Here is a 121699-nt window from a genome sequence, read left to right on the forward strand (position 1 = left end):
TGCCCCCCGGCCCCTGCTGCGTGTCCCCAGACAGTTTAACCCCCGGCGTCAGTCTAGGGCCCAGGGGCCCTGTGGAGGCTTGCCACGCCATAATTTGGGGTGGAGGTGAGTCCTCTCACCCCCTACACCTCTGGCCTACGCCCCAGTTCTTGTAAGCATAAATAAATGAATCTTTAAAAAAGACAAAGGACGGCAAACCAGCATGAACTGCTAGGAGGCCGTCGGAGCTCAGAAGACTGGTATGTGCACCTTTTCACTTCATCCAAAAGCGAGATGATGGACGGTCAGATCATGAAGGATGGTGGAGCCCCGGGCTGGGGTCCCGGGTGCGCGTGGGAATCGGGCTGCTCCGAGGGTGCCTGAGCGAGGGCGCGGGAGGCCACGCTCTGCTGCCGCCCCGGCCACCTGGGACACCCCAGACACCCCAGACACCCCAGCTACCGCCGCCAGAGGGCAGCACGAGGCCGCCCGGGCAGCCTCTCTCTGTCTCGTGCAGGGCAGAGTTGGGGCTGTCCTGGGGACCCCATGCCACCTGCGCTGAGGCCGCCCTTCCCACCCAGTCTCCCAGGGGCCAGGCTGCAGGAGTGAGGGGCCCTGGGGAGGCCTCGGGGCCAGCTGTGGTGGAGCTGGGTCAGGCTCCAGCCCCCTCTGCACCAGGACGCTGGCCCCATGGGCGTCCCTGCCAGGCTCGGGGCGCCCGCAGGCTGTCTTCGTTGTTTGTTTCCTTTTCATCTTTGAGCCCCAAAGGAAGAGGAAGAGGTGGTTAAAACCTGGGTTCTGGCACCTCCTGCTGTGACTCCAGGCAGGTGTCGGCCCTTCTCTGAGTCAGCTTCCTGCCCTGCAAAATGGGTTGACGACGGATGCTTCCTGCCCAACGCGGCGTCAACACTGGGCAGGACGCACAGCTCCGCTCTGCTGTCCCGGCCTTCATGCACACCTGCTTTCTCTTTCCTCCTGCCCCTGCGTCTCTGCACTGCTGCTCCGGCCACCCCTGGAAAGCTCTTCCCGAGGTAAGTCACAGCTCATTTCCAGCCTCAGACCCGCAGCCACGTCCTCGAGGAGGCTTGCGGTGGGCCTGGTGAGAGGAGCCGGCCACACTCAGTCAGCCCTGACGTTCAGTTTTGACAGCAGTGACCTCCATCGGAATTCACCCGCTCGCGAATTACTGTCCTTGACCCCCATCTGTTGCCCCTAAAAAGTCAGTCTCCCGAGGTCAGAGACCGCATTGGCTTTGCTCAAAGCTGCCTCCCTGCTCCTTCCAGTCATGCCTGGGACGTAGTAGCTGCCCAGTGAAGATTTGGTGCATGAGCCAAGAATGAAAGATCCGTCTGAAGCGCTTCGCTCCATGCCTGGTGCATGGAAAGCTGGCAGTGAATTCGCTATGATAGTAACAACAGTAAACCGTGCCGTTAATAATCACGACAATAATGAATAAGAGTCACACAAGCCAGGGCAGGGGCAGGTCATCCTGGGAATAGAACCAGCCAGAAACTTGGGCAGCTGGCCATCCTGGGAGACCCTCTGGTCTTCTGCTGTGTGGCCCCAGGCTCCTTCCTTACCTTCTCTGGGCCCTGCTTTCTGCTGGAGCAATAAGGACTGGGCTGGGCAGCTTCCTGGGGAAATGGAGGTGGGACTTTTCTTTCCTGCTCACCTTCTTTTGCCAGAGGGGCCCAGCTCAGGCAGGGGGCCCATGAGATAGGAGGCAGGAACCCGGAGGCCTGTGCTGGGACTACGTGCGTCGGGCTGCTGAGGGGCCAGGGAGGGACTGGGCTTCCCGCAGAGCCCTCCTCCCGCTCCCCTGCTGCCCAGCAGACGCAGGTCTGCAAGTGGAGCCTGGGGCCTGGCGGGGTCTGCTGGGTCATGTTGGGGTTGAATTTCCAGCTCTGCCCACCGCCCCATCTGCTCTGGCAAACTGGGGCCTGGAGGTGTAAGAGTTGGGGGCCCCCACTCCCAGCCCATTGCTTTTCTGGGGGCAGGGAAGGGAAGGGGGCCTCCCTCCTGGTGCCCATGAAGACCCTCTTTCCAGAGAGCAGCAGGTGGCCCGGCAGGCCCAAGTCTTCCCTGAGGCCGAGCCCTGCCCTGAGACCCCCTGAGCCCCCCTGGAGGAGGAGGAGGTTTCTAGACAAGGAGGCTCTTGGGGTCTGCAGTTTGGGGAGAGTCCAGGAAGCTGAGTGATGGGAGAGGGTGTGGTCATGTGCTTCCATCTGTACGGGGAGGGGGTGTCGGGGGGCTGTGTCTGTGGTTGCACTCCCCTGGGGGCTGAAGCCGCGCATCTCCCTGCGTGTCAAACAGGCTGCGTGTCCGTGATTTGCCACATCTGTGTGTCCATGTCCACGGGAAGGGGTGTCGGAGGGGTGTCTGTGGGGGTGGCTTACACAGGCAGGTTCGTGGGTCTGTCTTACCCCTCCACCAGTGCCCCTCGGACTTTACCCTGAGCAGGTCTCAGCCGCAAGAGTGCCCAGAGTAGGGGTCAGCCCAGGTGGAAGAGGGGAGAGGGCAGGGCCCCCCACTGGCCTCCTCACGCAGACCAGGGGGTAGTTTCAGCTCCCTTGAACCCGTAACCTCTTCCAGCGCCATTTCATAGAAGGGGAAACTGATTACTCCAAGCGCCCCCTATAGGAGGCACATGTCCACATCCTGCCACAGTGCCGCTGCCCTTGATTCTTGAGCAAGTATTTATTGAGCACCTACTGTGTGCCAGCCATACAAAACCCAAGCGAGGCAGGTTGAGACAAAGTGCCCTCCCCATTTTAGTGGGGGATTCAGATACCAGGTGCATTCATTCCTACGGGGAGCAGGGCGAGTGGGAATGGATGCAGGACAGGCTGATGGGACGCCACGTTGGTTCAGGGAGGGCAGAGGGCCCCTCGTTTGAGCCAGAATGACCAGAAAGAGGCAGGCTGGAAGATCTGGGGCAAGAGTTCCGGGCCCAGGAAGCAGCAGGTGCAAAGGCCCGAGGTTTGTGGTGGCCAGAGGGGAGCACACAGGGCAACACGGAGTAGGCAAAGCCAACAAGATCTGATTCCTTCTGGAAGCCCCCGGCTCTGTGCACAGGGCAGGGGGCTGGAGGCTGGCTGAGGACAGGAGGTGACCGTCCAGGCGCTGGCCCCTACGGAGACCCGAGTACAGGGCAGAGGGGAGCAGGTGTTCCCGACCCCATCTCCAGTCCAGGGAGGTCCCTCTCTGAGACCCCAGGGGTGTCACACCTGGAGGGGGTCTTTGTTCCTGGGGGGGCCCATGTCCCTGGGGAGCACCTCATGGGAGGGCCTCGGCCCTAAGGGTGTAGTCATCGGGGGTCACATGGCCTGTCTGGTTATTGCTGTGTGACCTTGGGTAAGCGGCACCACTGATCTGAGCCTCGTGGCCCCATCTGTAGGGTGGGGGGCCTTCCTGCCAGGTGATGATGAGCATTTCAGGGGGGGAGTGTGGCGTGAAGCCTGCCCGCATTCCATAGGGGCGAGAAAGTGGCCACTGCTGGAGACGCAGATTTAAGCAAACAGGAGTCACTGTCATCATTCACGTGAGTCAGCAGGTCCTGTGCGTTCTGCATGCATCTGTCACTTGCCCAGCACCACAGCCTCACGGGCAGGGCTAACATAGTTCCTGATCTACAGCGGAAGAAACTGAGGTGCCCAGAAGAGTGACCAGGTGGAGGCACATGACCGCGGAGCCCAGAGCACCTGCTGTCTGTCCCCAGAGTCTGCAGGCCAGCTGCACACAGCTGGACGGGGCCTCGCCCTGGCCAAAGGCACTTCCAGACGATTCTCAAAATGAGGAAAGAATGAGAAGAAAACAGAGAAAAGCTGTCTGATCTTAGCAGCAGGGGAATCCCCCACCCCGAAACCACACAGACTCCATGGCATAGAAGCTGGCGGGCCAGCCGCAGACACGGGGTGACGATGACAAGTAAATGTCACTGGTGGCTGTCACTGTCCCGTGTGGGTGGGGCTGCTCCCACCTGCTGTGCGGATGTGGGTGATTCTCCAGCAAGAGGCCTGGCACCCCATACCTCCATAACCCCGGCCCCTGGTTCCACAAGCCAGGAGCTCCCCGAGGGAGGGCAGAAGGGAGGGGAGGGGGCCTTGGCTTATGCTGACCCCCTTCCCACCTTGGCCAAGTCTTCACTCAGGCAAACCCTGCCGGAGCCCCTCCTGGCGGCCCCTGTTGGCCTCCCTGCCTAAGCCTCAGTCACACCCTTTCAGGACCAAGGAGGAGCTCACTCCAGTCCCCCAGGCTGGCGTTTCTGTGTGTTTGGAGGTGCCAAGGAGCCCTGTCAGCAAAGGCTCATGCACACGGTTCTCTCATCCATGGGAGTTCAGCACTGACTCATGAAGACTTACAGGGCTTCCTCTCTGCAGGACCGGGCGCTGGATGCACCAGCTGAGTCCAATGATTTGTGTTTCTAGGGTTACAGTCTGCTGCACAGACAAGTAGTTAGTGGACAAGATAATGATAGTTTAAATGAGAACATTGAGGGGAGCCCATAGAATGATGGGGCTCCCCTAGACAAGTCTGTCTAGGACCTGAAGGTTGAGAAGACACTGTTTGCCTCTCCCCACTAGATGCACCTGTGATGGCTGGAGCTCCAGCAGCTTTTTTGGACTCTGAGGCTGGAAGCCAAAGGTTAATGAGTGGTGGGGTAAGAAAATAGGAGACACCCAAGTCCTTGAGGCTATCAGGCCAGCCACATCAAGCCCAGACTGATATGTACCCCAACTTGCATGTGTTCTTTATTGGCATTTTCTTATATGCAATTAAGTTAAATCTGAAGTGTTACAGTGGAAGGAGTTTGGATTTTACTGAAAGAGCAATAGGAATTACTGAAGGGTTTTGAGCAGGAGAGGAACGCAGTAATAACAGAGTCTCTCCTTGACTGAACATTAGTCAGACTTCTGTGAGCCCTGTGCTTGATGAGGTCTGACCTTGGGCTTCTGTCTGTCCTTGTGAGTCCACTTTTAACAAGAATCCTGCTAGGTCGGTTTGGCCAGAATCCCCCTACCCGCTGATGTTTCCTTTCAGTAATTTTCCATGCACTGCAGCCCCGCCCTGCCCCGCCCTGCTCCTTGGCTATAAATTCCCACTTGTCCTTGATGTATTTGGAATTGAGTTCAAACTTCCTCCCCCACTGCAAAACCCAATGGCAGTCGTCTCTACACCTCTCGAGAAAGTCCTGCCTTACTGTTTTAACAAGTGTCTTGAATAATTTTTTTGAACTTGATGCCTCTGAAAGAGCATGATGACTGCTGAGCAGAAAATTGGAGTGTGGGTGTGGTGCAGGGAGGAGGTTTCTGCTCCTGCGAGGCAGCTGAGACCCAGGTCATGGTGGGAAGACACGGAGACAGGTGGGTGGAGGAGGCTTCCACTTTGGAGGGAGGAGCCTTCACTTCATCCCCATTTCCAGCCTTTATCTGACTGCCATTCTTCTCAAAGATGAAGCTTTCTAATTGAGTCCCAGTGCATTTAGCCTGCTCTGACTAATCCCACCCTCCCTTTATACCTCTTGGTCCCAGGCCCACCAGACTCATCCCCTCCCCAAGGCCTTTGCTTGTGTTCTAATGACTCTCCCAAGAAAGTCCTTTCCAAATAAAGAGGGAAAAAAATCCTTTCCTTTGTTTAATTTCTGATCCTCTGGAAGCTCTCAGGTCCATCAGCACCACCCAGAGCAGGCTCTCTGGCTCCAGATGTCCCTGCAGAAGAGGGACATGGCGTGATCAGAGCCCCCCATTACAATGTAACACTCCAGGAAGCCTGTCAATGCTGGTTTTGTTTAGTCCAGAGCTGCAAACAGAGCTCATCAGCAATAAATATTTGTCCAACGGGTGGCTAGCTGGCTGGGAGGCAGCCATACTGAGCAGAGAATTTAGGCCAGAGCCCCTCATCAGCTGTTAGCTGGTCTGGCCACCAGCCAGAGTCATCTGATGGGGGAGACTCCAGCAGTGGCAATTTGGGAGAACTCCCAGGGCCTGTCCTGAGGGTGGGGCGCTCAGGGAGCCAGCAGGCTTATCAGGCCCACACAGGACTGCCTGTTATCACCCATCTACAGTCACTCCTCAGACACTGCTGGGGCCACTGCTTTGTATTTCTGGAGGCTCAGAGCCCAGCAGAGGCTCAGAGGACACACCCGGTGGGTACACCAGTAATGCCCCCAACTAGGCTGCGAATCTTGAGAGGCGTCAAAGAACCAGGAGGTTGAGAAGGGCTTTGGAGAGAGAAGAAAGGAAAGGGGAGGCTAATTCCAGCAGCCATTTCCAAACTCGAGGCTGGAGGGGGGCAGGGGCGCTGAAACAACAGATGTTTATTTGGCAGTGCTGGAGGCCACGATTCCAAGGTCCGGATCCAGGCGGAGGAGCCTCTTCCTGCTGGTAGATGGGGGTCTTCTGTGTCCTCAACGGTCACTTCTTTGTGCACGGGGAGAGGATGGAGGGCGGGCGGGAGGGGACAAGAGAAGCACTCAGAGCTGTGGGCTCCAGGGGGGACAGGGTTCGCCCCCCTCCTGGCCCTACCGACCCTGGCCATTTACAGGGTGCCTTCCTGCTTCCCAGCCCCGCAATAGCAACTCAGCCGGCCGCTCCCAACTCGCAGGGACCCCCCATGCTTCAGTTTCCTCTCCCATAAACGGAGAGAATAATCATTTACCCCCAGGCACAGAGGACGCAAGGGGAGTGGAAATTAAGAACAAAGTAGGGGCCTCCCTGGTGGCACAAGGGGTTAAGCACCGCACTAAGAAGCTGTTCACAGCCTCTGCAGCACGAGTTCGATCCCCCGCCGGCCAGGGAGCTACCCACATGGCACAGCAGACCCCTCCTGTCTCCCTGCTGCTCCCCTCAGCAGTGGATTTCAGTAGATCTGCCTGTTCTGCTCCCCGCTCTGTCTCTGGTGAGTCCTCTCACCCCCCACCCCCGCTGTACCCCAGCTCTTGTATGCACAAATAAATCCTTTTTTTAAAAAAAGAACAAAGCAAAGATGGGGAGAGAGAATGCAACCCACAGCCCCCCGCTCCTGTGCTGTTTTCCTTCCTTCCCCTCCTCTGTTCTTCGGTGGTTTGTTCCCCTCCGGCCATTCCTGCGTCTCCCCCAGTTACAGCCGCGGCGCCCCAAGTCCACCCGGACTCTGGAGCGAAGGTCGACCGGGGCCGGATCCCGCGCGCACGGTCGGGGGAGGACCCGCCGGGGCGCGAGGGCCGCTGCTCCCACTTTTCGCGGAGCTTCTGGCGGGGCGCTGCACCGGCGGGGGGCGCTGCCCCGCGCCCCCCGAGCTCCGCGCGCCCCGCGCCCGCCCGCCCCGCGCGGGACACAAAGGTCGGGCCGGCCCGCCCCGCCCCGCCCCGCCCCGCCCCGCCCCGCCCCGCCCCGCCCCGCCGCCCCGCCCCCGCCCCGGCCCGCCCCGCCCCGCTCCCGCCGGCCCGCCGGGCCCGCGACCCCATTGGCTGGGAGCCCCGGGGGCGTGGCCTCGGCGAGCCCGCCCCGCGGCCCCGCCCCTCCGGGCCCGTCTCGCAGTCCCCGCGCAGCCGCCGGCGGAGCCGAGCGGGTCTCCAGGTAGGAGCTTCTGGGCGCCGCGGCCCGGGGGCCCGCCGGGGGGGCTGGGCCGGCTCCTCCGCCGCTGCCCCGCCACCCTGCGCAGGGGCGCCCCGCCCGCCGCAGCCGGCCCCGGGCGGGGCGCCCGGCTGTGGGGACGCCCGGGCCGCCGCGGCCCGTCTCGGGGAGCGCGGGCTGCGCCTCGGGGCGGGGGTGTGGCCGCCGCGGCGGGACTCGGGGCGGCCGCCCGCGGCGCCTCCCGCCGGCCCGCCCGAGCTCTGCGTGCAGGGCGGGCCCCCCCCCGGCTGTCCCCTCGCGGCTGAGCCGAGCGGGGCGCGGCCCCGGAGTGGAGCCTCCCCGGGCCCCGGCGCCGGCGGGGGACCCCGGCCCGCGGAGGGGGAGCGTCCCGGCGCCGCGCGATTGGCCGCGGGCGCGGGAGGAGGAGCCGCTGCCCGGGGGCGCCGGGACGGGGGCCCGCAGCCGGCGGAGAACTTCCCCGCGCGCAGCTCGGGTGTCGGCGCCGGAAGCCCGGGCCCCTGGGCTCTGCCGGGGGAGGCCCGGCCCGGCCTCGGCGCCGGGGGCTGAGCCGGGCGGGCGCGGAGACGTGCGCCCCGCGCGCCCCGCTTCTCCTCGGCGGGCACCCCGCAGGGGGCGGCCCTCGCGTCCCCCCGCCGCGGGCGAGGGGGGCGGAGGCGAGCACCCCGCGCCGGCCGGGCCGTGGGCTCCGGCTCTGCTGCCTTTGCAAGTTTATCTCTGGCCCCTGCGCCCCCCGCCCTGCCCCGCCGCCCCCTCGCCGCCCCGAAGCCGGAGGGGGCTTGTGACAAATGGCGCCAGCGACCCGCGGCGTGAGGCCGCGCCCCGTGTGCGGGGCCGTCGGGCCCCACGTTGCAGCGGAGCCTCTGCCGGCGCCCCCAACCCGCCCGCGCCAGCCCCCGCGCCAGGCCTCGCTCCCGGGGGCGCGGCTGGGAACCCCCGGGGCTCCCGCTTCTCTCTCCCCCGCGGCCTCGGTGACGGGGTTCCCCAGGCTGACCGCTCCCCCCAACAGCCGCGCGGCCCCGGGAGCGAGCCCCCCCATAGCTCTCGGGACGGGGTACGCGGAGCTGGCGCGCAGCCCGGGCTCGGGCCCCGGGGGCGACGGCGCATCCCCGCTGGCGGGGGCCGGTTTCTCTTTGTTCCCCGCTCGGGGAGCGGGGCGGCTGCCCCGTCGCGGGGCTGGAGTGGGGGGCTCGCTCGCGGCCGCCTCGGGCCGGCCCTGGCAGCCCCAGGGCTCAGCTTCAGCCTGCGGGTGCGCTCCGGGCCTGGGGTGCCCCCGCCGCTGCCCTGGACAGACGCGCGAACTGAGGCGCCGCCTGGGGCCGTGGGGTGAGGCGGGCGCCTGACCTGAACCCCCGGAGCGCCGGCCCCCGGGTCCCGGCGGGAACCCCGGGGCGGCTCGCGGGGCGGGCGGCGGGAGCTGGGGCGCCCGGGGGGCTCCTCCCCGGCCGGCCGCACCGTCGGGGGTGCCAGCGGGGTCGCCGGCCGCCTCGGGGTCCCGGCACGCTCGCGGGTCCTGGGGTCCAGCGGCCCCGGCACGGAGGGCAGCTCGCAGCCGGGCTGGGGCTCCAGCCGTGCGCCCGCCGGGCTCGTGTTTGTCTCGCGGTGGGCGCCGCGGGCTCCGGTAGGGGCACGGGGAGGGCGCGGCCCCGCCCCTCGGGCCCCGGGGCTCCCCGCCCCTCCTCCCGCTGCCCCCCCAGCCGGCTCTGTCCGGAACAGTGATGGAGAGAGGCCGACCCAGAGCCCCCGGGCCTCGGGCTCCCCCGGCCTCTCCAGCCCCCGGCAACACCCCCCCCCCAAGTCTGGAGTCAGCTGACCCGCTGCTCGGGGCTCCCGGGGCTCCCGCAGGGGAGCAGGGGTCTCTGCCTCGGGAGAGGAGGAGCAGGGTGCTTTGGGGTAACTGTGACTCATCTGGAGTTTCAACCCCCAGTTTCCGCTCCACCCTCTTACACGGGTCCAGCCAGCCCAGCCGCCCCCTGCAGGGAGGTGGGCAAGTGGTCGGCCCAGCCACTCTGCGCCCCAGACGCCCCCAGACGCTCAGGCCCCAGAACCTTCCAGCGGCATCAGAGCCTGCACTTGTCGCCATTCCCAGGGGTTTGTGGGGCGCTGGGAGGGGAGCACGCCCTGTGGGGTTCACCTGCTGCCCTGAGCCCCCACACAGCCTGCGCTGGCGCTGCCCCCGCCCGGCCCACAGGTGTGGGGACACCCCAGCCCGCGCCTGGCCGGGCTCCAGGAGCCTGTTTCGGAGTCGGCGGGGACAGGTGGGGCTGTGCCTGCGGAGGATGAAGCGCCCCGGCCTCGGCCTCAGGCACCTCTGGGAGCTCGCAGGAACCAAAACCCTCTTGATAACTTGCTGCCAGCCCCGCCCCCAGTGGCACCGCCCACTCTGCTTGATGGGGGGCTTTCCCGCGGAGGGGGCAGGAGGAGGGCCCCAGGGGCTCCTCAGCATCAGTGACAGCCCCGGACATGGGGGCGGCTTGGGGGGGCTTGGCAGTGCAGAGCCTGGCGCCAGCTGAACTCCCGGCCCTCCCGCAGCCTGTGGAAAATTCCCAGGCTATTTTGGGCTGAGGCCCCTTTGGGTGCCTTCTCCCAGGACGGAGGTCCTGCCGACACCCCTCCCTGGGGCAGGCGGGAATGGGGCGGGGGAGCAAGGCCGGCCGCTCATCTCCGCGGACCCCCTGCTTGAGAGCGGAGCCCCCCATCCGTAGCATCTGCCGGCCGGCCGGGCAGGTCCTCCGTGACCGGGCCGCAGGCCCTGCTCGCCCACCACCGCGCCGCCCGCCCGCTCGTGCACAGACGGTGACTCAGACGGCAGCAGGAGGAACCTGCTTGGGATTTTGACTTTTCATCCTTCCCCTCTGGCCCGGCACTGGGGAGCTGGGCCGAGGCGGGGTCAGCCCGAGGTCACGGGCGACAGGAGGCCTGCAGGCTGTGGCCAGCGGCGCCGTGTCCGGGGAGGGGCGGGCCGGCCGCTCTCCACAGAGGGCTGTGAGCAGGGGTGAGGGACTGAGCAGGGGTGAGGCAGGCGGCCTGAGCCGGGGCTGGGGGGTGAGGCATTTGCACCTGCCATCCTTTCAGCTTGAGGGGGGCGCTCGGTGGGACCCCATTATAAGAGCAGGTGTGTACTGGGCATGAAATGAGCTGGGGTGTGAAGTGCTGGGAACACCGGCAGCCCCCGGGTGCTGCTCCTGTGGCCCCGGGAGCGCCCCCTTCTAGGACACGCACTCCCAGGACAGGAATGCTGGTCTGGGGTTCCCGCGCTTAGCGGAAGGCCAGGAGCAGCTCCTTGCCCAGGACGTGGCATTCTTTTTTTTTTTTTTTTTTTTTTTTTTTTTTTTTTAATAGAGGCATTTTTTTTTTTTTTTATTTATTTATTTGTTTGTTTGTTTGTTTTGTTTATACATGCACTGGGTACAGTCAGAAGAGCGGGAGGGTGAGAGAATTCACCAGAGCCAGAGCGAGGAGCAGAGCAGGCAGAAGGACTGAAGTACACTGCTGAGGGGAGCAGCGGGCGGCAGGAGAGGTCTGCGCGCCATGTGGGACCCTCCTCCAGTGGCAGGGGAGAAGCCGGGGATCGAACCGGCGCCGCAGAGGTCGCGGGCAGCTTCGCAACCCAGCGCTCAACCGCTGCGCCACCGGGGAGGCCCCAGGACGTGGCATTCTTTAAGGTTCTCCGGTGGCTGCAAGTGCTCCCTGTCTGCTGGGGGCCTGGTGCCGCCCACCAGGCTGTGCACACACATGGGGGGTGTGTGGGTGCAGACTCACACACACACCCCCCTGTGCACACACCATGCACATGTGCACAGCCAGGCATGCATGCACACTGCACGCACAGCACGCACAGCACGGCAGCCGGGACATGCCTGGCGTGTGGCATTTGGCCCCAGGCCTGGCCCTGCCTCCTCCCCAGTCCTGCCGGGAGAGCAGGTGCTCGTGGGACGACCTGCTGGAGTCAGTGGCTGGGGCCTCCCATCTGTATGTATGTGCTGGGGGGCAGCCGTGGAGCCCCGGAGCTGGCCCCTGGGTGCTGGCTGCCTCTCCAGCCACTCTCTTCCTTACAGCTGGACTTTGAGCCTGGCTCCCCCACACAAAGGCCATTCACTCCGCCTCTCTGTGGGCCGGGGGTGGGGCGAGCTGGCCGGGCGGGCCTGCTCCAGCTGCTGCAGCCCAGCTGTGGGGCAGGAAGCCATGAGGGTGGGGGGTTAATGAGTCTCCTGAGCAGCTCCCCTCCCCTAGCTTTTGCGCTTTGTGCCTCAGTTTCTCCTCTCCCCTGCCGGACTGGCCAGGTACTGAACTCACAGCAAGGGGGTGGGAATGCTCCTGGTGGGGGAGTCTGGGTCACCCCCTGCTCTGTGCCAGCCTCGGTGCTGCCCGGGAGACGTAGAGGGACCAGAGCTACCCTCCCAGGGCGAGCCATGGAGCTCATGGTTTCTGTGGCACCTGCGAGGGATTGCGAGTGTCTGGGGCGTCGAGGCTGGGGCGAGGAGAGGGCGGGGCTTCATTAACCCAGGAGACAGGCAGGGTATGGGGCCTGGGACAGACTCGAGTGGGTGTGAAGAAAGGAAGACGTGGTGGAGAGGAGGAGGATGGTGTGTCATTACCCTGCCTCTCACCCCTCCACCCCCACCCCTCACCCCTCCTGCCCCCACCCTGTCACCCCTCCTGCCCCCACCTCTCTCCCTTCCACCCGCCTTGCTCTCGCCCCCGCCAGCCCCAGCGCCCACTCAAGGTCTCCTGGCCAGTGCAGTCACCTGCGTCCTCAGCAACGTCAGGGCCTTTGCACTGGCTGTTTCCCCTACTCAGGAGAGCGCCCCTGTTTCTCGATGGTGAGCTCTTTCTTACAGTTTAGGGCCCAGCTTCCCCCCCCCTCGAGTGGCACCCCCACACCGTGGGCTTTGAATCTCCTGTGTACCCTTGGGAGCCTGTGATGACCTTGCTCAGTGCTCCTTCACCTGGCTCCAGATCATCCCTCCTCCCCAGTGCCACAATCAGGACTTGGCACGTGTTTGTTGAATGACTTTATGGTGACATTATATCAGCGATGGTAGCTGGCAGCCGCTGCTTACTTGCCTGGGCCGTCGCCGTGCCCAGCGCTCGGCGGGCGTCGATTCAATCAGCTTCACGACGATGCTGTGCAGCCAGGACGAGTACAGCCTCCCTCTTGGATGCAGAAACCGAGACCCAGGGAGCTTAAGTAACTTGTGGAAGATCACGAAGCCGGAAAGGGGTGGGGTTTGAGTCAGAGGGACCTGACTCCGGAGGAAAGCAGGGAGGCTTTGGGTGAAGCGGGGAGGGCAGTTCCCGGCCTGGCCTGGTGATGCCAGGTCCCTGTGGCCCCACCTGCTGTCCTGGGAGGCCTGGGCTGTCCTCTGCCCAGAACCCTGCGCTTTGGAACATTCTAGGACTCTATGACCTGTGCTGGCGGGTTGTGCTGGAGCCCTGACCCCCAGCCCAGCGGCCAGGGCCTTTATGAGGTGGGGGCGCCCCGCACTGGCGGTCCTCCCAGCCGTGGCTGTACCTGAGCAGAGGAGGGTCGGGAGGTGGCTATGTCACTTCCTCCAGAAGGCCAGTTGGCCCCCTCCCTGTCCGGCCCGTCAGAACTGAAGCTCGACAGGGAAGTGTGGAGGCCTGGGGGGGACTGAGGCGGTGTGGGGGTGGGAGAGAGGTTTGTCCTCTTGGGAGGAGGTCGCCCTTTTCTTGGGGGGCTTGGGCATTACTGGGAGGTGCAGCTTGAAAACTCAGTGCCCTGGGGCCACAAAGCTTCTGTAAATGGGGAAGTGGGGCGGTGAACTGGGGGTGCAGGGGTGTCAGCTGCTGGTCTTTTGAAGGGTAGCCGGACACCTGGGTTAGGAGGCAGGCTCCGGATGCTGAAAAGTCGGGCTTGCCTTTTCAAGTTGAAAACCCCGGGGAGAGACCAAAAACCCACTTTGGGGGGGGGCTGCTTCTGACCTCCCCCCGTGAACCTGCCGGAGGCTCAGTGAGGCCCCGTTTTCTGGCGGGCAAGTGTTGCTTGCCCTCCACTCCCACCCCAGGTTCCCATCACCAGCCCCCAGCAGGTGCTGAGCGGCGCCCACTGAGCCCCCCACCTTGCAGAGAGGGGTGGATCCTAGAGGGGGAAAAGGGCTGGTCCAAGCTCCCCCTCACCGCTTCCCGGCTTTGCTCTTTCCTCCTGACCTGCAGCCACGCCCGGCTGGAGGGGGCCTCGGTGGTCACCTGCTCCGTCTCGATTGGGCCCCCTGCCTGGCCTGTGCATGTGAGGGCCCCCCAACCCGTCTGCCCAGGCTCTGAGCTCTCTGAGGACGCTGGGTGGCGCCCCCTTCTGTCTGGCCCTTGGTGGGGGTGTGTTGTGTGGCCAGACTCTGGGGAGCTGGCACGGAGGCCCCTGTCCTCCCCCACCAGGGGCTGGGCGTGGGGACACAGAGGGTCCAACGGCCCCTGTCACGGGGGTCTGGCCCTCCAAGCAGAGCTGTGATAGAGGGGGGCCCCCCCACAGCCCCCTGTGGGGGGTCCCGGAAGCCCCGAGACAGTGGGGGAGGCAGGCGCGTCTCTGGAGAAGTGACCCGGGGCCTGCCTCCCGCCAGGAGAGCACCGGGGGCAGGCACAGACCCGCGGGCCCTGGGGTGCGAGAGCTGCTGAGAGCCCCCCGTCTCCCTCCAGGTCAGCCATGTCATCTGAGCCACCTCCGCCGTCGCAGCCTACGGTCGGGCTGCTGGACACCCAGCGGGCCCACGAGCGCTCGCCGTCCCCCCTCCGCGGCAACGTGGTCCCCAGCCCGCTGCCCACGCGCCGGACACGGACCTTCTCTGCGTGAGTCTCGGGCTCTGGGGAGGGTTCCCGAGACTGGCTGAGCCCCGGGGCCTCTGGGTCTCAGTGTCCCTGTCTGTCAAATGGGGAGACTTGGGGTTGGCGTCAGGCGGTGGGAAACTGGGGCGGCACCGCTTAAGCTCTGGAGGGTACCCCAGGCCCACGTGAGCCTCTGAGGCGCTGAACTGTGGGGTGGGGTTGCAGCAGTTACTGGGGATCCCTGGGCTTGACCCCCGCACAAGACCCCCCCCACACCTCACCTCCTTGGACCTTGACGTCCTCAGGCATGAGAGGGGCGGCACGGGGTGCCGGGGGGCCGCGGGGAGCCAGCCCGCACTGAGCACAGGCTGCGCGGGCACTAGCCTTGGAGGGGCGTTCCCAGGACTTGTAGTCCGGCACCCTCAGTTTCCAGATGGGGAACTGACTCTTGAGAAAATGTGCCAGGGTCGTGCAAAGTCACTCTTTTTTTTAAGTTATATAGCTATATTTGAGATTTGTTTTATTTTTGTGTAGAAGAGCCGGGGTGTAGGCCAGAATTAGAGGGGAGTGAGCAGATTCACCAGAGACAGAGTGGGGAGCAGAACAGGCGGATGTACTCAGATCCACTGCAGAGGGGAGCAGGGGGGAGCCAGGAGAGGTCTGCTGCGCCATGTGGGTAGCTCCGTGGCCGGGCTGGGAACTCAGGCCGTCGTGGTGACAGTGCTGAGACTCAAGCCCTCAGCCAGCAGGGCGGCCCCTGAGTCGCTCTTGCTGGCGTCTGTGTGAAGGTTCCTGGAGCTGTGCAGTGCGCAACCTGCCCGGTTGTACCCGGCTACCCTGGCCAGGGTGCCCTGGGGCGCAGCTGTGGGTGGAGGCTGGGGGAGCCCCAGGAGAGTGGGGGCCTCTCACGCCTGCCCCCTCTGTCAGGACGGTGCGAGCTTCCCAGGGTCCCGTCTACAAAGGAGTCTGCAAATGCTTCTGTCGATCCAAGGGCCACGGCTTCATCACCCCGGCTGATGGCGGCCCCGACATCTTCCTGCACATCTCTGAGTGAGTCAGGGCTGGTCTGGGCGTCTGCGGCTGAGCGACTCCGGGTGGGGCTGGGAATCGGCCGGGCAGTGTGTCTGGGGCTGCAGCGGCGTCCAGGCAGCGTGGGCCTGAGCGACCATGTGCGTGAGTGGGTGGGGAGGGGCGTCCCTCTGAGTTGGAGGAGCTGTGTTTGGTCTGGGGGCTGGTTTCCTGCTCTGTGCCCCGGGCAGCGGCCTAGTGAGGCTGGGGGTTGCCGGACCCTCTGCTCCAGGAAGGAAGTTTGAGGCTGGACCTGTCCTGCCACTTGCTCACTGACGTTCTTCCTTCCTTCCTTCCCGTGTGTCTGGAAACCGGGGCGGGGTGGAGGGGGGCCTGGGTGCGACCCACCCATCCTAGGCCTCGGGGCTGGATGTGTCCTGCAGCTGGTGCTTCTCTTCCCATCGCAGGAAGCCCTCAGATATGAGGGGCTTTCTCCGGCACCCCACCCCTGCCCCAGGCTTGGGTCTCAGCTCTCCGTCTTTCATTTCAGTCCACGGCAGGCAAAGTCCTGATCCCACACAGCAGATCTGAAACCATGTTTTGGAAACAGGATTCTGTGGCAATTGCCTGCAGTGACAAGGGTTGCCCCACTCCTCTGCCCCAGCATTCTCACATGTCAGGTCTTAGACAGGTTCTCCATGCTGCCGAGATGTGCGAAAGACGCTGGGGAACCGCACCTTGTAAGAGAGCACCCCTGAGCGTGTGCACGTGTAGTCCAGCTGGCCTCCTTCCAGAAAGAGCTTGTAGGGTTCACGCGGCTATACACAGTTCAGTGTGAACGCTGAGCAAGGAAAACGTGGAAGCGGGGGGCCAGTTAAGAAAGGTGGAGGCACTGCGATGTCAGGTTCCACTGCCAGAAGCAGGCTGCGTGTTTATTCCTGAGCTTCCTGGCGGCCAAGTCAAAGAGGGAAGCACCACCTGCTGTAGGAGTCTTTAGTCAACAGACCAGTTCCGGGGGAGCTGGCCTGCCCTGTGTTCAGGATCTGAAGGGGATTTCCTGGGGTCTTGTCCAGGGGGCATCAGGATGGGCACCTCACCATGATGGGGGAGATGGTGACTCGGGTCCTCTAGAAGGTAAGGGCACCTCCCCAGGGGTGTTCACAAGGGTGAGGACCTTTCCTGGAACTAGCTTGAACCAGGAAAAGGACTTTCTGGAAGGCTTCTGGGGTGTCCGGGCGGGCGTGCTGCGGGAGCTCAGGCCACCTTGGCTCTGATTCTCGTTCCTCTCTGGCTCAGTCAGGCAAACCCTGTACCTCCATCCCAGGGCCACGGTGCCCACGCTGAGCGCGCAGTGGGGGTGCACACAGGTGGCTGAGCCCTGCCTGTCTCAGCATCCCAAGTCCCAGGGAAGGCCGGATGGGGTCAGGCCGCATGGCGCCCTCTGGTGGCAGGGCCGGGAGGCTGCCCCAGGCCCTCTGAGCTGAGGGGCTGGTGTTCTGGGCCAGAGTGGGCGGGGGTTCTGCTGGGCGCTGGGTGCTGAGTGCCCTCTTGGCCCGCAGTGTGGAAGGCGAGTACGTGCCGGTGGAAGGCGACGAGGTCACCTACAAGATGTGCTCCATCCCGCCCAAGAATGAGAAGCTGCAGGCCGTGGAGGTGGTCATCACCCACCTGGCGCCGGGCACCAAGCACGAGACCTGGTCTGGACACGTCGTCAGCTCCTAGGCCTCGCCGGAAGCACCTCTCCTCCGGTGCCCGGGGACTTCGGGGGCAGGAGGAGGCAGGCCAGGACTGGAGACCACATGGTCCCTTCGGAGCGGCTCCTGGAGGAAGGGGCGCGGGGGGCAGGCATGGGCGCGCCCGGCCACCAGGACCGCCTCTGACTGCTGCAACAACTCTCACCATCTGGAAAACATTAAAAGCATTTGAAAAGGAGGTGCCATCTGGTGGCTGAGTGGAGGGGCCAACCCCAGCCCAGGGGGGCAGGTGGCGCTTCCCCCGCTGCCCTGAGGCTCAGCCCACAGAGTGGAGGTGCAGAGTGTCCAGTCTGACCAGGGGCAGGGAGTGGCCCCCGCGAGTTCCCGGCATCGGTTGGCATCAGTTGGCATCAGTTTCCACCAGCCGCCACCCGTCTCTTGTGTCTCTGGGCTGGGCAGAGGCGCTTTCAGCTCCCAGGGGGCTGGCTGCAGCGGGTGGGGAGCGGGGATGTTGGGGGGGTGTAGGGGCAGGACAGGGAGGACACAGGGCAGGTTTTCTGACCCAGCAGACCGGGTCAAGGAGGAGTCAGGGTCCTCAGTGGCTTTTGCAGGTCTTTTATTGGGATTTACCAGGCACACGGCAGGCAGGGGTGCTGGGGGGCCTGGAGGCTGGCAGGCCTCCCAGCCCCCAGCAGGTCTTCATCTCTCTGGGCTCTCCGGCCTTCTCTCGTGTTCCCTCTGCTCTGCTCTCCTGCTTCTGTTCGTTCTCGGCTTCTCCTGGCGTCCCCGTGACGCCGCCCTTAAAAGCCCAGTCTCGGCCCAGGTGAATCCCATCTCCCTAGGCCCACCCCCTGCTCCAGGTGCCGCCCTCAGGCCTGCATTCGGGACCGCAAGGATCCATCATCTCCTGATGGCGGGAGGGCAGAAAAGCCTGATGCTGTCACCTTACCCTACAGGGGGTCACAGCGGGGTGTAAGGTCACAGTGTTGGGAGCCCTGAGCCCACCGGCCCTGGCTCAGCTGGCCGCATCCCCTCCTCCGGGGCGGGCCGGGAGCGGGAGGGGCTTTGTCTAAAAACACCTGTTGGCGTCCACGGTCCCCGCCGGAGAGAGGACGCTCGCTCGGGCCGGCCTGCTGAAGTCCCAAGGTGAAGGGGAGAAGCCCCTCTGGGGGAGGGGGCTGTCCTGAAAACGGGGGCTAAGGCATGCTTAGTTTTGCTTCTAAACCGCTCGCGTCTCCCCCAGGGCCAGCTGTTTGCCCTTGGCTCAGGCCGGAGCATCGCCATTTCCAGTGAACAGGCCCTCGGGAGCTGATGTGCTGGGGTTGGCTTGGAACAGCGGGAGTAGCTGGGCCCTTTGCTTTGAAGTGCGAGGCCTCTGTGGAGCCCGGGCTCCGCTGGCGGCGCTGGCTTGGGCTCGAGGGCTGGCGGCGGCAGAGAGACTGGCTCTCGGGTCCGTGGCCTGGTCATCCAGCCTCGGGGCTTCAGCGAGGGGGGTGCAGGCTGGAGGCGCCTGGCTGTGACGGGTGGTTTCGCCATCGGCAAGGAGGCCTTGGGTGCCGCCGGCGCGGTGGGACCTGTCCTCGCCCCGGGTGGCTGACCCCCCTCCTGCCCTCGCTGGGCTCTGCCTCCCGCCGGGGCCCAGCCGGGCTCCACTCCAGCCTGCGGCTCCCCAGGTGGCCCCTGGAGGCCCGGCGACCCGGCTTCACCCCCAACTCCCTGAGGGCCTGTGCTGGCCTTGGCGTGATGTGGGGCTCCCTGTGACCCCACCGGGTCCTCCGTCAGTGGTGGGCAGGTGGAAATCAGGTGACCGGGGCGCCCTCTGCAAGTGGCTCCAGCTGTGTCCTCGCGCGGCCACAGCCTTTTCAGTCGAGTATGTGAGAAACGCGGGGCCCCGCCGTGCTTCGACGCCGGTCTCCACTCCCAGGACGTGGGGCTCTGGGAGGACTGGGGGATGCTGGCCTCAGAGACGGAGCTGGGGGTGTCTAGGGGGCTGAACCCAGACCTCCCCAGCCTCTTAGCTCCTGTGCGAGGAAGCTGCGGGCCTGTTCCTGGGGAGGCGGCTGCTCCGGAGCTTCCCCTGGGGCTGGTAGGTAAGGGCGTCTCCCCCAAACCTGGAGGACCCCTTTGCCTTTTGGTTTTGGAGGGTGAAATGGGATCACCCTATTGCCCTAAATCGACGTCAGGTAGGAAAGCTGGGGGGCGTGGCTTCGCGACCACACAGAACGTCCTTCCTTGCTCAGTGGGGGCCGGTGCCATGTGTGCTTCCACCTTTGTGGGCGCAGGGGTGCCCCTGCCTGCCCGCGGGCCCTAGTGGCCCAGGGAAGGGTCACGGGCTCTGAGGGAACTGCCACGCGGAGCTCACAGCTGGCCCCCCATCTGACGTTTGGTGGTGGGGAGCTGCGCCCCACACCAGGCTGGGGCTGGGAATGGAGACCAGGCTGTCCCCATGGGGGGCCCAGCGGGATGCCTCCCCCAGAAGGTTCTAGAAGGCACTTGTTTACTGGTAGAGTGGAGGGAGCCCCCCCCCCAGGGCTGAGCCCAGCTGTGAAAGGCCTCGTGCTTGGTTAACAGGCTCCAGGTGGGGGGTGAGGAGGGGAGAGGCAGGAATGCGGCCCCCCACTGGCCTCCCTGGGGAGAGGGACAATGACTTGGCGATACTGAGGAGCATTTTTGTTGTAAAGAAATGCAGATTCTCAAGGTGTGATGGGAAAGCCAGGCAGCCCAGCGGGCCCTTGAGGGAGCGGCTAAGGCACGGGCGGGCTGGAGCGAGGCCGAGCGGCGGCTGCTGGGGTGCTGGCCCGGCTCCCTCAGGCAAGGCTGGAGGAGAGGCGAGGGGGTCCGGCCGCCCTGCCCAGCCAAGGGCCCAGGTCAGGCAGCACCTGGCCTAGGAGGGGCAGCCCGCGCCTCCCTGCTGGTCGCGCCTGGCTGCGCTATTTGTTTCCTGGGCTAAGTCCTAAGACTGAGTGGGGGAGCCCTCGGCCTCCTGGTCTGCAGTGAGGACTGGCAGTGCCCCCTCGTGGGGTCTGGCTCACATGAGGCCCAGCGGCTGGTTGCACCTGCTCTGTGGCAGGGGAACCCCGCTGCGGGGAACCCAAGGCGCCGTCTCCCTGGCCGGGTGCTGGCGGAGCTACCAGCTGTTACTTGATGCTCCCAGCCTGCCGCTGGCTAGGGAGGCGCGGGGCGGGGGTGGTGGGGGGTGCTGGGCCGGGCTGGGGGGTCCAGGGGACAGCAGGAGAGGGGGAGGAGGTGCAGGTGATGCAGAGGGGCAGTGGCGGACAGTCTCAGGGTGCCTGCCGGGGCCCACACATGATATAAAGGATCAGGGACGTCGGGTGAGACCGGCCGTCTTGCTTCATGTGTAGGACAAAGTTCATGTGTAGGGAATGGAGGACCCTCGCCCAGTGGGCACAGGTGTGGAGGGAGGGCTGGGGGTGCAACACCCCAGCTCAGGGAGGCGCCAGAGCCTCTAACCTGCAAGGGCTGGTTCTCCTGGCAGAACCCGCGGCGTGAAAGTGAACTAGTCAGCGCCACTGCAGAGGAAGCCTCTTCAGGAATCGGAAACAGTAACTTTAATTTGCTACTTTTCATGTTGAAGGCTATCACAGTATTCACTTTAACAGGGCAGGTTGGCCTGGCTTCGGGCGTCCACTGGCCCTGCTGTGGGCAGAGGCTGTCCCAGCACCTGTCTGTGGAGGCCTGTGGGTCCTGAAGTTTCCAGATTCTGAAAAGTGGCCCGTGAACCGTTTTCTTGGACAGCTGCTTCCCCTGTGGACTCGGCCTGGCGCTGCCTGCTTCAGAGAGATCTTGTGGGCGTGGGAGGGAGGAAGGAGAGTTTCAGGCCCAACCCCAGCGCTCCTCCCTGGTCAAAGCCCGGGTGCTTGAGGATACGCTTTTTTATAAAGTCTGGGGGGAGGCCCGAGTGCAGCCGTTCGCTAACAGGCCAGGAACTGACTCGGTCCCTGAGAAGCTAGAGGTGGCGTGTGCTGCGGGGTGCCACGGGAGGGCCTTTTGGTTTAGGCTGCCATCCCCTTAGGCTCCAAACCTGGCCCAGAGCTGGCACCCGGGTGGTTGCTTCTCTGGCCCCCATCTTGGCCTGCCCTCCGGGCCAGTGGGGTGCTGACCCTTAGAGGTCAGTGCCAGGTCTGCGTTTCGGGGTCAGCCCGCGGGGCTTGGTGACCCCGCTGACTCGGGGCAGCTTCGTCTCAGAAGCGCCCTAAGGCGGGGTCCTGGGCCGAGGGCTGGGACCAGGCTGGCGTCCTCACCACCCAGCCCCTTTCCCCGCGGGCCGAGGCCTGTAGTGTTTATCACGAGACCCGCGGGGACAGGTCCTGGCACGCGCCTGCTCTGCGTGGCTCCTGATCGATGGCAAAGTGTGCAGCGGTGACTGCACACAGGCGTCTGCGACTCCGGGTCGGGTGAAATCTTGGAAGGGACCCCCCAGCAGGCTCGACAAGGCTTTTGTCCCCCTTCCGCGCTGGCCTGGAGTGTCTGGGGAGGGGGGGGGTCGGGGCAGGCCCCTAGAGGAAGAGCTCCTCGCAGAGCTTGCGCGTGTGCTCGGGCGCTGTCACGGTGTAGCCCACGGTCCGGGGGTCTGTGAAGATCTCGTGGTCGTTCCCGCCCTGCAAAGACAGGGAGCGGATGGAGGGCCTCCCCAGGAGCCGGGAGGGCTGCATCAGTGGAGGAGCAGGGGCACAGGCGGGGCTGAGGGGCTCACCCCGCTCCTGGGCTGCAGGTCAGCCAGGAACATGGCCGGCCACGCCGTGAAGATCTGAAGCTTGTTTTTCTCTAAAGCGAGCAGCACGGTGGCTGACAGAGGCTCAGGGCCGGCCGTCAGCCTGAGCCTGCCGGGCTTCTAACAAGCACAAGGGGCCTGGCAGGTCCCCAGCCCTGGCGCACGCGGCTGTCTCCTGGCCGACCAAGGCCACCGGCCACCTGTGGGTACCCGGCCTGGCGCTCACGTGGTTTGGCTCCAGCTCACTTCAGCAGCTCCACGTGGCCGGTGTCTGAGCAGGTTCCACTGCTGATTCGGGGCTGCTGGGCCCCAGACCCCAGCTTCGCGCGCATCACCTCCTGGAGGCCGCTTGTCTGGGAGGAGCTGGGCCTGTGTCTGGGGGCCCTGGCCAGGGTCTCCTGGCCGGTCTGTACCCCTTCCCAGGCTAATGAGTCCTGCTCACAGCCACTCCCTGAGACCCAGAGTCCTAGGATAGGCCCTGCTGCACTCATGGGATTTCCTCATAAAACGGGGCAGGCAGTCTAACTCGCCACGGGTACTAACCCCTTAGCTGCCACACAATGAAAATAACTGCAGAGAAAATGGGTTTTCCTCACATAAGCTTTGTAGGGAAAATTGACACCCCCTGGAAAGGCCAGCTGACACCCGAAGTCACTCCATGCTCGTTCTGTAACCCAACCCCAAGCAAGTGGCCCCCCAGGTGAGTGGAGTTCAGGCCTCAGGGCGGGCCACAGCGTCATATGAGGCGGCCAGGAACCTGAAGCCCAGCTGGGGCCTGTCCTTTCCCTGGGCCAATTTTGGGGAGCTGGCAGGGCCTCACAGGCTGATGGAAAGAGACTCTGGACCGTTCATTTGGCCCAGCCCACGGCCAGCACCAGCTGCTAATCAAGTAAGGATGAAACGAGCACTAGCAATGCTCCCGGGGTTGGCTTTCCCTTAGGAGTGGCTCCGCAGAGCACAGGGCCCGGGAGGAGCAAGCCTGTGCCCGGCCCAGGCCGCCACACCTGCCAGGGAGTCCTGCTGACTTAGGGGGGCCTGTGTGGACCCAGCCGGCTCCGAGGCCCCACGGGGCGGAGACCACCGGGCAGGGAGCGGGGGAAGCGTGAGTAACGTGCGGAAAGGGTGCTGGCGGGAGGGGCAGCAGCAAGGAAAGGACTGAGAAGCAGAAGCAGCCGACGGGGGCCAAGGAGGCCATGAGCCAGCACCTGGGAGATGCCCCTGAAGCAGAAAGGGCTCGGTCCTCCCTGGGGCGAAGGGCTGAATGTCTGATTTGGCAAGTGTCTCCCCAGGTCCTGTTTGGGGGGGGGGGGTTGCCCAGAATCTGAGGCTGCCTAACTCTCACTTAGCAAAGGCATGTCCAGAGAGAACACCACCCCGAGAAGGGACCCCTCACCCCACCCTAGGGGCCACTCGCCTGTCCTTTCTCAACCCTGAGCATCCAGAGGCAGCAAAGCCACAACCCCCAGCACCCTCTGCCCAGAACTGGACTCCCCCCCACCAGCTGGGCATCTGACCCCTGCTGCACACGGGGGTGGGGCCCGCTGGGAGAGGCCCTATTTGGGGACAGTAAGGTTGAAAGGCCCCCGGGTTCAAACACTGGATTTGCATTTGCGCCAAGTTACTAGATCCCCGCAGGGGCAGCTCCACTTTCCCCAGCTCCCAGAGGAGAGGGAAAGCTCCAGTTTCCAGAGAAGATAAAGGGAGGGAAGGCGCCAAGGGGCGGGTAGATCATATTCCTCAGGGGGCACCCCAGGAGCCTGAGCAGTCCATTATGGTTAAATCCCTACAAGGCGGAGGCCTGAGGGCGGGTGGAGAGTGCTAGCAGGTGCCGACAGGGGCCACACCATCACACTGATGTGTCACAGTGGGCCCTGGACGGAGCCAAAGGGGAACACAAGTTGAACGGGAGGCGGCCTGCGGGACAGGAACTGGGGGGGGGGGGTGGCCCAGGCCGCCCCATCTCCCAGGCACTGTAGCTTGGAGTCCAGACCCTGTTGCACGGAGACCTTATCTCCGGTCAGTTTAACAAGCATATGGGATTTCAGGGATTATGGGGACAAAGGCCAACGAGACAAGGCTCAGTTCTCAGACCAGGTGGGTATCCCTGGGGAGCTCTGTAAGGCCGCAACCAAGCTGGAGGCAGAGGAAGAGACTGAGGAGGAGCCTGAGGAGACAGGTGCCCAGCGTGTGGTGATGCCGGGAGGAAGACAACGGCGAGTGACTGCAACACAGGTCTGCAAGGCACGCCCTCAGCAGCGCCGTCCCCAGAATGCACCGTGATGCCACGCGGAAAGCCTGGGCCTCTTGCTTTGAAAGTGAGAGGCCACCCTAGTGTGGCCTCAGACACTGGACATGCTCCGGTGTCTCAACCCGCAGAGGGGACGCACTTCATGCACGCTCTGATTTTCTACAATGGGTGCAGATTAAGAATCACGGAATAACCCCTTTCCACAGCACTGCTGTGAAGTGGGGGAGAGGTAACCAAGGCAGCGGGTCAGAGGAGACAGCCCTGTCCTCCCCTGGAGAAGGCCCGGTGGAGGCGCTACCCATCACGCCCAGAGGCTGGCTGTCCTGCTCTGCCCTGGGCTTCGGAGGCCACAGGACGACAGCAGCTCAGAGGCCTGGTCCAGCCTGCCTGTTAATAGCTCTCTCGGCCTGGACAAAATAGTGCCGAGTTGGGGGTGCTGAAGGAGCGCCCAGTCCCTCCTGAAATCTGGGGTGAAATGTCATCAGTTTACTTTTTCTATCGCCAGCCAGCCAGCGCCTGCACCCCAAGGGTTTTGTCTCCCACGCCTCTCAACTGAAGGAAGTGGTGCGAAGCCATTGCTCAGGCCATCAAGCTCCTCGTTTGTGTGGAGCGAGGTGGCGCTCACTCACCCCCTGAGGCTGTCCTCCGGCACCGTCCCGCCGGGAACAGCTGTTGGGGCCAGTGCCAGCAGCCTGTCAGCAGCTGTGTGACTCATCCCGCTTTCTGGGTCCCAATTTATCATTTTGAAAGGCGCTAACAAGACTAATCTACCTGGGAGTCCCTTCCACGTGAAGTGGAGGCCTGGCTGGCAGGCAGGCCCGCCCACGGGCCTCACTCAGCAGAGTGGGTGTCTTTGGAGGAACAGGAACCTCCGTATGTGCAGCATTCAGGATGCACCTGGGGGGTGTGGACGGTCATGAAGACCAACAGGGCCCCTGCTGCAGCATGTCGGGGTACAGAGGCCGGGGAGCCAACAATAGGTGGCAGACCCCTCAGGCATCAGCTGCTGGCACTGCTGCCTTCTATATATTCGCTCTTGGACTTGGGATCTTGCCTCACCGCCGCCAGCGCCCAGTCCCCTCTGTGATGCCCACGACCTAAGTCCACCTCTCTCGTACTCAGACTGTCCTCTCCCCCAAGAGGAGAGCCCCTGTCCTCTCCCCTTTAGGTACCTGGCCCTGGGGGAATACAGCAGGAAAACCGCACAGGGGGCCAGGGACTGAACGGCAAAGAGGCCATGAGAGCTGGAGGCAGGAGCTCTGAAAGGTACACACGGGAAGTATTTAAGTCAACAGCCAAAAGGCTTTGGACAGGCTGACCCTGGCCTCCAAGAGGTGTGGAGTCTGTGTGGAAAGGCCGGAGCGGCGCCACACCCTCCTCAGGCCCGCCTCCACCATGCAGGCAGAGGACAGGCAAGGGGCCAGCCCCCACGTCCACGGCCCCGAGCCACACAGCAGTGGTGCCGCACAGACCCTGCGTACTTACTGGCATAGTTTTGTCGCCAAAGAAATAAATGGTCTCGTAGCCGTCGCTGGCCACGTGGCCCAGGCAGTATCTCTTGTCCCATCCGTCAGGAAAGACATCGATGCTGATCTGGCCTCCTGCCGGGCGGGGGGGGTGGGCATAGAAGCTAAAGGTGAGGAGGAGGCCGAGGACGTGCCACTGGGGGCCCTGGACAGAGGTGCCCCCACCAGGCCAGCCTCTGCTCCTCTGCTGACACACGAGACGGATCCCCTCCCTGCAATGCCTGCACAGGGGCGCCTGCGTCCTCCACCCCCCTGAGAAGCAGGCACAGGCCAATCTCAAGGGCTCCCGACCACAATAAACTCGTGGCAAACGGTGCCCACAGCTCAAAACGCACTGGGACACGCAGTACCTATGGAGAAGGTGACGCCTTTCCCTGCGAACTCTTCTCGCAGATCTGCCACGAATTTCTGCCTTATGTTTTCTTTCTGCCACAAACAAAAAAGACAGCAGTTGTCAGCTGCATGGAAAACCCACCGTAAGGGCCACACAGGGCCGGGACATGCCAGGAAGACTCACCTGATCGAGTTCGTGGAACTCAATTCGTTCTTCTTGGCTGCAGTTTCTTCCAATTGGGGACACATTTAACATTCCATTTCGGAATTCAATGAAGGTACCCCTGGGGGAAACGAGGACAGAGGCACGTCACGATGTGGGTGACAGGGGGACGAGCAGGCTGAGGGCCAGGCAGCCTCACAGAGCAGAGGCGGCAGTGCTTGCCCGCCGGGCCACAGGGCGACACGAGCCGCGTGTGGCCAGGGAGCCTTGAACAGGGCTGATCCGCGGTGAGATCAGGTCTCATAGGCTGAGCGTGAAAAAGGGCCCTCACCACCACTAACGAAGTCTACACTGGCTGTATGTCAAAAGGATCACATTTTTGATCTACAGGGTTGAATAATTATTGATTTCCTATTCCTGCTGCTCTTTTGTTCTTATTTTTAGGTTTTGTCTTTATTTCTATTTTGTCCCTTTTAAAGTTGCGTTACAGTCTCTCCCTCCTTTCTGCTTTCTTTTTCACGCTGGCTGAGGAACATTTCAACAGGCAGAGGTGCTGTCTCCGCGCTGTTTCCTGCAGGTTGCGCAGTGGACCCCAGCTCCACTGCTGGCGACCCGGACGCCGGTCACATGCGAAGAGGCACAGGGGAGCTTCCCGAGCCTCTCCCAAGGAGCCGCAGTGGCCACTGAGGAGCTGAGCTCCTGGGGGAGGCGGTGGCTACATGGCTGACATGATTACAGAAAACGAGACCAGCCCCACACTTTAGTTACTTCAAAGATGTTACAAAAACCATTTCCCCTCACTGTGTTTCTAATTTGAACCTCAAAATAGTTTCTTAAAAATGCAAATGACACGTAAGCTATTTATCCCCACTGATGCCACTGAAGCATTAGGTGACAAACTGCTCAGAAGTCTCCCGGTTGGGAACGCTGGTGACTGTGCAGCCCTGGTCCCTTCTGCCACTTCAGTCACACGGCCCTGGCCCCAGCCTCCTGTGAACACTGGGGTGTCACCCGTCTGTGCAGAGCAGGGACCCGAGTCCTGGCCTGCGCTGCCTCTCCCCAGCCTTGCTGCCAAGCTCAGCAAGGGGCGAAGGGCTCTGGTGGCCTCTGAAGGGTCCGTGAGAAGCAATTATACCGGCTGAGGTAAGAGTGTGAGGCAAGCCAGGAGCCAGGGCTACTCAGCCAGCGTGACAGCGAGCCCGTCCTCACCCGGCCCCAGGCCCCGTGCGGGCACTCACACAGAAGGCAAATGACAGCTCTGGGGCTTCCTTAAGAACCCCCATCAGGGCGGGCCTGGAGCTGGTACAGACCAACCCTATTGTCACAGCTTCTCCATGTACACTGGGGTACCAGGGAGACTGGTGTTGATTCCGGGGTGACCCTAGGGCTGTGGGTCCGAACTATCAGCATTAGAGCCTATGCGTGTCCCCCCAACTCAAGGATGGATTTTAACTGCCATTCCCCCAGCAGAGGAAGGCCGTGGTTTCTCATGTCCCAAACCAGACTGAGGTGATTTCTCAAGCAGCCATTCCCGCCTGAAGATCTGGACCATCTGAAGTGCGGCGGCAGCGCCCCAGCCGGTGCGGGGCAGTTACGAAAAAGGGGACAAACGCTGATTGAGGGACAAACGCTGATTGAGGGACACTCAGTTTGGCCTCCTGAATTCACCAGCAAGTCACGCTACTCTGACTACACTTCCCACGCCCACCTCCTCAGGAGCTGGTGGCCTCACTGAGTTAGGTCCGTGCCTTATCCTCCCTTGGTGCTTGAGGGTCACAGTAAAGATGGAAATGACTTGGGACGTAAGTTGTGCTTTCTGCGGGGAGTTTCAGACCCATGAAGAGTAAACAGAACAGCCATGAGCCCACGTGCCATCACCCTACTGCACCAAGACCTGGCCAGGCCCAGCAGCTCGTCTGCCCTCCCGGGACAGATACAAGAGGGGAAGCCCTGGGCCCCGACTGAGGTGCTGAACAAGTGGCAGGGGTGGGGAAGGGAGGGAAGGTGGTTTTGTGACTTCCGACAGCCTCCAACAGAAAGTATGGCCTGAAGTTCAATTGCCACCTCAAAAATGTTGCGCCCCCCAGATGTGTATTAAGTACAGTAAGGGGATGTGTATTAAGTACAGTAAGCCGAGAAGAAAATGCAAAGCATTTCAAAGAATCCCCTGCAACCTCACTACCGAGAAATAGGAATTGAGATAAGACTCAGACCACAAGGAAGGTTCCCACAAGTCAGAAACCTGAGGGAAGTGGTCTGTGACGGCCTGGGAGGTGGGGGCTGCTCAGCTGCTAGGCGCAGTGGGCCACCTTCACCCATATCTGCAGCCACAGGCCCAGGGAACAGACTGTTCTCGCTCCCAACGCGTGGTCATGCCACATGTCACCTCCGCTACTGCTGGCTTCACAGAAGGTTCCTGACTATTCCTTACTAAGGAGTAGGCACTGGATGGAAATTAGCACCATCCCTTCAAATGATATTCCTCTAGGGTCTAGGGGGCCCCCTGGCTAAAAACAAACCCACCTCTTCTTCGGCAGTTTAATTTTCGCAATGTAGCTCAGGCAGTAGTTGATTAAATCCTGGATCAGGGCCTCACCCAGGTGTCCTTGGATATTCTGGATAAAGAAAACGCAGTCACTTGATTCAGCAGGAAGCCTGTCCAACACGGCCCTACAGGAAGCCGGTCTCTGGGCACTTGGGGTGGAGGGGCGCTAGGCTGATGGAGCCCCCACTGCCCCCTCTTCCTTTCTCTCTCCCCTCTGGTTGAAAACATTAGGCAGACCGGGAAGGGCTTTTGTTAAAAGCATTTTCTGCTTCGTTACTCAAGATTTTTGCATTCATGGTCTTTTAAATGCTTTATGGGAGGCCCACGATGGTTTACTGCTACTGGTCTGAGTCCACTGAAATATCCACGGACAGCGATAGGAAATCTGTTTGTTCCAGTCTGGCTCTCTCAGGGCTGGCCAGAATGCTCTCACGAGTAACAAGAGCTGCACGTACTTTTAACAATCGCTTGCAGCGAGAGAGCCTGCCCTGGTCTCTGCTCTCTTAATGGAAATACCAGATTACCCTTAAAACACAACCAAAAAGCAATGATAAAAATTTAGTTAATAATTTGGAATCTGTAACAGTCGTATGTTTAACATTTGAATTGTAAAAAAGATAGAGTGATGATTCGGTCCCACCCCAGTTCTGCGGGCCCCAAATGCAGAGGCACTCAATGTCAAATATTTAGGAAACAAGTTCAATTCAGTGTCAAATTTTCAATGTCAACTATTTAACGTCAAAATGTTAGGAAACATTGGACTAGCAGCAAACGCTAGCTTGGATACTTCTCAAGAACCTACCTGTTTAGACAAGAACTGGCCATCTTTGTATGCTACCAAGCCATTTTCTGGAAACACATAATCATATTTTTCAACCACTACAACCAAAACAAAAGAAAACTTAGAATGCAATGAATTGAAACCTGTGTTTCTATTTCTTGCTGTGCACTTAGCACCAACACAACTGTTAAGCTCCAGTAAGGAACATGAAAGATTTCCTTCATCCTGGGAAGGTGGGAAAAACCGCCTTTAAAATTATTTTCCTAAAAGGCTCTTAATTTCAAATTTAAAAGATGACGACTATGCTGCAGACAAGAGACTTGCGGGGGTTATTTCAGGTCTTTGCCGCAGCCTGCCTGTCTGGGAACAAAGCCGGGATCCACCACAGCTCCCCAACCTCACGTGAATTCCTGTCACCAGGGCAGTGGGCGGGAACATGCAGATTGCCAGGCTCTGCTCTCCCCATCCTCAGTGGCCAGGCTAGAAGTCATGGAGACAAACGAATAAGCCTTCAGGAGATTCTCAGATGCGGCTGGAGTTGGAGACACTCACAGAGAGCTTGAAGGCATCTCAAAACTCAGGTGCTTGTAAAAATGAATATCTCCCCGGCACCCTGTGGGTTGGGAAGTCGCCGTCCTCTGTACTTTAAAAAGTTCCCTGAGTGTGGACCTCCCCAGTGGCGCAGCAATTGAGCACTGGGCTGTGAAACTGCCCGCAGCCTCTGCAGCACCAGTTCAATCCCCGGCCACCGGGAAGGGTCCCACATGGTGAGCAGACCTCTCCTGCCGCCCGCTGCTCCCCTCAGTAGCGTACTTCATCAGTCTGCCTGCTCTGCTCCCAGCTCTGGCTCTGGTGAATTCTCTCACCCTCCCACACTTCTGACTGTACCCAGTGCTTGTATAAATCAATCAATCAATCTTTAAAAAAAAAAAAAAAGTTCCCTGGGTGATTCTAATATGGGTGTGTTTTCAATTTCCTTCTAGCTCGTGGTGGTTTCAATCCTGGTGTCCTGACGCATACTCTGAAATGCCGCCCTGCACCGGCACATCTCCTCCCTGAACATGGGGCAGATCCACACAGGATTGGGTTTAGAAGGGCAGTTGGGCCCGGGTAATGGGATTTCCAGGTTTTCTGGCCCATCATGGTTATTTTTTTTTTTAAATAAGGTATAACTGACAAAATAACATTTGGTAAGGTTCTGGTGTACGTTTACAAATAAACCCCATTTATATAAGCTGTGAAATGATCGCAATTAGTTAAACACCCTTCACCACACATAGCCATACAAGTATTTTTACTTGTGACAAGTACTGGGGACAAGTCATCAAGATGTGACTGTATAACTTGCCCCCAGCTGGGCCTGGTAATTGGGGGAGCCTCCTCCCTCCCCTGCACTGTTCCCAGAAGTTGCTCCAAGGACACAGCCTTGAGAAGATGTATAAAGTGTGGCTGAGACTATCTGGACTGCAGATGTGACTGAGCACAGCTAAAGCCTTGATAAGACTTTCAGATGGCCTGTTCTGTTCCCCACTCTGTCTCTGGTGAATCCTCTCACCTTCCCACCCTGACAACTCTGGCCTGTACCGCAGCTCTTGTATACATAAATAAACAACTCTTAAAAAAAGACTTTCAGATGCTGTGGCGGGGTCCAGGGTGGGGGGTACAGAAAAATTTTGTCTTGTGGCATCCAAGACACAGTCTTAGAAGTTTCCTTGGTCATCAAAACTGCCCCTACCGATCTGGAGTGGCCTGCTGTTTCTTCCATCTCTCCGCACTCTCCCTGCAGGGATGGGTGGGGGCTCACATGGAAGCTCCCGAGGTGGTAACCTAATGCGGAGATCTTCTAAGAATTGCTCTTAGCAACTTTCAAGTATGTACTGGAGTATTACATACGGCTGCTGTTGGGGCTCATATTTTGTCCCAAAATAAGTGAAAGTGGCAGCCTGTTTTGATGAAAGTTGCTTGAAAAACAGCCAGTGCAAGGAAGACACACCTACGCCCCCAGCCCCCATCTCCCACGGGAAAGGCACCCCCTGCGGCAGGAGGCAGTGCGGCACCCGAACACCAGTGGGAGGGAATGCAGGGTGGAGAAGCTGTGTCAATGCACTCTGCTTAGCTCCTTACTAACTAGCACCCAAGCCCAAGGTCTCTGATTGTCAGTTCCTCACAAATGTACTGTTTCTTTGTCTGAAAGGATAAACCAGCTGCCCAGGTCGCTTCTCAGGTTCCATATCCACAAGACGAAATGACCTCTTGTCTCATGACAACAGCAATGTTTTTCTTCTCCCATTGACCTGTCTCATGTCAATTTAATTATACCAACCAAAAGAAGTTAGAAGGGGAAGTTTCTCCCACACCACCATGCTGTACCCCACTGTGCTGCTGCCGTGTCTCTAAGCAGTGCAGCAGGAGGAAAAGCCAGTGTGAGTGGAACAGGGTCGGAAAGGGACTGCATGGACTATTCTTTCAGTACCTGGGGTCCCGCAGTGCAGCCCACAGATCTGGACTGGAAGATACTACATTCCGTACAGGGCTGATCAGCTGGGAGTGATTTTGTCTCCTATGTGTGGAGACATTTCTGATTGTCACAGTGGGGGTAGGGGTGCTACTGGCACCTAGTGGGTGAGCCCAGGGATGCTACTCAATACTCTACAGTGCACGGGGAAGCCCTGGCAACAGAAAATGATCTGGCCCATAGTGGTAATGGAGCAGAATGAATGACCCTAATGCAATCTCTCCTCCCACTCTCTAAGCCAGGCACCCTGGGGCCCCAGGGCTGGAAGGATCCATAGTCCTTGTCTTTAAGACAGGCAAATGCCCCGGTGGTCTCCAGTATCAGAGAGCCCCATGTCAGCAAAGCTGTGCAGCAGCAGCTCATGGGGGTAGCTGCCGAAACAGGTCTCTGGTGAGGGGACCAGTAAGCTCCTCGTTTACTGGGGCCCTACACTGGAGATTCTGGCTCAGCAGGTGGGGGAGCAGCCTGGGCAAGTCATGATCAGGGGATTCTGGGAAACACTGTGCTAGGGCAACAGAGAGGAGACCACAGCCCCAGAGGGCAAAGGGCGATGAAGGGACCAGTGAGTTCTAGGCAAACTGAGACACTCACCTTTCTAGGTGAGTCTACCCATGTATCTGAGTACTAAGCACTCCATCAGCAACCCCAGAATTTATTTATAGGATTGAAAACAGAAGAAAAATGGAGGCGGAAGCTGGCCATATGGGGCTGGGGCCGCCTATGATACTTGGAGGTTCCAGGCCGTGCCCCGCTACTAACACGTCCATCTTGCACGGAAGCGCCACCAGCCGTGGACAGTTTACCGTCATGTCCCAGTTGCTCCTGCACTTTTTCCAAGTCTGACCCGCCCACGACTCCGATTTTGATCTTCTGCCTCAGTTTCTGTAGAAAGCCATCCATTTCTTCGGTAATTTTCTACGTTTGGAGAAGGAAAACATATCAGCATGAGCCACAAAGTTACCGAGAGACTAAAACTGCAAGGGTAACACGGCGCTCACCTTCACACACGCCGCTGCGGCATCTAGACCTGCAGACAGTCCTGAGGTTTTAGTTGTCCTTTGGGGACATCCAATTTTTTTTAACCAGGAAAAATCTCATTAAATTTGCGTACTGTCCTAGCCATTCTTCTCTGTATTTACATGCCTGTCTTTATGCACACAAACAGGTCTTATTTTTCAGGACATAAGTAGGTAGGTTCTTTGTCTTGTGCAGTGACTTGTTTTTTCAGCACTGACTTGTGCTCTCTACATGTCTACACACGGATCTAGCACGTTCCTTTCAAATGCTACATCGTACCCCATTTATGGATTTAAGTTGTTGATTTTAAAACCAAACAGCATAATGAGATTAAACAGGAAGTTCACAACTGATTACAAAATCAAAAAGCATGAGAATAAGGTCACTAGACTTTCTAGTCTTTCCCAATCTATAAACTGGTTGCGACTGAGCAATTTTATGCCAGTTAATTTCGAAACCATGGGTTAATTCAAAGGAAACTATAAACTAAGATGATAAGATAGCCGTGTATTGGAAGTTGAATCACAGTTAAAGTCTTCCGTCCTTACTTTTATTTTTTTTTTATTTTTTTTTTTCTGTCATTACTTTTAGCGATCTTAACTACACACTGACGGCAGATCTGCGCAAATAAAGGTACTGCAAATTTAAAATAAAACCACACACAACTGTTCAACTCAACAGTATATAAAGATCCTGAGTTCAATTTTCTTTTTCTCAAAACACACACACACACAAACACACACACGACTAAGATCACAGAGACTGCTTACAACAGAGTGCAACCTCTCCTACCTCCCCCAAGTGAATCTCCACCTAGGTGGCAAAACCTAGAACTGCACTAGCACTAGCAGCTCAGAACAGGAGCAAGTGGGCAGAGTCCTCTGCTTGCAAAACATTAAAAATGCGGCACTAACAACAGTGAGCCTCCTTCACACAGAAGCCTGAGGGGGCGGCGGTGAGCTCTTAAGCCCCGTGCACGCAGTGACCCAGGGCTGTGTGGTCAAGCAGCAGGCATGTTCTGCAATGTGAACGGAAAGCAGAGGCAGCTTTTGCTTCCAAGTGGCAGAAGTGTTTTGTGTTTTTTTGTTTTTTTTTGTTTTTTTTGACAGAAAATGAGCCCCAGCTGCTTGTGATCCCAACAGAGCATCAAAACTACACCCCATGGCAGGAGAGATCTTCAAACAAAACTGCCTCAGCAAAGCTGTTGGGTTCCCATCCAGCCCTTGTGCTGACAATGACAGGAATTCTTTATAAAACACCTCACACAAAGCAAAACACAGAGAAAGATGCAAAAACTTGAAGGCAGGAAAAAACTTAAACATTCACCTTCTGAAAAAAAAAAAAAAAGAGGCTGTTTTTGAGCTGAAAAAGAAAACTGACCAAGGAGTGGCGGCAGCGCGGGCCGACCCCCATTCCTGTGCTGTCCCGTCCCTCCGTCCACAGGCGTCGAGGCCACAGCACAACTGAATAATTGTGACACCGGGCCTGGGAAGTCTCAATATCTACTATCTGGTCTTGTAACAGGGTGGTCCCCAGGAAAGGGGGAAGTTCCAGGTTCCCTGCCCCACCCAAGGGAGGGTGGAGCTGAGCAGGAAGAGGAGAAGCTGCAGAAGAGACGGAGGAAGGAAGGAAGCAGGATGGAGCCAGGAGACACGTGAAGAAACTGCGCTTGTCTTTTGGTCGTGGACTGGGTGACACAGATGTGGGTGAGACCCGTGGGGAGGTGACCGTGGCAGCTTTTATCTTGATGTTGATTTTGCTCTTTTTCTTCCGGGCTTGTCTGGTTGTTTCTGACCCTTTTCTGTGGGTCCCCACTGGAAGGTGCTTTAGACTTGTGGCAGGCTTTGGGGCCTTGCTCTGGGCCGATCCCATTTGGATGGACTTTTACCCGCGAGGGGACGGGTAACTTTGGGTGCTTCATTTAGAAACTAGATTCTTTGCCTTACCTGTATTGTTTCCTAGTTTTATTAAAGTTCCTTCCCATTAAAGTCTCCTATGTTTTGTGTTGATGCAGCGGATGGCAGAACCCATTTAGAATAGGCAGGTTTGCGTGGTTTGGGCTGCCCCTCTCCCTGTTCTATAACAGTCTTGGGCAAAAAAATGTTTGCCTACGCCGGGACCAGGCACTAACTACTACTGGGGGTCGGGGAGCATGACCATTTTCTCAGGTGTGATCAGGATCCTCAAATCATGATGGAATCATGATGGATGACTTCGTCCTCAAGCTGGCGCACCTCGATGCCCAAGGCCAAGGAAGCAGCGGGGCAGAGGTTAAAAAAAAACAAACAAACAAAAAAAAAAAAACAAAAAAAAAAACAGGGCCTCCCCGGTGGCGCGGCGGTTGAGCGCTGGGTTGCGGGGCTGCCCGCAGCCTCTGCAGCGCCGGTTTGATACCCGGCTGCTCCCCGGCCACCAGAGGAGGGTCCCACATGGCGCGCAGACCTCTCCTGCCGCCCGCTGCTCCCCTCAGCAGTGTGCTTCGGTCCTTCTGCCTGCTCTGCTCCCCGCTCTGGCTCTGGTGAGTTCTCTCGCCCTCCCGCGCTTCTGGCTGTGCCCAGTGCTTGTATAAATTAAAAAAAAAAAAAAAAATCTTTTAAAAAAAAAAATTTATATGTCAATTATACCTTTAAAAAAAAAAAAAAACAGAGATCAAGTTAATCTGGCAAAATATCAGCCTTCCTTGAGTTCAGGCGGTGGAGATCTGTTATATGCACTGCTTTCCCAGTGATTCCTTAACGTGTTTGTGATAAGAAGGTGAAAGCAATTCACTTAGGCCTACCCGCCCATTCTCGTGGCAGACCTTTGTTCACATCTTGGCGGTTTTTAGATGGAATGGCATTCCTTAGGAAAACACTTGGCACAACAGAATTCTACTAAAACTGTGAAGAGTGAAGTTAGTGAATTCCAACTAGAGTCACCTGCTTAGGGCAAATCCTGTTTTGACAGGTGAGAGATAAGAGAAACCTGTTCTCCTGCCTCCACACTGTATTGTCCTTATCAAGTTCTGAGGATGTATGTAATTGTGGATTCCTTGTTCTGGGGATTTTGCTTGGCGCCCAAAGTTGTTGCTGGTCAAGCTAAATGTAGAGTCAGGAAGGAAGCCTCTTCCCAGCACAGATCTCTTGGCATGAGGATATCTGCTGAACACAGCAGGCAGACATTATGGTCAGATTAGCAGAACCAGCTCGACCACCTTGAAAGGAAGTTGAGTGTAAAACAAGGACTAGAGACAGGGTGTTTTGATCAGCGGCAACAATGGAGCCCCCAAGCAAGAGGCCCTATTCACTCTCTCATGCGCCAAACTATTATGCATCCCCAACCCACATCCCCACCACCTCCTCTGAATCTGATACCAAATAAATGGGAGACTGGACTGGAAACTGGCACTGTATCTCCGGAGATGGCAGCCCCTCTAGGTCTCTCTCTCTTACTACTTGGACTTGGAGTTATTTATCCTCCATCCTGCCGCTCCCAAGGTTGTTGCCCCGCCAGGCGACATGTAATGAGGAAGGGAAAGGTTGTATAAATGAGTTCCTCTATTGCTAACATCTTTTTACGTCTTACCTAAAGCACTGAGCACATAAACAATTTTCTTTTAAAGCACAGATTTCTTTTTTTAGTGTTAAAATGATTTATGTTCACTGTAAAGAGTTTTGTGTTTCAAATGTTTTATGGGAACAACTATGGGTGCCTGGCTTCTTCTCTAGTTCATACTTTATGCTTATAGATCCTGAATCAGAAGTGCTCTCCTGAGAGGCACACCCAGCAACCAGATCAGCTTCTACCTTAGAACAGTGGCAGGAAACACTGGCAGATAATCACGCCTTGTGGACCTAAGGCGTGTATCAGATCTGCTATGTGAAATCCAGCAGGTAGAGACTATAGTGTGTTTCCTTATGTTTAAGGAAACAACAACTATCCAGTAACAACAACTATCCTACTCGGGATGAAAGAGTTTGAGGGGAGGGTGAGGGGGTCCAGTGATAACACGGACAAAGGCTTGCACTTTGCAAACCTTCCCACCACAACCAAGGGCCAACTTGAGCAATTGCTTGTTTTTGCAATAAACAAATAAGATAAAGCTTTACTGGAACGCAGTTACTGTGTCAATCTATGGTTTATGGTTGCCTTTGCGTTAAGGTTGCTAATTACTACAGACCATATGGTGGGTGAAGGCAAAAGTATGTGCTCTCCTGCCTTTTACAAACAGTGACTTGCTGGCTCTAGATTACAATGGGCTTTTAACAATCTCCACATGTGAGCTGACCAGTGAACCTCAGAGTCAAATGGGGCATTTGGGGAACTTGCAGTTGTGTATCACCACTAGGTACTCTTAATACTAAACCTAGGGCTCAGAAGGGTAAAATGTGTCTAAGGTTGCACATGGTTGGTGTGGAATTCTGCTATCACCCAGTCATACTCAGCGGGGTGGAGGTGGGGATAGAACTTGAAGCAAGGAAGACCTGGTGGGTCTCAGACTCCAATGTCTGTCAAGTGGATTCACTGACCCATCTGAGCAAGGGAGCGAGGGTGGAGTGAGCGTCCTCACAGAGACTGATCTTAATCGAAACCCATCTGCGTCTGTGGTAGCCAAATCTGGAAGTGGGAGGGAGCAAGTTTCCAGGAATCCAGGAAGGCTTTCTCGGAAGGCATCCTGTAGCAATCCGGATCTACTTGGCCACCCCAGTACACCCCAGGAGCTGGAGAAGGGGGGCCAGATATTTACTATTACTGTCACAGCCTACAGAACGCAAGACATTTCCAGGGACTTTTAATTTCACTCGACCCTCACAAACCACCACCTGGAACAAAAAATGCCCCCATTGCAAGTGTAGATATTGACTTGCTCCAGGCCACACAGCTGTCAGGAGGTAGAGATGACACTCGACTAGGTCTGCTTCACCTGGAAACCTGTTTCCCTTATCAGGCTGCTGGGTCATACAGCCCTCGGGGGGCAGGGCAGAGGAGGGCTCCCAGCTGCGGAGAGGGCTGAGCTGCGATCAGACCCAAAGCTCGGAGAGTCCAGAAGCGCGTTTTCCAAGCCAAGTTTCTTGTTGGCAAGTTTTTCGGGCCGTCCCATGGGTCCAAGCACCCCGAGGTCCTGAGGACGAGGCTCGGGGCTCCGCCTCCCCCCGCCAGGGCACCCAGAAGAGAGTTCAGTCCCACCAGGGGCGAGCGGCCCTTGGGCCCCCTCGACGCCCACCCAGCTCCGCCTGGGAGCGGCAAGGCTCAGCGTCCGCCCCGCCGGCCCTCCAGCGCCGCCTACCTGCCGCGGAGCCGTCAGGGTCCCGTCCACGTCGAAGAGGCAGAGCGCTCGGCCGGGCGGCGCCATGTTCCCCGCTCCCACCGCACTGACGGGACGCGTTGGCGCCGGAACTACACCGGGCACTTCCGGGTTCGGCCCCCAGGCCGCAGAGCACGCCGGAACCCACAAAGCCCGGGACCAGCGCCGGCAGTTCTCGTGGGACCACAAGTCCCAGGATACAGCGCGCCTGACGCGAGCCTATGACGACTGAGCATGCGCTCTTGAAGGTTCCGGGAGGCCGGTGGGCGTCACTTCCGGCAGCCTCCAGCGGGGTCATGGTAAGAAGAGTGCTGGGAACACAGGGAGGGGGCGCGCCTCGAGGCTCCGGGTCAGGGCCGGGGTGGGCCGGCAGGTGCCTGGGGGTCAGACTCGGAGAGTCCGCGGACGGGGCCCCCAGCGACCCGCCATGTCCCCGCTTCTTTGCGTTCAGGTCGCGTGTGCCCGCCGCGCTAACAGCCCGAGCGCTCACATTCGGGGACCTGTTGTAAGGGAACCGCCCCCTTTCCTGGGGACCACCCTGTTACAGGAACCACGTTCGGGGACCACCCTGTTACAGGAACCACGTTCGGGGACCTATTGTAACAGGGTGGTCCCCAGGAAAGGGGTTCCTGGAACCTCCCCCTTTCCTGGGGACCACCCTGTTACATTTTGAGGGCTTTGAAACCATGCTCCCAAGGTCTGCCCCGAGTCCCCACCTAGTGACTGCAGGAGCCACACTCGGCTGGAGGAGCCGGGTCGGCGCGCACATCCGCCTCCAAAGCATCATTCATTCTAGGACTTGAGGTGCAGAACTGTGCACCCAATGAAAACCCTTGTGCTGCGTGGGAGCCTCGCTCGGCTTTGCCGTTCCCCCCCCCCCCCAGACTAGGCTACAAAAACAGTAGTTCCCGTCAGCACCCAAGATATGCTTCAAGAAGTTGACATAGTTGCAGAATTAGTATGATAAGTATCTCACGCATTTGTCCCCAGAAGAGATCCATGGCCTAGTTTCTATTTGGGTACATGTTCAGACATTTGTTACGGATACAGTTGAGTCTCCCCAGGTATTTGTTGCATGGGCGAAGGCTGCACTTCCTTCCTTGTACCTCCTTGAACTGCCTGCAGTGGAGAGGATCAGCTTGAGAGTCGGACGGCCCCACTCACCGGCTGTGTGTCTTTGGCTAAATTTCTTTTCTTCTCTGGGTTTAGTTTCCTTAGTTTATATAGTAGAATATGCAAAACAAATTTGACCTTTCCTTATTTACCTTACTACAGTGGAGGGAGTGGTACCCATCTCACACGGCTTTCTTGAAGCTCACATGAGCTGAAGCACCTGGTTTTCACTTTCTTGCAGTGTCTGCTGGTGGCCACCGCACAGGATTGTCGGGAGTCTCTGTGTAAGATGTTTTGCAGATGCTCATGTTGTGATAAGCATGGTTGAGTTCCATGAGAGAAATGGTTTCCTGTCTCCTTTCCAGGCTGTCCTCCTACAAACTGTGGCACGGTGGCCAGGGCCAGCTGCGTGGGCAAGGCCTCTCTGCGGACTGTGGTGCTGCAATGCACCGAATCCTAGGAGGTTGCTGGGGAGCGGGTCATCCACCTCAAAGGAGAAACCGCCAGGCCCTGAGGCAGAGAAGTTCCAGATGGTCTACCGGTTCGATGCCATCAGAGCCTTTGGGGTCTTGTCCCAGCTGAAGGTGGCACAGACGGCCCTGACAGTGGTAGCCCTGCCTCCTGGCTGGTACTGGTACTCCCAGGGCCTCATGACACTCGACAACCTGTGCCTTGCAGGTGGAGTAGCAGGCTTTGCCCTGACCATGCTGTGCTGGATGAGCTATTTCTTCCGGAGGCTGGTGGGATTCCTGTACGTCAATGAGGCAGGCACAGTGCTGCGTGTAGCCCACCTGACCTTCTGGGGCTGGCGGCAGGACACCTACTGCCCTGTGGCCGATGTGATCCCCTTCACGGAAACCAAGGACCGGCCCCAGGAGCTGTTCATGCGTATCCAGCAGTACAGTGGGAAGCAGACCTTCTACCTCACCCTTCGCTACGGACGCATCCTGGACAGAGAGCGTTTCACTGAGGTGTTTGGGATGCTGGACACTCGCAAGGGACCAGCTGGGCGCCAGGCCTCCCGGTAGCCCTGGGGCTCCTGGCTCTCCGACAGGAAGATGGAGGGCTTGGGGGAGGCTGAAGATTGGGGTCGGCACACTTGGCCAGGGCCCCTGGGAACATGTCTTTTGGGATGAGGAGATTCATGAGGCAGATACTAACAGCTTTGAGAAGAGATCCTTCGTGCAAATTCTCTGCACTGTGTATGACATTTGGTCAGGTGGTGACCGGAAGATTGCATTCAGGGCTAGCTCTTGGAGGAAGCTGTGTCAGGCTCAATAGTACAGTGTTGCAAGGCCGGGAGATGGGATGGCAGGGGGAGCACACAGTGGGGAGTCAGAGACGGTTCGGATCCTTCTCACCTCCCTGGCTGGGCAGACTAGTGAGTCTCTCGCAACCTGGGTCTTCACATCTGGGAAACAGGAAATCCTGCCTCCAGGTGAACGCCTCCAGGCCGGCAGTGGGGCGCTCCTGAGCCCCTGGCGGTGTTCCCCCCCCCCCCACCTGAGTGGAACCTACAAAGGAGGGACTAGGGTCACCTGGCCAGGGAGGGGGCGGTGCCACAAGTGTTACTAGTACTATATATTTGTTATGCAGTGTGTAATGGAGTGAAGAGGAAGGCAGATGTGATCTTTATGATTCTGCGACTCAGAAGCCAATAACTGAAGGTCATGTTGCTTTTCCAATCTTTAATTGTAGTAAAACATGCATAAAGTTAACTTATCCTTTAGTGTACAGTTCAGCAATGTTAAGTAAAGTATAGTCACTTATACTTGAATATCCAGAATTTTTCATCACCCCAAACAAACTCTGTAGCCACGAAGCAGTGGCTCCCCCCGCTTTGCTGAGGGTTGGTTCCTGAACCTGATCTGCTCACTGTGGGAAGCCTTTGCGGATCAGAGGGAGGACAGAACAGTGAAGATGTGGAGAGTGTAAGAACAAGAGGAAACGGCTTCTGTGTATACATATTTAAAGATGCAAATGAAATAACAGGCTTATGGATTTGTTTCCTTTGTGTAGTTCCCACTGCCTGTTAGTTCCTGCCACGGGAGAGGGTGGTCTGGGGAGTGTGGGGTGTTTGGGGACGGGCACCTGTGGCCAGTCTGGGCATGGCTGTGGTTTTCCTAGGTCGAGGGATGGCGCGGGCTCTCCTAGCGTGCAGTGGACCTTAGGGTGTGGCCCAGGCCTGGCTGTGGGCCCAGGGCGTCCTGGAGGTCAGTCCCACTGCTTCCTCCAGGTTAAGTGGTGGTCCACCGACTTAAGGTTTTAGGGTGAATTTACTTTAAAAAAAACCTGACCTGCCCGACCACTCCTCACCCGCTCCACCTCCCCGTTCCCATCCAAGCCACACTCTGCTGCTTCCACCCTCCCCCACTGCGGTCTCCTCGCCGCAGCCAGTGAGCTGCTAAAACCCAGAATCCTGTTGTAGCGGCGAAAGGGCACAGGGCAGGTTTTCTATGACCCGAGCAGACGGGGTAAGGGAGGAGAGCGTCCTGAAGCCCTTGGTGGCTTTTCAGGCTTTTATTGGGATTTACCAGGCACACGGCAGGCAGGGGTGCTGGGGGGGGACAGGAGGCTGGCAGGCAAGTCTTCACTCTGGGCTCTCCGGCGTCCTGTGGTGGTCGCTGCTGCTCTGCTCTTTCCGTTCGTTCTGCTGGCTTCCCCGTGACGTCGCCCTTATAAGCCCAGTCTCAGCCCAGGTGCACCCACTTACGCATGCCCACACCCCACTCCAGGTGCCCGCCATCAGGCACGCATTCAGGACTGCAGGGTTTCATCATCCATCCTAATGGCGGGACGGCAGGAAAGCCTGATACTTTTTTTTTACCCTACACCTGTCTCTGCTGTAACAGCCCAAGTCCCTGCATCTCTGCCCCAGCTTTCTTCTCTAGCCCGTAACTCTGCTCACTCAGCTGTGCTCCTCTTGCTGTCGCTCCAGTCAGGGGACGCTTCAGCCCCAGGGCCTTTGCACTGGCAGGTCGCCCGGCCTGGACGCTCTTCTCCCTAGACACCTGCATTGCAGTCCACTCGTTTCTTCCTCTGCCTAACGGGCGTTGTTATTTAAGCTGGAGAAGATGAAGTTTTAATTGCTTGAGTCAATCATACAGCAGTTACATACAGCTGTTGGCCCCTCGCCTGCTTATCCCTTCCTTCAGTGACTGCGACGTCCCCAAAGAGACGGTCTGTGCCTATGAGGTATCTCAAAAGGTATTAATCATTTGACCTTGACCTCATTGCAACCCCAAATTAACTCAAATAGCTGCTGGTGTTGGGCTAGTGGAAAGCAATTACCTGAGCAAATCTGGTCTCTGGGATTCTGATGTAGTTGGCCTGGGGTGGGTCCCCAAATCGGTCTTTTTGGTAAATTTGAAGCTAATTCTGAAAGGCTGGCAGCCTGGGAGAGTTCCGGGGCTAATTTTTTGCCTAAAGAATATGTTCTCCAGGCTGGCTGTGAATGTGTGGAGTCACTAGAGGTCCATTGACCAGACATTGCTAGCGTAGCCTGGTCTGATAATCACAAACCAGGGCCTGGGAGGTGAGAGCTGGGATTCTTGCCAGCCTTGGCCTCCACTTCCACGGTGGTCAGCCCACGCGGTACCAGCAGGGGGCACACAGACCAAGCGCATCACTTCCCTCCCTGCAGTCCCGGGACCAAGCCAGCTCTCCAAGTGACAGTGGGAGCCGGGCTAGGGCTTCTACAAACTCAGTAGTGCAGGCCTTAGAAGCTGTCCCCGCCCCCCAAGTCCACATCCACAGCGATGACAAATTCACCTGCGCTCAACCCCTGTAGTTTCTGGGAGAAGCGGGGCCTCCATTTTTTTTTTTTTTTAAGATTTATTTATTTATTTATACAAGCACTGGGTACAGTCAGAAGCGTGGGAGGGTGAGAGAATTCACCAGAGCCAGAGCGGGGAGCAGAGCAGGCAGAAGGACCACAGTACACTGCTGAGGGGAGCAGCGGGCGGCAGGAGAGGTCTGCGCGCCATGTGGGACCCTCCTCCGGTGGCCGGGGAGCAGCCGGGGATCAAACCGGCGCTGCAGAGGCCGTGGGCAGCTTCGCAACCCAGTGCTCAACCACTGTGCCACCGGGGAGGCCCCATTTTTTTTTTTTTAAGATTTATTTTTATTTAGAACTGGGGCGTAGGTCAGAGGTACAGGGTATGTGTGAGGACTCACCAGAGATAGAGTGGGGAGCAGAACAGGTGGATCTACTGAAATACACTGCTGAGGGGAGCAGTGGGGAGACAGGAGAGGTCTGCTGCGCCATGTGGGTCAGCTCCCTGGCCGGGGCTCGAACTCATGCTGCAACGGCTGGCGATAGCTTGACAGTGCTGAGACTTTAACCCCTGCGCCACCGGGAGGCCTGGGGCCTCTGTATGTTTATGCTTCCCAAGTAATTACAAGGCGCTCTGAGTTTTGAGAATAATCATGTGGGATTTGCTTTTCCCAAAAACTGCAGTAAAAGGTGAAGCCACTTCCCAGAAAGTGGAAGTGGTCTTTAGCGTCAGGATGGTGGTGATTATTTTTTAAATTAAAAATAAAATAGGGCCTCCTTGGTGGCTTAGGGGTTAAGTCTCAGCACTACCACCACGATGGCCATCCTGTGGCAAAGCAGCCTGAGTTCAATCTTCGGCCAGGGAGCTACCCACATGGCGCAGCAGACCTCTCCAGTCTCACCCGCTGCTCCCCTCAGCAGCGTGTTTCAATAGATTCGCTTGCTCTGCTCCCCACTCTGTCTCTGGTGAATCCTCTCACCCGATGCACCTCTGGCCTACACCCCAGTTCTTCTATGCAAGGAAACAAAAAAAAACTGGACTCTCTACAGGGAAGGATTGGAAGCCAAGCAGCCCTTAGGACATAAGATGTGAGGACAGAGGCAGGATAACAAGCACCTGGGAGAAGTGGAGATCCAGGTGGTACAGAGGAGACCTTTTTGAATACCTGCTGGGTTCTAAAAAAAAAAATAAACTAGAAAGAAACCATGCGCCCCCATGTGGTAGTGTTTGGAGGGGGGCCCTTTGGAAAGTGACGAGGGTCAGGTGAGGTCGTGAGGTCCCTATGATGGCGTTAGCCACCTTGCGGGGCAGGGCTGAGGCTGAGCACCCACGCCAAGGTCAAACGTGTGAAGACCCAGCCTTGACCAGGCCCTCCCCGAGAACCCGACTGTGGACTCCCGTCTCCAGAAGCGCGAGAAATAACTGGCTGTTTCTGGTGAAGCCGCCCTGTCCCTGTCCTTCGGTGCCAGCAGCCTGGGCTGATGCGGACTGGTCCTCCAGGCGCAGACTGGGGGAGCTGTGTTCCTCCCCTGCTCTGGTTGCCACAGTGACACCTTGTCACTAGCAGCGGCCCCGCCCCCAGCCCACCATTCAGTAACCCTGTTGATGCACACCCCACACGGAGCCGGCGGGCTTAACCGCTCGCGCAGGCAGCCTGGGGTAGTTGTGCACGCCAGCAGGCTGGGAGCTCGCCCTTTACTGCCACTTTATGACTTCAGGATCTGTGAGCCCCAAATGGAAAGCAACAGGGTCCCTTTGCACCCCAGGTGGAGTCCAACTTTTATGACCTTGTTTTGATCCTGCGGCATCCAGCTATAAACCGTGCTCGAGGAGGGTTATCGGCTGTGCCCATGCCATCTGGCCACACTTGTGCTGCTTGGGCGCCGGGGCAGCCGCTGCACTGATCAGCCGTGGAAACGGACTCGGGCCCTCAGCTGGGCCGGGAATAGATTTAACCTTTACGAGCCGGGCAGAAATACCTCACTGTTTAGAACAATAGAGGAGCCGCCGAGCTCTCGCGGAGATGAAGCCGCCATCCTATGCCAGACCATTACTGTGCGACTTTATTGAACCCTCACGGCCAGCATTTGGGCTGGAGAAGCCCAGGGAAGCAGCAGGCCTCAAGACATCTTGCTGCTTCAGTCCCGACCCTGCCGCTTTGTAGCTGTGACCTTGCACCCCTTATGCACGCTGTCACGGTGCCTGGGTCCCTTGTGAAGCTTTGATATAAAAGCGCATCCCCAGGGTGTGGGAGGACACACTCACTACCTGGAGCAGCGCAGGTCCACCTGGGAAGCAGCGAGCACTCGCAAGGCACAGCCAGCTTCTGTGATCAACTTCATTCTGCAGACAAGGCTCAGAGAGGTGAAGTGACGTGCTCAAGGTCACGCGGTTAGAAAGCAGCAGAGTTGGGTCATTCCACTGCCTGTGCCCCATCCCTTGGAGTGGGGAGACAGAAACTAGAAACAGTGGCTGTTTGTGACAATATTTGATCTTTTTTTTTTTTTAATTTTTAAAATTTTTATTTATACAAGCACTGGGTACAGTCAGAAGTGCAGGAGGGTGAGAGAATTCACCAGAGCCAGAGCGGGGAGCAGTGCAGGCAGAAGGACCGAAGTACACTGCTGAGGGGAGCAGCGGGCGGCAGGAGAGGTCTGCGCGCCATGTGGGACCCTCCTCTGGTGGCCGGGGAGCAGCCGGGGATCGAACCGGTGCTGCCGAGGCTGCGGGCAGCTTCACAACCCAGCGCTCAACCGCTGCGCCACCGGGGAGGCCCAATATTTGATCTTGAGGTGCTGGTGTCTCCCACCCCCTGCCTTAGAGTGCTTTGCTGACCAGTTCAAGTCCACTTTGAGGTGAAGGCCTGGTAGTGGACAGCCCCATCCTCGATCAATCCCACGCGGGAAGATTTCATCCTTTGCTCAGCTGTGTGTATCACGGCTTCCCAGCTGTGTGATGTGACAGGTTCCTCTAACCTCTCTGAGCTTCCGTTTCCTCATCTTAAAAAGAGGCATGCAAATACATAGCTCGTGAGCATGTTGTGGAAATTATAAAGCACCAGCAGAACATGCCGGCATGGAGTAGGTGCTCAACAAGTGATCATTGTCACTATTTATATGTAGTTATTAAAATAAAAGTGTGATGGGGCCTCCCCGGTGGCACAGCGGGTTGGGTGCAGTGCTGTGAAGCTGTCCGCAGCCTCTGCAGAGCAGGTTCGATTCCCGGCCGGCCAGGGAGCCACCCACATGGCGCAGCAGACCTCTCCTGTCCCACCCGCTGCTCCCCTCAGCAGTGTATTTCGGTCTGTCTGCCTGTTCTGCTCCCCGCTCTGTCTCTGGCCTGTACCTCAGTTCTTGTATAAAAATAAATAAATCTTAAAAAAAGAAAAAAGTGTGATGTAACGTTTGCCGTGTGAGTCAGTTCTTACTTCATAGGCTTGTTGGATGTCTGAGCCAGAAGGACCTAGGAAATCACGTGCTCCAACCATGCAGCTGACAGACGAGCAAAATCAAGGCCAGGAGGGCCCCAAGTCATCTGGGGGAAAAACCAGCCAGAGCCCAGGGGCCCCGGTTCCAGGTTGGGACACCAGAGGGACAGAAGAGCCATCCCCCCAGGTGCTCGCGAGGCAACCCTTCCATGCCTTCCCCGCCTTCTGTCTCCTGGTTGAGCCCAATCAACTCACCCCCCAGCAATGGAGAGAACCTAGTTTAGTTGGTTTGGGAGGGGCCCAAGCTTCAGGATTTAAATTTTTTTTTTTAAGATTTATTTTTTATTTTTTTGCATAGAACTGGTGTGTAGGCCCAAGGTGTGGAGGGTGAGAGGACTGACCAGAGACAGAGTGGGGAGCAGAACAGATGGATCTACGGAAACACACTGCGGAGGGGAGCAGCAGGGAGACAAGAGAGGTCTGTTGCGCCATGTGGGTAGCTCCCTGGCTGGGGATCTAATTCAGGCCACAGTGGTGATAGCTTGAAACCTAACCTCTAGGCCACCAGGGGCCCCAGGATTCTTCTTCTTTTTTTTTTTTTTTAAAGCACTTTAGAGAGGCTCTAAGTGCACCCAGTGTGAAAAGCTACTGCTCTGTGTTTGCATTCTGTGTTTTTCTTTCTCCTCTCCACCCTGGTCAGGCCACCGGGCCATGTTGACAAAATCGATTCCCCACTGGTTTCCTAGAAATGCCCGGCCTGCCCTGCCCTTCCATCTGCAGTTAGCTGCTCCCTGGAGCTGAGAGGCCTTCCCTCCCTCCTGAGTCACCTGAGGGCTCAGTCAACCTTGAAGGTGAAAGTCAGGGGCCTGAACACCACCCTTACTTGGGCCTGTCCTCTGTGCATCTCTGGCATCCCGGGATTCCTATATCCTGGTCCTCAGGTAGGCTGGGACCTTTGCCCCCGTGGAGATGAGCTGGAGGTAAGGACGCCCTGTCTACCCATCACCAGGTATGTCCCTGAACTCCGGAGAGCTGTATGGCCTCACAGTACTTCCCAAGGCAGATGTATGCAGGTAGAATATCCCCCCAACACACCCCTAAGAGGTCTACAATAGCTGCTCGTCAAATAATTCCTTAACAAAATCACATCCAAGCCCACAAAGGCTACATTCATTCTGATGTTTCCATTATAAATATTTTCTTTTAATTTAAGAATACTGATTAACACAGGAAACGTGGAATCCATGGAATTGTGCATATGGTTGTCAGTTACATCGTGACACGTGAATTTCTTTATCGTTTATTGGCACTGTCCACAGAATACTGTAAACAAGATCACTTGGGATGCGTGAGTCGGCGATGTTCCCTAGCTATGGTTTTCCGCCATGAGCTGATACAGAGAGATGGTAGAGAGAGAGAAATAGATTAATGGGCACAATTTTGCATGGTTACTGAGTGTCAGTAAAAATTATAAAAAAACATCCATTTATAATAAAAGTGAGGATGTGCTAAGACTCGCTATGACTGGACCTGGCTCTCTGTGAAAGGGACGAGACTCGCTGGAGACACTCAGAGCTCCATGGCACGAGTGGGGAATGGCCTCACGTCCAGCCCCGGCGCAGAAGCACTTCTCCCTGTTCCCCCAGAGGGCAGCCTTTGCCCCACCTCCTCCAAGTCTCTACAGCCTTGAGCTCTGCCGAGAAATCCTTCTCCTTGAAATTCTTCCAGTTTCTACCCACCTACCCCCAAAGAGGACGTCTCAGGAACTCCCTCCCCCGGTCAACAAGAACTTGTTGATAAATGGCTTGAGGATTTTTACGAGGAGTAGCTTCCCTTGCTCAGGAATGGATAGTCTGGAAATGACCCTTTGGGTGGAATGATTTCATTTCTCTGTTGATGCTCCATGGGGGGAGGGAGAGCAAAATGTTGGAGCCCCTCCTTCCACTGAGGAGAGCCAAGTTTCTGGTGGTGCCCTGGTTTCAAAACCCTCTGGATGCCAAGAATCTTCCTGAACGTTTGCACCTGGTGCCAGAGTGCTCCCAAAAGAAAGCACGCCACGCCAATACAGGAATTATGGTTTGGTTTGCATTTTGCTTGTTTGCTAAATAAGGCCTTGAATCTTGGGATATTGCCTGTGGAATCTGGATCCCCAGTGAAAGGTATGAGACTATGAACTGATGTGTCTGCATATTCTGTTCCCTTTCTGCAACACCCTTCCTTGCCTTGTCTGCCCGGTGAACTCTTGCTTGTCCTGCCAAACCCTGCTCAAAGGTCCCTTTCTCCTTGAAACCTCCGCTGAGCCTTAGGGGCCTGGGGGCACCGGCTCTGCCTTCCTGGTGCTCTTGCACACACCTGTCACTCGCTTCCCACTCTGGGTTAGCTGCTGGTGTAACAGACCGACAGTACAAGGGTCCTTCCTTGAGGGCAGAGACTAGGTTTTGTTTCGCCATTGTATTCCTACGCTTAGCCCTGGGCCTGGGCCTGAGCAGGCATGGGAGGCAGTTCCAGGAATGAGGGATTGCATAAATAAATGGACATACACAGGAGGGAAGCCTTGCGGAGAGGGGGAGGCAGCACCCCAGCCCCCCCCCCCCCAAAGCAGAACTCTGCCTAAAAGCCACGGCTCAGCACTGGTGAGCGGGACACCGAGGTCTGGACTCACGGCTGGCCCGCGCCTGCTCTACACACCAGCGCCTGCCGTTCCCCAACAAAAATAGGTCAATGAGCACGTCTGCTGAAGAGCGGAAGCTGGGAAGAAAACAAACCCTTGAAGATCTTTGGATGATTAGTTATTAAAAGAGCAAAGTGCTGACTCGAGAACTCTGATATCCTGCCCTTCTCCCGACACGCTCACCAGGCACCAGGGGGTGAAGTGGCTTCCGTTAGGGCAGGGAACACATGCCAGACTTTGGCCGTCTACACAGCAGACCACACTCTGCTGCTGGGGGCTGGCCTGACACACTGTTGGGAGGTGAACCCACTTCAGCCGTGACCTCTGAGCTGCTGTGCATTTAAGTATCACCTGGCTGTGACCGCCACACTCACTCGTGTCAGGAAAGTCGCTAATTTGGAACGGCAGGGTCGGGAACCACCTTGAACCAACAGGCGGTGGCTCTGGTGCCTTCAATTCATGTGTTTTTCTCAAGAAATCTAAATGGGCAATGGATGCCTTGATGGAGCAGCAGAGCTGGGGGCGGGGGCTGCTCAGAGGTGGCACAGAGTTGGATGAGCAAAAGCTAGACCAAGAGACTTCGGGGCCTGGGGCCCAAGGTCAGGCCTCACAAGCCCAGTGCCGGGGGGTCAGGTCGAAGCAGCCCTGTGCCCCAGGCCCTGGGCTGACGCGCCCTCCCAGGCCACTGGCCACGGGCTGGTGCGTCAGACCCTTGGGCTCCAGTGGGACCCGTGGATATTCAGGCTGCGGTTTCCTCGCACAGAGTCTAGGTTGACATTGAACATTGGGCCTGGGGGAGCTCGGGGAATGGAGGATGGCGAGTAGGAACTCTCACGGTGCCCGCCAGAGAGCCTCAAGGGCAAAGCCACGTCAAGGGCAGAATCACAGTTTGGAGGGGCCCTGGATGCACGGAGGGGGCGGTCCTGGTCTGAAGGAGGCCAGAAGACCCCTCACTGTCCTGGGCTCCATCCCAATGTCCCCACTGCCCTGCCTTCCCGAGATCTGTTACATCCTGCCCTGAACTGTGCCTGAGGGCTGGGCAGCACCCCGGGGGTCAGGGGAGAGTGTGAGACAGGGTGAGGGGCCAGCATCCTTGATGGCAGACGTGCGCTCCAGAGGGCCACGGGGCCCTGAGCAGGTGTCACCCCCTGTCTGGCTGCCAAAGACAGTGTCGGGGTCAAGGGCGGGCAGGACCCTCAGGGCCCCTCCTAATACTCTGTCCAGGGTCCAAGCAGAATTCTGGGCTCAAACCAATGCGCACCATTGGCTCTGCAGGGGGGGAAGCAACAGCGGCCCTCCCCTGCCCCTCCCCCAGCCACCAGACATCCCCTCCCCACAGATAACCTTCAGCTTAGGCGTCCACCTCTGACACTTTGAGTGAAAACATGAATTAGGCAAACTAATCGATTGGACAACAGTTGAGATCAGGGCTTTCCCAGGTGGCGTGGAAATGGCTTCGTTACTTGAAGTCGGCCAGGATGTCGCTGAAAATGTTGAGGAACAGGTGTGCGTGGTGGTCCCTGAAGACCAGGGTGGGACGGAAACGGATGGATTTGTCGCCGCAGCCCCCCAAGACCACGCCTGCAAGAGAGGGCAGGAGGGTGAGGAGCGCGGGCTCCGCGGCGGGGCTTCCCACGCGCACCCGCCCGCCCCGCGTGGCCGCCCCCCAGCTCACCCCTCCCCTCTGCCTCGCTCCTCCTTCCCGCAGCGACGCCGGGCTGTTGCCCTGCCCCAGGTCTGGCGATGGGGGAGTTCGGAGGGGACGGCCCTGCCGTCCTGGCACTCAGGGGTGGCGGGAAAGGCACGCGCCCCCAAGTCAGTCACAGGAGCGGAGGCCAGGCCCCAGCAGGGGGTGGTGGGGCGGGGGCCGACGGCCACTCCAGAGGGACGGACAGGCTGGCCTGAAAGGGTGACTTCGCCCTGGGCCACGGCGCGCCCTGTCCAGGTGGTGAGACACTGGGACTCACTGTCCTCATTTCAGTTGTGCCCACCCTGGGCGGGGGGACCCATGGGAGCTGCTCAGCTCTCACTCTGCTGTCCTCAGCAAAACCCCGCCATGGCTCGCGGCGGCGCTTTGCAAACCGTCAGAATTTCCAATCTGACTCTCGGGACAAAGTGAAGGGGCTCCCGTGTCACCCCTCCAGCTTGTCTGGCCCTCGTCCTTCCCCATCCCCCAGCTCTCCCTGCCTCACGTCATCCCCCACGCCCTTCCCTCTGCCCGCATGTTCTGCCTCACCTTCCCCACCTGTTCACCCCTGGCTATCCATCAGGACTTAAGGTAAAAGGCTACTCCCTCAAGGAAGCCTTTCCTGATTTCCTGGAGCGGACACTTCCCACAGCTAATTAGTTGATTGTGCAAAGCTGTCTCGGATGCTGCCAGCTAGAAGGCCAGTCTCCAGAGGGGTGTGCCCTGGAGGTCTGCTCATCAGCAGCTTCTCTCCAGGGTCAGAGCAACTCTTTCTAGATGAATGTTTGTTGAATGAATAAATGATGTCCTTGGAAACCTTGCTGGCAACTTTCTCTTCCTCTAAGCCACCTGCCCCCCTCCCCCCCCACCGGGTAAGGTGGACACCAGGAAGCCTTGCTCCTCATGCCGGCTGCCTTACCTTTGTTTCTGGCTATTAAAATGAGTTTATTCCGGATGGATTCATCTGGAGTGTCGAAGGAGCAGAAGGTGCCTCGTCCTCTCACTCTGCTGATGAACTGGGGGTACCGGGCCTGCAATGGGGAGACCAGGGTGGCATCAGTGGTGGTGGATCCTCAGATGTCCCACAGAGTCCTGCCTCTGGGCCCTGCACGGACTCCACTGTGGGGTTAAGAACTGGCTCTGGATCCTGGGTTCAAACCCCAGCTCTGCTTCTTTTCCTTGGTGCAACTTGTGCAGGTCACTTAGATGGCCTGTGCCTCAGTTTCCTCTTCTGTAAATGGAGGGATGTAAATGCTACTAACCCAGTGGGCTGGGGGGAGAACTCAGTGAGACGAGTTCCTATATCAGGTCCTAAGTCCCAGGCCTGGCATGTGGCAGGTGCTCAATAGAAGCAGCCATTTTGTTGGTTAGCCTCTCTTCTAGAAGAGTGGTGATTCTTCCAGAAGGGCTCTAAGATTGGGAGTTGCGGTGGGTTAGGTGGTGCCCGTCCCCCAAATATCTGTCCACCACAGATGATGTGACCTTGTTTGGAAAGGGCCTTGCAGATGGAAACAGGTTAAGATGGGCCCTGAGCCCAAATGGCACCCTTGGTGTTAAGGGCTTCTGCCTAAGCCTCTCCCTGGAGCTCTTCCAAGTTGTGGACCAAATGAAAACAATAAAGCTTTTTGCAGCAAAAAAAAAAGACGGTCCCTGAATCCAACAGCTGGTGTCCTCAGAGGAAATCTGGACACAGAGACTCGCGCACAGAGCAGGCGAGGCCCTTTGACAAGGGAGGCCAGCGGGAGCCATGAGGCAAGCCTGGACACAGCAGAAGTGGCGAGCAGAGTGGCCTGAGGGGTCTGCGTTCCCCTCCAGGCAGAGCCAGTCATGCTCATGTCTTGATTTAGGATTTCTGGGTCCAGGACAGAAACTTCTTGTTGTTTTAAGCATCCCAGCCTGTGGTCATAGGTTAAAGCAGCCTGGGGAGCCAACGGCCACTCAGCAGAGGCTCCCCTCCTGTTGTCCATGTGAAGGACAGCACACGAGGGCGTGGGTAACCCCATGTGATTTGGGGTGCGGGGCAGGGTTAGTTCATTCCAGCCCCATGGTGGAAATAGGAGAGGAAGTCACATTCTGGTGATGAGCTGGGTGCTTTCTGGAATGCTTTGAACCCTCACTCCTTCCACCAGTGAAGAAGAACCCATTTTGATCTCCTAGGTGAGGAGCCAGGCCAGGAATTCTCTCCACTGCTGCCTCTCTGTCTCGCTTTGCTGACTGATGGGGCCTGCTCTGCGACCTGGGTGTCCCTGGGGTCCTTGTGCTCCCCCACCACACACTAGGGCTTAGACCTCTGTTTCAGTGCAGTTCCAGCCCAAGAGAAGAAAGAGTCGACGAGTAGGAGGGGCTTAGCTGTCTCTACGGCCACACTTGACCCCTTCAGTCTACCTGGGTCCAGAACCTGGCAGCAGCCTGAGGAGCAAAGTACCTTCCTCCCCAGGTCTCCATTTTTCATTCATAAAATGGAGATAATCACATATTTCCAATTTCAAATTGTTCTGAGTTCAGGAGGGCTAGTTAAGCCTGAATTTCAGATAAACAATTTAGGATATTTTTAGCATAAATATATTCCAGAAGTCACATGGGTTATATGTTAAAAAATTAACTGCTTTTGTTCAAATTTAATGGGGAATCCTGTATTGTAATTTGCTAAATCTGGGCTCTGTACCTCATGTGTGTAGGGGAGTGGGGTGTCTCTGGAGCCCCTGCCTCTGTCCTGTGTCTAGAGTCAAGTTCTTTGCCTCTTACCCCACACCATGCCTCATCCCTGCCTCGCATTTATGAATTTTAAATTTAACTGGGGGATCTTGTTTTTTTTTTTTCCCCCCCTAGGGTACTAATCTTGAGGATTAAATTAGATAAGGCATTTAACACAATGCTTGACATACAGCAAATTGTCAATTAATGGTAGTTTTAGTATTATGCCCTTGAGCATGGCAGAGAAGTAAATAGGTCATGGGCTTGGAGGTCCACCAGAATCAGGGGCAAACCCAGGGGTGCCATGTGGAAGCCACATGAGCTTGGACATTTTTCAACACTTCCACACCTCAGTTTCCCCCTCTGGAAAATAGGCGTGATAGTGTGCCTGCATCCAAAGCCCATCATAGGACTTGCCACAGGGCAGGCTATTAATAAATGGAAGCATCCTGCCTCCCTTCATCACTGCCACCATCATCACCATCACCAACACCACCATCGCTACCACCATCATCACCATCAATACCACCATCATCACCATCATCACCACCATCATCAACACCACATCACCATCACCATCATCACCACCATCACCACCATCACCATCACCATCATCACCACCACATCACCATTACCATCATCATCATCACCACCACTATCACCATTGTCATCACCATCATTGTCACTACCATCATCACCACCATCACCATCATCACCACCACCATCACCATCACCACCACCATCATCACCACCACCATCACCATCATCACCATACACCATCAACAAGCTGAAAACCTTAGACATATCCTGGGAGCCCTGGGGAGCAATGGACAGAGGTCTAGGGGAGTGGGGGAGAGATGGGGGGAGGTACCTGGAGGTCCAGCAGCCCGGTGAGCAGGGCCTTCCCGGCATGGGCTGCGTTGTTCAGGAGGTCCTCCTGCTTGATGACGTTGATGACTTCAGCTAGCAGCAGGTTCTTGGATGGGTCCCCCAGCCAAGTGTTGAAGATCCGGTAAGGCTAGAATGAGACACAGGGTGTTGGAAGGGCTCACACCCCAAAGAGGCCTACTTCTCTCAGAAACACGTTCCCCGTGTGAGAGAAGAGGAACTGACCCTGTGGACTCCCGAGGTTCAAGAGGATAAAACATGTCACCTCACTGAATTTCTCCCATTGCAGCAACCCCAGAGCTACAGTAAGCCTTTGCTTTCCGTCATGGAGGGGTTCTTGGAAACTGACTTTAAGTGACTCATTGTATGAAATCTTGAATAATGTTATTTCTTTCAACGTTTCCCAGGATTGTTCTTTTCTCTTTTATATTTTACGGATAAAATATAAAACCACATTGATTGAAACATTTTTTGAAGACTTGCTATACTACTATTAGGGAGACCAAGGTGTCCACGCAATGGTGTCCATGCAATCCCCAAACCAAGAGACTGGGTCCTTAACTATTATAATCCTCATTTTATAGAGGGGGAAAGTCAAGGTTCTGAGAGGTTAAGTGATTTGTCCAGAGTAGACACGGTTTATAGGTGGTGGACTGATGGCAGGTGACCCTCAAATACCACCGAATTTATTCCTCCATGAATTTTCACTGTGTGAGCACAGCTAGCTAAAACACATTTCCTGGCCTCTCACAGTTAGGAGTAGCCAGGCAACCAAATCTTAGTCAAAGTGTTAGACAGAGAAGTGTTGTGAGATTTCTGCATGACTGCTAAAGACGAGGAGACAATTCTAATGTCTAGAATTGAGATGTGATGGCGAGAGCCCCAGCAGCCATTTTGGACCATGAGGCAACCTCGAGGGTGCAAACTACATATAGGAAGGGAGGAAAGAAGGCCGCTGGGTCCCCGATGACTTTGTCTGAGAGAGAAAGATTCCATATGTCCACATGGCAGTGCAGTATAGTAGTTAAAAACATGGGCTCTGGGTTTGAATCCTGGCTTTGTTATATAACAGGCTGTGCTGCACCTCCCCCTGCAGTGACCTTTAGGGCTAATGGCTTTCGCCAAGGTCCCTAGGTCCGGCTGGGCAAGGAACCAGGGCGCAGGGGGAGAGCAGCAAAACTCCTGAAGCAGGGGAGAGCAGCAAAACTCCCTGAAGACATAGATAAGACGGAAGCCTGTTGAAAGATAACGACCCCCAGGAGCCACTACAGGAATGCTGACCGCAGGGAACCTTATCTTGCCTTCTCAAGGCCCACAAACTTTATTCTAATACAACTGTCTCTCTAAAATCTTTTCTCTTTCTAAAATCTTTTCTCTTTCTCTGTCTAAAAAGGTCATTGGTTGCTGATTAAAAAAGAACATACGAAATCTAATAACTAGGCTAATTCAAATGAAACGTTACTAAACACTGTGTATTAATAGAACTGTTAGCTTAATAATTTCTCTGTTGTATGCTTAGCCTTGTTAGCATTAATCTTAATGATAAAAATATTACATTGTGAAAAGTAAAACTCACCCGTGCTAATTAATAGTAATTTAGTGGTAGTGAGTAGTTAAAACAAAAAAGTAATCACATAAAACAAAAAGAAAAATGAATAGCCTAACTACTTAGGAATGCGCCTGGGTCCAGATGTAAATCACTGCCCTGTCAATGATAAGCTAAACCTATAAGCAAGCTGATTTCTTCACTGATGTTCGCCATTCCTATGCTCTTAGAAAACATATATATACTGGTCACCAACTCAAAGAAAATGACACTCAGATTTTCACTCTCTTGAAGTGTGTCTGTTTGTCATTTATTCGCCGAATCCCTGACCACCCTGCGCAGTCTCTCAACCCTGAGACGGCCTCATTGTCTACTGCTGTGCTGGTCCGCGGCAGGCTGTGTGCTCTTGAACAACTTACTAAACCTTTCTGTGCCTGAAAGGTAGAATGGGAGATGAAAATAACACCTACTTGGGTAGATGGTTTTAAGGAATGACCATACCTAGAGTGCTTAGGGCAGGCCAGGCGCAGAGCAAATGCTCAGTTTGCAGCAGAGCTGTTAACAATATTACCGCCTGTGGACACAGAGAGAAATCAGGGCAGGCTGCTGCAAAGCCAGGCCTGCAGAGAGAGCTGGATGAGCGTAACCGCTGGCCGTACACTAAGAGGCTAGGAACTGGGCCTTGGGAAATCTCTGTGACATGTCAAGTGTCAAGTGGTTCCCTACAGGGGAGGGACAGCAGGTGGGTTCTCACGCACAGCGTTGGGCCTGAGCTCCTCCTTGTGGTAGAAGCCTCCGGTCATCATCTTCTTGCTGAAGGTCATCACGTCGGCCGGGTCATCCAGGCCCCAGTGCTCGTGGGCCCAAAACTTGCCGGTGCAGCCCCCTCCGGTCTGGACCTCGTCGACCAAAAAGGCACAGCCGTGCTGGTGGAGGGGAGGGAAGGGTAAACACCCACCGCCGGCCAGCTGCAGACCCCGGGCCGCCCAACCCTCTTTGCTTTGTGAACCTTGAGCCCAGGCTGGCATCTCCGGCTGCGCAGAGCTCAACCGAGTGGGCTCGTCTTTCCGGGGCTGGCCTGAATGCGCTGGACACAACTGCAAACACTCCGCGACCCAAAGCACACAAAGACTCACTCTGCCTGGGTCCAGAGCAAGCTGATTCCTCAGAAGGAAACCTGCCTGCTCGCGTGCAGGCTTGGACAGGGTCGTTCCCGGGCCCTGCAGCTCCGCTGCTCCAAGGACCGCTGTTTCTTAGCATTTGTGTTTAAATCAACTCAAGCCCGTCTGTGAACTTACCGGCTGGCTGAGCCAGGTACACAGAGCTGACGCCTGGCAATAAATGCGTGATATAAACACAGAGTCTATCTGTTTTTGCATCTGTCCAGTGTGGACTGCACTGGGTTGAAAGAAGAGGGGGGTGTCTAGAAAGAAAAGGGGGGCAGCTGAGGGCCCCAGGAATCTCCTGATTGGGCTAGTGCTGAACAAGATGGCTGATTGCGCAGTAAGATTTTAGGGGCATCATCACCTTCCTCCACCTGAGACAGGCAGCCTCTGAGCATCTGAAAGTTTGCAAAGTAAGCTTTGCTAAGTGGCCCTGGGCTTAGGAAAGCAACAGGAAATGGTCCCGCGGCCCCGCCCAGGCACTGACCTTCCTGGAGATGTCTCTCAGCTTCCGGAAGAAGTCGTCTGACGCGTGGTTGTCGCCGCCCTCTGACTGGATGGGCTCCACCACAATGCCAGCCACTGTCTTCTTCTTTTTCCTATATTTCACGATCAGATCCTCCACCTGGATTGCCAAGGGGAGGGGGCTGTGGCTCGTTGGGGCGCCCAAGTGCTTCATTGAAGTACAATGACATGCCCTAAAATGCACTGATTTAATGCACCGCGCCTTGTGGGTAGCTCCCTGGCCAGCCGGGGATTGAACTCGCGTGCAGAGGCTGCGGACAGCCTCACAGTGCTGTGCTTAACCCCTTGCCACCAGGGGGGCCCTGATCTTTTCTTTTCTTCTTTTTTTTAATAGAGGCATTTTATTTATTTATTTGTTTGTTTGTTTTGTTTATACATGCACTGGTTAAAGTCAGAAGTGCGGGAGGGTGAGAGAATTCACCAGAGCCAGGGCAGGGAGCAGAGCAGGCGGCAGGAGAGGTCTGCGCGCCATGCGGGACCCTCCTCCGGTGGCCGGGGAGCAGCCGGGGATCGAACCAGCGCCCCAGAGGCTGCGGGCAGCTTCGCAACCCAGCGCTCAACCGCTGTGCCACCGGGGAGGCCCCCTGATCTTTTCTGATCCATGTAAGGCTGGTTTCCTATGTCCCTGTCTCTCCGGGGATAAGGCCACAAGCCTCACTGGGTATAGCACGGGGCTTAAGACAAACTTTTAAACTAGTCCCCTAAAGCTGACCCTAGGGCTGTGGCATCCAGAGGGGATGGGGCAGAGGGAGGGACAAGAACAGGCTGGGGAGGGAGTACCATGGACCATGGTGCAGGACTGTGGGTGCTCAGGGGTGGGTGAGCTATGGTAACACCTGGAAGGGGGGGCGCCTGGACTTCAAAATATGAAAAATGGTGTGAATCAATGTTACCTCAAACAAAAATTTCAATCAAAAAATAAAATAAAGAATTCTGGGGGCCTCCCTGGTGGCCTAGGGGTTAAGTCTCAGCACTATTACCACTGCGGCCTAAGTTCAATCCCCAGCCAGGGAGATGGACCCACATGGCGCAGCAGAGCTCGCCTGTCTCCCCGCTGCTCCCCTCAGCAGTGGATTTCAGTAGATGCGCCTGTTCTGCTCCCCACGCTGTCTCTCGTGAATCCTCTCACCCCCACACCTCTGGCTTGCACCCCAGCTCTTCTATGCAAAAATAAAATCTCTAAATAAAATAAAGAATCCTGAGTTAGGTGCATAAAAAGCGTCCCACTCATCATTTTTAGATTTACTTAAAAGGACTGAAAGGATGTTTTGATAAAAAATGAAACATACAGCAAAGGTGATGAAGATGAAGAAAGCAACAAAAAAGAAAAACATCAATAGCATTTAAGTATTAATTACCTGTTGAAGTGAAACTATTTTAGATCTGTTGGATTCAATACAATGTTATGAAAATCCCTTTCACCCATTTCTTTTGACTTTGCTAGAATGGGAGGACCAAGAAGACCGACGCCCTCCACCCCCGGGGCGCACCGTGCCAGACTCCATTCTCCCGCCTCTCATTACCATGAAGCACCCAGCACTCTGCCGAGCACCTGGCAGGTGTGAAGAGCACCTGGCAGGTGTGAAATGTTACGTGGCTGGAAACAATGATGGGCCTAAGAGGCAAATGGCCTCAGACCAGCCTGACTGGGCTCAAACCCCAACCTGAAGAGTGAGTCCCTCTACCCCCAGCAGTAAAATCCTTCCAGTGTCTTCCAAGGGACCCCACCCTACGGGACAGAGCAAAGGGGGCTGTTGTGGTGGAATTGGAGCTGCATACCCTCACCCTCTCCCTGGCTCCAGGGCAACCCCAAAGAAACCCTGGGATTCTGGAGACCGAGGCACCACAGTGCACTAGAGGGAACAATGGGACTGTTTCTCTATATGCGCCCCATGTTCGTACGGCAAACCCTCTTATTTTAGAGTCAGTGACTGTAGGGTAAGTGATTATCAGGCTTTTCTGCCCTCCCGCCATTAGCGTCGATGGTGGATCCTTGCGGCCCTGCACGCATGCCTGATGGCGGACACCTGGAGTAGGTGTGGGCATGTATAGGTGGGCACACATGGGCAGAGGTGGGGTTTACAAGGGCGGAGTCACCGGGGCCCAGAGAGAAGAGAGCAGAACTGGCGGAGAAGCAGAGACCAGGAGAACGCCAGAGAGCCCAGAAAGAGTGGAGACTCGCCAGGGGCTGGGCACACCCCGTGGCACCCCAACCTGCTGTGTACCTGGTAAAAGCTCAATAAAAGCCTGAACCCCCCCCCCCCCAGGGTTCCAGGACTCTCCTTTACGCGGGTCATAGAGATCCTGCTCTGGGCCCTCCTGCCGCTACAGTGACAATCGCTCTACTCCCTCCCCTGCTGCTCTACAGAAACTGGAATGGTCCCCTGACCGAGATGGGGGGAGGGATGCTGGGGTCTCATTCCTGGGGCATTTGGGACTCGGGGCCTCTCCATCCCTCCCAGGGAGCCCCACACGGCCCAGACAGACTCTCCTCCTGGGCTGAGTCTGGGGTGCAGTGGGGGCCGAGAGGGCCCGGAATGGCCGGCGTTACCTCTTCTAGACAGCGGGCCTCCTCTTGCTGGTTCTCCTTCACAAACTCTTCCAGGGGGTACTTGAGCCGCGGGAACGGGGCGATGGGCCAGTCGAAGGAGGGGATGTCGATCTTGTGGATGGCTTTGGAGTGCGTGGTCGCTAAGCAACCTGCCCAGCAGAAAAGAAGGGTGGTGTTGGCTGGGGAAGGGGGAAGTCTTTCAAAGGGGGTGGCTGGCACTTCAGCCCAAGACTTCAAATGCCCAGGCTGACTCCTCACGAGTGAAGCGTGGGCTTGGACGGGACGGAGATAAGGGTGCAAATCCCAGCCCCACCGTGATCAGCCTGGGGAAGTTCCTTCCCTAACTCAGCCTCAATTTTCACCTCTGCAAAGTGGGGTCAATTTGCAGCCAAGAGGTGGACAGAGGCAGTGTGAGGTCCAAGGCAGCCACGCCCGGCCCGGAGCCCTTACCCATGGTCCTCCCGTGGAAGGCGCCCATGAAGGAGAGGATGCTGTAGTCGGGGCAGCCGGGGGCCTGGAACCAAGACAGTGGTCAGTCAGTCAGGGTCATGGGGACTGTGCCCGGACGAACTCGAGGGGCACGAAAGCCCGCCAGAGCAGCTGGAGCCCGCACAGGCAGGGGTTGCAAATGCTGCCTGGAGGGCAACCATCAGCCTGCGACGTTTGGCTTTGCCCACATGGACACAAAGAATTTTAATGTCTCGCCAAATTTAAATCAGATTTCACACGAATATCTGCACTTCTGGCTTCCCACATGCTCCATCACTTGGGCCACTTTTCTGCAAGGTGTGGGAGGCCAAGGGTTGGCCAGGCCACAGCCCCTGGGACCCGCCACCTGCCTTGCTCCGTGACGGGCTGCTGGGGCTCTGGAGTTCCCGTCTGGCTGTGACAGGCTCTCCCAGCCCCTTGCCCCTTCACCCTTGCCACCCCCCAATCGGCCTGCTCCAGACTCTTCCGGCTTCCGCACCTCCCAGCTCGGTGCATCCCTGCCTCCCGGGGCTAGAGGCTGAGCTGGGTACAAAGCCCCAGGCCGTTGGAAGGTGTCTGCTGGTAAGAACCGGAGGGAGGCATGGGGAGGACCCCACCTTTCCCTCTCCCCATGGCAGCCGCCCCTGGGGTTCAGGATGGTTACAGGGACTCCCAACCCCCTCCGGGTCTCAGGTGAGGGCACAGCAGCTTGGCTTCCAGACCCGTGTCCAGCAGCCTCAGGCAGACAGCTGGGGACCCCCCAGAAGCCACCCCAACTCGCTGGGAGGTCAGTGCAGCATTTTCTCAGACTGGCTGGTCACCAGGTCCCTGAGACTCCAGGGCAGAGCCCCACTTCCTCCTCCCCCATACCCCAGAAACCCTGGCTCACAGACGTAACGCAGCCTCGCACACGTCTGGAGGCAGCGTGAACACGCGGAGGGAGGCCTGTGAACGCTGATGGGGCAGCGTGTCCAGGAAGCCGCGAGGAGACGAAAACAGGCCCGTGCAGGAAATCCATGGTCACAAGGAAAAGGAAAACCCTCAAGAGTATGTGGGTTCGGATGTCGAGGGCAAAAGGGGTGGACGGACCCTTTGCTAGTGAGGAGGGGTGGGGGGGCATCTTCTAATATATAGAAGATATATTAAAAAAAAAAAAGACCAATCTCACCACCCAGAAGCAACCCACTGTAAACGTGTCACAGCATTTTTCTCGTGATTTCCTGTGTGTTTGTTTACACGGCTGAGCGCATGGTGTCCATACAAATCCCATCCCGCTGTTCACACTAAAGTGTCGCTCCCATGTCTGCATGCCGGGAGGAAGCCTTCGTCACTCTCCAGGCTGTTCACAGCGGGGACCTGAGCTCAGTGGTCCTTGACTTACTTTTTTAAAGCCACAGACACTTGGGTCTGAGTGGGAATGCGATGGACAGAGGAGGCCCATCCTGGTGAGAGCCAGCTGGGCGCCTGGCATCTTCCCACTGGTTTTCTCTGGAGCCCTGGCACTGCTGTCCCCCAACAGTGGCCTCTGTGAACTGCCAGGTTTCCACCTGGAACCCCGACATTGAAGTCCTCTTTCCCCATTACTGGATATACAGTGACTTCCAACCTTTTCTGGTTATCGTTCCCATACACGCCCGCGGGTGCACGCCCCTGCACATTCACGCTTGCTGGCGTTTTGGATTATTCTCGAGTCTACGTGAAGGTGTTCTGAGACCTGTCAGATCCAGGCAGCTGTCCTGGGAAGGTGGTAAGTGCTGGTCAGGCACAGGGCACGTGGCCTTGATGCCAAGGGGAGGACTCTGGAGTGAGGCTGCTTGGGGACCCCTTGCTATGGACTGAATGTTGGTGTCCCCCCACCTCCAGTTTACATGCTGAGGCCCTAAGTCCCATGTGATGGCATTTGGAGGTGGGGCCTTTAGGGGGTGGTGAGGGTGAGATGAGGTCCTGAGGGTGGGGCCTTCATGACGGGATTAGTGCCCTCATGAGAGACACCAGAGGGCGCTCTCTTCTCCTGCCCACAGGCTCCTCTCCCTCTCTCGCCCCTCCCTTTGACAGGTAATGACACAGTGACCAGGCAGCCACCAGCACACCAGGAAGAGTCCTCCTCACGGAACCAAGCAGCCAGCACCTTGATCTTGGCCTTCCAGCCTCCGGCACTATGAGAACACACATTTCTGTCATTCAAGAACCCCAGTCTACGGCATTTTGTCGCGACATCTGAGACAGACTAAGACCCTCCTATGAGGGCAGGGGCTGTCCACCAGTGCAGCCCGAGGGGCGGGGGCAGCCCCCCAGGACCAGGGCCCGGCTGCACGTACCTGGTTAACCATGCACGTCTCCAGCTCCTCTTTTGAGAAACCCGTTTGTCCCCTTTCCTTATTCTGACAAAAGAGAACAGAACAACATGTCAGATGCTCTGGGGCGGACAGACTTCCGCCTTGCACGTAGGCCCATATCCGGCGGGATGATGAGGAAGGGCCTTCTCTGGAGCGGGTCTTAGGTGTCGGTCACTGCGTTTGTGCACGAAACACGAGGCTGCTAACGGTGCTGGCGGTGAACTCAGCAGCGGAATGCAAGGTGCTTGCTGTTCCATTAGGAACACCAAGCTCTGCTGAGTGGGCCCAGGGGGTGCCAGGTAGAACTGCATAATCACATCAGCCGGTTTGGCGTCAAAGCCTCGACTGTCCGCACCCCCTCCTACTGAATGTTGCTAAGCCCAGGTCCAGGCGGGGCCTCCTGGGTTCTGACCACACTCACTGCGGTGCACCACCCTGATTGGCTGGGACAAGGAGTGCCGGGGGCAGCGTGTGCATGTTTGTGTGTGTGCATGCACGCGCTCCTGCTCACGTGCTGAACCTCACCCGGTACCACATGAAGATGGTCTTGAAGGCATTTTCGTTGGAGCAGGAGCCGCAGGACATGGTGATGAGCTGGGACATGCCCTTGGGAGCCACCTGCGGGGTGGGGAGAGAGCCTGGCTCAGCTGCGAGGTGCCACCCCTGGCAGGAGTGGAGCCAGCGCTGTGGGTCCTGCGGGGCAGGGAGGCTGCAGGGAGGCAGGGGGAGGTTGGGGAGGGGGGTGGCAGGCATGCCCCAGCAGCAGGGGGGCTGGGTGGGGGGACTTGGGGCTGGAGGACAAGTCTGGGAGGCTGGGAGGGCCCGAGGTTGGAGGGCAGGGAGGAAAAAAAGAGCAAAGATAACCCAGCTAGTCCCTCCTGCTGCAACCACCGCCCAGAGACACCCCCATTTACAGCTGGAAATTGGGGGCCTGAATGCCCTGAACCCTCATAACAATGCAGGAAGGCTGAGGGACGAAACTGAATGCAAAGCTCCTCTCTGGGGTCACCATGCATCTCCCCTGAGTACTCCTTTTTCCTTAACACTCTTCCTTCTTTTCTTCAAAAGGAAAATGACACTCTTTGTGAAAGCAACAGCACAAAGGCAAGACAGATTGACTGTTGGGGCGGCAACCCTTTCCTTGCACAGTGGTGCCCCCGGAGGTGGGCGGCGGGCCATGGCCCCAGGGCTGCAGACGCCACAGACTCACCGAGAGCAAGGATTTCCGCAGTTTCTCCACAAAGTTCTCTGGAGGCAGGATGCCCAGGGCCGGCCGGTTGATGAACGTGCACTGCAAAGGGGCCAGGAGACAGGCTCACCCAGGGCTGGACCTGGCGCCCCACCTGCCAGGGAGGCTTCCCGGGGGGTGTCAGAGGCTGGGGCCGGGGAGCTGGGGGCTCCATGGGTGCCGGGAACACAGAGCCTCCTGCGGCAGCTACAGAAATCGACTCAGGTGGTTCAGGGTCTTTGAACAAGTGTGGGTTTGGGCTTGTGATACTGCGCCGAGGTGACGACATGGGCCGCTGCCGCTGGGAAGCTGGGGAGGGGGCACTTTATACTTCTGTGGGCAACTTCCTGGGGATCTACGGCTCAAACATCAGCATGGCTCAAACCCCCAACGTGGACTGTCACAAGTACTTTTGAGGACACAGAACGAGAACTCTCATTCACAGCTGCTGGAAACGCAAATTTGTACAGCTACTTTGGAGAGCAGTTTGGCAGACTCTTATGTTACACACACACACCCCCCCCCCCACACATATCCCTGGGCCGCCAAATAGGAAGCATATATCCATACAAAGATGTGAATGTTTATGTTGGCTTTGCTTTTTATTTGCCCAACTCAGTGTCCCTGCAGCAGGGAAGGGTTCACACTCGGCGGTCCGTGCCCAGCCAGGAATACTACGCAGCAACAAAAAGGGCCAGTCCACCAGACGCATGAAGTAACTTTGGTGGGAGGACAGCAGAGTCACACAGTGGGTGAGAGGAGCCAGGACGGAAGGGTCACCCCATGTGGTCTCTTTATACCAAACCCTGGAAGAGGCAAAACCACAGGGACACAAAATAGCTCGAGTTGCCAGGGGCTGGCACAGGGACTGTTCTGGGCCTGGATATTTTGTTATTGTGGTAAGACATGCAGCATGTTTGGTTATGGCCCTGCCCATTTCTAAGTTCTGTGCCAAGTCCATGCTCACTGTTGTGCAGCCATCCCCACCAACACCTGAAGTGCTTCATCTTGCAGAATTGAAACAAACATCCTTTGAAGAGCAGCTCCCCCTGACCCCACCCCCAACCCCAGTATCTACTCTTCTACTTTCTGGTACAGATTCGTGACTCTTGGCATCTCAGATCCATGGGTTGGACAGCATTTGACCTTTTGCGTCTGCTTCTTTCACTGAGCATAACATCATGCTCTAGCCTGTGGCAAGATTTCCTTCCTCTTCAGGACCAAGTAATATTCCACATCATGCTTACCCATGCCTCTGTTGGAAACGACACTGTAATCTTGAAAAACATGCAAGAAAAGGCACGAAAGGTCTGCTCTGGATGTTCTAAATAAACCAGGGTTTAGCAGGGACATCTGATGAGGAACTGAGTGTGAGGACGGCAAGGCTGGAAAAATTACTTGACCCTCTACATTGATCTGTTTTTCCTTCAAATTGGGAAGATGTGGGTGCTGAGAAGTATCTCCCTCTGCAAGGAAGTCAACAGAGCAAACCCAGCGCGAAGTGCTAAGGTTGGCGGGGGGTGGTGGGGTGGGACTCGGGGACTTTGGGAACCTCTATCTCGGACTTAATCAGATCAACGCAGTGTAAACCCAGCAGCACCTGTGCCACATTGGGAGGGCCTGGATGGCATCCTCTGGTGGCTGGGGCAGGTGAGACGGGCTCACTCTGTCGATTTTTGTGCGTATGACCACCAGGATAAGCAGTGGGGGGAGTTAGCTCTCCGGAGGACCAGAGAGGTCAAGCAACTTTCCCCAAGTCACACAGACAGGAAGGGGGCGGAACCACAACTCAGATTCAGGTGTGCTAAATTCAGATTACATCCTCAGCCAGGCACCGCAGGCAGCCTCCGCCCCAAACCACTAACGCTGGGTGGGAGCTCAGTTGGCACAGCCCCGAGACCTTGGTTGACCTGAAAGCGGGGTGGGGGGGCCTCTTGGTTCTCAGTGTTCATGGGGCTCCTAAGTAATTGAACGCATCATGAGATCAGGGTGGAAGCAAACTGCCACTGGGCGTCAGGGGAGCTGGCTCACAGAGGGGCCGGCGGGCTGGCTGGCAGCTTGGCTGCCTATCTGCGCCCGGGGAAGATGTGGGGGTGGTGTTCTTGTTCGACAAAGCGTGACATTAAGAACAGAAGCTATCTGGGACAGCGGGTAGCTGAATCAAATGGGGACAGGTTTCCAGAACTCTTGCAATCAGGCTCTGCAGCCCCAAAGCGCAGTGCAAAGAGAATGTGCTCTGGCTTAAGCGGCTGTGCAACCTGCGGCAAGTCACTGAGCCTCTCTGGTCTCCAGGGGCCTCATCTGGGAACCAAAACGGGGACCCCGTGCCAGGTGCTTGTACGGAGCCATTGAGACGACAGGCATCAGGTCAGGGAGGGTCACGGCCGTGAAGGACACCGGTGGGAGGGCCGAGGTCACAGGGTGGCTGTGTCTCCGCTGACCAGGCCAGCTGCCCTCTGTCCGTCCAGGGCACTGCGATGTCAGACTGTGCGCGCCATTCGCTGCAGGGTGAGCCTGCACACGCAGTGCCCATCTAACCCTTGTGTAACTTGTGGACGCCCCAACGAGGTGACATGAGAACTGGACTTGGAACCCAAACCGTGCATCCGGAGCGTGGCTCCATCTGTTGCGGCTGTGAGACGACTGTACTGGAGTTTCAGGGGATGTGGCTGGGGTATAAGAGGAATGAGGAGCCCCTTGGCAGAACCTCAGCGACCTGGCAGGAGGCTCCTGGGACAGGTAAAATGCTGTAACCACCTCCCCGAGAGCATCTCCAGCCAAGAGTCCGGGGCCCATGACGTCAGCCAGGGCCCCATCTGAGGCCTTGAGTGTCCTGCAGAACCACGTCAGCACAGACTGCCACCCCGATGGGGTCCTGCCTGGGGCCAGACCAGGGTCCTGACGGGGTTCAGACTGCGGCCCAGACTATAACCCAGCAAGGCAGCACCCTCACTGCCCAACCCCAGCGCCAAGATCAGGACCCAGCACACACCAGGGACTCAGTCAGCTGTCAGGCAGCCAACAGATGTCCAGGCATCAGGCAAAAGGGCAGAGCCAGGCCCCGGGCTGCGGGTGAAGCAGAGCCGGCCCCGGCCGCGGGGAGGAAAGGCTTCCCCACCACAGCTTGGGGTGCTTTGCAGGAGGCGAGAACGGACAGGGTGTGTGTGAGGGGGTGACGCAGGGGTTCCCACCAAGCGGGAAGGTGTCTGGCCAGTGGAGGGGGGTGTGAAGAGGGCCCCTTCCAGGCAGGGGGGGTGGGGGAGCAGGGCACCCCCAGAAACCAGAGCTTAGCCTGGAGTCACGTGCAGTGGGGACGTTCTGCCTCTGAAGGCAGCTGACACTGCAAACGCGTGTGACATGTTTGTTGACACTTTTTTCAGCACCAACTGCCGAGGCAGCTGGGATCTGCACAACGTTTTGAAACAAAGCTCGGCTCTGAAAGTAAACACAGCCGGGAGCTGCCCACCGCCCGCCGCCAACGGGCTGCCAGACACCCGCAGGAGGCGCTCGTTCCTGCCGCGGGCCCCGAACCCCACAACCGATGGGGCGCCCATCTGTGAGGAGGGAGAGTCCTTCTTGGACCTCCGGGCTTAAGGCTGGGGGGTCGGCCCCCACCCCTGCCTTTCTTACATTTTTTGGGGGGAATCACATTCCACGTCACATGTGGACAAGTGTGACGCTCTGAGTCTGGGGCAAGCCCCCATGACTTCACTCCTGAAGCCCCTGTGGACACCACCACCACCTTTGCAGGCAGGAGCCCCTGTGGACATCACCACTGTGGATACCGCCTGCAGGGATCTGCTGAAGCCGACCCCGTGCCCACACCTCGGCCAGCGACCCCTCTCCCTGCCCGGACGGGGCGACTAGGGACATCCAGGGAGGGAAATGAGAACAAGTCGGAGCACAGGGGTTCCCAGGGAGCCTGGTGTCGCCCTTGGAGGTGTGAGGGCGGCCACAGGTGTCAACAAGGCCTCTGCTGCTGGCCTTCCCAGCTGGGTGCCCTCCCCAGCCACCCCTGGCAGTGCCCACAGACACCGGCTTGTCCCTCTCTGGGTGCTCCTGGCATCTACTGGGCGAGGCAGAGATGCTGCTGAGCATCCTGCAGGACGCCCCCACCAAGAACCCCCAGCTCAGTCAGTGGTGCCAGTGGAGACTGTGGTCCCCTCAGATGCCTCCCCACCCTCTGCTATGCCAAGGTGCCCCCGGCTCCCCCCGTTCCCTGTCCCTCCCTCACTTGTCACTTGGCAGCACCTTCTCCAAATGTCATACCCTGTCCGGAGGCCCCTCCGTAGCCAGCTTCCAGTGGGTCTCACCCAGCTCCTTCCCTGGCTGTGGGCCTGGGACAAACTCGTGACCGCTCTGTGCCTCATCCGTTAGATGGGGATGGCAGCAGCACCTGCCCCCTAGACTAGCTGAGGTGGGGTGTGGTGTGTGGTCCCTGTGATGCCCTCAGTGTGGCCCATGTCACTGTCACTGGCACCACGCTGTGCCCCCCCCTTCTCTGCAGACACGGCACATGTGGCTGGACCGGCGCCGGGAGCGGGGACCTGTGGTTTGCTCACCAAGGCGACCCACGTGCCCAGGCCGTGGGGTGCGCTCAGGAAATATTTATGGACGACGGGCTGACTGAGGGTGGGTGAGGGACTGTTTCCAAGGCCGTGGAGGAGCCCCAAATGGCCAGCTCCCAGGGGTCTCGCGTCCCCAGGACTCACCGCGTTCTGAGGCTGCTGCACGAGTTTCATGAGGGCAGGGTGGCTGTAACCTGGCGAGAGGAGGGTGCGGTTAGAGACCAGTGCCGCCTGGGGTCCCGGGCCCTGCCCCCCTTCCTTCCCCACCAGAAACTCTCTTCAACGAGGGCGCTTTTTATTCTTTGCAGAAGGAAGGACCCATTCCTGGGGTCCCCAGGCTCCCTGACTCAGGATCCCTCAAGGTACAGACCAGAAATATTTAACAAGTATTCTAGGCGATGCTGCTGCTTGGTCAGGTTGTAGACCCTCACACTGGACAGAAGAGGCAGCGAAGGCCAAGTGAGAGGGAACTGGAGACCAGGGCTGGGAGGGGCAGCCAGACAAGTGTGCCCCCCTCACCCCAACTTGGGCTCACAGGGGGACCAGACCTCAACAAGTGTCCGCTCAGGGACTGAGTGAGGGACGCCGCCTGCAGTCGGGGGTCCGATCCTGCCTTGGAGCCTCTGCTTATCCCATAGCCCGGGGACAGTCCAGGTGAGCCTGGGGTGCCAAGAGCAGGCTTAGGGTGCCCTTTGCTTCAGCAAATGCTCTCCTGCCACCTTTCCCTACAAAGGTGCACCACAGCCAACGCACACATTTCTGAGCCGTGACATCCAAGACCTGCAGGCTTGAAGCCTCCGAGCATCCATCTGCAGCCAAACAGCTGCTGTAGGATTAGACCAAGGAACAGAGTCCCCTGCACCTAATAGGTGCTCAATAAACAGAAGCTTCTCTTCTTAAGAAGGAACAAGACAGCGGGGAGTGCCCCGGGCTCAAAAGCTGCACTTCTGCTCATCCCCCAGGAAAGGACTAGGGCAGCGAGGCACTGAGGTCAGGGGCCTCGTGTAAGGCAGTGGCCAAGTGTTCAGCCCAGTGGGTATCAGCTGAGGGTGTGAACAGGCAACACGGCCGGGACGCAGACCTGTTGTATCTGGGAAAGATGAGTTGGGATCTGGGAGCAGGAGTGGGTTTCAGAGAAATCGCCCCAGGACAGGATCTGGTCTTCCTCAAGTCTGCCTCGGCCATGTTTTCTTGAAACCAATTCACTTTTTAATTTAAACATACTTGAGGGCCTCCCTGGTGGCGCAGCAGTTGAGCGCTGGGTTGCGAAGCTGCCTGCGGCCTCCGCAGCGCCGGTTCGATCCCCGGCTGCTCCCCGGCCACCGGAGGAGGGTCCCACATGGTGGGCAGACCTCTCCTGCCGCCCGCTGCTCCCCTCAGCAGTGTCCTTCGGTCCTTCTGCCTGCTCTGCTCCCCGCTCTGGCTCTGGTGAATTCTCTCACCCTCCCGCGTGCTTCTGACTGTGCCCAGTACTTGTATAAATCAATCAATCAATCAATCAATCAATCAATCAATCTTGTATAAATAAATAAATAAATCTTTAAAAAAAAATAAACATATTTGAAAAGAGGCTTTCTTTTCTTTTCTTTCTTTTTTTTTTTAAGATTTATTTATTTATGCACACAAGAACTGGGGCTTCCTATCACTCAGGCCCAAGGCTCTGAGCCTGGGGTCTGTGCTCAGCCTCCCTGATAAGCAGGGCCGGGATTAAAGACTCCGTATCACCGAGACTGTCTCCTGATCGAATGACTAAGAGTGAGGAGACTCGAAAAGCCTGTGATTTCCCTGGGCTGCTGCCAGGACGGACTGGGGGCGGGATGCAGGGAGGCCAAGGGGGGCTGCTCACCTTCACCCCCACCCAGCCCAGTCCCAAGCAGCCCCGAGGCGGAAGAGCACTCATTCCCGGGAGGGAGCACTCGGTGGGCTTTTTCCGACATTTTTGGCCAGAGGACTTTCTGCTCTGGCTCCTTATCACACCGCCTGGGTGTTTGTGGCTTTTCTGCCTCAGCAGATAAGCCCGTTCCGGGGAAATCGCATTAAACCTCAGAGGGAGGTGGTCTCATGGCTGCGAAGCCAAGCCTGGCCCTCTGATGGGGAAAGCCCACTCTAGGGGGCCCCATGCTGCAGGGTAGGGCAGCTGCTCTCTGAGAAGCAGCTTTATGGGATCAGGACCGGGGCTCCTGTCCACGCTGGGAAAACCCTGAACCTCGTGGAACCCTCACCCCCCACCAGTTTGGGTGCTGAGAGACGCTGTGGGCACTGACTGAGATAATACGGGGGGCTTCAGCAGCACCCGGCGTGTAGGGACATCTCAGTGAGCATTTGCTTCACGGCCCTTGCCAAGATTGCAGGTGGAGGCGCAGGGGTGGCCGGACAGAGAACACTTAGAAGTGCTAGTCTTTTAACAGTGGCTGCTGCCCCCTGCCCCCTGCTCCTCCCACCCCTGCAGGTGGCTGAGCCCTGGTGGGGGATGGAGGGGTTGGCCTGGAGACACTGGCCCGCAGCCCCTGGCTGATCTCCGTGGAGCCAGGCTCGAACCCAGGAGATCCGACCCGCCCATCCAACGCAGAGTGCGGATAGGCTCAGGGATGCCGTGGAAGGGCAAGGCGTTTCTGACCCGTGGACTTCCCAGGACGGACAAATCATCCGCTTACCATCTAGGTGCATCTAGTGGGAGATAAATCATTTGCAGGGAGTGCTCCAGCGGAAAGCAGAGGAGGAGAGAGACCTGACCTGGGGTCTCCGGGGAAGTGCCAGGTTGCTAGGAGGGCAGCGTGGGGGAGGAGGAGGGGGGCCCAGGATGCCCTGGTGTTACCCTGGAAGGGACAAGCCTCACCAGACACTCTGCTTGGAATCCACCAGCCAAAGAGACGGTGCCCGGGCTGCAAAGAGGCACTGCCTATGTTTCCAGGCCAGCCCTGTCTGTCCATCTGCCACTGTGCCCTCCTGCAGCATCCTGCTCTGAGTGGCTGAGAGGGGAGGCAGGTGCTGTTGGTGCCCCACCAGGTCACTGTCCTGCACAGGCCACCCCATCCCAGCTGCTGTGGAGGTAGGGAGGGGGGAAAAGGCGGGGGGGAAGTCCAGCCCATTTGCTTCAGCCCGAGCCAACTCTGGGGTATAAGCCATATTACAGAGCCCCCACCCCTCCCCACCCAGAGGGATCAGGCTGTGGCTAGTCTCCGGTGGCGACCTCATCCTCCTGCTGCCTCTTTTCTGAGACATCTCCCTCCTTGCACAGAGTCCCTGCCTCAGGCTCCTCATCCGGGAAATCCAGCCCTAGACGCTGACTTTGGACACTGTCACACAGACCTGGCTCACGCCCAGCTAGGCCTCCTCTACCAGCTGCTAACGTCTCCGAGTTCTGCTTGTCCATCTACAAAATGGGGACATTGACTCATACTTCCCTTGCAGGGTGTGGGGGGAGGAAACAAGGGCAGACATATAAAGTCCCTAGCGACAGACCTACTAAGAAAGACATTCCTTTCCTCTGCCCTCAAGGGAGAGGGGGCAACACCCCTGGATGCACCCGCCAGGAGAAGCACCCAAAGTCAGGACAGGCACAACTAAGAGAGAAGGTCACGTTCAGGGATGCATTTTCCAGCTCTTACCTATAGGGACAGAGGAGATCTGAGAGTAGAGGTCCAGCATCCGGTTGCCATCCACATCAACCAGGTAATTGCCTCGGCTCTCTTCGTAATTGCAAAAGAAATGCACGGCCTCCGCATTCTGGGGGAACAGGGAAGAAGGGTGAGGCTGGCTGCAGTGCCCAGGGTCTCTGTCTGTCAGGACCACCACCCGCCCATTCTCTGTTCTCCTGGAAACCCTCTGGCTGATGGCGACATGGTCCTTTTTTATCCCAGGGGCCATTACATGGGCTGTTTTCTTTGAAACAGTTTCTTAATTTGTTGGTTGTATTTTTTTTTATTTTTAATTAATTTATTTATTTATATGAGCATTGGGTACAGTCAGAGCACGGGAGGGTGAGAGAAGTCACCAGAGCCAGAGTAAGGAGCAGAACAGGCAGACTGATGAAATACACTGCTGAGGGGAGCAGCGGGCCAGACAGGAGAAGTCTGCTGTGCTATGTGGGACCCTCGCTGGCCGGCCGGGGATCGAACCGGCGCTGCAGAGGCTGTGGGCAGCTCTGCAGCCCAGCACTCAACCACTGCACCACCAGGGAGGCTCTGTAGGTCATATTTTATGAATGTTTCTGTATGTGTTTGATATGTCACATTAAGTGGTTGAGATATAAATATATACTTCAGGTACAAATCTGAAGTAGAGTCTGATAAGATGTATATGGCACAGGTCAGAGCAGCCACTGGGGAAAAATATAGAATAATTATTAAAGAAAGGAAAAGGGTACACGAAGATACTCAATGCAAAAGCAAACAAAATACAAAGAGGAACAAAAGAATAAAAATGATACTAGACACATAGAGAAGAAAGAGTAAAATGGAAGACATCTCTATATCTATCTATCTATAAAAACATTTCAATAAGAACATTTAACTGTGAGAGTTCCAAACCGTCAGGCTGGACAAAAAGATCCATCTGGATGCTGTCTACACGAGACACACAAATTCAAGGATAGAAATAGGTTGAAAGTAAACGAATGGAAAAAGATGTGACTCACACCCAGTCGTAAGAAAGCTGAGCTGGCTTCTACTATTATCAGATAAAATAGGCCCGAAGAAAGGTCACCAGCATGGAGACGAGAAATGAGGATTAAAGGGTCAGCCCACCAAGAAGACTTAACTGTAAACACATGTGCTCCCGGCCTCAGAGACCAGAGGATAGGAAGCAAACCCTGACAGAACCGCAGGGCGAAACAGTTCTACAAGAATAGCTGGAGACTTCTGGACCTGGCATTCAAAATGGACAGAAACCTAGGCAGAAGCTTACCAAGGAAATGGACTTGAGGGGCTCTCTAAACTGGGCGCCTCACCAATATCTACAGGACACACCACCCACAAGGGCAGAGCCAAGTTCCTCTCAAGTGCACAGGCACATTTTCTAAGGTCATAAAAAAGATTCAGTAAATTTGAAAGGATCGAAATGACACAAGCTATGTTTTCCACCCACAATGGAAGGAAATTAATCAATAACAGAAAGAATTGCCAGCGGTTTACAAAAATGTTGAAATTAAGCAGCACGCAAATAACCAAGGAGTCAAAGGAGAGATCACAGGAGGAATTAGGAAAAAAAGTTCAGAACAAAAGTCAGCTGCTTTTTTTTTTTTTTTAAGAGAAAGCGCAGATGAAGCATCTGTGGCCCAAGGCTGAATGGTAAACAAGAAGGCTGGAAGGCATGCCGGCTGGTCCCACTTACCTGAATTATATTCAGCTGTTTCATCAGCTCCTGCAGGCAAGAACAAAAAAAGCATCTTGGTGAGGATACACTCTTGCCAGAGGGGTTTGGACTCTTTGAAGTCATCCCAAAGTCTGGAGGTATTTCCCCCTCATGCCGGTAACTTAAAAGTTAGCGAGTCAACAGTGTTATAAATATTTTTAAGTTGCTTAGTTTAAATAGGCAGGAACCCACTGCTGCCAGTTAAACTGCCGGTACAACAGATTGGAAAATAATAAAATAAACTAAAATATTTAATAAGTATTTAGACACTTGGAAGATAGTAAAATAAAATATTTAACAAAAAATGACTAAAGTCAGCTAAGTTATTTAACAAAAAATTTAAGCTGAAGATATTATCTAGTGTCCATAAAAGCAGAAAAAAGTCTTAGCATTCCATTAGGAAAAGAATACCAGCTGAAAATGTTAATTTGCTTCTCAAGAACTATTTATAATTTTAATACAAACACTATAAATCATTTGTGCATTCTGTGTAGAAACTGGGAATTATAACTTGTTGCTTAATATGAGAAAGATTTCATCTCTAAAAATAATTTAACATAAAATAAACTTTAGCCATTAGTGTCATAAAATTATCTATTTCCATGTAAAAATACAAAACAAGATTAATGCAAGAATATGAAAGATTATTCCAAGTATATTGCTATTAAATTAAATTCTGTCCCCAAGAAATATGCATGAAAAATGCCTCCCCTTTTGTGAGCAAACTATATCCAATAGAACTACAATCAACGTCTGTCAGTGCCAAGCTTGCCAAGTTTATAATATAGTTGCGATGACAGGAGGAATCCTCTGATACCAAAGAACATGGTACTGCGGGTAAAATGTGCAAAGAAAAAAATGAATTTGTATTAACAAGGTTCACACTGTTATTTTTTAGATGCATGGGAAACAGTACTGATAACACATCACAGAGTCAGGTTCAGTCAGTGTTCCAGGACGCACCAGATGCAGGTTTTGCAGCATTTTAAAAAAAGATTTATTTATTAATGCACACAAGAGGTGGGGTATAGGCCAGAGGTGGGGGGTGAAGGGGTGGCCAGAGACAAAGTGGGGAACAGAACAGGCGGATCTACTGAAATACACTGCTGAGGGGAGCAGTGGGGAGATAGGAGAGGTCTGCTGCGCCATGTGGGTAGCTCCCTGGCGGGGGATTGAACTTGAGCTGCAGCGGCTGGCGATAGCTTCATAGTGCTGAGACTTAACCCCTAGTGACACCAGGAAGGCCCGCTCTGCAGCATTTTTGAGACACCCCAACCTTCCTCATCAGACTGGTTTGTGCCTCTTCCACCTCACACGCAGACATCTGCCCCAGGATTCAGTGTCCCCCAACTTCACCCTGCACAGTTCTGCATTCACTGTTTCCCCTGCCTAGGACAGATGCACTCCTCTGGCAAAGCTCTCCTTTTTGGCCTCAGTCAAGCTCAAGGGCATGTGCTGTCCATGCCCTGTGCCATCCAGTATTGCGGTTCTTGCACCACAGGTGGGATGTTCTGCCCCAGCCTTGACTTTGGACTGAAAGGAAGCCATGTGACTTGATCTGGGCAACAGAGTGAGGGGGAGTAACGATGGGCCAGGGTGGAGCCTTAGCCTCCGGAGACCCACAGTGTGGTGCCCTCTGCTGTTTCCAGGAGAACAACTCCCAGTCCAGCTTGCTGGAGGATGTGAGACACCTGGGCAGGGTAAGGCCGCCACTGTGACCATGACAGACCTAGCCTAGATCAGATGACAGCCACTCACTCCCCAGGCCTGTGGAGAAATGCCCGCCCTCCCTCCTAGCTCACTCTACAAGATGAACCATCATACGCTACCGGGGTCTGGCGACCACTAGGCAGCACTACAGTGGTATCCGAGACACCCCCACTGGCTCTCTCCCAAAGCCTCCCATGCAGCTGTGCTCTACTCACCCTTGATCTGGGCCCTGGCACTTCCGTCTTCATCAGCGGCCCATCATAATCAAATTCCACGTCGACCTTGGCTGCAGCTTGACTGATGTGTCTGGGCCCTGCAGAAAACAGAGATGGTGAGACCCTTGGCAACACAAGCCCCTGTCCTTAACTGAGGCAGCGCCTGAGCTCAGCCCTACCCAGCTAGACTGCCCAGAACACGGGGTCCGGTCAGATCCGGGCACCACAGAACACTGCAGATTTCAACACCAGCAAGGCCAGTGCTGGAGAAGCGGGAGAAGCTCTGGAGCTTCCCAGTGCTTTTGACCGGGCACTCCCTTGTTCAGGATTCATCCTGAGAAAATCCCGAGAATGGAGCACAAAGATGTAGGTTAAAAACATGCAGGACTGTACCCAAAGGATGCAAAAACACGAATCCAAAGGCAAGCATGACCTCCTGTGTCCACTGCAGCACAATTTACAATCGCCAAGTTATGCAAACAACCTAAGTGTCCTAAGTGTCCAGTGACAGATTTGTGGACTAGGAAGACATGTAGACACAAGGGAATACTACTCAGCTATAAAAAAGATGAGCTGTAGCCATTTGCCACAACATGGATGAACTGGAGGGGATGATGCTTCAGAGAAAGACAAATACCGGATGGTGTCAGTATATGTGGGATTTAGAGACACTAAGCAAAGGGTCAGATAGAGCCAAACTAATAACAAACCCCAGGCATCTGTAGGCTGAGGTGACCAGTTGGGGAGCATGAGGGCTGGGCCGCTGGGGTGCAAAGCAGTGGACTAAGGTGGAGGGCTATGGTGTCCTGGTGCGGCAACAGCACCTGAAAATCATATACCTCTAAGTCATATGCAGTGTTGTACACCGATGTCACCTCAAAAACAAAACAAAACAGAAGTGGCGTCTGTAACAACAGACCTGAGTGTGCAACAGTGGCAGAGTCCCAAGGTAGAAATACTCCCGAGGTAGAAATCTTGAATCCTCCCGGACATGGAGAGATGCTCACGAAAGGTCAGGTGATAAGACTGATCAGATGGTGTAAAAATCGAATCTAGCCCCACATGCATAAACCGAGCAGAGTTTCCTGGCACGCCTGGCATCTGGGGTGGGGGTCAATCTCTGCTTGGGGGTGTTCTGTTTGTGTAAGACGTCAAGCCCCCGGTCTTTCCCGCTGCACGCAGGAGCTCCCTCCTCCCAGCTGCACCAGCCAAATTCCGTGGGAGGGGCTAATCAATGTCTCCACTGTGGATGTCAAAAAAAAGTTTTGGGGCCTCCTCTGGTGGTGCAGGCGGTTGAGCGCCACTCTGTGAAGCTGCCTGCAGCCTCTGCAGCACTGGTTCGATCCCAGCTGACCTGCTAGGGTCCCACGTGGCGCGGCAGACCTCTCCTGTCTCGCCCGCTGCTCAGCAGTGTATTTTATCAGTCTGCCTGTTCTGTTTCCCTGCTCTGTCTCTGGTGAATCCTCTCACCCTCCTGCACATCTGGCCTGTACCCCGGATCTTGTGTAAATGAATAAATAAATCTTTTTAAAAAAAATTTTGGCTGCAAGTGATTTGTTGGAAACTCATTTTACATTGCTGGTGGAGGACTGACCTCAGAGAGGGAGTTTTCCAGGGTCACCCCACGAGGCTTTGGAGCTCAGCATGTCGCTGAGACATAAAGGGTGGCCCAACCCCAGGGCTGATGGACTCCTGCGTGGGCCTGCTCCAGGGAATCCGACAGAGGGGGCAGGCTGCAGCCAGGGGCTGACCACACCGTTAGTGTCCCGCCCGTCTTTCATCTTCTGGCACATGCGTGGCGGCTGGAAAACGGTAGCAGCAACTTTTCCTTGGGTGGCCATAATTGCATCGAAGTGGGAACTCGCTAGATAGTTTCTAGAAATGCTATACATAATCTCCTTCCTCTTTCTACAGCCCTGAGGGTGGTTCTTAGTGTTTCTATCACCCAAGAGAGGAAACTAAACTCAGAAGGTGAAAAAAAAAACCAGCTAGGTTTTCCCCTCTTCTTTCCCTTTCTTGCTCTCTCTCAGGACACACACATGCATGCACACGCGTGCACACACACACACACACACACACACCCTTGCCACATTACCCAAAGCCATCATATCTAGAAAACAATTCATTCTCAATTTTCCATACCAGCTTTGGGTATCAAATAAGGTTTCCAAGTTAATCATGCAATGAAGTATATAGTCCTGTGAACATAATATCCAGCTAAAATCCAGCTGGATTTTAAGGCATGAAGCAACCGGCCCTTATTGTCTTCTGTTTGATCTCGAAGTGAAAAAGGAATTTGTAAAGAGCTTATTTCCACTAGCAGCAAGTCAAAGGGCAGGGAACATGCTGATGACGTTGTGTTACACTGAACTGTTTATCTCTTCCTCGGCCAGAGCTCAGGGTTACTGGTTGAGACTGATTCCAGCTAGACCTGCATGAAGCGGGGATGCATTTCTGGATAAAAATAGCTCTCGACCGGTGCTGATCTCACTTTGTTTCCAGCAAAGGGGGAACGCGAAAAATTCGAAATGAGCAAGCTGTCTTCAAATAAAGACACACAAGTCCTCCTTTCCGTCCTCCCGAAATGCCTGCCCCTCACTTTGGAGCCATCAGAATTCTTGGGAATGGCAAGGGGGGATGCCAGGAATGGAGGCGGTGAGCAATGGCAGCTGAAAGGGTCCGGGATGCCGAGACTAGGAGGAAAAGGAGACGTGATGGACAGTGGGGAGAGATCCCAAGCGCTGGGGCTGCCCGGGGCCCGGCACACGGGACTGTTTCGAGAACTGCATTGGCTCCAACCACGAGCCAAGCCTTTGTGGGTGTGGATGGAAGGGGGCCAAGACTGCTGAGCGGAGATTCTGGAAATCAGGCCTGGTGAGAGAGTGGGCAACCGGGCTGTCAGGAAAAGGAAGATGGGGCGTTAGCCGTGTGCTTGGGGTCCTGCTGTGTGAGACGGTGTTGCTAGTCCCATTTTACAGATGAGGATCAGAGAGGTGAGGTGACTTTCTCAAGGTCACACAGCTAGTGAGGTGCAGAGTCAGAGGTGGAACATAGGTCCAGTACTTCTCCTTTTCCTACTATCAGGCTATCTCAGTTTGTAGAGGAAAATAACCAAATTCCAAGACAACAAATACCCCCTTCCTGACAGCGCATGATGCTATAAACAATGAGAGACGAGAACCAAACTTGGGTGTCAGGGCAACTTTTTCTGGAATCCCTTCTGTGAAGCCACATGAGCACGAAACCTGTGCGAGGAACAGACCGGACGCTATGCTGACCTGACCTTTACGTGGCTGACCTGCTGAATTCCCGCAGCCCCGAGGCGGGAATATCACCCCCAAGTTACAGAAGACACAGAGAGACTCGGAATGTCCATCAACTTGCGCAGGGTCACACAGCTACTCAGTGGCCGCACGGAAAAGTGTGGGTCTCCTTTCTCAGATTGTGTGGTTATACCTGATGGTCTTTCATCTCATTCAGTGCGGGTTTTTGAAATGAAACCTTTGCAGCAAAACAACCTGCTTCCCCTACGGGCAATACTGTCAGGAGCGCAAGGAAGCAAAGCTGGAATGAATGTTGCGTGCCGCAGTGTTTTCATTCATGAAGAGCAGCAGGCCCCGGAGGGGGGTTGAGCCCTGACACCCAGACCGGGCACAGAGCATGACTCCAGCCTGTTCCCCTGGGTCTGGACCATGCTCACCACTCCTGGCGGTCACGCCAGCCAACACAGTCAATGTTTAACCCCAAATGGTAAAAACAGCCATCAAACCTTATCAACATCCTCTTGATCTTTATACCGAGAGTAATAAAGGAATGTCATCTCCCCAAGCAGCCAGGGCTCCATGTGTGAGCCGGCCAAAGTCAAGGTCAAGCTCAACTGGAGTTGTTCGCTTGGCTCTTCTTTCAAGCAAATCTTATCTCCCCCACCATTGTCCACCCCATTTATTGTCTGATAACAGGCTCATTGGGGAAAATATTAATAAGCATCAATGGGAGGAACATCCGTGTCTGACTTCACCCCACAATAGCCGTGTTCGCTGCCTCCTCTCCCAGCCTCCATTTACCCACATGAGCGTATAAAACCTTTTTTTTTTTTTTTTTTTTGCATGGAACAGTGCAATGAGAACAGCATCTCGGGCCAACACTCTCATCATTGGTGGTGTCACAGCGGCCCAGGCAAACCCCATGGGTGTTGTGGCTCACTGTGGCTTCTGCTTGGACTTGCTCCTCCTGCTTCCTTCACTTCCAGGAAGCAGCTGCCACGTGGGGAGCAGCACTGACTCCAGCTGCCTGGAAGCTGGCCCCCCAACAACCCCAGCCTTCAGATGAGACTGTACCCCGGCCACAGCTCAACTGCACTCTCATGCAGCACCTGGTACCTTCTCTGCATCTTATCCACGGGTCCGTGAGATAAGAATGCATATGACTTTAACCTGCTACGTCAGGGGATCTTTGTTACACGGTGACAGGTAACTAGTACACTAGCTAAGGGTGCAGCCGGGGCCAGACTGGCTCAACATTTGCTCCTCTGAGCCCCTGGGCAATGTAATTTATCTGCTTCTCAGTTTCCTTTGTCTGAGGTAGAAATGGGCTTAGATAAGCTCTCACTCCTGTCATCCACGAGCCACTGCATCCTTCCCAGCAATGTGTCGTGGCATTTTAAAACCATATATTGTAGTAGATATGCCAAATTGATCAGCCAAAAGAAAAGAAAAAACCTCACTCTAAATCTTGCACAAGTGGCCAAAAGAATCAGTTCCCGCCTAGAAAATGCAGAGCTAGGGACCTCCGGGCATTTGCCATTTCCAAGCTGGCAAGTGTGAACACGAGCTCCCCCTCTTATTGCAGGTGGAAACAAAGTGCTTTCCCAGGCGCCTCTTCTTTTTGTACAAGATACCAGGGGGGAGCAGGGACAACTCCTACTACTCCACACTCTAGAAGTGGAGACTGTCTGCCCCTTGGAGAGGCCCCAAGTCCGCCCCTGTGGTCTCCATCCACTGCTCTCTTGTGTTGTGTGGGGGGAAATTCAGGCGCCCTTGAGAATGACCTTCAAAGGTGGAGCCCCGAGTGCCAGGTGGCTGGAGCCCCAGGGGGTCATGCTCTCTTTTCTCGGGGTCCTCCCCACCCAGTAGGTGCTCAGCCCATACTGAGCTACGGGATGAGGCATCTTTTCCCTGTTCTCACTCCTACCTGCATCGTTCTGGCTTTGGTTTATTTTTAACATGATTCTGGGCAAGCATGAGTACGCTTCTCTTATAATTAAGCAAAACAAACCTCAAAACCGCCTAATGATCCCTTGAGGCTATCAAGGTCAAGAAAAACAAGGGAAAACAGAGCAACTGTCACAGGCCAGAGGAGACCATGGAGCTGTGGCCGCCGAATCTGTGGGAGCTGGTCTGGATCCCGGAGCAGGCGGAGGCATTAAGGGACAAGCTGGTGAAATCCAAATCGCAGTCTGGTTTGGTTAAGAATAACGTCCCAAGGTCATTTCTCAGCTGTGACAAGAGCATTCGGCGGTGTTAACGATGAGGGGGGCGGGAGGCCTGGCATCTCTCTGTACTATTTCTGCAGCTTCTCTGGACATTTAAAATCATTCCCAAATAAACCTGCTAATAGTTTTGCTAACAGAGAGGAGAGACCCCATCCAGGTGGAAACACCAGCATTCAACATGCAAGCCCAGGGCTGGGCCAGCCACTGTCTTCAAGTGGCAGGGGACTTTACGAGCCGGGGGGGCAGACTGGAGGACCTGCAGGGGGCCTAGGGCTAGCCCCTCTCTTCCAGGGAGCCAGGAGGCAAGAGAGGGAAGCATTTGGAGTCAGACTGACTTGAATTCAAGAGGCTGCGTGACTCTGGGAGAATGACTTTACTTCTCTGAGCCTGATTTCTCACCAGTAAAATGGAATTCGCCTTCCTGGAGGAGCCCCTGGAAGGGAGGTCTCATGAGATCATGAGGCTCACCTGGGCTGCCGGGTGGGCAGGCAGAGATGGGCAGGCTGGCTGGGCTGCCGGGCGGGCAGGCAGAGATGCTGGAAGCCTCGAGAGAGATGGGGCAGCAGGGAGCTGTACTGCTGGCTGGTGGGTGTGGGGGTGTGGAGGGAGGGACAGGGACACTGCTGGGACACCCTCCTGTCCTGCGCTCTGACGCACGACTGGCCTTTCGGTTGACGCGGCAGGGACATCAGCAGCAACTCTGCCACGCATCTCCCCTATGTTCCTGCCTAGGGAAGGTGACAGCCTGGTCCTCCTGGCTGCTGGGTGTCAGTGCCTGCCCCTCAGAGCTGCCCACCCACAGGCATGGTGGAGATGGGAGGGTTTGCTGCCGGGGACAGGAGATGAGGGATAGTGGACGGGTCCGTGATCACTGGCTGGCCAGTCCCTTTACCCCCGAGGGCTGTCCAGCCTGGAATGCTTGTCTGGGCTGTCGTCCTTGAGGATCAGCACCTGCCAAGTCGCCTAGACTTACCGGGCACGAGCGGGCAGTACTTGTGCTGGAGGCTGCAGGCCAGCCGCCGGGTGAGCAGCATGGAGGCCATGATCTCTCCTTCAGGAACAGACCCCCGCCCTGCAAGAGACCAGGAAACCAGAAAGTTAGCCCGAGAAGACCACTTCCCTTCTGACCAAGCACCCACCACTTCCCTAGCTAGTGGGCTGTCAAATCCCTTGCTTTCCACATACAGTGACAATCGACACCCGTGCAGGTGTGCGTGCCTCTGCCTGGCCACACCCAGGTAGGTTTACTAAGCCCGTTTTCTAGGTGGAAAGCAGAGCGCGCGGATGGAGTTGGCTGGCAGCCCGCCGTGAGCAGGCTGATGGGGTCAGCATGTCATCACCTGGCCAAGCCACACGCCAGATCCCAGCTGGGGATCTCCAGAGCGGACGTCATCACCGTCCTGCCCGCACTGACCACGGGTCATCAGCTCATCTGGGAATCCCGAGGACCCAGAGGCGTCTCTGGTAACCCATTTTGTGGGGTGCACATCTCCTGCACAACCAACCACCCCAAATTTGCTAGGGAAGGAGTGGGCGCCCTGGCTGTGGGACTGGCTTGGCTGCGTGGAAACGAACTGGATGTGACCCTGACAGCCCGGGGTCAGGGCCCTCAGCTTCCGCTTCACAGGCGTGTTGATCAGCTCCTGGTGCTCCTAAGTCCTGCCCTGTGTCCCCAGGGCCTTGCCCTGCGGCTGACTTTGGCATCACAGACCAGAGCACACCACACACACTCTTTCCTTTTACCACCCGTGGCACGAATATTCCAGCCCCTGGAAGAGCGAGGGCCGTGGTCCCCAGCGCTCGCGCGCTCCCCCCATCTGGCAAGGCATGGCGTTGTTTAGGTTGGGGAGAGACCCAGGTGGGTAAACACGCCTCTGTCTGAAGTTCATGCTCTAGCGGAGGAGGAGAGGCGGGGGCGGGCAGAGGACGGGCCCGTTTAATGTTCTAGGTAACTTTACCCACAACGTCAATAAAGTCTTAAAATAACCTGGTAAGATATGTAAATGAGCACTTCTGAGTTCACTGTCAACAACCAATTCTCGAGAAGGCAGGAGGGAACCGTGCTTTGCTGGCCTGAGCAAGGAGCCAGGGGATATCAGGGAGCAGCGTCATGCTGCCCATGGGGACTCCGGGACTCACCCCGAAAGTGGAGAGAGTCCCGCAGCCACAGAAACCTGTGCGCCCGTGGGCTCGTTAAGGAACCCTCTGCCTCCGTTTCCTTCTCTGAAAAGGGGGATGACACTAAAGGAGACCACCTGGAGGGCGAGCAGAGGGGTTGCTGAGACCTGGGACTGGGGTTCTGCTGCCCCCCAGCCCCAGAGCATTGCAAGCTGCAATCACTCCCCCGATAAATAGTAAATGCGGAGCAACCTTCTTAGGAAGATGGAGTGGGGGGGCTGGGCCCCAGCAAACATCACAGGAGTGGAAAGGGTAGAGGATTCGGAGGCTCAGGGAGAGTGGCCTGGCATAGGGAGGGTGGGGCAGTGGGAGGGAAGGGCCTGCGGAGACCCCTCGTGGGTGGGGGGAGCCCAGCTCTGCCGGCTTGTCCTGAGGGTTCTGCTCAGCTAAGCTCCGTGTGTGAGGGGAACCAGAACTCGGTGTCCGTGAGATGCTGGGGTTACCTGGCCGGGGAGGGGCTCCCAAGGCAGGTGCTGGGGCAGGCCCAGGGCAGCAGCCAGGGCCCAGCTCCTCAAGCCCTAGTCTCAGAGTTGGTGTGACCACTAAGGCTTTTGGGGTGCTCAAAAAGTGAAACACTGACTCAGCAACTCCACAGTAAGTGAAAGCAGGAACTCAAACAACCACCCCCGCACACAAGCCCAGCAGCAGCGTCCACTGCCGCCCCGGGTGGAGAGAACCCCATGCTTATTGGGGTAAAAGGAAAAGGCAGTTGAGCCCCACCAAGGAGTGCCCCCCACCACGAGAAGGCATGGGGTCCTGCCACGCTGCAGCGTCATGACGCCATGAACCCCAGCAACCCCTGCGCGGCGGCCTGTCCTCGAGGTAGAGGCCACGGGCCAGCAAGGGGAACCCCAGGCTGCCAGCGGCTCCCCGGCCGCCGAGGCTGGGAGGAGGGGTGGCCGGGTGGGGTTCCGAGGGCGTGGGCTTTCCATGGGGGAAATACGGCTATCCTGGGACTCGACAGTGGTGGTGACTGTACAACCTCGTGACTGTACTAACAGGCGCCGGACTGTCCGCTTAAAATGGTTCACGGTTGATTTCATGTCCGTTGGGCCTTAATGAAAGAATTCAAGTTTAAAACGAGAATGGGGGAGACAGAAGGGGTCCAGAGGATGGCACTGACCAGGCAGGCTGGCGGCTACCTGCTTGCCCCGGCGCTGCGGGGCTCCTCGCCGTCCGCCAAGGCATTTGCATCGCCCCTTCACGCAGCAGGTATCCCTGGGCAGGGATGTGCGGGCACCGTGCGTGAGGGCCAGAGCGCTGCCCAATACCCAGGTGGGTGTCTTCTCAGGGCCACAGTCACTCCCCCCACCCTCAGGGCACAGCCCTCCTGTATTGGCTTCACATCTGTCTTGACACCACCCTGCAGTTTTAATTTATAGGCAAGTAGTTTTCCTAGAAGTTACTAATCATGAGCCCTTTCTGCTCCCCACCCCCCCAGTTTCATTTGTGGCAGATAAAGGTGATTGGGAAAAGTCTATAATAAAATCAGAGCAGATGATTCCACTAAGGGCTGGCTGGTGGTGGCGGCCCCAGCCGGGCAGGATGAGACAGGTGTGACGGGCAGGCCAGCATCCAGCGGGCACATTTTGCCATGACGTTCAGAATGGAAAGACACACTGACACCGAGTAATGCATCAAGCAGAACAAGAGCGATGGAGGGCACCGGAGGGAACTTAAGTCTCAGGCGCTGAGTGTGCGGCCTCTTGCTGTGTGTCTCCAGCCAAGCAAGTGGGAAGACCTGGTCTAGCCAGGTCCTGAGCTGCCCTTCCACCCGCCTCTCCCACCTTTCCTTTAATGAAGATGCTCATGAGCGTGATCTGCTCCCTCCTATCTGCTCCTGCCTTGGGAGGGTGGGATGGGATGGGGGAAGAGGCCTGAGTGCAACTTTTAAATCCACAGAGGGAGGGGGGACTCCCTGGCAGCACAAGGGGTTAAGCATAGCACTAGGAAGCTCTCTGCAGCCTCTGCAGCATGAGTTTGATCCCCAGCCAGGGAGCTACCCACAGGGTACGGCAGACCTCTCCTGTCTCCCCGCTGCTCCCCTCAGCAGTGTGTTTCAGTCAGTCTGCCTGTTCTGCTCCCCACTGTCTCTGGTGGATCCTCTCACCTCCTGCGATCTGGCCTGTACCCCGACTCTTGTATGCTTAAATAAAAATTTAAAAAAATAAATAAATCAACAGGGGGAGGGAGGGAGGACGGGGGAGGAAGAAAGGGAGGAATCCTTCCAATTGTTCTGCAGGGAGACTGGCAGAGGTGAAAATGCTGACTGCGGTTTCCTGCTCACCTGCTGTGTGCAAGGAGCCTCCCACCAGTCATTGCATTCTGCCAGGCTCAGAGGTCAAAGGGCATGTTCAAGGTCCTGGTGCTCAGGAGAGCAATTCCTCCCAGTGGCCACTGTCCAGCATGACCCTTTTGACAGGGTCCCCCGGAACAACTAATCCCGACCTCATGCTCAACCCTGGTCTGCATGACCCCCAACTCCCTGCCAAAGGAGGTGTCTGACTTAGGGAGTTAAACATCTCAGAGATCCAGGGAGAGAGGCCTGAGGTGACCATTCAGGCATCGGTGTGCAAGATGCTGGGTGTGAAGTCAGCATCATTTACCTGCTGTGTGCCCTGGGCATGGAAGTGGCCTCTCTGTGCCTCAACAGTCCTTATCTGCAAAATGCGGGTGATGTCAAAGGAGTCTGCCTCACAGGGAGCAGAGGAGAAGCTGAGACCTGGGATGTGGGCCCGTACTGTGCCAGCCCCAGAGCAGAGCCAGGCGGCCAGCGACCCCTGGAGAAAGCCAAACGCCGGCCAAGTGTCCTGTACCGATGGCGTCTAGAGCACCTCTCCGTTCAGCGGCCTTCTGGCAGGTGAACATGAAATCTGCATGCATCATTGTCTAAAAATGGACCCCCCAGACTTCTCTGGGGTGTGCAAATGCTCCCGTCCTCCGATCTGCTCTTGGGGCCAAGAGAAAAGTGCTACATTCTTCCCGGCCTCGGGCGAGCCCACTGGCTTTTCTGCCGACTCAGTGGACACAATGACACACTCAGCCAAGTGCAGGGGTCACCATGGCAACCAAGAAAGCCAGAGCCTGGGGCCTCTGCAGATGGCTAACAGGGCCCCATTCACGGCTGTGACGGACAGGGACAGAGGGCTTTATGGCGTTCCTGGCTTCCCGCCGCCGGCCCTAGATCCCGCAGCCTCTCCTGACTTTCTGCAGCATGGACCCCCCCCCACATCAGAATCTCCTATAACTGCCTCTTGGAGCATCACCCCAACATCAGTGGCTCGCCTAGGGGCGAGGAACACTGTTCTTGGAAGCGGGCAAGCGCGGACTGAGGCTGCAGCTGAGAAAGTAACCTGAGCCAGAAGCGGGGTCCCAAGGTGCATGTATTAGCTGGATGCCCTGGTTCCCCCATCAGGGGGCCCCGACTCCCCATCTGTGAAAGGATGAAACCTCCCACATGGTCACGAGGGACTCCATGGGGCAGGGCCCAGTGGATAGTGCCTACAAGACAGAGTCGCTGGCTCCTGGCCGGCCATTTCCTCAGTCTCCAGAGAAACCTGGGGCCTGAACAGGCTGCGGTGAGAGGATTTTGCACACAGCCGTTCAGCAATGAGCCTGAACTTGAGGCTGGGCTCGAAGGTTCCACAAGGGAGAAGCTGGTGGGCTCCAGCCTCTTGCATCCTCAGGTTGTGTCCCCGCCCCCAGCCTGCAGGCCCCGTCAGGAAGCAGCAGCTGAACTCACACTGAACTGAAACCACAGGGAACAGAGAGGCGGCTGCTAGAAGGCGGGGCCCCCAGCCTGGGAACAAAGTGCAGGGGAAAAGAACAGACTAGGCCTCAAACCCAAGCCCCGGGGATGTGAGAGAGAGCGCGCCTTTGTTCTGGGGGCAGGAGGATCCCCACCCTGCGAGGGACCAGCAGGCGAGCTCGATCCCTGGGCATCTGTGGGGAAGGGAGGCTGTGCCAGCACTGACGGGCCGCCCCACCCCCACGCAGCAGCAGTCAGGTTGTTATAGTTTGCTCTGGGCCACAGCTGGTTCTGGAGCGCCCGGGAAGCCCACAGACACGTGTCCTGCTCTGTCCACGGGACCATGAGGTCGACTCCCATGAGGTCAGAGTGACCGCAGGAGAGCCGTTTCCTGCCCAGCCCAGCGCAAACAGGCCGCCCTCAGGTCTCCAGGGACTGCAGAGTGTGCAAACACTCCAGGGCCTGAGCTCAAACCAGTGGTCTCCTTCCAGATCCACGCTGCGGGCGAGCAGGTGGGCGGGCAGGCGGGAGCACTGTGCTGGGGGTGGGGCCACGGGGTGTGCCTGAGAGTACTCCCACATCCTGGGAGTGCTCCAGTCACTCATGGACTGTCACTTCCATCTGTGCGGCGCTCTGCTGTGCGCCCCTGGGGGCCTCTCTAATCCTGGGAGGCAAATGTGCTCTTCCCATTTTGGGGTGTGAGGAGGAGGCTCAGAGAGGAAGAGCCGCTGCCTGAGGACACACAGCTGGGGAGTGCAGCTGGGTTAGAGCTAGAGTGCTCTGGGCTTGAAGACCAAGATCTGGGCACACCAGTCGGTGGGTCCCTACCCAGAAACATCATCGCACAACTCAGCAACTCAGGCCCACACATGCTCTCTGCCGGGGAACAGCCCCTCCAGCCACGGCGCAGCCGCCGCCACCTCCCTGCAGACTCTCAGCTTTGGCCACACATTCTCGGGTGTCCCAGTACTGCCCCAGTCGAGTATTCCAGCCTCAGCCACACGTGGCACTTCCTCGACACCCCAACTCTCGTTTCCCCTGCCCCCAATTTCATGAGGAGCCCTACCCCACCCAATGGAGTGAAGGGTTCCTGGGGGGAGAACAAGCTCCTTTATAGCTCTATGGGGCTCGGGGTAGCCGGGTAGAGGAGACGCCGCCACGGAGGCTCAGCCACGGACTATGGAAAGGCTTCCTCTGCCTTTTCTTGCTTTCTCATTCTGCCAGCCACGACGTGAGGCTTTTTGGTGCAGGGAGTCAGTGAAGGGGAAGTCCCGGACACAGTGACGACAGGCACCCTGATCCGCTGCTCTCTGTAAAAAGTTATTTCAACCCAACGGGCAGGCTTGCCGCTTGCTTGGATGTGGCCACAATGACTGGATCACACGGCCCACTGCAAGTCACTCACGTGACCAGCGGGCTGTCAACCACGCGACACATCACATGTCAATCATGTGACCACAAGCCTTCCAGGGGGTTTGGGTGTGAACCTGACTCTGCCTCTGTTTTCTCAGCTGGAAAATGGGTATGATGGGCCACCTCGTCCCCAGGCTGCTCTGAGGACGGAAGGAGAAAATCCATGCACACAACTAGGCCACGCTGTAGGCACTCAAAAAATGTTCAGACCCACAGAAAAGTTGCAAGCAGAGCTCAGCAACACTTGCAATCCTATATCCATCCATCCATCCATCATCTATCTTCTAAATTATTTGAGAGTTAGTTGCAGACATTGTGCTATTCATCCCTAAATCCTTCAGTCTGTAGCTTTTAAGAGCGGGGATGTTCATGTGGCAACAGTCAGAGACCCCGGGTCTTCTCCCACCAGGAAGCGACTGCGGCTCTGACATTAACTCCTAAATACAGCCCACCCTCAGGTTCTCCTACTCGTCCCCAGGCGTCTTCTGTGGCTGCTCTGTGGCCCCAGCTCCACCCAGTACCATTCGTTGCACGTGCTTGCAAGGCCCCTCATCTCTCTCAACCTGGACCCATTTCTCTGTCCTTTTGCCTTTTCTGACTGACATTTTAACCACCCAGGCCAGGTGTTTTTCAGGTATTTCATCTTAATCAAGGCTTTCCTTCATGTTCTTGTAAAACCAAGGGCAGTTCATGGGCAGAGGTGGAGAAAGAGATCCCTGGGGGACAGGATGCTAGAGGGGGAGGTATGTGGAGGGAGGTGAGGGGGGTGCTTGGAGGATCAGCTGTCCTTGGGGTTTAGAGCTCCTGGAGGCAGCAGCGGATACTCAAGAGATAACTCTGGTTTTGTACCAAGTGCCTGAGCCAAGGCAGACAAAGGCTGTGATGAGGGGGACGAGGGAGCAGGTGGGAGCAAGGCCTGCGAGTGTGAGGTCACCCCTCAAAGACTGGGGTCTGCTCTTGCTTGGACCGGAGCCTTCCTGAAGTTGGTCCTTTCTCTGTTCCCTCCCCTCGGGCGTCCCGGGCAGGGGGCTGACCATTCATCCAGCTGCCAAGTCTCTCAAATATTCAGGGACAGGCAAAGCAGAAAGGCTGGGTGACGTGGCTGCCAGCCTCCTGCACCAACGGCGGGACCCTAGGCCGGCAAGGCTGGACTAGGAAGGACGGCCGTCTCGCCCCGCAGATGTCATTTTGCTTCTAACTCTGCTGCCCCTGAGCCACCTCCAGAGGACACCGGCTACTTCTGGAAAAAAAAAACCCAAAACAAACTCCTAATGTGACCACGGAAGTCTAAGATGCCAGTGGAGTCACATACCAGCTTCCTCTCCCTGATCTTGGCATAAGCCACCCAGGAGGCCAAGTGCGAGAGCCGCAGGGCCACGTCCTCTGTCTTTCCCCCATCTCGGCCCACGCAGCCTCCCCGAGTTTCAAAGAGAAAGGTGTGCGTGTGTGCACGCGTGCATCGCGTTAGCCCTTATGTGGAAAGGAGGATTTATTTGGGGGCTTGAGCAGAGATGCCCGTTCAAGGTGACCTCGCTTCACTTCCTGGCACAGCAGGCAGATGAACGCAGGAAGTGCTTCTACCAAGCAGTCGACAGGAGCCGGCGCCTCTGCCTCACTCTCGCACCACCCGGCTGTGTCCACGGGGCATCCTTGAAAAACCCATCATGTACGTCTGTCTCCTTCAGACAGGAAGCCACGCTCGGGTGCACACACAGGAGCGCCACTCACCCGGCACCCCAGCGCCGCGGACAGCAGCCCAGGCCCCCGCTGGGACACACCGACGCATGCCAGCAGGTGCACGCACACACATGAAGACAAGGCATGCACCTCGCACTAGCTGCCTGCACTCACAGCGCCTGGGGTTGGGGTCCTGCCGCAGCCCGGCTCCTGCCTGCTCAAAATGCCTCCTCTATGCTGCTCTGCAGAGCCCCGGGCCGAGCCCGGCCGTGCATCCTAAGAGGAGTCTCCGGGCACCAGCTCCCCTCTCGGGAGGTGCTCGGACTTCGGGCAGTGCCCAGAACATGGGCTCGGGCACAGGAGGGGCAGAGGGCTGCCTGGAAGCGGATGGGGGAGCTCAGCGGCTCCCCGCTAGTGCTGGGGAGAGGAGGCGCCGGAGGAGGGCGGAGAGCCAGCCGAGACTGAGCGATGGATTCAGAGAGCGAGATTTTCAGATAGAAACAGAGAGGAAATGATGCACATAGAAACAAAGAGGAAGAGAGACAGGAAAAAAAAAAAAAGACAGAAAAACAACATGGAATTTTAAAGAGAAGCTTTAGGACTAGCTCGGCTTGATTAAGGTGGAGAGAGCAGACCCCGGTCTGGCACCTTCAAGGAGCCTGCTTGTCTCCCCGCTCAGCTTTCTCCTAGATTTTTCGTGAACAAGCTCCGGAACCCCTGAAGCTACAGAGTGCAGATCCAAGGCTTCAGAGCCCAGGATGGCTCCCCCGGGACGGAGGCGGCCGCTTCAGGGACAGCCTGGCCACGGCCAGGAAGGGGCTCTGAGGACAGCCCCGGGCAGGGCAGAGGGAGGCGGGGAGAGGTGCTGCTCCCTCTTACAGTCACCCTGATCTGCTCTCTGTGGGGCTGGGTTTGGGCATTCCTCCAGCCCCTCCCCCTCATTCTAGCCTAAGCTGGGGTCAACTGGTCTGGGGGGAGCAGCGGTGGAGGGGAGAGAGAGGAAGAGGGGATGGTCACAAGACAGGGGAGGGCATTGGAGGGGGTGCGGAGTCTTTGGTCATGTGCTGCTCATCAGTTGCCATGACGACAGCAACAGGGGCGGGGGCACCCAGACTGGAGGCTGCAGGAGAGACGTGTTGGTTCTAAATCACTGTGACAGCTCTTCAGTTGAGCTATTACGCCGTTGCCGTGACAACGAATGGGACCCAATCACAGAGGAAATCTATAATTATTACGAGCCAGATACCAGCGAACCCGGCGCAGTAATCAGCACGTTGGGCCAATTCACCCTGAACTCTGGGAGGGAGAAACACCGAACCCCAGCCCCCAGCTCTGGGAAAAATAAGACCAGAGGGGCCTCTGCAAGGCAGATGTGTTGATGCTACAGAAGGGGGGCCTGGAAGGATCTCTTCGGCCAAACGCGTAGATATTAGGCAAAACCCCATAAAATTGCCAACATGCGACCACTGAGAAACGTTCCCCATGAATCTGTTATGGAAATTTCCAACATCCAGCAAAGTGAAGAGAATTTTGCAGCGAATACGTGTAGGCCCACGGCCAGCCCCACTGCTGTGGCTGCTCCCCGAGCACGTTATCATACATCTACCTCCACCACCCGTGCTCACTTTGGACTTTTTTGATGCATTTCAAAGTAAATTGCAGGCATCGGTAACCTGCCCCCTCAAGTACTTCAGCCTCTATAAAATGAAGTGCCGAATCATTTTTTAACAATAGCAATATCACAGGCTTCAGTCCAAACAGAATGGTTTAGACAGAACAAACCCAGATTTCTGTCAGTCCCTCCAGCCCACCCTCCCTCCATGGCCCCATCTTCCCAGCCCTCTCTTCATCCTTTCCTCCATCTCCCCATCACCCACCAGAGCACCCTTCCATCCCTGCACCCCTGGGAGATCTCATGCACCCTCTTGGTTTCCACCATGATTCGCCATTCCTGAACCTTCTTCCTGGTGCGGCAGATGCCGATCATTTTCCCTTCACTATGCCCATCCCCTTTCTTGTGTTCAGCATCCCTGGAAACAGAACCACTGTCTGCCCTTTTGTTCCAGTCAAAAACCCAAGAGCCACCCCTGATTCTTGCCTCTCCTTACCTTCACTCACCCCCCCCCGGTCCTGCCACAGTGTCAACACTAACTCTCCACCAGATTGGGGAGCCAAAGAACTGAGACCAGGAAGCTTTTCCTGCCTTTCTAGATAACACCCCCTTCGCACCTGCCCCTCGAGCCCCGCCTGTACCACGAGCCCTGCCTGCACCTCGAGTCCGCCTGACCCGCGAGCCCTGCCTGTATGATGAGCCCCGCCTGCACCGAGCCCTGCCTGGGTTAGGGTTATTCTAGGTGTCCGTCTTCTCCTTTGTGCAGGGGCCACCCCTGAGCTACCCAACTGCAGGGGGAAGTAAACACTGAAACATACCCTGAGGCTTGGCAGGTTTGGGGGTGCACATCAGGGTTGACGGGAAAATGCCTGCTTAGACCTTGAAGGGCTTCAATGCCTCAGTTTTGCCCGGTCTCTAAGGGGCCGACTCGACCTCTTGGGTCATTCTGAAGGTCAAATAGGGCGTGGATGTGAAAACAGGCTGCAAAAGTCATCTTGCTCAACAATGAGAGGTGTCGTTCACGTGTCTTCCGGGTCTACTCTGCCCCTTCTGAACAGCAAGCAGCCCAGCAGCCGAAGCGGCGAGCTTTGTTTTCATTGTGGACAGCACACCTACTGGGCGCCTAGCACTCGCTAGCCACTTTACACATGTGATTCTGTTTAGCCCCAAAACAGTCCTTGGGGGTGGGGAGTCTTACCCCATTTTGCAGATGAGAAAGCTGAGGCACACAGATATCAGGTGACCCCCCTAAATGGCCTGCAGAAAGGCAGTGCCCCCACATTAGCCCAAACATTCACGCTTTTCCCATCCCGCCATCATTTCTACTCCTCGATCATATCTTCAGACCAGGGCTGTTGAAAAGAAATACAAATTTTTTTTTTTTTTATAGAGGCATGCTTTATTTATTTGTTTGCTGATACATGCACTGGGTACAGTCAGAAGCGCGGGAGGGTGAGAGAATTCACCAGAGCCAGAGCCGGGAGAGAGCATACACTGCAGGGGAGCATCTGCGCGCCATGACCCTCCTCTGGTGGCAGCAGCCGAGGATCGAACCGGCGCCGCAGAAGCTTCGCAAAGCGCAACCGCTGCGCCAACGTCACCAGGATGAAGGAAACATGAAATGAGTGTGAGTTGTACTTTTGATTAAGTCCGATACACCCCAAATATCACCGTTTCACATGCAGTCAATTTAAAATGAATCAACGGACTTTTAATATCCTTTGTTGTCACGCTATGTCTTGGAAATCTAGTATTATTTGTTCAGACCCGCCACATTCCAGGAGCCTGGTGGCCACGCGGGGCTGGCCGAGAAGGTGCTTAGGTGCTTAGGTGGTCCCGATACCCCCAGAATGAGTCTCAACCTTAGACAAGGGTGTTGGCTGCATTAACAGAGCCCCTGTGGTATGCCCAGCCCTGTCCTAAGAGCCTCACAAGGATCAGCCCCATCTACCCTCACGACCTGAGGAAGCAGGTTCTCTTTCTCCACAGAGGAGAAAAATGCAACCAGTTCAGGCAACCTGCTCAAGACCATAGAGCTGGCGTTGGGGCCCAAGTTCATCCAGAAACCCCTTGTGTTGTTGCCACTAATGCTGAATATTTTATTACAATGTGCCAGTCACACGGGTCTAAAAATGACAAACTCAGAGAAGAAGGGTTTGACTCTTGGTACTTAATTTTAAATAATCAGATTAATTATCACATAAGATTAAATAAATATTAGTTACAAAGTACACAACTCACTCTGAACTTCGTACCAGCATGGAACCTTGAGATTAATAATAAGCCAGACCATGAACTCCACTGCGCATCTCCTTTGGTCTTGAAGGGGTGTGAGTCAGAGGATGATGGGGCTCAGGTCTCCACCTGCTCAAAGAAGCTCCCTGTCGGATACAGAGGCGGCTGCATTCTTTCATGTGATCCATGTAGGAAGGCAGCGGGCTCTTCCCCCAGGTGACCGCAGTATAGGCCAGTATAGGCCATGCCCTCCTGGGGACACGGACAGTGGCAGTGACTTTACAACTGGTTCTGGAATGAGCATGGACCAACTCAAAGCCCAAAGCCAGCAACACCCCTAACTCCTGCCTGGGATGCAGTGAGTTCAGTCCAAACAGCTTTTGTTTCCACAGTGCGACTGTCGCCTTAGAAATGGAGGCTTTGTTCTTGCAATCTGGCAGAAAAGTCACCCACGTTTTGGCCAGATTTCTGGCACATGACCAGGTCGTCAGCCTGAGAGGGATCTCTATTCCACCTGTTCCCTAACCCCCATTTCCATCAGCCCCTCCAGACCAGCACTCAGGTCTCACAGGACACAGCAGGACAGTGATGTCCTGCTTCCTCACCTCCTGCTTGTTGCTTCTCAGCTCAGGGTGGGTCTCCAGCCCTTCAAGAGGACTCCAAGGTGCTGCCAAGCACCCCACCTTCCTGGTCCATCTGCCTTTTGCTCATACTCTCCAGCCATTCTAGCCTCTGATTCTTGGGGAGCACAGAGCTCTGTGGCCTCAGGACCTTTGCACTGACCATTGTTGCTGCCTAAACGGCTCCACTCCCTCCTCCTTGGCCAGTTCTGTGCCCCCCAGGTCTCTGACATCCCATGTTATCTCCTCACAGCAGCTTTTTTTTTAAGACTACCAGAACATTCTAGAAAACTGTTTCAGCTATAACAGCAACGATATATCTGTTATATAGATCTCACAATCAACAAGTTTAACTTCTAACAGCACCACGTAAACTTTTCCATTTAAGCATCTTTAAAGGTATTTCCTCCAAAAATCTCAGGGGCCTTTTCATACCTCTTCTCAACTTCCCATTTGTTCTGATACTGGAGAACTTTCAACTGATGAGTAAACAGTTTAGGGACATTTCAGAAATTCTTTCCCCAGATGGAAACTAGTCTGGACAATGACGTCTTGCATGGATTTCTCCTGAGAAGTTCTGAACCTCATGGCAATGCGATCACCTGCTGTGATCATGTCTCGCTCCCGGGTTACTGCTTCTTCGCACCTGTCAGTTTGCAGCGTGCGTGCACCCTGTCTTTACGTCTCCATCTGACTCCTGGTCTTCCAGGAGGGGAGTTGCCCTCCTGGGGAGCAGGCAGCACGGGACCTGGCACATTCAATACCGGTTGGGCGAATCCTCTTCCCCTTTTACATATGGGAGCTCTGAGGACCTGGAAGAGAAGTAACTTCCCCAGAGTTCCTACAATTACATAAAAAGCCACCAGGATCCTATGGTGTCAAGTTCTTGAAGGTCCAGGGCTCTGCAAAAACAGTGGGGACCCAGCAGCACACAGCTTTGCTAGAGAAGCAGCTGCGGTGGCCACAGGCCACCTGCCTTGTGAATTCAGGGTGTGTGTTAGCTGTGGATCAGCCTCCTTTCTTTGAGGTGAGACCCAAAATGAAAAACCCACAGACTAAAGAACCAGCGGGGAGTCAGGCTACTTGTATTTCTGGTCTCAGATCTGAGAGGCCGAGGACAGCACCTTGGGCTCTGCTAGGAGTACTTGGGTCCAACCTTTTGGGAAAACAATGCCATCACTGGGACTCAAGAGATATTTTAACCCCAAATAATTCCACCTCCAGGAATGTAGCCGAAGCCAGTAATCCTCACTGAAGGAACAGCTCTGTGCTTGGAGATGTTCTCACCAGTGTAATTTAGAAGCGCGTCTGGCTGAGAGCGAGGTCACCAGCGGCCGAGGACGGCCGGACACAGGGCCAGCACACCTGAGTCCGTCGTGGGAAACTGAAGAGGCAGGGAAGTGATTTTTGATGCGAGGCAATGAGAGCAAAAAGATCGCATATGCAGCCTGCCTACAATTTCATGGAGGCACCGAGACAAAACCACAAGGCAAACGTGAGTCAGGGAGGCTGGAAAGAAAGTGTTTTCTGTCTTGAATGTGGGGCTACGGAGTGGCCCGTTCGTATTTAGTGATCTGTATTATTAACTGATCCAAATGTCTAGCGGAAGGAAGCCTCTCTAGCTGTCAAATGACGTACCAAGAGAAATTATAACAAGGAAAGACCAATCACCTCAATGGAGGGCCGCTGAGGGTGTCTAGACATTTAATTATAGGAAAACAGCCACTGGATAACGTGACATGGCTTTAGCAGAGAGCCCCAGAGGCACCTGGAAATCGATCCGTGTTTGGTTTGGTTTCTGAAAAGAGATAAGATTCCAGGATATTCTGGAGTGAGCCAGGTCAAGCTGGATTCCAACTCCCAGGTGGGAAGACTTAAAAAGTCGAAAGTAGGTCAGCCCCATTGGGGAATTTGGTGCAATTAGAGTCGGCGCAGCGCGGAACTTCTCAACTCACTGGGGAAATGGAAGATGGAGTTATTAGGAAGGCTGGAGTTGCGGGAAGGCCAGGAAGGAGAAGGCTTCCGAGGCTTTGCTGCCCTGGGATTCAAACTGCAGGCTCTGGGTCTGCGGACACAGCGGCTTCCAGCGTTTGCATGTGAAGATCTGCGGGAACACACTTAGGCTCGGCCGTGCGCAGCTGCCTTTGTGCTGCCGCAGCAGAGTTGAGTCTGAGGCAGGAACCGCGTGGCCCGCGGTGCCAAAAATATTTGGCGTCTGGCCCTTTGCAGAAAAAGTCTGCTTGACATGGATCTGGGGACTCCAGGCCTGGAGGTGGCAGTGGGTCTGTCTTCCTGAGGACTAAGGGGCAATCACTGCTGCCATTTCAGGGAGTTCAGTTTCCAGACAGCAGTTTGCAGCGTGCACCCGCAGACACTCCGGGGTGCCTGCTTCTCCGAGTCCCAGGCTGCAGCCTGCCTAGTTTTTCTGTCCTTATATTTATTAGCCCCCTTTTTTTTTTCTTGAAGTTATTTTGCTTCATGACAGAGATACACTGAAGAGGAAACTTTTATATCCCTATTCTGTCTGGAAAGCGGTGTCACCTGCTGTAAGTAGAAGGTACCCAGATAAATAGAACAACAGGGGCTATTTACCCGTCAGCTCTGCCTGAATTCTGGTGCCAGCACTGAGGTCCCAGCCACTCTTCCTCCACACAGCCTCTCTCCCGTCACAGGCTCCATCTGTAAGTTCTGGGGGTGCCACCTTAGACCCACACCCAAAACCCACTTCCACTCCACCATGGCCGCACACCCAGGCCCCCAGGCTAGTCACTGTGGCCCCTGACCTCTCCCTGCCTGCTCAGCCCCCCTCGGCCATCAGCACTCAGCACGGAGCCTAGTGGTTCCTGGTCAAAGTGAAGTGGGGTCACTCCGTCCTCCCTGAGCTCACATCTGTCCTATGGGCGAGCAAAGCCGGAGAAAAAGGGCGCCAGGAGGCCCAGCACCCCCTCTGCCTCTCGTCCTGGTCTCCTGTCTGCTCCCCTCCAGCCACACACCCCCTTCCTGCTCTACAACGCACTGGAAGAGCCGACCTCAAAGGCCCGGAACCCCCTCCCCAGAGGCCCGGAACCCCCTCCCCAGAGACCCGGGCGGCGTCTCCCGGCTTCCCTCAGGTTTCAGCTCAGACACCGCCTGCTCAAGAGTTGTTTTCCAGCCCTGGCTACTGCGAACGGCTGAAGTCACCGGTTTCAGAGGCTCTGCCACATCCTGGGGCTTTGGGGGTGAATCCCACCGATGTGGAGCCGTAGGGGCAGCAGGGCGGGAGGGCAGCACTCGGGCTGCGCCCTGAGGCTTCAGGTCAAACTCCAGCTCTCTGGCCGCTGCCTGTTCCAGCAGGTTCAGCCTTCCTGGGCCTCAGCTTCCTCACGAGGGTCATGCCTGCTTTATCAGCTGCTGAGGACAGAAGACCGTTCTAGGGAGAGTGCTCCATTTTGATCCCCTCTGGGGCTGCCCCCCATTGATCTGCCTGCGCCCCACAGCTCTCCTCCCTTAGTTTCGTGTGGCCCTTAGGAGCTGGGGTGCGGGTTTCCAAAGCCACTGCTGCAAGCTGGGAGCCCACTGGCAGTACAGGGCCCACACAAAACTGCAGGCTGGGAGCTTTGGGGGACCAAGGCCATGGGACCCCGGGACCCTGGCCTCCGCACTATGAGAGAAGACATCTCTGCTGCCCTGAGCCCGGGGGCAGGTGCTGTTTCTGCAGCCTCAGGAGAGGAATGTGCTCTCTTGTCAATGTCTCCAGTGTCACATCAGTCAGGGCCCGCGCTCCACTCACGTCTTCAGTTTGCAGATGGCAGTCAGTTCCCCCACTTCAAAATTTACACCCCAGGAAGGGGAGGCCCAAGCCCATAAGCCCATCACCGCAGCTTGGATCTGAACCCCGGCACTGACTACTCCCTCGTGTCCAGGTGTTTTCCAGATGTTTCTGGGACTGCCCCTTGTCTGTCTCAGCCACCTCTGCTCCCCAGCAGCCTCACGGGCACTGGGGAGAACTGAGCTTGTGGCCATTCGGGTCTGGGCAAAGGATGGTGAGCAGGTCCCCAGTTCCTGCGGCTTCAGCTCCATTTTTGGGCTGCCTGGTCAGTGACTCTGGCCAAGCCCAGCCCACTGGGCCTTGTGTTCTCGGGAAACCGCCAGGGGAGGTTAGGAAATGCGGAGCATAAGGTGCACAAGACTCTGCTGTGCCCAAAACTGGAACTCGCCCCCTCGAGGGGTGTCAGGACGCCGCAGCTGCAGGAGTGGCCTTTTCCTTTGCATCTTCTCTGCTCACAAACTCCCGCCTGCAGCTGGCCCAAGGTCAGGCCTCTGGAGGGGCTCCGGGGATGTCGATTCCACCAGGATGCAAGTCCCTCCACTAGCAAAGTGGTGGAGGCGACAAGGAATCTCAAATTTAAAACCTCCAAGCTGGATAAGAACTTCATTGCCATCTTGGCCAACCCTCCCACTGAGCAGAGTAAGAAAACAGGCTGAGGAGGCAAGCCGTTTGAAGCGTGGCAGGTAAGGAATGGGGCTACCGTCTCAAGGGTCTGCTATGAAACCCAAGTGCAGTGAGGTCACGCCCCTTCTCTAGGTGAGGAGGCTGAGTCACACGTCTTCCCAGCGCGCCAGGAGAAGCCGCCCACAAGCCACCCAGCCGCTGAGGTTTCACCTGTGTTTCCCAGGGATGGTGTTATGTGGAACACGGACACACACTTATCTTCACAGTAAATTTTTTCTTTTAATGTGCATTTCCCAAAACCCACCCACAATGGAGGTTTCTCAAAAGATTACAAATAGAGCTGCCATAGGACCTGTAATCCACGCCTAGGAATCTACCCAACGAACACAAAAACACTAATTCAAAGAGAAACTTGCACTCCCATGTTCCCTGCCTCCCCGTTTACAATTGCCAAGCTATGGAAACAACCTGAACGCCCCCAAACAGATGAGTAGATCAGGGAGATGTGGTCTGTGTATATAATGGAATACTACGTGGTGATCAAAAATGATAAATGTGTCATTTGTAGCCACATGGATGGAGCTGGAAGGGATAATGCTGACTGAGATATATCAGAAAGAGAAAGATAAATACCAGATGGTGTCACTTAGATGTGGAATATAGAGAAATCAAACAGAGGGTCAGATAAAGTCAGACTAAAAAACTAATCCTTGAAAGTTGACCAGCGTCTCCCTGGTGGTGCAGCGGGCTGAGCGCTGCACTGTGAAGCTGTCTGCAGCCTCTGCAGCACGGGTTCAATCCTGGCCGGCTGGCGAGAATCCCACATGGCGCAGCAGACCTCTCCTGCCGCGCCTGCTGCTCCCTTCAGCAGTGTACTTCGTCAGACTGCCTGTTCTGCTCCCCACTCTGTCTCTGGTGAATCCTCTCACCCTCCCACACATCTGGTCTGTACCCCGGTTCTTGTATAAAAATAAATAAATCTTTTTTTAAAAAAAGGAAGTTGACCAAAGAACTGATGCATCTAGATGAGGACGGGAGGGGTGAGAATAAAGTGGGAGGGAGCACAACAGGCCACGGTGGAGGATTATGGTGCTTTGGGGTTGGCTGCACCCTGGCAACAGCACCCGAAGGGGGATCCTCCACTCTAAAATACAACAATGTAAACCAACATCATCTCAATAAAAAATACTACAATCAACAAAAATAAGCCCCTATAACACCAATGACTGTGCGGATATGATTGCTCAGGATGAACCTCGGTAACCGCGTGAGTTTCCTGGTTGTGAAATTGTGGGACAGGCCAGCAAGTGGTCACCACTGGGGCAAGCTGGAGAAGGGGACAGGGAATCTCTGCTTTACTTCTTAGAGCTGCTGAATCTACAGTGTTCTCAAAAGTCTACTTGAGAAAACGGGAAAATGGAACAAAACCAATCTCTCCTGCCCCAGGCAGAGGGGGCTGCTTCTCCAGGCCAGACCACCCCTGAACTCTTTCAGCTACGTAAGATGAAAATTTCAGCCGAGCATAATCTTGGAAAAGTTACTGAACCGCTCCGTGCCTCAGTTTCCTCATGGAAAATGCTGATGAGAACAGATCTGACCTTGAGGGTGGCTGTGAGGGTTAACAATGACACGTAGAAAGTACTGGGAGCAGAAAGGAGTCCCAGGGGTCCCTGTCAAAGCAGATCCTGGGGGACCTTCATGTCATCCCAAATGAGCGTGGTGGCTCTGTGTGTGTGTGCGCACGCGTGTGCATGCACATATCCCCAAGCCCTGGTGCAGGCCTTCCTCGGGCAAGTGGGGGTGCGGGGTGCAGTGGGCGCAGGTTGCCCCCAGATGAGCCTGGGCAGGGACCTTCCCAACCAGCCCGCACCTAGAGGGAAGCTTGCCCCATTTTATCACCTTCTCGGGGTTAGAGATCACCAGACCTGGTCAAACTCGGTCACTATCGGCTATCTCCTAGCAGGGACCTGTCACCTTCAAAGGCCAGGGCCAAGGGAATCTCTCCTTACCCAGCGGGGGTTAGTGCTTACTTAGGTGGCTGGACACGCAGCAAACCCTGAGACGAGGGGGGAGGTCTGCCCCCACATGAAGCCACAGGGTCCGCCTGGGGCCCAGGTGGTGAGCTGGGGTGCCCGGCACTCAGCCCCCGGCCTGCGCTGACTCCATTCCTGGAGCAGGAAGAGGGCATTATGGCAAATGCCCAGTTTCAGGCGCTGGGGTGGGGTGGGGTGCTAGCAGCACTGAAGGCCAGTACTGCCTCCAACCCCACCAGTGTGACCACCCAAAACGGCTCAGGCACCGCCAAACGCACCTGGGGGCAGAAACCCTTCTCTTAAGGGCCAGGTAGGTCATCACAGTGATGGATTAACCGCAACACACAAACCAAGCCATTCTGGGGAGCGGTTCACATCCCAGCTGCTTGCTGGGTTCCTGGGGAGCCCCTCATCTGTAAAATGCATCTGAAACCACACCCCAAGTGGGGTTCCCAGAGCAGATGCTCAACAAGCCAAAGCTGCATGGCTAATACTGGGGTGCAGTCGGCAAAGGGGGGTCCAACACCACTGCAGTTGGGGTTCCCCCACATACCCCAAACCAAGGGGGACACCCATCTGTCCCCCAAAACTGCACCACCTCTCTAGGCTCTGAAACCCTCCTGAGGCTCCAGCTTCTGTTTTGTCCAACAAATTCCTGCCTCGAGCACCCTGCGGGAGCACAGCAGATGGCTGGACTCCGGGAACATCAATCTTGTCTGCTGTCTGGGGTCCCTCCCGGAGCGGGAGGCGCCTGTTTAATGGGAGTTTAAGTGCTGGGGTATGGAGAGTTCCCTCTCCCACCCCCACATCCCTAAAAACCCCGAGACGTAGGTCTTGATGGAAACCAACGCTGTTGCTCTAGCCAGCGCGGAAGGGCCCCCAGCCCCCGCTGGCTGCCTAATTGAAACGTGCCTGGAACAGCGCAAGGGGCTCCGGCTCAGGTAATTATCAGTTCAGCCCAGGGCACGGAATTGGGGACATTTTGGCATCCTTGCCAGAAAAAAAAATGTTGTAACTATGCAGAGAAATTCCTCATCAGTGCGGTCATCGACTCTGTCTTTCCAAAGGCAAAAAGCACCACTCAAGTGGAGAAAATAAAATCTGTAGCGAGGCGGAAACTGTCTTCTGTGTCCCTGGGAGCTGTGTGACCTTCGGCCATGACTTAAGTTCTCTGAGCTTCCATTTTCTCATCCGGGCGTGGGAACAACGAGCCCTCCATGAGGTGACGAGCACAGAAGATGCCGGAGGAGGACGGGCTTAAGTTTGCAGCCCGGCACCTGGCGCCAGGCCCATCCCAGGATAGCCCCACGGCAGGCCCTCCTCGCCAGGCAGGGGCAAGCATGCCAGACCGACATGGCGCCGGCAGGTGCAGCGGCTGGCAGAGAGCCTTGCTCCCACTGCTAGCGAATCTGCCGTGCTCGGTGCCAGCAGCCCCGAGGTGAAGCTAAACGGGCCAATGTGCTGCTCCAGGGGTCGCCACAGTGCCAGCAAGATGAAAAGGGTCTTGGCACCGCCCCGAATCTGGAAGATTCGAGGGGATCCTTGCCACTTGTGCAGCGCATGGCAAGTTTGATCCCGGACAGCCCACATATACACAGGTGGTCCTGAGGCCCCTAGTGCCTTCCAAGCTGTCCTTGCCTCGTACAGCAGCCTCATCTGGCCCCGTCCACTGGGCCTCTTGTTAGTACCCTTTCCGCCGTGCTTGATTTAATCTTGTGTTTTGCTCAGCACGGTCCCTAGATGCACAGAATCCACTGCTACTGTGGCATCTGCACAAACATAGAATCGCCTAACGACGCATTTCTCACAATGCCTCCTCATCGTTAAGCAACACATGGCTGCCTTTCCTTAGGATAGTTGTTCTTGGTCTAAAATCTAGCCCTTGGGCCTCCCCGGTGGCGTAACGGTTGAGCGCTGGGTTGCGAAGCTGCCCGCGGCCTCTGAGGCGCCGGTTCGATTCCCGGCTGTTCCCCGGCCACCAGAGGAGGGTCCCACATGGCGCGCAGACCTCTCCTGCCGCCCGCTGCTCCCCTCAGCAGTGTCCTTTGGTCCTTCTGCCTGTTCTGCTCCCCGCTCTGGCTCTGGTGAATCCTCTCACCCTCCCGCGCTTCTGACTGTACCCAGTGCTCGTATAAACAAAACAAACAAACAAACAAATAAATAAATAAAACATGCCTCTATAAAAACAAACAAACAAACAAACAAACAAACAAAAATAAATAAATAAAATCTAGCCCTTGACTGTGATTCAAAAGCCTTGAGGTCTGGCCCTGCTGACATTTTCAGTCTCAGTGTCCACCTCCTCCTCTTCTCTCTGGGTTCTGTCACTTGGATCTCATGTCTGTGTAGGCTTTGCAGATGCTGTTCCCACTGCCAAAATGCTTTTCCCTTGCTTCTGAGTCCTTCATTCCTACTCAACCTTGATTTTAACTCAGGAGGCTCCTCCCCAGGGCAGTGTTCCCTGACCCTCACCCACCAGATCAAATCTCCTTCTTTTCCCCGCATACACAATACATCTGTTTGTAGGACTACTGGGTCCAGGTCTTACAAGCTGTAAATGTCCCTAAGCCCTAAGCTCTGTTTGTGCTTAAAATCATATCACCATCACGATACCATCTGGGACTGTGTCTCTGCAGAAGCCGAACTAGCGTGTTCTTTCATACTCTAGGACTATAGTGATTGAGACAACGTGGTGTGAGGACAAACAAGCACACTTGGCAAGGAAATGGAACAGGAAACAGAGACACAGCCCTGTGTGTGATGGGCGCCGACCTCCAGCACAGGACAGAGACATCAGGACGGTAGGATCATCCACAGGGAAAGAAAACATGAGTCGTGACGCAAAAAATCAACCCATGAAATCACCCAATGAAATCAACCCATGAAAGCTCCTAGAAGATAGCAGAGGTGGCAAACTGGGAAACTGGATTTCTGAAACAGAACATAAAGGTATAAAAGAAAAAACATGAACAATATCACAACTAAAATTCCAATCCTCAAACATCACCACTGAAAAGTAAAATTACACCACAGAGACAAAGGTATTTGGAAGACATCTAACTGGCAGGGGTCCTGACCCAGCATGATAAAAACTCCTGCAAAGCAGTAAGAAGAAAGGGTAGATGAGACAACAGAAAGGTGGGCAGGAGAGCTGAACAGGCGCTTGATAGAATCGAGCTCCAAGTGGTCAATAAACACATAGAACAAGGATCAAATTCAGCTAGTCCAGGAGAGAATGTTTTTTTTTTAATTAAATAATAAATTTTATTTTTATATTCCCCCATACAACTGCACATGCCCCATTCTGACCCCAATCCCTCCCCTCCCGCCCCCGCCCCCCTAAAAGTGTCTCTGGTTCATAGTTTTTTGTTGGTTTTGATTTTCACTTTCTTATAGTTACCCACTTTCCTGGTCCCTTATTTAGGTTTTCTTGATTCCTGCTATGAGTGAGACCATCCGGTATTTTTCTTTTTCTTTCTGGCTTATTTCGCTGAGCATGATCCCTTCCAGCGCCATCCATGTTGCTGCAAATGGCATGTGTTTATCTTTTTTGAATGCTGAGTAATATTCCATGGTGTATATGGACCACATCTTCTTGATCCAGTCATCTGTTTTTGGGCATTTGGGCTGTTTCCAAAGCTTAGCTATTGTAAATAGAGCTGCTATAAACATAGGGGTGCAGGTGCTCTTTGGAATTGATTTTTCTGTGTCCTTTGGGTAGATACCTAGGAGTGGAATTGCTGGATCATATGGAAGCTCTATGTTTAGTAGGTCCAGAAATCTCCACACAGCTCTCCATAGTGGTTGGACCAGTTTGCACTCCCACCAGCAGTGCAGGAGAGTTCCTTTTTCTCCACACCCTCGCCAACATTTGTTGTTGCTAGTTTTTTTAATGTGTGCCATTCCCAGTAGAGAATGTTTTGAAACGATGACAGCCACCGGACAAAGGCACAGCTGAGTGGGGCTGTGGAGCAGAGAGAGAACGCAGCAATGGTGACTCTCCTCACTCCTCACTGCAGTCTGGTGCAGTCCCAGGTGGACTGCCCTGAGTTCTGGAATGTTCCCGCCCACCCTATTTATGGCCTGAATCGCTGTGGACTGAAATGTGTTTCACAGGTCCAGTGTCTGGCTCTTCCTACCCTGGTGTGACCTTGGCCAAGAGACTTCAAATTCTGATTCTGTGCCCTCGTCCACAAAAGAGGACATTTCCACCTGGGTTGTTGGGAGCAGTCAAGGAGATCGTCCCAAGAGAGCGAGAGCTGGCAGATAGCGAGCTCGCTGCCACACTCACGATTGCCATCCTCTTCAGTGAGCACCAGCCCCATGTTTCCAAACCTGGCACTGCTGCTGCCACTTTACAGACGAGGAAACGGAGTCCAGGAGTCACAGTCTCTAGGGCCCATGAAGCCGGGTACACAGCAGCTACACAGCTGCTTTCCAAATACGGGACTTTCTCTGGCTCCATGGGGAGGGTCTACAGACGCCAGCCCCTAGCCCCCCCCCACAGCAGGCCTCGGAGGGGTCCGCAGGGTCGGATCTGATGCACGAACAATCTGAGCTGCTGGAAGGCACCTCCCTCCAGCGCTATTGGGCGTCTTTGACAGCTAGCCCTGCTTTCTCATTCCCGAACTCTGTGGTCGCTGAGAGATGAGACATGATTCCCACTGACTGATAAGTAAACTGAGGCCAGAGAGCACTGGGCACATGCAGAGGATTCCGCCCGCCTTAGGGCTGAGCTCAGGGTCTGAGTCCATGCCTGGGTCTCTCTGGAAACCTGTGACTTTTCCTCCCAGACTCTCGGTATATCCCTCATCTTTCCTGAGCCTCCATGTCCGCCTCTGCCATCTGATCAGTCTCTGCTCCTAGGATGGCTGTGAGCAACGAGAAGAACAAGTACCCACCCAGTGCTGGCAGAGATCAGCCACTCCCGGGTCACTGTCACCCACTGTCACAGATCTGAGCAGAAACTGGCCTCTCCAGGTCCTCACCCCAGCAGCCCAGCTCCGGACGCCTCCGGGACCCCGTCTCCAGGTCAGAACGTCAGTGCTAGTCTGTGTGTGGCTCTCCTGGGGGCCCGCTCTGCTCCCGGGAGCACCGTGCACCTTGGGCGCAGGCGGGGTGCCAGGCATGCAAATTGGCACCAGGCAGTCATTTGCACAAATGCTCCTCGGTGTGCTCATTTCCAGCCTGTCCCCAGAACTGCGCCCAGCCCGCGGAGCCAGGGAGCGCCATTCACGGCTCCGGGTGAGGAGAGGGCAGGCGCTGCCCTACCGAGGCGATGGCTCGCTCTTTTGGCTGCGGGAGGAGGATGTTGGGCCAACCTTATCCAAAGGAGCTCTGAGGTCCTGAAAGCTTGTGCTGGGCGACCAGCAGCCCACCTCAGAGATTGGGCTGGTTCCCTCATGGAACCCGCTGTCAAGGGCAGGTGGGAGGAGCTCCTGGGCTCCCTTTCACTGGATGCTGAGGGCTTCTGGACATCTAGAGGAGGGCGGTGGGGGGGCTGTCAAAAGCATGGACAGCTCTAGCCTTGCTGGTGCTGCTCTGGGTCAGGGGCTGACAAATCGTGGTGGGGGAGGGGCAGGAATCTGGTTCCCCAGAATGCTCTTGTTAATAAAGTTTTATTAGAACACGAGCCTGTGTTTACATCACCCATGCTGCTTTTGTGGTATAGATGGTGGAATATTTGTGATCATGCCTGTATGGCCAGCCAGGCCCACATATTTGCTATCTGCCTCTCTATACAAAAAATATTTGAGTCCTTCTCTACTCCAGCGAAGGCCCCACCATCTCATCTTTTAACAGGCTTTTGGCAGAGCCTTCTAAAGTCTGCCAACTCTCCACCCAGCTTCCAGAAGGTCTTTCTCCAGTGCTACTCAAATGAGGTCACCTCCTTACTGGAAACCCTTCCACGGGACCCCACTGGTCTCTGGGCCAAGCCCCAACTCATTCTCATGGATCACCTGTCTGTCCTGCGCTTTTCTCCCACCACCTGCCCTGCCCCAGCTCTACCCAAGGCCTCCTCACCCCCGCAGAGGATCCTATAGGGGAAAAGCTGTGTCTCAGTGGAAAGTTATGCGTTGTCCACACACAGTACAATCCCTCAGGTTATCTGATCCCAGCCCTCTTCATTATCTGGGAGCTATTTTCTCCAATGCTTTTTAAGTTTGCAGAAAGCAGACAGACAATCCAATTCTGTTTAGTCCAATGGTGTCTGGCCTCCGTTTGCAATTCATCGCAACATTCCTCTACTCTGCACATACTTGCTCTTTATTTGACTTTTCCTTTGAACTAGCTCTAACATCTGCCCGGGTCCCTCATGGAATGAGCTTAATCGTTACAAGTGCTGTTTTTATGTCTGCGCGGGAATCCTGATTTTATGTGTTTTCCTGAGGATTTTCTTTTCACAGTTTTTTATGAAGTCTCTGAACCTCTGTTCATCTTCTCTCTGTCAAGAACTGTCTCTCCTGTCTTCTCCTCCTACAATTTCTCCCCCAGGGCCCCTAGGAGCAGGGGATGAGCTGGGACTTCCAACCACTCTCCCCTCCTTGGCACACCTCTTGCTGAATAGTGGCTGTTCATGGACCTGTCTATCACACACACACACACACACACGCACACACACACGCACACACCTCTATACTATTCAGGGCACATGGAAGCTGGGCAGCCCAGGGACACACTCATTTATGATTTATGAATGACCGTCGGGAGACGAGACTGCCCACCTAGACAGAAGCGGCGGAGAGTGAGAACTGTCTTCCTTGTCCAACACCACAGACGTGATGCCTACGTCAGGCATCTCTAAGGACAATAAAGCCTGCTGAGTAAACGAAAGAACAGCACTTAAGCTCTCCTTGATCCACTCTCGTCATCCCCCATTTCTCTGCTTTTGAAGAGCGAAGCTAGTGGCTTCAGTATGTCACTCGGGTTCCATGTTTCCACAGGTCTACACCAGGGCTTTTCAACCACAGGGGCTCCGGCACCTCTTTTGGGGATGGATGGCCATGTCCGTTCTCTGGTCATCATGTGACCCTGAGTAAGAGGCTCCTCCTGGGCCTCTGTGCTCCCACGGATGAGGCAAGGTCAGTTTGGACCCTCCATGAGATAAGCACAGCAGGCAAAGATATGAAAGTCCCATCCCGCAGGCTCCCACCCAGACACCAACTACATTGTAACAGGCGCTGTTAGTGTAACTCGCCAGCAAAGCTAAACAGGGCTTAGCTCAAGTGATGAGGTTTCAAGAGATGTCCTTGGAAGGCTCTCAGACTTCACCGTGCACACGAATCCTTCCTCACCCCGACAGTGCTAAAGTACAGACTTGTTTTCTATAGGTCTGAGTGGGTCCCAGAAATCTGCATTTCTGACCAGCTCGCAGGTGATGAGGTCCTGCTGGGCTGGATCCCACAAGCTTTGAGTAGCAAGGTGTCAAGACCAGTGGGTCCCAACTTTGAGGGGATCAGCCCTGCAGCCGCCAAGGCACAGATTTCCAGCAAGTTGTCCATAGTCCAAAGCAACAGATGTTAGCACCTAAATGGGTATGTTAGCAGAGAAGGCTGTAGGACTCCTGAGGATGCGCAGGTGGGAGAAGCAGGGAAGTCTGGACCAGGGTTCCCGAAGGACAAGGAACCAGGGTTGGAAACATTCTGTCAGGCTGGTGATTCTACCGAATCATCCATTCTCTTGGTGGGATTCATCAACCTGTGTTTTAACTCCAATGGATTCTGATGCTAACTTATGAGAACCATTGTGCTAGGCAGAGAGAAAAGGATAGAATATTCTGGAAGAAGAGGGTTCTGTTTTCCAATAGTAGAATTTCAGGGACACATCCAGACTCAGTCAGTCCCATGCCCACTCATTGATTCATCACCCATCAACATATCCAATCCACAAAGAAGCTGTGTCCATCCATCCATCCATCCATCCATCCATCCACCCACCTAACATCCAACAGCTATGTCCTGAATGCCCACTAGGTACCCTATTAGTCACAGGAGATTAAACTAAAATGTAGATAAACATACCCAAACTTAGCCTCTGAACCAGCAAGTCTCAACCAGGGGCAATTGCAAATTGCCCCCCCACCGGGGGGGAGCACTTGCCCATCTCTGGAGATATCTTTGGTTGTCACAAGTTGGGGTCGGGGGTACTGTTTCTGACATCTAGTAGGTAGAGGCCAGGGATGCTGCTAAAGAGCTTAATGGGCACAGAACACTCGCCTACAACAACGTCAATGGTGTTGAGGTTGAGAAATTTCGCTTAGACCATGAATACCTCATGGCTAGCCCAAGGTCGCAAGGCAGCGCCATGTATGCTAGAGCTGAGCAAGAGTTTCAGGAGGAAATGGAGCCACACAAATATGTTTAAGTATGTAAGATCCTTGACAACGCAACAACAAAAAGATAAACAACTTGGTTCAAAAATGGGCAAGGAACTTGAATGGACATTTTTCCAAAGATCCACAAATGGCAAAAAAAGGAAACAGATATTCAACACCACTATCATCAGGGAAATGCAAATCAAAACCACTAGAGACACCACTTCACTGCTCGAATGACTGTAGTAAACCTCCTCCTCCTAATCATCAGAAAATAAAAAGTGTTGGCAAGGATGTGGAAGAATCAGTGGGGTTGTAATGTGGCCTATTGGCCATTCCTCAAAAGGTTAAACAATTACCACAGGAACCAGCAGCTCCACTGCCGGGCACGGACCCAAAGGAAATGAAAACAGGCCTTCCAATCAAAACTTGTCCAGATATGATCACTGCAGCATTATTCCCAAGGCCAAGCGGTGGCTACAACCCAAATGCCCATCGATGATGAATGGATAAACAAAATATGCTCCATCCATACAATAGAATATTACTTAGCCATGAACAGGAATGAAGTACTGATCTTGCAACAACACAAGGAAGCCAGACACACTAGGTCGCCTCTTGTGGCCACCTACTGTGGATTCCATTTATGTGAACTATCCAGGACAGGTAAATCCGTCAAGTCAGAGAGCAGGTTAGTGGCCGCCGGGGGAAGGGGAATGACCGCTTAATGGTGCAAGGCTTCCACCTGGGGAGATGAAGTTCTGGCCCTTGACAGAGGTGATGGTTGTGTGTGGTGAATGTGCTGAACGCTACTGGCTGGCACCTCAGAATGATCAAGATGGCAGACTGTATGCTATCTGCTGTGTTCCACCACAATGAAAAAAAAATACACATTTGCTGACAATCAAATGCTCATCAAGTCTCTGCTGGGAGCCAGGAACTGTGCTGAGCCTTTGGGACCCAGGGGAGAATGAGACTGGTGGGTCACCGTCCTCCGGGGAATTACAGGTGGGGAGGAACCCAGGAAACGTGGCTCCATCATCCCTCCTCCTGGCCCCCTCCTCCTGACAGGTGGGGCAGACAAGCAGAAGAGGTGAGAGGGGGGAGGGGGCAGGGCTCACATGACGTAAGCCCAGGGGAAGTACCAGGTGTTGGAGTACCAGGTGTTTGCACACGGTTTCGGTCTATTCTCACAACACCCCAATGAGGTAGGCTCCCACAGCCCCTCTTCTTACGCCCTCCTCCTTTTTAAATGTGATTATTCCTTTTTTAAAGATGGGGAAATGAGACTCGAGAGGTGAGGCATCCGTGGCCTGAGGCCATCATGCCGCAGAAGCCAGTGGAGCTCCAAGTCTGACCCCAGCTCTGCCCCCAGGGAATGCTGCTGGAGGGCTCCCCCTCGGCCAGGGAGATGAGGCCCCAGATTCCTGTCTCTGGGCAGAGACTCTCAGGAAGGGCAAAGACTGACTTTCCAAAGGACCACTTCCCGGGACAGAGGGGCCAGTCTGCGTGGACCCGCCAGTGCCCAGACCTTGCCAGTCATGCAGCGCCCTGTGTAGACTGGGCAGCTGCGAGCCCCTGGGGTTCAGAACTTGGGCTGGAGAACCACTGCCGGGATCTCCTGGGGACCTGAGCCTGTCTCTCCACCCTGGGGGCAGTGCTCTGCTCATGTTTAATGCAGGAGAAGCGAGCTGGGGGGGTTCTTTTCTCCTTCTGCCCCCGCGAATAGATTCAGATGGATGGATAGACAGAATGATGCACGGACACACAGACAGGCCCCTCTCATGCTCCTCACTTCCCTACCTATCCCGGCATAGGCCTGCTTTTCTCAGACTGTTTACATTGATCCCGTGACTTTATTGTTCTCACTGGTAATGTGTCTCGGGGTCAGGAGTGTACATCTGCCTCCTTCTTCTAGAAAGAATGTGAACGGGGTAGGATCCCACAGCCCCTCCCGGCCCCCTCCTGTGTTGGTATCACAAACCTCCTGAGCCACCGGCCCCACCGTGCTCACCGGAGCGTGTCTGCAGGGGCCTCCCGGGGCCAGAGGTCACGCCATTTAAATTTGGGAAGAGGCTCCAGAACAAGGTTATTTCTAAAACCGTTTCTGGCACCAATGTTTTCCCTCGTGCAGGGGAGGGGGGTGCCCTTTGACAAATCAGTTGGCACCTGCACCTGATGGGAAGCCTGGAGAAGCACCCGCTGGAGGGGGTAACGCTGTCCTCATGGTGGGGCTCAGCAGCTGGACACCCCCCGCCCTCATGCACAGGGCAGAGCCGGGAGGCTGAGCAAGGATGCCGGCTCGCGTCCGCACAGCTGCGTGTGAGACCCCAGTGCAGGCCAGCAGCGCTCAGCGTGGGGGACGATGGTCCCCGGGGACATGGGCCAGGCTTGGAGACAGCTGTAGCTGTCAAAAGTGGAGGGGTTTTCTGCTGGCCTCCAGAGGGTCGGGTGCAGGGAGGCCCTTAGGCACCTGCAAAGCTCGGGAGCTCCTCCGACAGAACCACCCAGCCAGAGGCCAGCAGTGCTGAGGCGAGGAACCTGCCCTTGCCTAAGCCCTTATCAGATGCCCACCCCCTACTCACCCCAAACCTCCCTCAGAGATGAGGAAACTGAGGCTGGGAGGGCAGTAACTCGTGCAAGTTCTCTGGCAGCGGGAGCCAGGAGCTGAAGGTCAGCCCGGCTGAGTCTAGGGTCGGCCTCTGGGTCGCCCCTCGGTCTCTGTGCTGGCCGAGGACTCACTGCCTTGGCCTCTGGAGATCACCGACGGCGTGGGTTACAAGTCTTACCTTCAAGAGCACGCCCCCACCCCCTCATCGGAGAGGGCTTATGACCTTGCACTTGTAACCACAGTCCTTGCTCCCATTCATGCGCTGTGTGCTACGCACTTTAGGAGGGTTAACTCATTTTCACCCTGATAAGGACGCAGAGGCAACCAGGTCACAGAAGCGCCCACAGTTTCTCCTCCATCACACAGGATATAGCAGATTTGGGTTCTAGACCCAAATAAAGGGGAGCCAGAGGCCAATCATGACCCCTGTGCACCATGGTCTCCCTTAAATTCTGAACTTTCTCCTCGCTGCCTTGCACTATCTCCTTGCTTTAAGTTGGAGCATGACAGCCGATCCCTCTGCTGGAGGTGTGGTGGGGGGTTGTCCCCTCCTTAAGACCCTCCCACTTGTAGGGAGGTGGTCACAGCTGCCCAGCTGGGAGGTCCCAGGGACCCTGCTGTCAGTTTCAGCTCTTGCCTCAGAAAGAGGCAGGCCCTAATAAGCAGGGGTGGAGGTTGCTGCAGGGAACGGAAGTGGGGGAGAGGGAGACAAGGGGAAGGTGCAGGGACTGAGAGGGAAGGGCCCAGGTAGGGGGTGCCGGACTGCCTTGGGCCCTGACCTAAGTTCCTGGAGCAAACCTAGCTGTGCCACTCAGGCACCTGAGCAGACTCTGCTGCGGGCACTGCGACCCACGTCTTCCCTATCCTGGGTCAGACTGAATTTGGCAAGCCTAGGTCTGGCAGTGGGCTCAATAAAAAGATCACACTGGGTGACACAGCCAAGTGCAAACCCCCCAGGAATGGATTCTACCAGGTAGCTGGGTAGCTGGGGGGGATCAGTGTTGAGCTCCAGCCCTGCCCCTTCCAGCAGCTGCATGACATTCTCAGGCCTCTGCACCTCCTCTGACAAGGGGGATGGCAGCACCCAGCAGTCCCCACGGTAAATGTGAGGATTGGAACCAGTGCTGGGGGCCCCAGCACCCCCACTGGCCCTGGGGAGGCTGTGACCAGCACTGCTACCCCCTGAGTGGGTGACCTTGAGCAAGTCTAGCCCTCTCTTTGTGGCTGTTTGCTCAGCTGTCAGATGGAGGGACAGAATCTCCCATCTGGAAGTGTTTTGAGGTTTTAGGTCTCCAGATCGTTTATCTTTCTCAGATGGGGCCACTGGTCTCTCCTGGGGAGCACCCCTTTAGATGCACGTTTCTCCACATCCACGCAGGGGGTGCAGCTCCAGTGAGCAAGCCTGCCTCCACCCCCAACGTGACCCAACAGAGAAGAGCCGAGCCGAGCCCCTCCAGTCACCAACATCCTGTCTCATCAAAGCAGCAAAACCAGGGCGGCCTCCGGCCAGATGCAGGGTCCCTGCAGCCTCCGGATCCCTTGGCTGGGAGCCCCAGGAATGCCACCTGGCAGTGCCCAAGGAGCAGGGGTGCAGAGGAGGGGGGCAGCCCCAGGGAGCACACTGGGGCCCTCCTCTCTGCAGTGACACCCCTTCTCTGGGAGAGGGGCTGGACAGCCTTGGGGGTATTCTGGGAGGGGGTCCCCTGGTCCTTCTGCCTCGGAGGACACCTCTGTGTACAGAGTGCAGCGGCTCCGAGGAGGACCTCCCAGGCTGGGGTGCCCGTGCCAGGGTTTGGTCTCCTCACTCTCCACTCTGCTCTGATCCTGGCCAGGGTGGGGGCAAGGAAAGGCGAGGGTAATGACAGGGTGCGGGCAGGTGTGGGAGTGGGCTGGATGAGGGGCCTCAGCAGGGTGGCATTTGGGGGAAGGCTGGAGGGGGTGCAGTGGGGTAGGCCCCTAGGTCGGGAAGGGCCAGAGCCTCAGCTGTTTCTGAGTGAGAAACCTGCCTTACACCTGACTGGAGGCAGAGGGGAATCCCCAAAGGCCTTTAGCATGGTGGGGTGGGGGACAGCCACGGCTGTCTTATGGGGGGAGGGGGTGGGGTGGGGGAGGGGATCTTCCTCTTCTAGAAACAAATCCCAGAGCCCAGTTTCTGAGGTTCAGGTGCAGAGAAGTGCATCTTGTGTTTGAGGGTGACATGCACAGTCTCCGCGCTGGCTGGGATTTTCTGGTCTGAAGGAGGGGCCCAATGCCAGGATACCTGGGGCCTCCATTAAGGAGGGGTACCATGAGGGGGCTCACGTTATCCATGAGCTGGGGAGACCCCAGCATTCTGAAGGGAGGGTGCGGAGGACAGACCCACACTTAGTTTTTCAGCGAGGGGGAGGGGCACTGGTCCCCAAAGACCTGAAGGTGCCCTCGATGCCTTCAGAGACTGGACCCTACTTTTGGGGGTTCATCCCATTCCCAGGGGTAAACGGGGAGGGGATACCGATCTCGAGCCTGGACCGGGAGGAAGGGCCTGATTTTGAAGGGAAGGGAAGCGCCTTTGCTCTCTGGGAGGTGGGACTCTATTTTGGGGGGGCCGTGTCTAGACAGGATGAGGTCCCCGTTTCTAAGAGATGCCGCGTTTTGGGGCTCCTGGGGGGCAGGGCCGACGGAGCCCACCTCGGCTCTGCGCGCAGGGCCCGCCCGCGCCCGGCGCCCGCGCCCGGCCCTTACCTGCAGGCCCGGCTCCGGCGAGCGAGCTGGCGGCGCGGCGGGGCTGGATCCGCGCTCTGCGCCCGCCGCGCGGTCTCGCCGCCTCCCCGCGACGCGCGGGCCCCTCCGCCGAGGCGCGCCGGCCAATCAGCGCCGCCGGCCGCGGGCCTCGCTCGCGCGGCAGCCAATGAGCGCGCCCGCCACGGGCCACCGCCCCCGGAGGGGCGGGGCGGGCAGAGTCCGGCCGGGCGGGGCCGGGGCCGCGGCCGGGGCGCGGGCGGGGCGCGGGGACCCCCCTCCGGAAGGGGCGGCGGGCCGGGACGGGGCGCGCGGCGCTGGGGGGCGGGCTGCGGGGGGGCGCAGGTGACTTCACCCCAGACCGCGCTTAGCGGGGCTGCCCTTCCCGACCCCCGCTGCCCCGCCTGCACCCCGCGCCCCGATCCCGGCCTCCAAGCCCGGGGTGACAGGCAGAGGTTCCGCGTGAAAGGGGGGAGCGCATCCTCCCCTCGGCCGCTGTCCCGCCGCCCCTTCCCCCCAACGCCGCCCCGCAGCGCACCCCCGCGCGCTCCAGGGGCCAGGGCTCCCTCTGCGCGTCTTAGGGTGCCCCCCACCCCCTCGGCCCGGACCCCCTCAGCAGTGAGCGGGGACGAGTCCTCCTACTTGGGTGCAAAGGAGATTCTGTTGTAGAGCAGCCCCGATACAAAACGGGGTGCCTGACTGTGGGTCCTCACCCGCGCGCTTAAAAGGACTTATCCGTGTCTACCGCAGGCACCCGCGAAAGGTTCATAAAGGTGTATTTACAAGGGAAGGGGAGATGAGGAAATGCACAGCTCAGGGGAAAAAGTGGGAGACAAAGTTTTAAATGAGTCCTACCCGATCCGTCGATCAGGAACCCCAGAATGGCGCTCTGAGAGCTGGCCGCCAGCCAGGAGCGGTGTAGCCAGGAGGCGAGCGACAGCGAGCCCCCCAAGGCCCACGTGTTTGGTTTTTACATCCAACCTGGCTGCCCAACTCCACCCTCAGGTCCCAGCCACCCTCCCTTTGGTGGTGACGGGATTTGTCTTTCCCAGTGTCCTGATGGCTTTAGTCTGGAGTGGGGGTGGGGTCCACAAAGCCTGTATGGGATTAGCTCAGGACATCCTTTCCCCCTAACAATTTCCCCCTTTCACTTTTTGCCACCATTTCCATGGTGATGAAGATCAAACATATGGATGCTGGGATATAGTAGAGCAGCCCCGATACAAAACGGGGTGCCTGACGGTGGGTCCTCAACCGCGCGCTTAAAAGGACTTATCAATGCTCCACTGCAGGCCCACGCGAAAGGTTAATAAAAGGTTTATTTACAAGGGAAGGGGAAATGAGGAAACTTCCAACTCAGGGAGAAAAGTGGGAGACAAAGTTTTAAACGAGTCCTACCCGATCCGCCGATCAGGAACCCCAAAATGGCACTCTGAGAGCTGGCCGCCAGCCAGGAGCGGTGTAACCAGGAGGTGAGCGACAGCGAGCCCCCCAAGGCCCACGTGTTTGGTTTTTATATCCAACCTGGCTGCCCAACTCCACCCTCAGGTCCCAGCCACCCTCCCTTGGTGGTGACAGGATTTGTCTTTCCCAATGTCCTGATGGCTTTAGTCTGGAGTGGGGGTGGGGTCCACAAAGCCTGTATGGGATTAACTCAGGACATCCTTTCCCCCTAACAATTCTAGATGTGATGATGGTGTTTTGTTTTGTTTTGTTTTGTTTTTAGAGATTTATTTATTTATGCATGCAAGAGCTGGGGTACAGGCCAGAGATGGGGGGGTGAGAGGATCCACCAGAGACAGAGTGGGGAGCAGAACAGGCAGACTGACTGAAATACACTGCTGAGGGGAGCAGCAGGGAGTCAGGAGAGGCCTGCTGTGCCATGTGGGTTGCTCCCTGGCCGGCTGCGGATTGCTTCATAGTGGGTGCTTAACCCCTTGCGCCACCAGGGAGGCCCCGTGATTATGGTGTTTTATAAAAATTAAAATGCTGTGTGAAAACTAGTTAATAATAAAACGTGAATGGCTCATAGCCCCACCTTTTTCTAAAGGGGGTTCACTCTTTCCGTGGTTAGAGCAAAGACACTAGCAACTGTCCATCAGAACGAGATCACCACGTCCTCATGAGAAATGGGTGAATGGCGATTCCAGACTTTAAACGGCTTGGTCTTCCCTGCTCAGCCTCATCAGGTAACTATGTCCTTTTTGTGCTGGAATCCTGCAGAACACTGAGGTTCCCTGCTGCCCCTGAATCCAGGCCTCCCTGTCTGTGAGTAGGCAAGGAAGATAGCAGGGGTGAAAATTAGGGATTAAGATAAATATAAACCAAATAGATCGTTTAAAAAAATGCCAAAACCCCCCTCTCCTTCTTGTGTGGTTGGTGACTCTAGGGACCCCAAGGAAGAATGAATAAGAATAATTCAAAGGACCAGCAGGAAATAAAATTGACCCTCTCTTCTGATGGAGCTGTAAGCTTTGTCAGTCCCTTTGGTGTGCCGACCCCATCACCTTGCTTGCGGGGCTTGCCAAGGCCTGGGTTATAAATCTAGAAATGTTTCCTTAAACTCAAGTCATGTGGATACTCCCCTTTACTGCAAAGGACCCCCCAAAATTAATAAAATGGTCAATACACATGGGAGGAAATAAAATTCATCAAGGAACGGCGGGTTGAAGAGATGAAAATTTTTCATCTACCAAATGGCCTCTTATCATTACGGTTACTGATCTTTGTGGCAGTTTGAAAGAAATGGGCAGTTTCATGAGTTGCTGTTGGGAATATAAATGATCACAGCCTTTCTGGAAGAAAGTGGGCATTCCTATGAATAAAATCTTAAAAGCGAGCACTCTTTGACTTAGCAAATGGACCTCCATGGATCTATTCTGAAAGAGAACCGTGCAAAGGTTTAGCGATAAGCGGTGCATTGTCACCTCCTTGCAAACAAGGAAATGTACAACAGCAGAAATGCCTAAGTTTCATGCAACGTGTATTGATTACACTAGGGTGCCTCCACTAAGGCAGAAGTGTGGAACATCGAATGGGACCGAGGTGTTATTCTCAAAAGGGCGAGTGAACAGTCAAAGCCAAAGGCAGCCCCCCCATCTGTTGTGTGTGACCCACAAACAGTGGTTTAAAATGAGTCTTAATTTTAAATGGTTAAATAAAACAGCCAAAGGAGAATATTTCGCAACACAGGAAAAGTATATGAAATCCACAATTTTCATGCCTGAACCAAGCATTGCTGGCACACAGCCCTGCCTCTTCATTGGCTCTTTGTGCCAGAGTGGCAGGGCTCAGCAGCGTGGCAGAGATGGGGTAGCCCACAAAACCATGAATATTTACCATCTGGCCCTGTTCAGGTAAAGTTTGTGGAGCTCCAGACTAAAGTCATGGGAGAATTTGTGTCTTCATTGAGCTTGGTCTGTCCCGCTGAGGGGCAGGCCCTGGGCGTCACGTGGGGGAGCTGCGCCGTTTCTGGTTAAGGGAGGGGATGTGAGAGGATACTTACAACCAGGTGCTTTGCAAGCTGATTCTCAAATAGCTTCATTGCGCCACTTGTGAAGAAAGCTGTCAGCAGGTGGGGAAACCCGCTCACACTAGCTCTGCTTGCATTTCCCACAGTTCACGGTTTTTGTGTGGGGTTGCTCAGGCTGCCGGTGTCTTCCCGCAAGGCTGAGAATGTTTTCAGAGGTTGGTTGAGCCCCAGGATGGGAGCCCTTCCAGAAGAGCAGCTCTAACTGGTAGGGGTCCCGGTATCCCTCCCAAGAGGTGAAGCGGAGGTGATGGAGCTTTCGGCTCTGGGACGACAGCAGTCTGAGCGGGAGATCAGTAACCATCGGCCCATTGTACAGAAATGGAAACAGAGGCCCAGATGGGAGGGCAAGCTTACCTAGAGCCAGATACAAGCCTTATTTGTTAGGCCTGTGCATTCCACACCCCCTGCTCACAAAATAATAAAGGGGTAGCTTTATTATTGGAGAAGGCACCAGCTTGGGTTGAAATGAGACTGAATCCTAGTTTCACCTCCTGATGGCTAGGTGACATGAGATAAGTCATTTTATCTCCTCTCAGCCTCTGTGCTCTCTGCAGCCTCTGTGTTATCACAACATCCAAATGTAAAAGAAATGAAGCTGGACCCTTAACTCACACAATACACAAACACGAACTCATAGCAGATCAAAGCCCTAAATATGAGAATTAAAACTATGAAACACTTAGAGGAAAGCAGTGGGTTAGAGCTTCATGACCTAGGATTTGGCAATGGTTTCTTATTTGACAACAAGAGCATCGGCCAACAAAGGAAAAAATAGATAGATTGGAAGACATCAATATTAAAAACATTGGGGCATAAAATGGTTTAAAAAGCCTGCAAAGACAGCTCACCAAATGGAAGAAAATATCTGCAATTCATATATGTGGTATGCAGAATATATAAAGAGCTCCTATAACTCAACAACAAAAAGACAAACAACCCAATTCAAAAACGGACTTGATAGACGTTTCTGCAAAAATATGCATAGGATAGCGAATGTTGCTAAGGATGTGGAGCAACTGGAGTCCTCGTATTCTGCTGATAGAAGTGGTAAAGGGTGCTGCCACCATGGGGCAGTGAGTCAAGCATGGAGAGCCACCATACAACCCAGCAATTGCATTCCTAGGTAACTAGCCCAAAGAATTGAAAACAGGTGTTCAAACAAAAGCTCGTAAATATTCCTAGCAGCACTGTTCACAATAGTCCGAAAGTGGAAACAATCCAAGTGTCCATCAACTGATGAATGGATGAACAAATGTGTTCTGTCCATATAATGGAGTATTACTCAGTCATACAAAAGGAAAGACGTACTGCTCCATGCTACAGTCTGGAGGGATCTTAAAAGCAAAAGACCACATATTGTATGATTCCGTTCATATGATTTATCCAGAATAGGTAGAACCAGAGGCAGAAAGGAGACAAGTGGTTGCCGGGGGCTGTGACTGGAGGGATTGGTAGAATGACTTCATGGGTACTCATTCCCCTTTGGAGTAATGGAAAAGTTCTGGAACTCAACAGAGGTGATGGTTGCAGCAAGGTGCTTAATACCATGGAACTGTGCACTTAGTTAAAATGGCAAATGTAAAATGAGTATTTTATCATGATAGGAAAACATCTCTGCCACAGTGGGTCATTTTGGGGGGGGGAGTGGGTAAATGAGAGGAGTTAATTTCTGGGGGGTATTAACACAACGGCAACTGTTACTACCAAGTTTCATCAAGTTTCCTTCCCCATTACCATAGGTTGGCCAGCGCGTGTTCATTTAGTCATTTAATAATTTGTCTGTTCATTCATTCATTCAACACGCGTGCATTTAACCCCTACTATGTGCCAGGTGCTGAGTTGTTAAAGACTTTGGGGATTTGCAGCTCTACCCCCACGGGGCTTCCATTCTGGGGTTGGGAGACGGTGTAAAAAGGCAGACAAGGAAAAAAGCAGCCAATTTCTGAGGGAAGTGAAAAGTAGCACCACCTGCCTGAGGAAACGGCTAATCTTTTAAGTCTTTCCAAAGGTCTTTGAGGGCATGTCTGAGATCTGTGGCATTTCTGGGCTCTCGGAGAACAGCAGCCAGCACACACTAGGTGCTCTGTGAACACTGATCAGTTTCACCCTGCGCATGGGTGGTGTCCAGCAGGTTCCTGAGGTGGGTGCCGTCTCCTCTTGCCTCTGGGACTGGCCCGGGGCGGGGCTTGGCCCCAGAGGATGGAAAGGCCCAAATTGAGATCAAGCTGTCCCCAGGGCCAGCAAATGCGCTGTCCTTGCTCCCCCTCACCCTCCGGCAGACCCCAGAAGACAGCCCAGGAGTCTTCAGGCCTCGGCAGACGTCTCCCCCGGAGTTACAGAGACCCGGGTTCAGGTTCTGCTGTCCGGCCCGGGGCGGGAGACGTTGCAGATGGCCTAACCTCTCTGGGCCTTCATCCTCCGTGACGCGGAATGAGGGTGATCGTGCTGCCCCGCCCGCTCCCGAGAGCAGTCAGCGCCCCGGGTGTGAGTTAGGACCACACGGACCAGAGCTTCACTCCCCGAGTTTGGGCTCCTCCAGAACAGAGACCCGGACAAGGTTTTGCATGAATTAGCTGAAAGGCCCTGGAGACAGCGGGAGGGAGGGGTGGTGAGAGGAAAGGGAAGGTTATTCCCTTTGGGAATGGGCGGGGCAACTGGGGCCCCATCCCTTGGGTACCTGGGAGCCACAGCCCCCCCAGCGGCAAGGGAGTGGGGGTGTTGACACACCAACTAACACAGTCCCTGCTTGGGAACTGCTTGCCCGGTGTCAGGTCCCCAAATCTGGCTTGTCCCTACTGGGATGAGGGGGCTTGGGGCCATGGACACCCCGAGGGCTGAGTCTCAGTGGGGTGGGGGGAGGACCCCTGCCGGCTCCTGAGTTGAGTTTTGACTCCTCCCCACGTGCTGCGCCCCCCCCCCCTTCTCCCAACATTCAGGTGCGTTGTCGTGGAAACCTTTCAGGGACTTGACGGATCTTTTCTCCCCAAAATA

The 121699-nt window shown here is 56.0% G+C and overlaps 4 protein-coding genes across 7 annotated transcripts; 2 read left to right on the plus strand and 2 right to left on the minus strand.

The window, feature by feature from the left end:
- Positions 1–7504: 7504 nt before the first annotated feature.
- CARHSP1 (calcium regulated heat stable protein 1) lies at positions 7505–17296 on the plus strand. Its single transcript, XM_037507623.2, has 4 exons — positions 7505–7535; positions 14205–14354; positions 15258–15380; positions 16898–17296. Exons 2-4 carry the CDS (start codon positions 14212–14214, stop codon positions 17058–17060), a joined length of 429 nt encoding a protein of 142 aa, XP_037363520.1. The 5' UTR covers positions 7505–7535; positions 14205–14211; the 3' UTR covers positions 17061–17296.
- Positions 17297–20336: 3040 nt separating this feature from the next.
- On the minus strand, positions 20337–38271 carry PMM2 (phosphomannomutase 2). Of its 3 annotated transcripts, none has more exons than XM_054693854.1 (8): positions 35811–38045; positions 32679–32790; positions 29382–29458; positions 28558–28649; positions 26056–26155; positions 25889–25964; positions 25498–25613; positions 20337–21651 (listed from the first exon to the last, which is right to left on the minus strand). In XM_054693854.1, the coding sequence occupies exons 2-8, from the start codon at positions 32773–32775 to the stop codon at positions 21550–21552; spliced, it is 660 nt and encodes a 219-aa protein (XP_054549829.1). In that variant the 5' UTR covers positions 32776–32790; positions 35811–38045; the 3' UTR covers positions 20337–21549. The 3 variants fall into 3 exon arrangements, with proteins under 3 accessions (XP_054549829.1, XP_037363523.1, XP_037363522.1); XM_037507626.2 differs by lacking the exon at positions 35811–38045 and adding an exon at positions 32874–35186; XM_037507625.2 differs by lacking the exon at positions 35811–38045 and adding an exon at positions 38159–38271 and having other exon boundaries at positions 20338–21651.
- A 171-nt stretch (positions 38272–38442) lies between these two features.
- TMEM186 (transmembrane protein 186) lies at positions 38443–43090 on the plus strand. The gene is made up of 2 exons (XM_037504577.2): positions 38443–38475; positions 39655–43090. Exons 1-2 carry the CDS (start codon positions 38473–38475, stop codon positions 40315–40317), a joined length of 666 nt encoding a protein of 221 aa, XP_037360474.1. The 5' UTR covers positions 38443–38472; the 3' UTR covers positions 40318–43090.
- Positions 43091–50523: 7433 nt separating this feature from the next.
- On the minus strand, positions 50524–115227 carry ABAT (4-aminobutyrate aminotransferase). 2 transcript variants are annotated; one of them, XM_037507627.1, is made up of 16 exons: positions 115180–115227; positions 82559–82657; positions 76095–76192; positions 74149–74178; positions 72426–72543; positions 68962–69011; positions 64232–64312; positions 63547–63639; positions 63004–63066; positions 60668–60731; positions 60218–60366; positions 57629–57766; positions 56737–56904; positions 54416–54562; positions 51770–51881; positions 50524–50744 (listed from the first exon to the last, which is right to left on the minus strand). In XM_037507627.1, the coding sequence occupies exons 2-16, from the start codon at positions 82626–82628 to the stop codon at positions 50623–50625; spliced, it is 1503 nt and encodes a 500-aa protein (XP_037363524.1). In that variant the 5' UTR covers positions 82629–82657; positions 115180–115227; the 3' UTR covers positions 50524–50622. The 2 variants fall into 2 exon arrangements, with proteins under 2 accessions (XP_037363524.1, XP_054549830.1); XM_054693855.1 differs by lacking the exons at positions 76095–76192; positions 82559–82657; positions 115180–115227 and adding an exon at positions 75722–75751 and having other exon boundaries at positions 74149–74179.
- Between the last annotated feature and the right edge of the window lie 6472 nt (positions 115228–121699).

Source organism: Talpa occidentalis, unplaced genomic scaffold (genome assembly GCF_014898055.3).
Source record: "Talpa occidentalis isolate TD23 unplaced genomic scaffold, MPIMG_talOcc4v2.1 talOcc4.12, whole genome shotgun sequence".
Taxonomy (NCBI): domain Eukaryota; kingdom Metazoa; phylum Chordata; class Mammalia; order Eulipotyphla; family Talpidae; genus Talpa; species Talpa occidentalis.

Coding starts and splice junctions, on each gene's coding strand:
- CARHSP1 (XM_037507623.2), top strand. CDS start 14,212: ATGTCATCTGAGCCACCTCCGCCGTCGCAGCCTACGGTCGGGCTGCTG. Junction 14,355..15,257: donor CGGACACGGACCTTCTCTGC/GTGAGTCTCGGG, acceptor CCCCTCTGTCAG/GACGGTGCGAGCTTCCCAGG. Junction 15,381..16,897: donor ATCTTCCTGCACATCTCTGA/GTGAGTCAGGGC, acceptor CTTGGCCCGCAG/TGTGGAAGGCGAGTACGTGC.
- PMM2 (XM_037507625.2), bottom strand. CDS start 38,224: ATGGCGCCGCCCGGCCGAGCGCTCTGCCTCTTCGACGTGGACGGGACC. Junction 32,791..38,158: donor CCCTGACGGCTCCGCGGCAG/GTAGGCGGCGCT, acceptor CTCCAAACGTAG/AAAATTACCGAAGAAATGGA. Junction 26,156..28,557: donor ATTAAACTGCCGAAGAAGAG/GTGGGTTTGTTT, acceptor CGTTTCCCCCAG/GGGTACCTTCATTGAATTCC.
- ABAT (XM_037507627.1), bottom strand. CDS start 82,628: ATGGCCTCCATGCTGCTCACCCGGCGGCTGGCCTGCAGCCTCCAGCAC. Junction 74,179..76,094: donor TGCCAGGGCCCAGATCAAGG/GTGAGTAGAGCA, acceptor TCTTGCCTGCAG/GAGCTGATGAAACAGCTGAA. Junction 69,012..72,425: donor GATCTCCTCTGTCCCTATAG/GTAAGAGCTGGA, acceptor TCCTCTCGCCAG/GTTACAGCCACCCTGCCCTC.